This window comes from Neomonachus schauinslandi, chromosome 16, assembly GCF_002201575.2.
Source record: "Neomonachus schauinslandi chromosome 16, ASM220157v2, whole genome shotgun sequence".
NCBI classification, from domain to species: domain Eukaryota; kingdom Metazoa; phylum Chordata; class Mammalia; order Carnivora; family Phocidae; genus Neomonachus; species Neomonachus schauinslandi.
The window spans coordinates 55,340,540-55,451,749 of NC_058418.1; the positions used below are offsets into that span (position 1 = coordinate 55,340,540).

A 111,210-nucleotide genomic window follows, 5' to 3' on the forward strand; every position below is an offset into this window, starting at 1 on the left:
ATGTGGTTACTATGTTGCAAGGTCTGGCTTTGAATTTTGCAGGTCTAGAATCTTGATTTAGTTAATGCGTCTGTGCGGGTTAATTTTTATGTGTAAACTTGGCTGAGCCGCAGTGTTCAGGTATTTGGTCAAACATTACTCTGTTTCTGTGGAAGTGTTTTTTGGTGAGATTAACTCGTAAATTGGCTGACAGTGGAGTAAAGCAGATCACCCTCCATCGTGTGCGTGGGGCTCATCCAATCAAGTGAAGGCCTTTACTAGAACAAAGACAAAACTTCCTAGAGCACGAGGGAATTCTCCAGTAGATTGTCTTCAGGCTTGAACTGCAACATCAGCCCCTCCCCAGGGTCCCCAGCCTGCCAGGCTATCCTGCAGATTTTTGGACTTCCAGCCTCCACAATCACATGAACCAATTCCTTAAAATAAATGTCTATCTCGGGGCATGGAAGAGAAAAGAAAAAAGAAAAAAAAAATTCTGTCTCTGTATATATACACCCTACTGGCTCTTTTTCTCTGGAAAACCCTGACTAATACAATGTGATAACTTGAAATGTAGAGACCACCTTAAGCATGAAAGATGCTTATTAATATTCAGAAGAATGAAGGAGTAAATGCAATTTAAATACAGGAAATGTGCACAGGACAGAATATTGTACAAGCGCTTAAAATAATGTTCACAAGGTGTTTTTTTTTTCTTTTTAATAAAATGGAAAAATAGTTGCATGGAAACAGCCAGGATACAAAATCAGATATCTAATAATAATAATGTTAACACTTATTTCCTGAGCAGTAGCTAAGTGCCAGGCACTGTCTTGGATGTTTTCTATGCATCATTGAACTCAATGAAATTTTATTATGTTAAAAAATATATATTTTTAAAAAGGTTTGGGGGCGCCTGGGTGGCTCAGATTGTTAAGCGTCTGCCTTCAGCTCAGGTCATGATCCCCGGGTCCTGGGATCGAGCCCCACATCGGGCTCCTGGCTCAGCCGGGAGTCTGCTTCTCCCTCTCCCTCTGCCTCTCCCACTGCTCATGCTCTCTCTATCTCTGTATGTCTGTGTCTCAAATGAATAAATAAAATCTTTAAAAAAAAAAAAAAAGGTTTGGAGGTTAATATACAAAAAAGCAAACAGCGTTTGTTTTTGAAGAGAAATGAGGTTTTTCTTCTTTCTACTTTGCTTACCCTGTTTACCATATTGAGCTTGAATTGCCTTTATGATTGGAAAGAATTAGAACAAACTGGATTTTTAAAAGCAGGATGGAGCCTCAGTCTCCTGCCTCTGATTCTTCTTCCCATTAATCTGAGGTCACAGCATTAGCAGGGACAGCAATGGCAGGTGGTGGGGCACCCCTCTCCCTCTCCTGGGAGGCCACCATCCCCAGAATCTACCCATGAAGTTAAAGTCAAAATTATTATATAACTAATATCAGTAATGCTAACAGGAGCAATATTATCTTATATACAAATCACTTTTATTTAATCCTAGAGCAAGCAGAGCACAGTAATTACCTATAAGTGGTAATTAGGCTTTTATTATTTTTTAAACTTCCTTTTTTTTTAAAAAAAAAAAAAAGCATCTTAAATTGGAAAGAAACAACCCATGTCACAAGCAGTTAGTCAAAAAATGTTTGTCTGTTTGGAATTCCCAGAATGATCATCCTAACACGCACCTCTGACAGGACACTTAACGCATACCAGGCGCACTTTGCAAAGCGGTTTGCATTCAACCTCTCAATATGTGTTCTTCACCGCTGTGCTGGAGTTTCATCTTGCTGTCACAAAATTACAGATGAAGAAGCAAGGACTGAGTCAGCTGAAATTGCTTGTTGTGGAGGCGGAGCCAGAATTGAAGCCTAGGAGCATTGAACTCAGAAGCGAGGTGCCCTCAGCCACCAGGCTACTGCCAGTAGAGGGGTGTTCCTAACTTGTGCTACGGTGTTCACAAGGGTGTGTTGGTGGAAATAAAGAGTAAGACAAGGCATGTATACTGTGCCTCGAGAGGAACACTGTCGTTCCCTTGGCTTATGTTTCTCTCTCCCGTCATTCTGAGAGCAGTTAAACACCTCCTCCTGGGCTGCGCCGTATACCCAGCCCAACAAATCAAAAATACGGCATTAGGATAACATTGCCTATCTCTCATCTTGCACATCAGTGGTTGGGCTTCATCACTTCGGTATCTTCCAGTTCTCCCTGTTACCCAGCTTCTCTCCAGCATCCTCTTCAGGATGGCCTAATTGGGAAGTCTATGAATTTTCTCTAGCTTCAGGTATGGCTGTATCCAGGAGTTCACAAAGTATCTCCAGCCTGGGATTTGTTTATAGGCTCTTAACTAGCTACAAGTCCTCCCATCTTTTTGTGTTCCTCTAGCCTCACTACCTTCCCGCCCCTACCCCCACTGGTTTACACGCCGATGCCTGAAGTACCTTTCTAAAATGAAAATCTGATCACCATTCCTGTGCCAGAGCCTTCAGTGCAGGACAATAGTTTAACTTCCTGCCTTAGCATGATCTGCCATCTGCCTAGCTCCCCAGTCTTACCTCCCACCATTTTTCCCCATATGCTTTTTTAAAGAAAAATTATTCTAGGGGTGCCTGGGTGGTGCAGTTGGTTAAGGGTCTGATCCCTGGTTTCAGCTCAGGTCATGATCTCAGGGTCCTGGGATCAAGCCCCACCTCGGGCTCTGTGCTTAGCACAGAGTCTGCTTGAGATTCTCTCTCCCTCTCCCTCTGCGCCTTCCATGGCTCACATTCTCTCTCGCTCTCTAAAATAAATAAATAAATCTCGGGAGAAAAAAAAGGAAAAATTATTCTGAACTCGGAACAGTGAATGCCCTTCAGATGTCACATCAGGCTACTAGCAACGTCCTCAAATCTGCCCAAAGGTCACCTGACTCTTAAAGGCATTAGAACCCTAGAGAGCCTGCTTTTGGAGTTTTTGATTCAGTGGGTCTGAATCTGGAGGGAGCTCGAGTATTTACATTTCTAACAATGCCCCACTGCTGTTGCTCATGGTTCGGGGACCACACTTTGAGAACCACAGTTCTAGGCCAAAGTTCAGGAAACTTTCCTGGAAAAGATGTGATAGTAATGATTTTAAACTTTGTGGGTCGGAGGGTCTCTGTTGCAGCTACTCAGTTCTGCTGTTCCAGCAGGAAATCAGCCACAGATAACATGTAAACACATGGGCATGACCGTGTTCTAATAAAACTCTATTTATAGGGCGCCTGGGTGGCTCAGTTGGTTAAGCAACTGCCTTCGGCTCAGGTCATGATCCTGGAGTCCCGGGATCGAGTCCCACATCAGGCTCCCTGCTCAGCAGGGGGGTCTGCTTCTCCCTCTTACCCTCTTCCCTCTCGTGCTCTCTGTCTCTCATTCTCTCTCTCAAATAAATAAATAAAATCTTAAAAAAAAACCAAAACTCTATTTATATAAACAAGCGGGGGTGTATTCGGCCCATATAGGCCATAGCAGTTTACTGCTCTAGAGAAAGGTCGTTGTGTTTGACTTGCTATTTACTATTAGGGCCTAGACTCTTCGGGCGAGATGTTAACTTATAGAGTATTAGTAAGTTACCGATGACTTTTGTCCCATAGAGATGAAAATGATTTACATCTGGAAGAAAATGTAGCCCCAAATGTGAGCATCTTACTGCCTTATAGGGCAGTAACCCTTTTGTGTCGGCCTCCACAGTTTTTCTTCCTTTCATTAACCTTATCAACTTCAGTCTCCTATGTCCTCTCCTGAACCCACTTCCCATCCTGCCGCTTCCCTCGCTCCTGAGTTAAGTCAGCCCCCAACATGGCTCGCCATATATTGGCATGAGGTCGTGGCTTTAACTTTCCGAAAATGATCCTTGCGCAACAATAGTAACAGTGTATTTATGGCCCTCATTTGGTGGCAGGTGACAAGGTCCCAGTCCAAAGTAGCAAAAGTTTAAAGATGGGGGGAGGGGTGGAAGGGTCTCAGTTGAGTTGCCTCTAGTTTCAGGCTGGTGGTCCCAGGGGGCTGGAGTAACATCATCAGGCCTCTCTCTGCCTCTGTCTTTGTCTCCTGCCCTCTGTCTCTCCCCCTGCCTCCCTCCTCTCCTCACTTTATCTCCTTCCCTCCCTCCCTCCCTTCTGCCTCTCTCTCTCTCTCTCTCCCTATCTTATCTTTTGCCTCTGCTGACATCCACTTGGCTTCTTCTGAAGCAGGCACCTCACACGAGCGTACTAGAAGCCTTGGCGTTGAGTGTGTGGGCCCATGACACTGCTCATCTCTCTTGGTAGCTCTGGTATATCCCGGGAGGAGTTTGACTGACTGGCTTGGGCCAGGGGCCTCCATGCACCAAGCACTGAGCCCAGCTGATGAGAATCATCCTCTGATTAGCTGGGGCCTTTGCCATTGGAAGCCACCTGCTGGAAGGAGCAAGATTATTCTAGAAAGGGGATAGGGTGCAGGGCAGACCAGCACATTTCTTCTGCTGCTACGGACTATTACTCGTGTCACTACTCTGTCTGCTGCAACGACAAGGACTCCTCCCCACCACTACTACTCTCTTGTGTTGATCGAGTTCATGCTAAGGACCCAGCACTGTGCCGGATGCCTGGCACAAATAGCCCCACATAATCCCCCCTGGAATTAGCTCCATTTCATGGATGAAGACACTGAGGTTTGGAAACGCAAAGTACTTCACCCAAGTTCACATAGCGAATCGGTGGCAGGACTGTGACCCACGTCTACCTGAATCCAAAGCTTGTGTGGTTTCCAGCAATGCTGGGGCTGGGATGCACACGATGAGTCAGTGGGAGTTTGCTAGCCTGGAGCATTAGGGAAGGGTGTTTTTTTTGTTTTGTTTTTTTTTTTTTAAAGATTTTATTTATTTATTTGAGAGAGAGAATGAGATAGAGCATTGGGGGGGGGCAGGGTCAGAGGGAGAAGCAGACTCCCTGCTGAGCAGGGAGCCCGATGCAGGACTTCCCGGGACTCCAGGATCATGACCTGAGCCGAAGGCAGTCGCTTAACCAACTGAGCCACCCAGGCGCCCTAGGGAAGGGTGTTTTAGACAGAGGGAAGGGCACTGCTAAGCGATGGAACTGTGAGAGATCATGTTGCCTCTAGTGGCCGGCCAGCCAGGTGTTTTATGAAGCTCCCCAACCATCCCCCCAACTGCGCCTCGGCCCACACCCGGAGACTTTGACTGACTGGTCTAGGATTGGGTCTGGCATCAGTGTTTTAAAAATTTAAGTAAAAACAAAAGGCAAAAACTCCTCAGGAGGTTTTGTTTATTTATCATCATCCCCCAGGAATATGTTTTTGTATGTGTTTTAGAGATTGTTTGATGCTATAGACTGAATGTTTGTCTACACTCCCCACCCCAAACCCATATGTTGAAATCCTAACTCCCCATTGTGATGGTATTATGAGGTGGGACCTGTGGGAGGTGATTAGGTCTCGAGGGTGGAGCCTGATGGATGGGATTAGTGCTCTTATCAGGGAGACCCCGAGCGCTCCCTCCCCTCTCCATCTGTGAAGACACAGAGTAAAGATGCCATCTATGAACCGGGGAGCGGATCCTCCTCGGACACTGAACCCGTCAGTGTCTTAATCTTGGACTTCGCAGACTCCAGCACTGTGAGAAATGTATTTCTACTGTTTAAGCCATCCAGAATTATGAAATTACGGTGTTCTGGTATAGCAGCCCCAACAGACCAGGGCATTTGATTGTTTTTGAGTGCGTAACAGGTCACCCGAAATATAGTGGCTTAACACAACCACCATGACTTACCTCTTACGATGTCGTGGGCTCAGCTGGCCATTCTTTTCTCTCTGTGGCAAGAGCTGGGGCTGCCGTCATCTGGGGTCTTAACTGGGTTGGGGCATCCCAGGCGGCTCCCACATGTGGCTGCCAGTGGGTGTGGCCTTTGGCTGGGAGCCCAGCAGAGGGGGAGGGCAGGAACACCTCATTCTCCCCCATGTGGCCCCTCCGTGTCACTTGGGCTTCTTACACCACAGGGGCTGGGTTCCATGAACGGAACTCAGACAATGTTGCTTACATTACATTCTGTTGGTCAAAGCAAGTCCTGGGGCCAGCAATTCAAGGGGAGGGACGCAGACTCCATCTCTCAGTGCAGAGTGTCAAAGAACTGGCAGCCGCCTGTAACCTTCCACACAGATGGCTCTGGGGCTGTTAACGCAGGAAGAAATCCCCAGGGTGACTTTGAGTGTGGTGGAGCTAAAGGCCAGCATGCTTTAGAGCACATTTCAAAGGAAAAAAAAAAAAGTCTAGATGAGTAGTCAAAATCTTGATATTTGTTTGGAGGTAATGGTTGTCAGAGGTGAAAGAGATCTTAGAGATTTGGGGACATCCTCCAAATGTCCCTAGAGAAGGCCCCAGATAAAGAAAGTGACTTGTCTTGGCTCTCAAGAGACCCCATTTGAGTTCATTCACCAAGCACTTAATTAAATCAGCACATATTTATGGGACACTTATGTGACAGGTGCTGTCCTAGGCTCTAAGGATATTACAGTGAACAAAACATAAATATCTCTGCTTTCCTGGAGCTTCAATTTTAGGGGGCAAGACATACATTAAAGAAAATGGATTAAATATAGGCATGTGAGGGGTAAGTCCTAAGGAGAAAAAAGAAACAAAGAAGAGGATAAGCAGTTTGGGGCCGTTCCACGTTATCAAGGGCAACCAGAGAAGCCCTCATGAGAGAGTGAGGGAGTAGCCATGGGCATGTGGGGAGGACATTCCAGGCAGATGGACGAGCAAGTGCTAATGTCCTGGGGTAGGAGGAACAGCAGGGAGTCCAGTGTGCTAGAGCGGAGAGGGTGTTAAGGAGAGGAGGAGAAGGTGGGGAGGGGGCAGAACCAGATTGCGGGGGGGGGGGCCTTGTAGGTCACTGTATGGACTTGTACTCAGTGATGGGGGCCAGTGGAGGGTGTTGAGCAGAAGAGGGACAGGATCAAGTGTGAGTTTTAACAGGCTCTCTGGTCACTGCGTGGACAGTAGACGGAAGCGGCAGGGTAGAGTGGGAGGATATTGCATTAGTAGGGTATTGTTATAGTCCAGGCAAGGTGCGAGGCACTGATTTTCCTGTTTTTAACTAGCCGGATCACCTTGTCGTGTTTCGAAGACCTAGTTTGTCATGGATCAGAAGAAAGAGAATCTCTACTTCGGAGAAAACGTGAGGGTGGGCTTTGAAGGCTCAAAGCTGTTGCCTCCGTGTCTGGAGACTCGAGGTATGGTTGGAATATTCTCAGGGCCCCAGCTGTTCATTCATTCATCAAGTATCAGTATAACACTCACCACATGTCAGGGATTATGCCTAGGGTTGAGTCTCTAATGGAAAGCAAGGCGTGTGCAGACCTTGCCTCCACAGAGCAAAATCATAATTATTGGGGCAGGATGGGGGAACCTCGTGGCTTTGACTGACCAGCACTCGATGGGACAAAGACAAGCAGTCTCCTGCTCAGTGTTGTCAGCAGTAAGTGGCCTCCCTTATGGGGAGTCACACCTGTCGGGAAACGCTAGGGTGATCCCCCAGCTGAAATGTGTTCCCCAGCCACCAAGTGATTGCTTATTCAATTCATAATAAAAAATAAAGTCGGAAGGAGATGTGTTAAGAACCCCACATTTCATGGCAGTGTTCTCAGTGATGGTGAAATGCTGGGGACAACCTGCATGGACAGCATGAGCTCAGAACATGTGTGTATCTGTATATGGTAAATGGATACATTCTCTGTCACTTTCCCTCCCATCTCCAGCATCTAAATTAATACTTGCAAATGGTAGCAGCTCAATGCCCTTTTGTTAAACGAATAGATACATGAATAAATGATGGACTGATGCATACAAAAAAATGTAATCCAAGTGCCTAACACACAACCCTCAATACATGGTAGGTGTCATTATATGACCTGCCCCCTGCCTGTTTCTCCGATATTCTCTCTGCCAAGACTCTCAGACAGTCCAGCCCTATTTTCCAGGTACTGTGGGGACTCCTCTAGTTTTTCCTGGACGGAGCTCCTCTCCCCGCCAGCTCATGCCCCACCACATCCCTTACAGGGTCATTTGGTATCGGCTGCCTGGGGTGCCTTGGCTGACTCCTCTCTCAGATCCCTAGGTTACGGCACTCTAGCCGATATATATGAGTTCATTTAATCCTGTTGACCATGTGAGAAGGGAAATGGAAGCTTTCAGCAGCCAGCTTGCCCACAGTTCCCCTGCTGCTGAGTGGGTAGCTGGGAGCTGAGCTCAGACTGGTGGACTCCAAGTCCGCTCTGGAGAATCCCGTCCCATCTGTGTTAACCACAGGCTTAGGGCGAAAAAAAATCCAGACTAGTGTTTGTGCCAGAGTGCTGGGGTCATGGATTATTTTTTTTATTTCTTGATTTTGTCATAAAAATTAATCTTGCCTTTAGAGTAGAAAAGATACTTATTTTTGTAGGCTACAGGAGATTGGAAGAGCGTGTGTGTGTGTGCGTGTGTGTGTGTGTGTGTGTGTGTGTGTTTTCCCTCTGAGCTGTCTGGCAGACAAGAAAAACCTAAGGTAGCTGAAAGTCAGTGAAAAACAAGCAATTCTTGGCTGAGTGGGAAAGAAAAGGGAAGGCTTGTAAGGGGGACTGGACCGAGACAAATGAAAGGCATCAGATTGCAATGTCGCCACTTGAACTCATTACTAATGTGAGTGCACCCACCGTGGCTAATGGCTCATTTTACGAGACTGGAGTCATGTCACATTCGTGTCTCAACTGATCCCGGGATCCAGCCTCTGAGGTGGGAGGACTTCCCCCATTACCTGGAACCCGAGCTCCGGAAAATCAGTGGTTCTGCCACGGTCTCCTGATGGCTTGCCCTCAGCATTGAAGACGCAATCCAGACCAGCCGTTCTTCTCACCTTGTCTTCACTGTGCTTCCTTAGCAGGATCTCCCCTGGCCGTGGAGGCGTCCTTGTCTGGGGCTATGCCAGGCCTGGGGGAGGGCAGGGACGAGGACATAAAGATGATGTGTGAGTGAGGAGCTGCGTTGTGTGGATACTTAAGATGGGAGCCATGCAGCCACAAGCCGAGGCGTGCCAACCCCAGAGGCTGGAGGGAAGCCTGGGGCAGATTCTCCCCAGAGCTTCCAGAAGGAGTCTACACCTGCTGCCCACACATTGATTCCAGACTTCTGGCCTCCACAGCTGTGAGAGGACATATTCCCCGTGGGGTAAGCCCCTGGTCTGTGATACTTTGTTACAGCAGCCCTAGGATACTCACACTAGGCAGGTTCTTTCCTGAGACACATGGGACCCCCTGATGGGAAATGTGGCTCAGGGCCGTTGACGGCCCCACGGAAACACCCCCACGGAAACATTTTAAAGATCGAGCTGTAGCCGAAGGCGACTCCTACCCAGGCCTTCTTGGTCCCCCTCTGCTCCCAGGGAACAGCCCCACAGCCCAGTCTGCAGGCTCCCACCTCGGCCGGCTCCCTCCCGTTTGCCCTGCAGGAGGTTCCCTCCGGCATATCTTCACTCTGGCTTCTCAGAAGACCTGAACAGACGCCCCTACATCCCATGATCCCCAGCTACCAACAGTCTGCCATGTTTGCCTCATCCTCTCCTTTCTTCTTTCTGTGCTTTCCTCAAATATTTTAAAGCATCATACATCACATCTTTCATCTCTACGTCTTGAGCATACATCTCCTAAAACCAGAAGGGGTATTTTTGAACATAGACTCCATGCTGCTAGCACACCTAACACATTTATTGAGAAGTAATTCCATGGTCTCCTCTACGGCTTCGCTTATACTCCCACGTTGTCTCAAAAACGTCTTTGTATGGTACTTGGCTTGACTCAGTTTCCAAATAAGATCCCAATTCTGCATTTGACACACCCATGTTTTTCATCTCAATCTGCCCCACTTATTAGAGGTACAGGTTTAGGCAGGTTGCTTGACTTCTTTCGGTTTCCCCAGCCCTAAAACGGGGAAGCCAATAACGTCCACCTCACTGGGTCTTGTGAGAATTAAATGAGGCCATTCATTCATTCATTCATTCAACAGATATTTATTGAGTGGCTGGCATATGTCTGAAGCTATTGTAGATGCTGGGAAAATATCAGGGAATAGGACCAAGCCCCGGGCTTCCTGGAGCTTAGGGCCCTAGGGGAGGAGACAGATGATCCACACATGAAGTAAAGACTCCACAGACTGGCAGCTAGTGGTGAGTGTTTTGGAGAAAAAAAAAGCAGGGTAACAGGTGGGAAGGTGGAGAGGTGGCCATTAGGGTCAGAGTGGCCAGAGACCTCCTTTCAGAGATGGTGGCCATCAGAGAGCTGAGTGAGTGAGGGGAAAGGAAGTTCTGGGCAGATGAGCAAAGCAAAGAGGCAGCCTGCCTGGTACTTGGGAGCTGTCATTCTCAAACCTCCTTACATTCTTCAGAATTATTGCTGACCTCAGAAAGCCTTTGTTTTTCCAAGTTACGTCTACTGTTTTTTACCATTTAGGAATGAAAACTGAGACGTTTAAAAATAAGTATAGTAATGTATTAATCATAAACACATTGTACGTCAACATAAAAATAATATATTTTTAAATGATTTTATTTATTTGAGAAAGAGAGAGAGAGAGCATGAGTAGTGGGAGGGGCAGAGGGAGAAGCAGACTCCCCGCTGAGCAGGGAGCCCAACTTGGGCTCCATCCCAGGACCTTGAGATTATGACCCGAGCTGAAGTCAGATGCTTAACTGACTGAGCCACCCAAGCACCCCATAACATTTTTTTTTAATGAAAAATAACTATTTTCTGAAGCAAATAATTTGGGTGAGAAGAATGGCATGATGGTAGATTTTTCTTTTTTTAAGTAGACTCCACGCCCAGTGTGGAACCCGCAGGGCTTGAACTCCTGACCTTGAGGTCAAGACCTGGGCTTAGATCAAGAGTATTGCTTAACTAACTGAGCCACCCAGGGACCCCACATGGTGGATTTTTGTAAAGTTCGTTAATGTCTGGCTTAAAGGAAAACAGCTGGGTTCTCATATCTGCTGCTGAATTCAGTCTGTAGCAATATGTTGCTTTGATTGAGGTGTATGAAGAAAATTCAGCCTCACACAGAGAATGTGGTTAGGAAAGAGACGGAGGGGTATTTTCCTAAAAAGTATATTCCTCAAAAGGAGTGATGTTTTTAATTTTTAATCTATTTTATTTTATTATTTATTTTTTAAGAGTGATGTTTTTAGATAATTGTGGATATTTTTCTTCATCACTGCCAAAAGCAGACAGATTTCTTAAAGAAAAACTGCAAAGTGGAATGTGAAATCATATCAATGAACTTTTTGTACTCTGTTAGATTAATATCCATTGGTCTGTCTTGTACTTTGAATGGATCTTTCACTCATGCATGGTTTTATAATATCCCACATGGGTCTTTTGGAAAATATTGATTCACTGAGTTATGCAGATCTTCCAAATGCTGAAACATTCCATTATTCATTATTAAAAAAAAAAAATCATGTTTGTTACTATCACCACTAATCCCACCAGAAAAGTCTTTAAGTATTGAGAAGCTGCCCAGCCCACAATGGTGGATATGTTTTCCAAAATTCCAATTTTTGTTTGAATGCTTGAATTTCATTATCAGCAATAAATTCCATCAAATGCACTACATCCTTCCTGTGCAAACATCACTTTCTTTTCCAAGGAGTCTGGGGATAATGATAGTTTCCACTATTTACTGAGTTCTTGCTCTTTGCTGGATATTTTACCAAGCAATTTACATGTTATCTTGTTGCTATATTCATTTTCACTACACCTCTGCCAGGTATTGTTTCTCCCATTTTTCAGATGAAGAAACTGAGATCCAGAAAGGTTATGTACTTGCCCAAGGTCATAGGGCTAGTGGTATTCCTCTGTACCCTCAGAATTCCAGAAAAGAATTTTCCAGGTAGGAAAGGCCTAATAGAAATAGCCTGTCATGGGGCACCTGGGTGGCTCAGTTGTTAAGCGTCTGCCTTCGGCTCAGGTCATGATCCCAGGGTCCTGGGATTGAGCCCCACATCGGGCTCCCTGCTCAGCAGGAAGCCTGCTTCCCCCTCTCCCACTCCGCTTTCTTGTGTTCCCTCTCTCTGTGTCAAATAAATAAATAAAATCTTTAAAAAAAAGATAGCCTGTCTTCTGGGAATCCAAGAATTAACTCCTGCTTGTCAGACCATGTATCCACAAGTTTATTTATTTATTTATGTTTAAAGATTTTATTTATTTATTTGAGAGAGCGAGCATGAGTGGGGGTGAGGGGCAGAGGGATAGGGAGAAGCAGACTCCCCGCTGAGCAGGGAGTCCGATGCTGGGCTAGATCCCAGGACCCCCCCGGGATCATGACCTGGGCCGAAGGCAGACACGTAACGACTGAGCCACTCAGGTGCCCCTATCTGCTGGTTTGGATGGGGAAATACGGATCCCTTCTCAAGACATAATCCTCAAGACTTTGCTCAAGTGTTACCTCTTTGGAGAACACTTACACCCTCCCTAGATATAACAAAAAGTCCCTTCTATTTGTTGAACAGTAGTTAAAAACTGCCAGGCACCATATTCCACGTGCTGAGCCATCACTTCATGTCCTCCTGGCAACATGTTTGCAAAGTAGGGGATATTATTCCCTGTGTTAATTTCCTATTGTTGCTGTAAGGAATGACTGCAAATTTACTGGTTTACAAATGATTATTTTACAATTTTGTAGGTCAGAAGATTTACTAAAATCCAGGTGTGGGCAAGGCTATGTTCCTTCTGGAAGAACTAGGAAGAAATCTGTTTCTTTGTGTTTTCCAACTTCTAGAGGCTGCCTGCATTCCTTGCCTCCCGGCCCCTTCCTCCACCTTCAAAGCTAGCAGCACAGCATCTTCAGATCAATCTCTCTCTCTCCCCCCACTCTGCTTATGTTGCCACATTTCCTTGTCTGATTGACTCTCCAGCCTCCTCCTTCTTTCCCTTATACGGATCCTTGTGCTTACCTGGGCCCACCCAGATAATCCAGAATGATCTCTTCATTTTAAGGTCTTTGATATAATCACATCTGTAAAGTTCTTTTTGTCATGTGAGGTCATGTATTCATAGATTCCTGGGATTAGGACGTAGATATTTTTGGGTTGGGAAGGGGGCTGGTATTATTTTCCCTACCATACCTCTTTTTACAAAAGATTTACAGAAAGGTTAAGTAACCTGCTGACGTTCACACAACCAGTGAGTGAAGGAGTCCAGATTTTAATTCAGGCCTATGTTGACTCTGGGTTCCTTCAATGCCCCTAAACTGGTTGCAAATACCAGGGCCTACTCAGCACTGGGGGGCCCAGGGTTAACTGTTGATATTTTCTCTTTACCATCTACATCCTTGTATTGAAACCATGTGTTAATATCTCTGTGGGTGATTTGAAAATGAGAATTAGGTCCCATTTAATTTTTATGCACGATTATGATAAAAATCAGACATCAACCACCATAACAACACCACTGGGTTTTTGTATCCCTTTGTCTTTATCCACATGCAGATATAATTTTTCTCTTGTAACCAAAGCATGGATACGATATTATATTGTTCCCCCAGCTTTTTGTTATATACTTTTTCAAACATACAGAAAAGTTGATAGTACCACTTTGATCCAATTGTTCACATTTTCCTCATTTGCTTTCTATGTATAGCTGCCTGTCTTTATACACTGTTTTTTGGTGAACTATTAAAAAAGAACTCACAGGGGCACCTGGGTGGCTCAGTCGTTAAGCGTCTGCCTTCAGCTCAGGTCATGATCCCAAGATCCTGCGATCGAGCCCTGCATTAGGCTCCCTGCTAGGCGGGAAGCCTGCTTCTCCCTCTCCCACTCCCCCTGCTTGTGTTCCTGCTCTCGCTCTCTGTCAAATAAATAAATAAAATATTTAAAAAAAAAAAGAACTCACAGGCATTATGACATTCATCCCGAAATTCTTCAGAGGCATATTCCAACAATAAGAACATTCTCTCACACTTGCACAATATCATTAGTATACTATTACAAATACCAGTAACAAGCCATACTCAAATTTCTCTGATTGTCAAAAGGTATCTACTCACTTAAAAAACACACCAGGATCCCGATGCACCCATTGTATTTGGTTATATTTTTAGCTCTTTTATTTTAGAGCAATATCCTCCCTCCCCCTGATATTTTTCATGGTGTCCCATTTTTGAAAAGACCAGGCCCTCTGTCTTAACAGAATGTAGCAATGGATCTTACTGTTGATCTCTGCTTCTTAGCTCGGGGTCTGGCAATAGTAGGCTCTCTGTGTACGTTTGTTGAACAAGTGAACCCAATGATAAGGAGTGTGGATAATAATCACGGTAGCTACTTTTTTTTTTTTGAGGGCTGGCTCTCTTGGCCAGTTTGTTCACACTCATCTAATACGATCCTCACCGAAATCCTTTGAGGTAAGAAATTGCATTGGTCTCATTCGTAGGTGAGGAAAACAAAGCTGAAAGAAAGAAGTAACATGTCCGCAGTCACACACCCAGAAAGGGGGCCAAATCAGATGGTAAACTGCGTGGTCGGGTAGGGGCCTCACTGTTGCTGGGTTCAGTGACCCAAAAGTTGGATCTGTCTGCATACGTGCAAGTATGTGTGTAAGAGGTAGCACTTCCTGAGTGCTTGCTATTTGCCAGGCCCCAAAGCTGAGCGCTTTACGCGTGCGTTTTATTTGAATTTTCTCCACTGCCTGGCAATAGGCGTGGCACAGAGTGGGCGCGCAGACAATGTTTGTGGAATGAAGAGTGAATAAATGAATGAATGGACGGAAGTGTTATCGCCATCAACAGGGGGACTCCTCCAGGACCTTCGGCGCTCACTGGAGACCCCGGCCTAGGGAGACTTTGCGGCTCCAGGGCCCGGGCCGACCTCAGGCTCCGGACTGTCCCGAGTCTCGCCCAGCACCCGGGTGGCCTCCTAGCAGGTGAGAAGCCCGGACCGGCTGGGCGATTTGGCGTTATCACCTCCGTCCCCCGTCCTTTCCCTTTCTGGCACCACTGCCGGGGCTCGGGACCCCCAGTGCGCCGCCCGGGGCCCGGCAACGCTGAGGGGCGCGGGCTCACAGGCCACCAGGCCGGCTCCCGCCGCGCACGCCCACCTGTCGGCCGCGCAGGCGCAGCACGCGCCCGGCGCGCCCGGCCTCCCCGCGCCCCGCGGCGCGCAGCCAGTGCGCAGGCGCGGCGGCCGATGCGAGTGTGTATGTGCGGGCGAGAAGATGGCGGCGGCGGGGGAAGCAGCGTGAGGAGTCGGACGAGCGCCGAGGCTCATTGAAACGGGCCGCCATGGCCCTCCGCAACCCGCAGGTAGCCGGCGGCCCGCGTCCTGGGCAGGAGCGGCCCCAGGCCGCGGCAGGCGGCGCCGGGGCGGGCGGGCGCACCCTGCCCGGAGCGAGCGTGTGGGAGTGGGGGAGGGCGCTGGGACACGCTGCCCCGGACTAGGCCCCGGCCTCCCGCCGCCGCCGCGCCCCGGCCGCCCGCCGCCGCCCCGCGCGGAGCCCTCAGGGCCTGGCCGCGGGGGAGCAGCGGGGAGGGGCGTCGGGCCGCCTGCGGAGGGCACGGGGACGCGAAGGGGTTAATCTCCGGGTGGACCGCGGGGGAGCTGGGGGTGCGGAGGGGGCCCTGGGCGCCCCGGAGAGGCAGCCGGGGGGAGGGTGCTTCGGGAGGCCCCGCAGCGGCAAGGGCCCTCCAGGCGCTTGGCTCGCTGCTCCGCGCCGAGCGGGACCCCAGGGCGTGGGGGTGCCTCGCTGCCCACATGTCCCCGAAGGTTGCTTCCTCAGCTTGATTGACCGCGGGGGGTTTGCTGCTTTTCTGGTTTATGGACTCGAGTCACCGAGGAGCAGCCTTAGGTTACTGTTGCAAAGAGAACTGGAAATTGAGTCGCCAGGACCGTACTTTTACTTGCATCAGAGTGACATCTTTTGCACGAATCCATCCCAGCCTGGCTGACACTAACGCGCCATGTCTCAGCTGTATCTAAAGTTTAGGGGCCGTTTATTATAATGCCGTAGTGGGAAGAAGGGTAGAACGCACCTTTCTCTTCTAGGGAGATGTACATAAGTATAGAGTCGAGCCCCCGCCCCCCATTACAATTACTTTTGTGGTATTACAGTTACTCATGTGGTGTTATCTTTCAAGTTTGCTTTAGACCCCTGGTTTTTTGACATCTAATCCCTAGAAATTACTGCACTTTATACCATCCCAGGGTGCTTTCAAGTTAAATATGGGAAAGTGAAAGTAGCTACTGGGAAAACTGGTGGCCGGTAAATACTAATCCTCTGTAAATTGGTTTTTCTCGCTCTTTAGGAAATGAAGTCGATTTTAATAGCTATTGTAATTAATGTGTGTCGTGAAATTTAAAACGCGAGAACCTTTTTTTTTTTTTTAATGAGGTCTTACAGGAGGCTGGAATTCTGTCACATTTTTGGTACTGTAGTTTGCAGTAGAAGTTTTCCCCTTTAACTTTTTGTTCGCTTGTACATCTACTTTTGTGAATATTTAGTATGGTTCTTTGAACACACAAGAAGGGGTTTAGTGTTTGAATAATTTTTACACATGTATACTTGAAAGATTTTCTTAAGAGATTTGGTATTTGCCGCTTTCTCAACTTAAATATTAATGTGCATAGCTCATTAAAATTAGTAAGAACAGGTACAAGATTGATTGTGGGCTGATGTGCAATGTAATATGCATAGTGATTTTGGGAAACGAAGAAAACATGTTTAGGGATAATTCAGTCCATTGTTTTTTTTCAAGATTTTATTTTTGTAAGTAGCCTCTACACCCACTGTGGGGCTCGAACTCACAACCCCGAGATCAAGAGTTGCACACTCCACCTACTGAGCCAGCCAGGTGCCCCTAATTCAGTCCATTATTATAAGCATCCATTACAATGCAAATTGATTGAAATGATAATTAGCTGTGACAGTATGTAAACTTAATTGTAATTTCGTTTGCGTTCATTGTTCTAGTGTTTTTATACTACAATATTGCTTATACACATCTTTAGAAAATTGCAGTGGCCGAAGTCAGCTGAACATAAATATTAGTAACTCTTTGAGTTTATTCTTTTGTTGGGTTTATTTTTTAAGAGTGATATAAATGCTGGTAAGTTCTAGCATGGAGAAGGTGGCAGAGGATTAGTTTGATTTCTCTTAATTTTCTTTTTAAAAGAATAGTAATGAAAACAAGTAATGAAATCATGTGACAGGCTTTCATGGTTGTATCCTGCTTGAGTCAGGCTGAGCATTTTAAGAAATTTGTTTTCATTCAGTTACCTTTGGTCCTGAGGATCCTGCAGCGTCAATGGTCATCCATTCATTCATTCAACAAACAGTGATCACTTACCATGTGTTAAGCACGGTGTTAGTGTATTACTTGTTTACAATTGGGAATGAAAACCACAAATTAATAGTAAGGGTTTTATAATAAAATTGAATTGTTACGGGTACAGTTTTGAAAATTTATATAGATTATATCCTGTTTCCCTATTACTGATTGAATCGTGTTCCCTGGATTGAAGTGAACCAGTGCAGAACTTGGAAACATTTCTAATGCCAGTAGCTTTCAACATTTTAACAAATACAAAGGATGAACTTTACAGTTGAAGTGTAAGTACATCTCTCATTTATGAATATTTGTTGTCTGATGAAATGATTTGGCATAATTAGTTTGAACTGACCAGTTTTTCCTTAAACCAGAAGAGGTTTTTGTGGTCATTGAAGTTGTTTGTAGTGAGATTCCCTCAACAGCGCCTCCTACCCCCTGTTTGAATATCACCGGGGCTGCTTCTGTCCTGGTCCTCTGAAGCGGGCTCACTCCAGTCTTTTCATTACCTCACAGTAGCGGATCCCCCACATTTTATACTATGGAATTTCTTGGATCCAATTTACAGCATATGGCAGAGTGTTACTGTGTCATTGAATATCTGTTTATAACTGACAGCTCTATTAGTAATTCTCAAAAGATACATTTTTATCAGAGTCTCACATAGCAGCTGAATTAAATAAAATTATCTGAAATGCAGGATATTTGGAGATCCTGATTTTCCTTTGCACAGTGACAGCAAAATACCCAGACATGTCCTAAGACTAGATATGCCATTTAAAGTTTGTGAGTTGATGGTTGCTGCTCTGGTTTACAGAGTAGCAGTGCAGGTGAGGTGTGTCCAGGGCCCTGACCTCATGCTCTTGAGCCATCTTGTTGGGACCACTGTTTATTGAAATTACAGTGAATGCTAAGCGGATCTGCCTCATTCCAAATTCCGCTCTAGAGCAAAAGTTAGGACATACATACATTACAGTGCACTTTTATGTGGAACCCGCATGATTTAAATAGTGGTTCACATAGGAAAACTGAAAGGAGGAAAGGATTACAAGGTTTAATGATTATTTAATGACAAACCTCGTGGCATCTTTACTTTGTGCCATGTTCGGAGTGTAATATTCAGGTAATTGAGAAACGTTGTATCATCTCTACTTGAATTATTAGTTACATCAGGGTTCTTTTTTGTTCGTCTTTGTGTTTTTACTGATTGCAGACATGTGAGTATTTGCTGTTAATGGATCTGGTTTTTCAAGTGGATTATTAAAGGTGGTTGCTGAGGACACTTCTTACTGATAATATACTAAAGCATGAGAAATTGTAGGAAGAGCTTGCTTTTGGATTTGTAATTAGGCTGTTACACTTCTATTTACTGCCTCCCATGCAAGTATCAGAGTGGCACAAAACAGATAAATCTGTTTGAAGTGGAATTTATTGGCCTCGGGCCATTGGATTACTGTCATTTGTCCCTTTAGTGCTACTTCAGCAGTGTAGATGTTCATTTCCAAAGACTTACGTATGCTTGGATTGCAGTTTGCCCGTTTATTGAAGTGATCCCCCCCCCCCCCCAGAGGTCTGTTTGTGACCATTTTTGTCACTACAGGCTGGATTAAGGACTAGTGTAGGTGACATAAAGGTAGCCCGTGGGGTATGTTCATAGTATTTGTTTCAAGGATCAGACATCATAGAATCGATCATAAACCTGGGTGAGGATCTTCAAAATGTAGACTTTCCATGAGCTGGCTCTTTTCTGACTATTTGAAAGCTCCTCATCCATGACCCCATTCCAGCAGAAGACCTGAGAAACCAGAATCTGTTGGCCAATAACTCCATTCTGCCCTCTTGTCTTGACACATACGGTTCTCTGGGTGCCCTCTTCTGGGCATAGAGTGGGTGAGGTATAGAGTCGCTAGAGGTATGGCTTAGGACTGGGAGAATAAGGTAGTGCAGAGAGGATTAGAGTATATGTTCCTGGAGTTTCCTTTTCAGGCTTACTGGAGAATTGTTAGATGGTAATGTGCATGGAGTGTTACCCCAATGCCTGCCGCCATGTGTCCACGTGCTACTCTTGTGATTCTCAGACCCCTCCCTTTTGGGCTTTGTCTGCAGCTTTATTGGTTGTCATTCTTCAGATTAATTCTTAATTTATGTTTTTGGTATCGGCTTGAGGGACGTCTCCTAAGCCTACACTGTCTGATTCAAGAGTGTCATAACTGATGCACTACAAGTGAAAGTAGCTCCCAGTAGAAAGGCTGGGATCCCCACTCTTCTACCTTCGGTACTTGATTTTTACATCTAGTTGCCTTTTTCCTTTCCTCCCGCTTTCTTTGCTCCCTTTTCATCATATATGATGGTGGCAGATTTTCTTACCCCATTTGTTCTTGTTTTATGAGGTAAATTTTTTCGGGGATCCTGGGTGGCGCAGTCGATTATGCGTCTGGCTCTTGGTTTCAGCTCAGGTCATTTCTCAAGGTTGTGAGATCAAGCCCTGCGTCGGGCTCTGTGCTCAGCATGGAGTCTGCTTGAGATTCTCTCTCTCCCCCCTCCTGCTTGTGCTCTCTCTCTCTCTCTCTAAAATAAATAAATCTTTAAAAAAAGAAAATTGTTTCATTTCTCTGTACTGTATGCAGACAGCTTGCTGGCTGGGATGGGAAGGGCAGAGTGCCGTGAATGGTGCGCCCCCCTGGAGCTGTTGTTCTGAGATGAGACCTGCTGGTTGTGCTAGAAGTGGTGGGGACAGCTTTCCAGACTATTTTCTCCACTTGGGTCTCCCACTGTCCACAAAAATGGTGGTTTTGCATTATTATGAGTACATGTCACAAATACTTGTGTTGTAAATGTATCGAATAAAACTAGATGTCTGTATAAGTTACATTTGCAAGCCACAGACCTCGTGAAATGGAACTGCTCAAGAACATTTAAGATGATTCTGTGTAGAAAATTTTGATTTGCATTTTGGTGTAACAGGTTATAGTCTGCATTGTTTACTTGTTCTCAAAGAAACATGATGACATCCTTTGCCCTGGATATAAGGAGTGCATTTTAAATTTTATTATATTCATTTAAATTTAGTTAGGACTAATTAACTTACGAATTTATTTGGTATTCTAATAACAAGAGGATTTTAGTGTTTTTTTGGGTTTCTCCTATTTTAGACATAACTCTAGAGAAGCAGTGCCTCTCTTGAGAGACTTTCATCTTATGTCATTGAAATACTCTCCCTCTTCTTTCTGAAAATCTTAATTTTTTTTCCTTTTGATATGACTTGTTGAAGCTTTAGGGGAAATGGAAGAGAATTTGACAGTGAAATTTTAGAGTTTTTTTTTTTTTTAAGGTTTTATTTATTTATTTGAGAGTTAGAGAGTGCGCGCGAGGGAGAGCGCAAGTGCAGGGGGAGGGAGAAGCAGGCCCCACTTCCCTTCGATCCCAAGAAGATTCCAAAATGGTGGGGTCATGACCTGGGCTGAAGGCAGAAGCTTAACTGACTGAGCCACCCAGGTGCCCCTATTCTGGAGTTTTTTGAGAGTCTTGCCCGGTGTTGTAAAGTATGTCTCTTCATATTTTAAGTAGTAATTCCACTTAGATGGCTGCCAAGATGTGTATATTTATTTGAGACCTGAAGTAGGTCTTCTGAGTAGATCCCATAATTGGACAAGGAAGAACATATTAATAATAAAACACTAAATGTTACAGTAATCAACATTTGAGGAATGTTGTGCAGTGTGTAAGCTTCATAGTTTATAAAGTGCTGTACCTTGTTTGATCCTTATGGCCACTGTGTTGTCATCACCATTTTACAGATGAATGAAGTGAGACCCTGACGGTTTGTGACTTGAAGTCCCATGGCTGTCGAATGTGTGATCAGGGCCTTGCAAGCAGGCCTTTGGACTTCTGAATTCTTTGTTTTTTCTGCTTTGCCAGACTGCTTTTCTACAAGAGACTGGTAAAGACATAGGGCTTCACATGGTGACTTTGCCATAGCACTTCCTCAGTGAAAGTTTACGGAATGGGTGAATGCATGAAATAAAAATTGAAATGTTTAAAGATTTTTTTTTAAAGATTAAAAAAAATTTTTTTTTGACAGAGAGAGACAAGGCGAGAGAGGGAACACAAGCAGGGGGAGTGGGAGAGGGAGAACAGGCTTCCCACGGAGCAGGGAGCCCAATGAGGGGCTTGATCCCAGGACCCTGGGATCATGACCCGAGCCGAAGGCAGACAGAACCGACTGAGCCACCCAGGCGCCCCTGAAATGTTTAAAGATTTTATTTATTAATTTGAGAGAGAGAGTGCACACATGAGCAGGGGGAGGGGTAGAGGGAGAAACAGACTCTCCGCTGAGCACGGAGTCCGATGTGGGGCTCCATCCCAGGACCCTGAGATCATGACCTGACCCCAGATCAAGAGTTGGATGCTCAACCGACTGAGCCACCCAGGTTCCCCCCCTTCCAAATTGAAACGTTAAAGATAGTAATCTTACTAAGAGTTGCTAATACGTTATTCATTACTAAATTTTGTGGGGGGTGTGTGTTTTTTTTTTTTTTTTTTTTTTTTAAGATTTTATTTACTTGAGATAGAGAAACAGAGAGCGAGAGAGGGAGGCAGAGGCAGACTCCCCGCTGAGCAGGGAGCCCGATTCAGGACTCGATCCCAGGTCCCTGGGATCATGACCTGAGCCTAAGGCAGATGCTCAACTGACTGAGCCACCCAGGCACCCCTGAAGGCAGATGCTTAATGACTGAGCCACCCAGGCGCCCCAGTATTGATTTTTTTTAAACACAAACTCCAGAGGTGATATATGTTTTCCATGCTTTTTTCTGCTGGGCGTTTTTGTTGTTCCATTGTATGGTCCGTTTAGCCAGATGGTCACTGAGCTGAACTGTTTGGAGCAAATCTTGTTTTTAAAATTTTAGAAGGCATCTCTTCAAGCATAGTAATTTTCTTCTTTTTACCTGATTTTTGCCAGGGAATGGAGCAGATATTCTGGAGGTTAAAGTATACTGAGAACTGTGCAAGTGTTCTAGAAATTTCTGAGTAATAAAATGTCCAAACACCTTTTTTTTTTTTTTTTAAGAAATGGTATTTTGAAGAATTCAACCCCTCAGTTACAGCAGCCATGCCATCCAGTTTTTGTATAGTAAAAAGAGATCTGAATCAAATTCAGATTCTTGTCTCTTGGTCCCCCCTCTTCACTAGAGGTTATTGAGAGGATGAACCTTTCCTTAGTTGGAGAGATTGGTAGGTTACAGCTCGAGTGAATAGTGGGGGAATTGGTAGTTAGCCTGGGTTTTCCCGTCTTTTATTAAAATCAGGTTTTCTTCTCCCCCCCCCTTTGTTTTAATCAAAGTGCTACAATGGCAGAAAATAAAACACTTTCCCATTGCCCACCTCAGGTCCCTCTCCCCAGAGGCAACAGCATTCAGCCACTTCTGATTCTAATCAAATGCAAAATCAGGTCTTCCAAGGGTAGCATTCTGTTTGATTTGGAATTAATGTGTAGGCTATCAGACACTTTTATTCAGAACCACATATAAAGGACTTTGTATCTTTTGTGATTGTTCAAACAAAAATTTCTGGCGCCTGGGCATTAGGAATATAGAGCTGAAGAGAGTTACTGTGCTTCAGAAAAAGTTCACAAGGTAGCAGAGGGGAGAGAAACAGGCTTAATTGGTGAATCCTGATTTCGGGTGGTAATTCCTGTAACGGAAGTGTGAAGAACATTGTCAAGAATTTTCATTCATTCATTCATTCAGCAAATAGTTATTGAGGGGCTACTGTGTACCAGGCACTGAGGATTCGGTGACAAGCAAAAACATTGTCCCTCCTACCAGGGAGCTTACTGTCTGGTGAGGGACACAGTTGCTGATCAGATAATCACAGTAATGCATGTGTCATTCCAAGCTGAGAAGTGTGTCCCAAAGGAAGGGGACACAGCGTGTTGGCATGGCCTGGGGAATGGGGAAGTCAGGGAAGTGTTTCCCTGGCAGTGGCTCCTTAGGGGAGATGCACTGTGTAAGACAGTGCGGACTGCCTGTGCATAGGCCCTGTGGCTGGAGGGCATTGAGAGCACATAAGAGGACTCAGAGAAACCCTGTGTATGCAGAGCTCAGTGTCCAAGAGGAGAGGCGGACCAGGGTCTGTCCAACCTCGTAGGCTTTCTTAGGCGTTAATGACTTTATCCTGAGAAAAACCTGGAAGGAGGGGCTTATATAGCATGGAACCACATAGTCATGTTGCAGTGTGGGCTCACTCTCTCACAGCCCTGTGTAGAATAGACTCGGTATAATGGGGTCACAGTGGCCATCGGAAGATCAGGTAGGAGGGTTTCTGGATTTTTGTTTAGAGAGTGTGCAGTGGGGACATCTGAATGGCTCAGTCAAGTGAAGCGTCTGCCTTCAGCTCAGGTCATGATCCCAGTGTCCTGGGATCAAGCCCTGCATCATCGGGCTCCTTGCTCAAGTGGGGAGCCTGCTTCTTCCTCTGCCTGCCGCTCCCTCTGTACTCTCACTCCCTCTCTTCCACGCTCTCTCTGGAAATAAATAAAATCTTTTTAAAAAAAAAAAGGGAGAGTGCAGTGGAGAGAGGTGGCATGGCTCAAGAGATGTTGAGGTGGAAGGTGGATTGAACAGGAAGAGTTCAATCTGACTGAGTGTCCGGGAAAGCTGGGAAGGTGCTCTTCTAAAAAGGTGACGTTTGGGCAGAGAAACAAGAGGACAAGGGCATATGGGAGAGAGTATGCAGAGGAACCAAGTCCCAAAACCTGAGGCTTGTTTAGGGACCCGGGAGAGGTTTTTGGCTGAAATGATGTTTAGGGTGAAGTGATGGGGCAGGAGTCAGAGGAGAGCTGAAGGACCTCGAGAGAGTCCAAGCCAAAGACTGCCTTTGATCTTGTAAGCAGGTGGGGGGGGGTCTGTGGGAACCCACAGTTTTTGTAATAAAACCACAGGTTTTAAAAAGTGGTAGTACCACTCTGTGTTAGCATTGCTGGTGGAGATGGTTTCCAGGGGGTTAGTTGAGGTACTTCATGGGCTGTCAGAGGTTTCAATCTTTTGGCTGTCCTCCAGATCTGGGAATATTCAGCACTTCTGCTCACTTCAGCACCCCAAGCATGTTAAACCCCAGAACTTTGAGGGGAAAAAGGTAGGGCATTCTTTTGGGGACATCTGAGGCGGATTAATGCAAGGCAAATAGCTCTTTTTTTTTTTTTTTTTTTTAAGATTTTATTTATTTATTTGACAGAGAGAGACAGCGAGAGAGGGAACACAAGCAGGGGGAGTGGGAGAGGGAGAAGCGGGCCTCCTGCCGAGCAGGGAGCCTGATGCGGGGCTCGATCCCAGGACTCTGGGATCCTGACCTGAGCTGAAGGCAGACGTTTAATGACTGAGCCACCCAGGCACCCCGAGGCAAATAGCTCTTGACTGTCCTCAGTGGTAGAATTGGATGGATTTGTTAGGGAAGGCCATTTGGGGACATTATTCACTTTATTTTGGGGGGGGGGAGCATCTTTATAAAAACAAGCATTTGTTCCTTCCTTATGATCCTTGGAAATAAAGAAAGTACAAGAAACACATGTCAACCATAGTGTCCCACAACCCTGAGGTGACTTAATGAGGTTAATAATTTGAAATGCTTCCCTTCAGTCCTTTTTATAGTAGATGTTGGAAATTTGGAATCATCCTATGTGATAGTATTTCTTACGTTGTGACTCTTGGTCATAGTCTTCTCCTTTGGGAATCATCTGGCACCCTGATGGCCAGCCAGACCTCCTGGGCAGGGCTTCTTGTGGGCAGGTCCCCAGATCTGGGTTTTAGGCAGTTCCGCCCGGATATTGCAGCCACGCTCAGGTTTCAGAGCCTCCATATGGCTTTGTTTCCAGCTTGTTTCACTTAACTTGTTGAACGTTTTACCATAAGATTAACTAAATCATATTTTGGATAAAATTTTTTAACTTATTCGGTCTAGGTTAGGTATGAACAACAACAAAAATACGTGTACGTACCGCTGTGAGAGGTGATACTATGTAATTGTAGCACTGAGTGGAATGAATCGTTGGAACGGAACTAGCGTGAAAAACCTGAAAATTTTGCCCCTTTGAAGATCTGTCACATTGGGTCTTCAGATGGGTATTTCTGACTAATTCCTTTTCAGCAACATTTATCCAGCTCTTGCTGTGTGCTAGCGCCTGTGTTGAGGTTTGTACGGGACAAAAGTATCTTAAGTACAGATCCATTCCCCAGAGCCGTAGAGCTGCTCTGCGTTGTGGGTGGGACCCAGTGTGGACGGTGTGGGAACAGCCCAGACTGCTGCATGGCTCATTCGAACTGTGACCATCTGATGTCCCAGAGAGCTGGGGTGAGCTTTTTGATTCATCCTGAAGTCTGGTCGTAGTCAAAATTTCTCTGAGGTTGCATGTACAGTATTTAGCCAATTTGTTTTCAGAAATTCTTGTTACCCTTTTTTTGTTGCCGGTCATGGATTTGTCAGTTTAGGAAATTCTTGCCTCCAATTCTAAACAAACGTGCTAAAATAATTTTTTTAAAAGATTTTATTAATTCACTTATTTTAGAGAGAGGGCGATAGAGGGAGAGAGATCGACAGAGAGTAGGGGAGAGGGGCAGAGGGCGAGGGAGACAGTCTCATGCAGACTACATGCGGAGCTTGGAGCCCAACTGGGCTCCATCCCACGACCCCAAGATCATGACCTGAGCTGAAATCAAGAGTCAGATGCTCAACCGACTGAGCCACCCAGATGTCCCTAAACTAATTACTCTTGGTTCCATCTTTTTTTTTTTTTAAAGATTTTATTTATTTGACAGAGACAGAGAGGGAGCACAAGCAGGGGGAGTGGGAGAGGGAGAAGCAGGCTTCCCGTTGAGCAGGGAGCCCGATGCGGGGCTCCATCCCAGGACCCTGGGACCATGACCTGAGCCGAAGGCAGACGGTTAACGACTGAGCCACCCAGGCGCCCCTTGGTTTCATCTTCTTATTGAACTCTTGGCTTTTCCTGCCACAAATGTATTATGAGTTAAGTGCGAGGAATACAAATTTTAAATTTTAAAATTTAACTTGACTAGTGTTCAATGAGAAAGAGTTAAGAGCGTTGTGTTTTTTTTTTTTATCTGAGAAGCATTCTCTACAGTTTTGGCTGGAAGCTTAGCTGACTATAACTTGAACTTCACACAGGATGACACTGTAGCAATATCCTAGTGACTGGTCTTGGACACAGAATTACCACAGCTGAGTTTGCAAAGAGTTTACTACCTCTTATCCCAGGGCACATGTTGAACAAACAGGCTTTTCTTTCTAGGGTGGACAAAGTAAAGTACATTGTCATTTTTTTTCCTTTTTTTTTTTTTTTGTAAAGATTCTTTTAATTTATTTATTTGACAGAGAGGACACAGCCAGAGAGGGAACACAAGCAGGGGGAGTGGGAGAGGAAGAAGCAGGCTTCCCGACAGGCAGGGAGCCCAATGCAGGGCTGGATCCCGCCGGGCTCGATCCTGGTACCTTGGGATCATGACCTGAGCCAAAGGCAGACGCGTAACAACTGAGCCACCCGGGCGCCCCTGTCATTTTGTTTCTTTGACACTGATTTCTTTTTGGGTTGAAAGATAGATTTGAATTAGCTTTGTTAATTAGTCCTTCACTGTCCTATGAAAAAGGAAAGGAATGCCATGTATGTATTGTGCACAGTGAGCTTTGAGGCCCCTGTGAACTTTGATTTTGTAGATGCCCTATCTTTCCTCTGTGAGTCAGTCAGCCGTTCATGGAGGCCTGCAGCCTTCTGGGCCCTGTGTGGGCACTGTGCCCAGAGAGGGCCCCGCCTGGTGGAGGGGAACACCACACACGTGGTTGTCTAACTAGAGCCTTGGCAGGTGCTCTGAATAAGGACCCTGGGAGTGACCTGGTGGCGCAGGAAGGCTTTCTTGAGGTCTGGTTCTCCTCCAGCACCTCCACTGTCAGCACAGTGTCTTGCCCCTGCTGTGTGTGCAGTGGGTAAGTTATTTGACGGAGGAACCAGTTGGAGGAAATAAAGAGAACACCTGGTTGTCATTCAATTTGTTCAGGACTGCATATGGGTTTGTTTTGGTGTTTCTCATTCTGGAAATGAAGATTAGGACCACAGTGTGCAGAACCGTGAGGGACGGATTGGTCCTCCGTAGAAATACCTTTTAGTAATGACACCTGAATAAGGATAGACTGCTGATGAAGTATTTGGATTGATTATAATGTCTGCATTAAGAATGAGTGGGTGGTGGGTGCCTGGGTGGCTCAGTCGGTTGAATATCGTCTGCCTTTGGCTCACATCATGATCCTGGGGTCCTGGGATCAGGTGCATCAGGCCCCTGCTCAGCAGGGAGCTTGCTTCTCCCTCTCCCTCTGTTGCGCCCCCTGCTTGTGTGTGTGTGCGCGCGCTCTCTTTCTCTCTCTCTCTGTCAAATAAATAAATAGAATCTCAAAAAAAAGAAAAGAATGAGTGGGTGGAGCACCTGGCTGGCTTAGCTGGCAGAGCATGTGACTCTTGATCTCAGGGTTGTGAGTTCAAGCCCCACACTGGGTGTAGCATTTACTATAAAAAAAAAAGGAATGCATGGGTGATCTCTAAGCATCTTTTAAGGTTTTTCATGGTTCTCTTTATCTCTGTTGTGTAGTTTCTTGAATCCAGGTGACTGACTTCCGTATCAGATAATCCGGTATTTTGTTTCATTTTCTGGGTTGTCTCTTAGTGACGTAATCCTGAGATCAGAGGATAGTTACTGATGCCAATACAGTGCTTTCAGACCCCCCTCTCCCATGCCCTGTTAGTGGACCATGGCATTCATCCTTTGTTGACCCGGTCAGAGCAGATGCCATTAATTCCTGCAATTCAAGAGCCACAGAGCTGTCAGCCTTCCAGGTAGAGAGCCTAATTGTATGTCAGAGATGAGCATAAGCTTAACCAGAGCAGGGATTTCTTTGATTTGTTCACTGATACATCTCCAGGGCCTCGAACATATCAGTGCTCAATAAGTATGTATTGATGAACAAATTGATGAAAGATACAGCACAGTCCATATATTGAGGAAGTTCACAGTTGAGTGTGGGAGAGACTAATCAACTTAAAATCTAGAGTGAGTAACTCCGCAGGTTTGTTGGGAAAATAGTTGGTATAGCTGAGACTCTGGAAGTGACGGAGTTCTATGGTGTGAGAAGTCCTCGAGGCCAGAGAGAAGGCCCCTGGTGCAAGAGACTCCAGTGTGCACAGCGGCGTGGAAGTGAGCAGAGAGCTGCGGCACCAGCTGTGGGGGGAATTTGCTGATGGGTCTGGCTAGGTAGGTGAGTGCCAAACCCTGAGCGCTTGTATGCTCTGCTGGAGCCTTTTCTCCTGAAGAGTTGTGGCAGGCTGTTCCTAGGGACCAAAATCACATTCCCATTTTAGAGAAAGTGCTGTGGCGGCTGCCTGTGGTTTGGAGGGTGGAGGGTGGAGGTTGAGCCTGAAGGCAGGGAGGGCTGGCCTGCTCAGAAGCACTAAAGGGGTGGGGAGGGGAAATGAGGCTTTGGATGACCAGTTGAAATGGGATGCAGAGGGAGCCAGGCAGCTTCACTGTAATGTATTTTAATAACACATTTTCTTAACAAACTGAGGGTTCTAGAGGGGAGGGGGGTGGGAGGACGGGTTATCCTGATGGTGGGTATTGAGGAGGGCACGTTCTGCATGGAGCACTGGGTGTTATGCACAAACAATGAATCATGGAACGCTTCATCTAAAACTAATGATGTAATGTATGGGGATTAACATAAGAATAAAAAAAAGAAAAAAAACCCACATTTTCTTCTTTAATGAAATACTGTTTGTTGTTTAGTGTTTTTTTCCCACTTATATTGTGAATATTCTCCATTATTAAACTTTTTCTTAAGTAGTATTTTTAAGTACTGTGGTGCATTCACAAGTTGTTTTATACATGCTAACAGTAGTAATGGGGGAACGCCTGGGTGGCTCACTCGGTTAAGTGTTTGCCTTCTGATCAGGTCATGATCCCAGGGTCCTGGGATCAAGTCCCACATCAGGCTCCTTGCTCAGCGGGGAGCCCTCTTCTCCCTCTGCCTCTGCTGCTCCCCCTGCCTGTGCACTCTCTCTCTCGGACAAATAAAATCTTTAAAAAACAACAACAAAAAACAGTGATGGGCATTTTTTGGATACATTTTTTAGTTGTTTCTGATTGTAAATTATTTTATTTCCCACAACTGATTAAAGCATTGACGTAAATGGAAAGGTGAATTTAAATCATTGATTATCTTGGGGGTGGGGGGATATATTTTGCTAAGTAATATTAAGTAATTAGTGGTAATTTAAAACGAAGTTTTTTGTTTTTTGTTTTTTTTAAAGATTTTAATTTATTTATCTGAGAGAGAGTAAGAGAACCAGAGCATGAACAGGGGGGAGGGCAGAGGAGAAGCAGACTCCCTGCTGAGCAGGGAGCCCGGGGCTCGATCCCAGGTCTCTGGGATCATGACCTGAGCCGAAGGCAGACGCTTAACCGACTGAGCCATCCAGGTGCCCCAAAACGAAGTTTTTTTTAAAGATTTTTATTTATTTGAGAGAGAGAGAAAGAGAGCATGAGAGCGGGGAGGGTCAGAGGGAGAAGCAGACTCCCCACTGAGCAGGGAGCCCGATGCTGGACTCGATCCCAGGACTTCGGGACCATGACCCAAGCCGAAGCCCTAACCAGCTGAGCCACCCAGGCACCCTGAAGTTTTTTTTTAAGATTTTATTTTTAAGTAATCTCTACACCCAGTTGGGCTCACAGTCACAATCCTGAGATCAAGAGTCTAATGCTACCGCATGGAGGCTGCTTCTCCCTCTCCCTGTGCCGTTCCCCCTGTTTGTGCACTCTCTTTCTCTCTCTCTGTCAAATAAATAAATAAAATCTTAAAAAAAAAAAAAAAAGAGTCTAATGCTCTACTGATGGATTCACTCAGGTGCCCCGAAAACATGAAATTTTTTTAATGTTTGGATTTTATTTTTTTATTTTTAAAAAATTTTTAAAGATTTTATTTATTTGAGAGAGAGAGGAAGAGCAGAGAGAGAGAGTGAGCACATGAGCAGGGGGGAGGGGCAGAGGGAGAGGGAGAAGCTGACTTGCAGCTGAGCAGAGAGCTGGAGGCAGGGCTCCGACCCAGGACTCCGGGATCACTTGGGATCACGACCTGAGCAGACATTTTTTTTTTTTTTTTTTAAAGATTTTATTTATTTATTTGAGAGAGAGAATGAGATAGAGCATTGGGGGGGGGCAGGGTCAGAGGGAGAAGCAGACTCCCTGCTGAGCAGGGAGCCCGATGCAGGACTTCCCGGGACTCCAGGATCATGACCTGAGCTGAAGGCAGTCGCTTAACCAACTGAGCCACCCAGGCGCCCCTGAGCAGACATTTAACTGCCTGAGCCACCCAGGGGCCCCTAAATGTTTGGATTTTAGAACTACATACTGATTTGTTCATAGGCAAGTTATACATATGAAGTACTTGAAAAAGATTGAGAAAGATCTTTCATAAAATATGTGTCAATAAGCTGGTTAATGTATGGTGAAGGCCAACTATTTTAGCTGCTGCTAGAGCTATTCAGGAGGGTAACTGAAGTGCTCTTACCCTGTGTGGGCAGTGGGTGACTAAGCACGTGTTTGAGGCATTGGGAACAGCCGGGGCACGTTGTGGGATGTGTAGTTAAGTGCCGGGTGCTTGTACGGTGCACGTGTTAAGTTCTGCAGCAGTAATTCAGAGAGTGAAGGAGATGAGTGACAAGTAGCCTTGACAGTGAAAGAGGATTTTGGCGAATGGAGAGGAAGGAGGAGGGCATTCTGTGTGGGGAAACAGAATGAGTAGGGCTTAGATTTCAAATTAACCTGGTTTTGGCTTTTGGAGTGATCTTACTTTCTATGCATCCCCTGGTTGCTGCCACTGAACTTGGAATAAGCCTTTTATCTTCTTCATTGCTCACTTCATTCCTGTTTTAGTTAGGATGCGTTTGGTAACAAGTAAAAGAAAGGCCAGCTCTAACTGGCTTGCACCATACGTTAGAGACATAGTGGCTCATGGAACTAGAAATCCCAGAGGGAGGCCAGGCTTCAGGGTTGGTCTGCTGAGTGAGTCCAGCGGTGTCTTTGAGGACCTGGTTTCTTCTCACTTCTGGTGTGTCAGCATTTTCCTAAGGCTAGTTCTCCTTCAAATGACACCTTGATCACAGCAGATGCAGGCTTCACAGTTGTGTCCAGCCTACACCACATCAACCAGAACAAGAGAGTGCATGTGTGTTCCAGAGTTCTTGACTGTGTCCCGAGGTTTGTGCCCTTTGGGTCCCCCTTGAACCAAGCGCTGTGGGCAAGGGAGGGTGGCATGCCAGGTCAGGCTCCCATCTAGATCTGGGAGTGGATGTGTGTCAGCCTTCTGAGCTAGGTGACCACTCACCAGCAGGGGAGGAGGAAAATGAACTTTCAGAGGATGGCTGCAAAATCCATTACCGTCGCATCTGGGAGGACCATTCCTTCCCACTCTCCTTTTCCAGGTTTATCAGTTCCTTCTCCTTCTGGACTCCTCTGACTAAACACTCTGTCCTTTTTTCTTGGCAAGTCATCCTGCACAGTCTGATGGCATCCTATTGTATTTTAGTCTTCATTAAATTTTATTGTATCTTAACTATTCATGTATTCTTTTTGGCGTAGCCCCAAGCCCCAGGTTCTAATCCTGGCTTTCCCATCTTCTGTTCCTGGGATCTTGGGCAGTTAGTTCTCTGAACTTGAAGTTTTTTCATCTTAACAGAGTCAACAGATACTAGATTCTAAGTATTGTACTTAAGCACTTAAGTGGTTGGGATCCAGAACTGAAAGACACAAGATCACAATTCATTTACAGAGACATACAGGTAAATGAGAAATTACCATGAGATGTGACATTGCTTTGGCAGAAATAAGGAGTTGGGAAGACTTCCCTGAGGAGGTGATGCCTGTGTTGACCCTTGACAGGCAAGCAGTGGTCACAGCAGCGAGGGACGAGTGAGCTGCTTGCATGAAGGCTTCAGGGCAGGAGAATAGCTGGGGTCTTCGCTGCACAACAAGGTGAGGCTGGATTGTTTAGGCAGGGATGGCCCTTATACCAAGCTAAAGAGTTTAGATTCCATCTCTGTATACTGTACAGTTAGGAGTTGACCATACATCCTGGCTTACACCTGTTGTTCCAGGATAATTAATGTAATTCTTTGACGCTGAACTGTGCCTCCAGTTTGGATGATAAATGGTTACCTGACTTAAAGTAGGAGTTCAGAGCTACGTGATGGTGGTATACAGGACGCAGTGCTTACCTTAGAGTAGGATCCTGGGATTAAATGAAATACAGCAGTACTTCTCAAACCTAAACTACAGAAAGAATCAGCTGGGGATCTTTTTGATGGAACATTTGGCTGCAGTAGGTGTGAGTTGGGGCTCCAGAGCTGCATAAGCTCTTGAGTGATACCCTTGTTACTGTCCTGGGAACCACCCTTTGAGTAGCAGGGTAGGATAGGACATTAGGAGTGTCAGAGGGTCTCTAAAGTCCCTGGAATCATATGCAAAAATGTGGGTGTGTGCATTCTTCAGGGAGTGGGCCTAATTTGCTTACATCAGATTTTCAGGGGCTCTGCTACCACCCCAAAACAGTTAGAAATCAGTGCCTTTTAGAAATAATGTAATGATGAGATGACATCTATACATTAAATGCCTTTAAGGCAGTGCCTAACTCATGAGAGTAATCCAGAATGCGTTAGGTATCTGTCTTCCTTCCCTCCCTCTCCTCCTCCCACGGCCAAGTTCTTTGAGGCAGGAAACATTGCTTAAACATTTAAAATAACTTTTTATTATCTTCTGTACTATTAGTGCTCAACAAAAAACTGTTTAGTTTGGTGACAAACTCTTTTAGGAGTGTTAGCCGTCCTGATGGCATTTGAGGGTCCCTTGTGTGTCAGCTATTTTACTAGGTGTTGAGAGGCTGCCGTTTGATCTTGCAGGTAGCCAGGCGTGGAGGGAGGGTCATCAGGGCTTGGGTTGGATAGTAACAGAAACAGCAGGATTGAAGAGATGAATCATATTTTTATAATCTTACTGTTGAGGTGTAATGTATGTTCAAAAAGGTGCTACTCCTGCCTTTGATTCGTTGAGATACTGTTCTCTTGGTCTCCGTGGTGTGGGATGTTGGTAGGCATCAATTAGAATGCTGCTTTCACTTCATGTAGTTGCTTGTTCTTGCCAAGTAGAGCTTTCTGAACATTTTGATACTTTGTTCATTGTCCCAGAAATTTGAGATGGAAAGGGTACCTGACTTAAGATAATCTTCAAAGTTTCTCATCTAGGAGGTTGGCAGAACAATGAAGTATGCCATTGGCATAAGTGTAGAAGCTGGTTTTGAGAAAATAATGGGCCTTTTGAATTTAAGGTTAAACAAGAACATAAAAGTGAAGTGCTGTGGGGCTGGCAGCCTGGAAAATGGAACTGCAATATGATTGAGCAGTCCACATGGAAGATGTGAATTTGGACTTCACCAACAGAGTTGAAGCTGGGAGAGCAGGAGAACTTCTCGTGGGGGATATTGAGGGGCCAGCCGAAAGAAGAGGAGGGAGTGGTGGGAGGCAGAGTCCAGTCTTGCAGGGTGTGGGAGCCACTGGCAGAGTATATGTGTGAGAGAGAGCTCTTGATGTTAACAGATTGATGCTTGACGGAGAGGCGGGCTAGCTGGAGAGTGTAAGAGGATGCTGGATTGGATGGGAGGTTATTTCTGAAAAAGCAGAGTATTGGAGGTGAGTGTTAGATTTCATTTAGTTAAGAGCAAGTGGAAATGAGCTCAGTTATGAAAGAATTGTCTTTGGGATGCTTGGGTGGCTCAGTCAGTTGAGCATCTGCCTTTGGCTCAGGTCATGATCCTAGGGTCCTGGGATTGAGTCCCACATGGGGCTCCCTGCTTAGCCGGGAGCCTGCTTCTCCCTCTGCCTGCCCTTCCCCTTGCTTGTACCTCTCTCTCTAACAAATAAATAAATAACATCTTAAAAAAAAAAAAAGAAAAAGAATTGTCTTCATGGAAAAGATGTGTCTAAAAAGTTGCATGGGGGGCACCTGGCTGGCTCAGTGGGTTGAGCATCTGACTCTTGGTTGCGGCTCAGGTTGCGATCTCCTTCGGGTTTATGAGATCGAGCCCCACCAGCATAGGGCTCTGCACTCAGAAAGGAATCTGCTTGAGATTCTTTCCCCCTCCCTCTCCTTCCCTTTGCTCAAACGCACTCTCTCTCAAATAAATAAAAATTTTAAAAAGTTGCATGGGAGTGGAATTTTTTTTATTTATTTCCAGTTGCATGATAGTTTTTCTTCTGATTGACATTTAGCTTTGTTGCCTTTAAGTTGTTAGTGATCAGTAAACCCTTAAAAGCACTAAGAGTTCCCATTTTATTTTGTTATTTTTTATTTTAAGATTTTCTTTATTTATGAGAGTGCGTGTATGTGAGCTTGAGTGTGGAGAGGGGCAGAGGAAGAGGGAGAAGCAGACTCTCTGCTGAGCAGGGAGCCTGATGCGGGGCTTGATCCCAGGACCCTGGGATCATAACCCGAGCCAAAGGCAGACACTTAATCAACTGAACTACCCAGGTGCCCCAAGAGTTCCTTTTTTTTTTTTTTTTTAAAGATTTTATTTATTTATTTGACAGAGGCACAGCGAGAGAGGGAACACAAGCAGGGGGAGTGGGAGAGGGAGAAGCAGGCTTCCCGCCGAGCAGGGAGCCCGATGTGGGGCTCGATCCCAGGACCCTAGGATCATGACCTGAGCCGAAGGCAGACGCTTAACGACTGAGCCACCCAGGCGCCCCAAGAGTTCCCATTTTAAAAACATCTGCCCTGGTTGTTGTTCATCAAGCAGTAGGTCCTCTTATAAAGTGAATAATCATTTCAAATGGTTTCATAGTTGCTTCTGTCTGGTTTGGGGGTATAACTGAGTGGCAGAGTAGCTCTGCTCACCTTTCTTCCTGTTGTCTGCTTAATTTCTCCCACCCCTCAATTGCCTATAGTGGTAGAGCTTTTTCTTAGGTTACAGGAACACCCCTGTACAGTGATTCTGAACCCTAACTGCACATCAGAATTATACAGAAAGTGTTTAAAATGTTGAGTGAAGCCTGGGCGCGCCCTTACCCCCACTGAACTCTGAATTTTTGCAGCTATGACCTGAGGATCCTCAGGTGATTCTAGGGGGTAGCCTGGGCTGAACATCACTGCCATAGGCCTTTGACCTGCATAGCTGACCCTGCTTCCCTGCTAGGTGAGCCCCCCTTCCCCCAGGTTGGTTTTCTACTTCTGTATGGGAAACAGTATTGTGAGCTAATTGGGTGAAATACCTCTTTTACAGGATACTCAAGTTTCGAGCTGCACATATTTACCGTAAGGGGGACTTTCTGAAGTCTCAGGTTTCGTTTTCTCTAATAAAAGATTTTTAGGGGCCCCTGGGTGGCATAGTCAGTTGAACGTCCTCGACTCTTGGTTTTGGCTCAGGTCATGATCTCAGGGTTGTGAGGTCAAGCCCAATGTCCGGCTCCGTGCTCAACGCAGAGTCTGCTTGAGGTTCTTTCTTCCTCTCCCACTCGTGTGTGCTTGCTCACTCTTTCTCTAAAATAAATAAATCTTAAAAGATTTTTAATCATAACAGTGAACTTAAATACATAATTCAGGAATGAAGTTCAGCCTGTTGTTTTGGCTGGTAAAGTAAACTATTTCTGCATAGTTGCAATCTTCGTTTTCAGCAGATCATGAGGTGGAAGTAAAGCTGAAAAGGCAAGTGGACGGCTTCCTCAGTGGGCTTGGCTGGCCTTAGCTGTCAGCACTGTATTTGTGTTCTTAATTTAGCAGCTTTTACTGCTTGGACCAACTCTTCTTCTAAGTAACTTTGGTCTTCATTAACAAACAAAGTGACTCATTTAGGGGAACATGGGGAAGTTTTGGGAGCCATAGAAAGGGTTGAAGGTATCTTCCTTCCTCTGGAGGTATGGGATACAGGGGTCTAAGTTTGGCAGCTCTAGATCTTGCAAGGTATTAAGAAACCATTGGCAATGGCCAGCAAATTGAAGAAAGTCAGTATGTAGTAACACTGCTTTTTTCCAGATGTGTTTAAACTTGAAGCTCTGGTTTAGTGATGCACTTTCCTTTCTGGCAGGTGGCCTTTGGTAGCCCAGCTTCTGTTTCATATTTCATTAAGTGAAAAATCCTGTAGAACAGATGCACTTACAAGTTTCTTCCCATGTAGCACTCTGTTTAATGAAACACTTGAGGTTTGACTCAGTGTTATTGGCAGTAATTGTCTGTGTGTCGTGTGGGGTTTAAGTAGGTGGTTGGGGATCTAGGCACTTAGAAAAGCCGAGCTGGGCCAGAACAATCTGAGGTGTAGTGATTGGGGAACCACAGGAGTGGGCACCCTTATGGTGACAACGGGCAGCAAAATACAGGTATCATGCACAGTATCGTGGGTGCTTCTGAATGCTACCAGTAAGAGTCTTTGGACCGAGGAACGTGAAATCTTTAAAGAAAATCCCAGTGCATGGATGTTTACAGACAGAGTATTTAAGATTACTCCTTATGTAAATGAAAGATTAATGCTGTGGTCTTTGGTCTTCAAGAGCTGCTTTGATAATAGAGCTGCCCCAACCACCTTATTTGTAGGTGTGCACTGATTGTGCATCGATTTTTAAAAATCAACCATTTTGAGGTATAATTTAATACAATAAGTGTATGCAAAATTTTAAGGTTTCAGTTTGAGCTTTGATCAATACATGCCAAGGTAACTACTCCCACAATCAGTCTGTTGCCCCAAAAGTTCCCTCCTGCCCCTTTGCCATGAATCTCTACCCCTGTAACCAGGCAGATCCTGATCTGCTGTCATTCGAGGCTGTTCCCCTTTTCTAGAATTTTGTGGAGGTGGAATTATATGGCGTGTACTCTTCTCTCTGACTTCTCTCACTCTGCATAACATTTTGAGATTCGTCCATACTGTAAGAATTCTCTCCCTTTCAGTGTGGAGTAGTATTTCATCACATGGCTGTACCACAGTTTCTTTCTTCACCTCTTGATGCACATTTCTTGTTCTGGTGTTTGTTATGATTGAAGCTGTGGTCTGTATTCATGTGCAAGTCTTCAGTGGATGTAGGTTTTCAATTCTTGTGGGGAAACTTCCTGGAAGTGGAATTGTTGGGTCACGTGGTAAGTGTGTGTTTTATTTTATAGGAAGCTGCCAGGTTTCTCCAAAGTGTCTGTGTTGTTTGACTCCTGCACCAGCAATCATGAAAATCCCCCTTCTTCTATATCCTCACCTGCACTTGGTATTGTCAGTCTTGTTAATTTTATTGTGCATCAGTTCAAAAGGGAAGAATTTTTTTGTCCACGAGAACAAGATTCCACATTGATTACAGAAAAGTGAATCTGAGTGCAGATAGGTGGTTCTTAGTGAAATATGTTTTTTTAAAAAAGTTTGAGCCAAAAAGAGAGGGGCAGTAAAGACTGGGAGAGTCTGGACACAGGGGACTTGTTGGTAGGCAAGGATAGTAGGGCTAGGGAATGAAACTGGATTTTTATTTTTTATTTAAAGATTTTTATTTATTTGACCGAGAGAGACACAGCGGAACACAAGCAGGGTACAGAGGGAGAGGGAGAAGCAGGCCTCCCGTGGAGCAGGGAGCCCGATGTGGGGCTCGATCCCAGGACCCTGGGACCATGACCCAAGCTGAAGGCAGTCGCTTAACTGACTGAGCCACCCAGGCACCCCTGAAACTGGATTTTTAAAAGGTTGACCTGCCCTGATACTTTTTGATCACATCTATGGTTTGTTTTACCCTTTTTTTCCCTTCTGGATTTAAAATGTGAAAGTTGATTTTTCTTTAGTTTGGGAGACCACATGGTAATTGTGAATGATTTTCCTCTGGGTCAGAATACATGGTCTTAATAAGTTTTCTGTAAGGCTTAATTCAGATTGTCTTGATTATGTTAAATGTTATATTTAAATATTAAAGATTATGTCTTGGTTATATTTAAAGATTATATTTAAAAGTGAAAATTGTTCTTCTGGCTGGAACATCTCTGATATTAAAAACAGGAGAACAAAAACCAGTCAGAGCAGTCCAGGTGATTAGATGGCACTGCCTTGTGGGAAGTTTCCTGATGTGGAGAATGGGGAGGCTGTTATTCCCTATCCCTAGAACTTAAATTTGCTGTAGGGTTTTCTCTCCATCTTCCTCTTCCTGAATTCACTTGTTCAGCAAGGCTTTTTTGAGCACCTACTATATGCCAAGTACTGCATTAACTGCTGGCGATACAAAGATGAATTTAACTGGGTTCCTGTTCTTCAAAAAAAACAAAACAAAACAAAACACAAACCTTTATGGGGACATAATATATCTGCAGTGAATTTCACCCTTTTAAAGTATATATGATGAATCTTAACAAATGCACACATTTGTGTAATTACCTCCACAGGTAAGATACCTGTCAACCCTTTCTCTGGCTCCCAGAACTTCCCCTTGTACTCCCTGCAGCCTGTCTTCTCATTCACCCTGGGCCCCAGCAAAGGTACAACTACTGCTAAAGGTCCTTGTTTATTGGTGTTCTGCCTGTTTCCCCTTATCTTCTCTCTTTTTTTTTTTCCTTCCCTTCTTCCTGCCTCTCTTCCATACCTTCCTTCCTAGATTAGCACCTAGGTGATTGTAATGAAAATTGAAGTAGGTGGAATCTTAAGCTTCTGCCAGAGCTATCCTAGATAACATGGACTAAATTCACTCCCTAATAATTTATCAGGTCTTTTCCATGTGATAAAAATTCTAGAGAGCAAGTTATTGTATAATGTGGACTCTTTATCTTGCTATTTGTATTAGTTTAGAGCAAAGCAAGTTAAAATTTAACTGCCTTTATGTGAAGTAACTAACTCTAATGTAGACATAGGACTGGAAAGTTGGTAAAAAATGGATTTCTGTTAGATGCATCATGTTTTCTAATTTGGAAATGCATTTGGTGGGGACAACTTTTAGCTCAGAATCTCCATGAAAGCACTCAGAGAGTGTACAGCCAACCCATTACAGATCCCGCTTCGGAAGGTGAGAGGCGCTCTTCTGATAGGACTTTAGTAGTCACATAAAATACACAAACCACATGAAACTGACACTGCATTGTGCTCTTTTGATGCTTGAAATGTAAGAAGAGGGTACTGCCTGTAGGAGTGGCTTTGTAACACAGTCTGTCCGTTCTGTCCCCTTCTCGGGACCCTTCTGCTCCAACCCGGTCCATTAAGGATCAAGCATTCCTCTGCCTCCCTCTTTGTCTGCTTTTGCCCCTTGTAACACGCACTGCAACTTGCAGTCCACTCGCGCTGTGACAAAACTGTTAATGTCGTGGTGTCCTGAACCCTGTGTCTGTTTTGTTCAGTTTCTTCTTATAACCTAGCACAGCTCAGTGCGGATAGTCGGTGCTCAGGACATATGGTTAAATCAATGAAATTCCTGCTGTGCATCGACTGCCCAAACAGTGTCATCTCCACGTATCCCCATACCACCCACACCACTTTGTAGAGTTGAAAGTGTGCTGTGACCGACCGCTCAGTAGATGTCAGTTAGCATCCATCAAGGAGGAGGCATGATCAGTAAAGTTTAGTAAAGGGGCACCTGGGTGGCTCAGTTGGTTAAGTGTCTGCCTTCAGTTCAGGTCATGGTCCCGGGGTCCTGGGATCAAGCCCCACGTCGGGCTCCCTGCTTCTCTCTCTTCCTCTGCCCCTCTTCCCACTTGTGCGAGTGCTTGCTCTCTCTCTCTCAAATAAATAAATAAAAAACTTAAAAAAAAGTTTAGTAAAGAAATTATACTTTTTATGCAAGCATTGACCTTTATTTTACTTTATTGAGATATAGTTCACATACCATTGAATTCACCCATTTTAATAAGAATACATTTTAGTGGTTTTTAGCATGTTCACAGAGTTGTGTAACCACCACCACAGTCAATTTTAGAACATTTCGTCACTCCAAAAAGAAACCCCATATCCATTAGCAGTGACTTCCCATTTCCCCTTTCCGTGAACCCCCGACAACCACAATTTACTTTCTGTCTCTAGAAATTTGTCTCTGCTAGACATTTCGTATGAATGGAACGCTACAACTTGTGGTCCTGTCACGTGTGACTTCTTTTAATCAGTGTGATGTTTTCAGGCTTCATCCATGTGGTAGCATGGATTCGCCTGAGGACATTTCCAGACCCCTGCTTCTTTGTCCTTGTTAGATCCAGGAGATACTTTTGGAGCCAGGAGATACTTGGGAGAGCTCTGGAGGCCACCTAGTCCAGCACACCCTCATGTTAGAGATGAAATTAAGACTTAACCTCTCCCTCGGAACAGTTTGTTAGTTTCATCTTCTCTCCCAAATTCAGCTTTCTTGGGTTGGGAAATGAGGGAGAAGGAGACTTTGTGCCTCTCCGCCTCTTGTTGGCGGTGCCTGCTTCTGTCCTTCCATCCTGCGAGGCTTGACTTAGGCCTGGACGCCAGAGGTTGCCTGCCTGCTTGGGGAGGCTGAGGGACAGTGTGCATGCAGCCGCGCGTTCACGGAGCACTGCCTTGTATCTTCATTTTTTCCCACAGACGCTGATCCCCTATTTCCACTAGTCCTTTTGAAGGCAGAGAACAAGCTTTGGTGGTGCCCTGCATATGTATTGGTGCTTTTAGAGGGGAGGTTTACAAAGTTGGACTGGAGGCACGGTGTGCTGTGCTCCCGCGCCCCCTAGCGCTGCGCTGGAGTGCATGCGCCCCGTTTCTCCTGTCTGCGCTGCCACAGATCTGTGCAGAGCTGGCCGTGTGGCGGGGAACCTTCCCTGCGTGGAGATGGCACCATGGCTTTTCCTATAGCACGAACGTGGTATTTCCACGTTTGCCCAGCCCCTTGCCTGGGGTTTACAAGCCAGACCCTCTTAAGGGCCGTGGCCTCGGGTCTCCGGAAAACGAGATCCAGAGCAGCCACGTCCAGGGGCTGCGTTCCACAACGGTGTCTTGTCTCCGTCCTGTGTTGTGGGCTTGCCCCCTTTTCCTGAAGCACTTCTTAGATCTATTTTTATCATATTCTCTCTAGGATCAGAAAATAATCAAACATGCAAACATTGGGAGTTCTGAAAGCCTGAGCTGAAGGTAGTTGGAAGTGAGGGGAAGTCGGCTGTGTCCCTGGTGGTGGGCAAGAGCCTCTGCACCTCACTGGCTTGCGTCCCTAAGAGGGGTATGGAGAGGCTGACAGCCCTTGGGGCATGCCCCCTGACTGCATGCCTTTCCTCTGGGCATCATGGCTGCTGGGAAGGGAGAATTCCATTTTGCTTTCTTGTTTCTCCTCGTGACTCCGTTATTCAGCCAACTCTGGTGGGGGTTGCTTAAAACCTAGAGGGAGTTTCCAGCTTTGCCTTAGACAGTATTTGCTACAACTATTAGAAGAGTGAAATTATAAAGGACAATATAAACATTTTTGTAATGCAGTTGGACCGACAGAGGGACTTTAGGCACCTTCTTTTATCCTCACTGAACTCGTGGACGGAGTGAGCATCTGTCTGTGCTGGGCCCTACACTGGGCTTTGGAAATGCAAGAAAGAATGCACTTGTTCCTACTGTTTCTTCTCCCACGCAGACTCAGTTGTCCTGTTTTATCTTTCTGTGCTCTTATAGGACAAAAGTAATTCATGAGGTCGCTGGCATTTTCTTCCCCACTAAATTATAAATCCTGTGAAATCAGGCAGAATCATTTTTATCTTTTTAAACCCAGACTCCTATAGTATTTTTTCCCTAAAAAGACTTTAAAATACATTTATTAATAATCCTCCAGAGGAAGGAGAATGTCTCACACTCACATAAAGAGAGGATAAGGGTTTTGCTCACAACTGAGTATTTTCTGCTTTGGCTTTTTAAAAAAATACATTTCTTCATTTCTTTTTCTTTTTCTTTTTTAAAGATTTTATTTATTTATTTGACACACAGAGAGAGATCACAAGTAGGCAGACAGGCAGGCAGAGGGAGAGGGAGAAGCAGGTTCCTTGCTGAGCACAGAGCCTGATGTGGGGCTTGATGCCAGTACCCTGGGATCATGACCTGAGCCAAAGGCAGATGCTTAACCATCTGAACCACCCAGGCGTCCCAACATTTCTTCATTTCAAATTTACAGAATTTGCAAAAATAAAAATAGTATGAAGAACCCCCATTTACTCCTTTACCCAGATTGACCAGTTAAGATTTAACCCCCTTTGCGTAATCATTGGTGTATGCTTGAGTTCTCTCTTCACATACACACATATTCCCAAACTTTGCATACACACATGGACACATACTTTTTCCTCCACCCTCTAAGATTTGAGAGATTATGCACCATGATCTTTTACCCCCATACGCTTGAATGTATTTCCTAAGAATAGGAATATTCTCTTACATAACCACAGTAAGTCAGTTACCACTTTCGTAAATCTACACTGGTGCAGTACTTTTTTTTTTTTTTTTTTTAAAGATTTTATTTATTTATTTGAGACAGAGAGAATGAGATACAGAGAGCATGAGAGGGAGGAGGGTCAGAGGGAGAAGCAGACTCCCTGCCGAGCAGGGAGCCCGATGCGGGACTCGATCCAGGGACTCCAGGATCATGACCTGAGCCGAAGGCAGTCGCTTAACCAACTGAGCCACCCAGGCGCCCGTGGTGCAGTACTTTTTATAACCTACTGTCCATATTCTAATTTTGTCAGTTGACCTAATAATCTCCTATATAGCATTTCCCTCCAGGACGGGATGCAGTCTGGGGTCAGGCACTGCGTTTGCTTGTCACGTCTCTTTAGCTTGTCATCCGGGACGTTTCTACAGTCTTTCATAACTGACTTTTTTGAAGAACATAATCCTGCCCCTCTCTGTTTGGTCACGTTCTTCATTTTGCCAAACACCTAGAATAATTTGTGAGTGAAAATTAAGCAGGCTTTTGGAGAAGGAGGTGGTAGAACCTAAATGCGTAGTGGCAATGGGCTGTCCTGAACTTCTGTGACAGACGCTTCAGTGTCATAACACTGTGTGGCTTCAGCCTTTGGTCAGGCATATTTAGCTAAATACTTGTCAGTAAGATGCAGGGCAGCATATTCTATGTCCATGCACTGGGATTTGCTCTTGAATAAATATTTGGCCTTTGTCTTTGTAGTTTTTATCAGGATATTTAAAAAAAAAATTTTTTTTTTAAAGATTTTATTTATTTATTTGACAGAGACAGCGAGAGAGGGAACACAAGCAGGGGGAGTGGGAGAGGGAGAAGCAGGCTTCCCGCCGAGCAGGGAGCCCGATGTGGGGCTCGATCCCAGGACCCCGATGCGGGGCTCGATCCCAGGACCCCGGGATCATGACCTGAGCCGAAGGCAGACGCCTAATGACTGAGCCACCCAGGAGCCCCAGGATATTAAAAATACACATTTTTTTCTCTCCCATTGAATTTATGTTTTTTTAATTTGAACTTTTATTTTATAAGCAACTCTCCTATTTGCCTTTCTGGAACAGTGTGGATAATAAATGCTTATTCGTGGTAATGCTTCCTGTAGTCAGTTTTGAATGATGTAGATGATTTTGTTAAACACTGAAATGATGTCATAGCCTCAGAATTTTTATGGGATATTTTGTTAAATCGTTCCAAGTGAACATTTGAATGGTTACCAAAGAGGCATTCGTTACCGTGCCTAGAAAGAAAGAATTGTCTGTTTTGTTGCATGCACTGCGAAGGGTGCGAATTGGCTTTCAGGAAACTTTCCCTTGCCTGAGAGCCCAGGGGCTTGAGCTCTGCTGATCTGTGAGACTGAGCTCTGTCCTGCACTGTTCCTCCATTGCATTTGCCGTTCTGGTTAAGCATAAGCAGTATGTATGTACAGACACATAGGAAGAAGATCTGGGTCGTTTCTCTGCCATGAACATAAAGGGAATGCTTATTCTGTAGGAAGCAAATCCTAACCGAGCTCCCCGGGGAGGTGAGCACCTTGCACAAGCCCCCCGCCGTCCTTCGGCGCCGACTTCCCAGCAGTCCCCTCCGTCATCTTGGTCACAGAGCTGAAACGACCAGTGATACTGTGGAGGTGTAGCCGCTCACTTTCAAAGACTCGTGCATTTGAAGGGTTGAAAATCGGTCTGATTGTGGCTGGAGGATGTGATTCACGGGTCCTTTGATGGCCTTGTTTATTGACGCGTGCGAGCCGGCGTTCAGGAGATCCCATTGCGGTAACCGCAGCCCCAGCTAGCCATTTGTTGAGTGCTAAGTGATATTTTAGTGTTGCATAGTTGATAGTTAGCAGTTGCTTACGACGGCTTTTTTAGATTAAATGTTTTCATCAAGTCCTAATCTGTTGTCAGTGAGGTCTTGAAACGAACACAGGCCCAAATTTAGGTGCCGGCTTGTAATTTCTCTGCAAAATGGGTATCTTTGAATAGTTGTATAGTGATTTCTGAAGTAATTTTTTGAATAGATAAGTTATTTATATGGTTCAGAAGTAAGAATTCTGAACGAGAGACACACTAGGAATCTGGTGTGGTTGCACTGCCTCCACTTGGCTTTCCCTCGGGCTCCGGCTTTTCTTCCCTTTTATAGCCAGAGTGTTCTCTTTGGAGATTTTCTCCCCACCTGTACAGCAAGCTCTTCCACATTTTTCTCTGGTTAGATCTGTGATCAGATTGAGGGTATGCATCTGGTAGAGCAATGATTGGCATGAAGTTGTAATAAAAACACATTTAGGGGGCGTCTGGGTGGCTCCGTTGGTTGAGCATCTGACTCGATTTCAGCTCAGGTCATGATCTCAGGGTCCTAGGATCGAGCCCTGCGATGGGCTTCTTGCTCAGTGGGGTGTCTGCTTGAGGATTCTCTCTTCCCCTCCTCCTGCACTCTATATAAAATACATCTTAAAAAAATAAAAACACATTTAAAATCTATGGGGAAGTTTTCTTTCTTTTTTTTTTTTTTTAAGATTTTATTTATCCATTTGTCAGAGCACACGCACGAGCAGGGGGTGTGACAGGCAGAGGGAGAAGCAGGCTTCCCTGCTGAGCAAGGAGCCTGACTCGGAACTCACGATCCCAGGACCTTGGGATCATGACCTGAGCCTAAGGCAGATGCTTAACCGACTGAGCCACACGGGCGGCCTGAAAATTATTCAAATAATACTTTATTTAAAAAAAATTTTTTTTAAAGATTGTATTTACTTACTCGAGAGAACGAAAGAGAGATAGCAAGCAGAGAGAGAGAGGGAGAAGCAGACTCCCCACAGAGCAGGGAGCCCGATGCAGGGACTCTGTCCTAGGACTCTTGAGGCCATGACCCCAGCTGAAGGCAGATGCTTAACCCTCTGAGCCACCCAGGTGCGGGCACCCTCAAATAATACTTTAAAAATAAAGAAAGCCACTGGGTGGCTCAGTTGGTTGAGCATCTAACTCTTGATTTCAGCTTAGGTCATGATCTTTTTTTTTTTTAAAGATTTTATTTATTTATTTGAGAGAGAAAGAATGAGAGAGAGCGAGTACATGAGAGGGGGGAGGGTCAGAGGGAGAAGCAGACTCCCCACCGAGCAGGGAGCCCGATGCGGGACTCGATCCAGGGACTCCAGGATCATGACCTGAGCCGAAGGCAGTCGCTTAACCAACTGAGCCACCCAGGCGCCCAGGTCATGATCTTGGGGTCATGAGATCGAGCCCTGTATTGGGCTCTGCGGTAGGCATGGAGCCTGCTTGGGATTCTCTCTCTCTCTGTTTCTCTCTCTCTTAAAATAAATAAATAATGAATAAAGCAGTAAAAACAGTAAGACTGAAAGTAACAGAACCTTTTTCCTTGGAACCTTTCTGAGCATTGCCGTGGTTGGCGGTGAGGTTGCTCCCAGCCACCTGGTGCGGGGACGTGGCTCTCACAGGTCATACTGGGAGTTGCACCTCCTCTTTATTGACACAGTATTATTAAATAGTCCAGAATTTTAGTTCTCTTACTGCGCTACCCATATTTCTATTTTTAAGACTTTAGATTGTATGTGAACCGAAATAAGAATGTGTACTTAGAAGTGTCATTTAATTGAGCATTTTGTTTTTATTTTCAGACCCAGGAAGAAAATATGCCTCAAGAAAGTAACCTAATGATCCTGTCGAACCTTCCAGTTCTCATCCTTATATGTCTTCTCCACATTCTGAAATAAAATAGGGGTCCTTCTTTGTAAGAGAAGATAAAATGGATGTTTTTACTATTTATATTAAGTTAAGCACCAGGAATCCAGTTTCATGACTCTTACTATCTGCATTGGACTTCACAGCTGCAGTATCAGCAGTTTCTTGGGTCCTGCTTCTTTGTTTACAACTCTTGTATCTCTTGAATTCATTTTCTGGAATTCTTAAGCACCCATCCCCCAACAGAAAGGTGTGCGGATGTCAGAGAATTATTTCTCTTTTGTATTTGAGGAATAATCTTAACTGTAGAATAGAATTCTATGAAAACAAACAAAATGCTTAAGAATTATACAGACGTAATACCTTTTTCTTGGAAATTTAAAAACATTGCTTCATTGCTTTATAGTTTTGTTGATTCTGCTGTTAAGACCTGCTGAGTTTTTAAATTTAGTAATTTAAATTGAATAACTTTCTGATGTGCACGAACACTTCCTTGTTCTCTGATAGCACTCTCCCCCACCCTTTTTTAAATAAGTAGGCTCTATGCCCAACACAGCTCAAACTCACAACCCTGAGATCAAGAGTAGCATGCTCTTCCGACTGAGCCAGCCAGGTGTCCCTCCTAGCTCCTTTGTCATGGCCATCTGGGTTTATTTCATCGGCCAGAATCTCTGGAAGGATACAAATTAGAATTTCTTTGCTTTCTCTTCTTTTTCCTGTCTTTGCTGCATTGACTCAATTTTAAGAGTAATTCTATTCATTCATTGTCCTCCCATGTCCATTCCTGTATGGGGACTGAAATCTTGAGTGTTTTAGCGGGTTGTGTGTTTCCTTGGCAATTAAGATGGTTACTGTTTTTCCAACAGGCTTCCCCTGTGAATATTTCATCACCCTGAAAAGTTTTCTTGTGCCTCTTTGTGATCAGCCCTTCCCCAGCCTTTGACAGCCACTGATCTGTTTTCTGTCCTTATGGTTTTGCTATAGAATGTTACATAAATGTAACTATACCACATGTAGCTTTTTATAGTCGGACTTCTTTCCCTTAGCATGACGCTCTTGAGAGCCGTTGAGTAGCATTTCTTTTTATAGATGTACCACATTCACCTCTTGATGGACATTTGGGTTGTTTTTAGTGATTATGAATAGAGCTGCTGTAAACATCAGCATACAGGTTTTTTCATGGACATAGGTCTTTCTTTCTCTTGGGTGAGTGAGTGGGTGTGGGATAACTTGGTAGTAAACTGCCAAACTCTTTCCCAGAGTGGCTGTACCGTTCTGCATCTTTGTCAGCCATGCAGAAAGTTTCCGTCCTTCCTTATCCTCGTCAGCATTTGGTATTGTTGGGAATATTTTCTCCCAGTTTATGGTTTGTCTTTTCCTTTCCTGCTGAGTGAATTTTGAAGTGTATGTAGACTTCGAGATCTCTGCAGCAGGGCTGTAAAGGAAGGCGGGTCAGCCATGTCGTTTCTTCACCCCACCCTTCCTTCCGCTTCCCTTTCACTGAAGGATACCGTCCCTTCCGTAGCTTGCTATTACACTGACCACACTTAATACAGGCTTTGTTCCCTGGTGTTGGAAATGATAAGAGGGTCTGAGTTCACAGTGAAAGTATTGCAGACGAGGATTTCTAAATTGCTTTGGGACTCTGCTTATTTTCACCGTTACTATCAATGGACAGTTTCCTTGTGGATTTTTACGAGTATGTATGAGTATTATGTGATGGTGTTCCTGTTTTTAATACATATTTGCAGTGTTGCTAGCTATTGCCGAAGAGCCCTCCAGCAGTATTTTCCCTTGAAATATTCGTGTGTTGGGGCACCTGGGCAGCTGAGTCATTGAGTGTCTGACTCTTGGTTTAGGCTCAGGTTATGATCTCAGGGTCCTGAGATCGAACCCCCGTAGGGCTCTGTGTTCATCGGGGAGTCTGCTTGAGATTCTCTACCCTCCCCTTCTGCTCCTCCCCCTGCTCACTTGCACACTCTCTATAAAATTAATAAGTAAATAAAAAAAACTTAGAAGAAATATCAGTGAATTTTTTTTTTTTTTTAAAGATATATTAGAGAGAGAGAGTGTGCACACAGAGGGGGAGAGGGAGAATCCCAAGTGACTCCCCGCTGAGCTGGGAGCCCAACCTGGGGCTCGATCCTAGGACCCTGAGATCATGACCTGAGCTGAAATCAGGAGTCGGCCACATAACTGACTGTACCACCCAAGCAGTCCCTGGTGCAATCTTACTACTTACTTAGGCTGTGAGAGTTGGCATTTATTCACATTTACGATAATAATAGGCATTATCCAAATATGTAGTATGTAGTTACTGGTTATTTTTGAATCACATGCTTGTACATTTCCCTGCAGGTTACTCAGCCCCATTTGAGCAGAGGAGCCACAACTCTGCTTTCCATTTTTATCCCCAGTACTGATCATTGTGCATGGCATTAGTAGGCTCTAAATAATTATTGATTAGATGAATGAATAATTTAGTGAGCGGTTCTCTGCTGTAGAAATCTAGTCATACTGATTCTTGTCAATGACTTAGTTTTTAAAGCTCCAGGGAGAATATGAACTGCTAGGCACTTGCCAAAGTTGCTTCCATGCAGCTGAACCAGTTGTTTTTCCAGAAAGTCAATATTCAGAATTCTGGGAAGTGAGGGTTTACAACTAGACTTTGTCTGTTCAATAATATGTTTATCTATACATCATGTTTAAATGAAATTTCAGGATAAAAAGGTACATACATACATATCTTAAAGGTACATACATAACATACCTTAAAGATTGTTCATCAGGATCATTAACATTTTTCTCTTTTTGGATTACTCTATCTTCCCATGTGCAGCACGTTTTCTGCTTTCCAGTAGTGCGTGGGGCCGAGAGCACTGAAATGGAGGTAGTGAATGAGTCAGCGGAACGGGAAATGGGACACCTCATGGTGTCTGTGAGCCAGAAAGTTCTTCAGGCAGGACTCTGCTTACACATTTGGTGTACACAGTTGGCCTGTTTCAAAATAAGCTTTATCGATTTCAGTGTTCTCTGACAATTTATGGAAAAGACTAAGTAGTATTTTCTTGTTTGTAATTGGAAATCTCCATTTTGCAGACCCTTGATTTGTTTAATTAAGAAAGGGTCGTGGGGCTTCTGGCCTACACATTTCGTAGGATTGGCATAATATGTGGCATTTTCCCTGTAAGTATATAAATTGTGTATTTTATGTGATCAGTGACTTTTTTTTTTTCTATTCCAGTATATTTTTGGAGATTTTAGCCCTGATGAATTCAATCAGTTCTTTGTGACTCCTCGCTCTTCAGTTGAGGTAAGACAGAACATTTTATTGAGTATATGTGTAGGTATAATTAATGGCTATATTTTAGTTTTGATTTTTAAAATTTATGCTTTTTTGATAAATCCAATGTACAGAAAAGTACAGGGACTAACAGGAGAAATGCCCAAACCCACCAACCAGATTTGACTGATGTTGACATTTTGCTATATTTGTAAATAGCAAAACATCACAGATACAGTTGAAGCCTCCTTTGTACCCCTCTTCCATCTCATTCCTCTCCCTCCGCAGAAGTAACAACTCTGCTGAATTGGTATTGTTTACTGACTATGGTTTTCACCTTTTACTACATACATGGTTATCAGCAGATAGTAACATCATGTTTTATGTGGTTTAAATGATAAATGGTTTCATACTGAAGTTGACTCTTGAACAACGCAGGGGTTAGGAGCGCCAGCCCCAGTTCATTTGAAAATCTGTGTATAATTTTTGATTCCCCCAAAACTTAACTACTAATAGCCTAATGATGACCAGAAGCCTTACTGATAATATGAACAGTTGATTAGCACATTTTGTGTGTTATATAAGTATTACGTAGTTATTCTTAGAATAAGGTAAGCTAGAGAAAAGAAAATGTTAGGAAAATAGTAAGGAAGAGAAAATACATTTATAGTACTGTACTGTATTTATAGAAATAAATCTGCCTGTGAAGTGGACCTGCACAGTTGAAACCCATGTTGTTCAAGGGTCAACTGTATATTCATCATTTTGAGGTTTGTTTATTTCATACTAACATATTCTTTACATTTATCTATGCTCTTATGTTTTGTTTTTTGTTCTTCAATTTTAATTGCTAAGTACTGCTGATAGAACAGCTATCAACAGCTGTCACAGCTCATTTGGCTTTTTTCCTCTCGAGGACCATTTAGGTCTTTAGTTCGTACACTGTTAAAAAATGTTGCAGTAAACATATTTTACGTGCCTCTATGGGTTTCTCCAGGATATGGCCCTAGGAATGGAACTGGTCAGCCTGCAAGGACCTGTAAGCATCTGTAGTTTTACTGGAGACTGCTGATCTGCTTTCGAAGCGGGTTAGCAGTCTGCATCTCCATGAGCGGTGCCCTAGTGTTCTCATCATCTCATTTGAAGAAAAAATTGTTGCTTATTCTCAGTATAGGCTTACTTAAAATTTTTGTTAGTCTGATGGGTATGAATGGATTCTCATTGTTTTAATTTACAATTCCCAGGTGACAGACTTGAGAACTGTTTCATTGCATGTGCCTGTTGACGATACAGATTTCCACTTCTGTGAATTAACCCTATCTCCCCATCCACATTTTTTTATTAAGTGGCTTATCTTTTTCTTACTGCTTATATGATTAATAATTTTTGGTTTTGCATGTTACAGGTATCTTTTTCTAGCATGAGGGCTTTTAAACTTCATATATGATGCACTTTTCTTTCGCTGCATAAGGGAAGTACGTTTTTAACTTTAATGCCAAATGTATTGGCTTTTTTCCTCATGGTTTGTAAATGTCTTTAAGGAATATTTCCTTTCTCTGAGGTAATAAAGACACTGGTTTTCTTCTAAAAGCTTTAAGGTTTTGTTTTCACTGTAGTGTGTATGCAGTTGGAACGGACTCTGCTGTGTCTGTGGGGTGGGGCTCTGACTTGGGTTCTCTCAGGGCAGGAGTGAGTGGTCCCAGTGTGCCGCTGAGTGCTGGGCCATTAGTCGCAGTGCCCTGTGGCTGTGGCCCCCTGCTTTATCTATCGTTAGCACTTGTTTTAATGGCTGCAACTCTATAATCCATCTTCTGGGAGGGCACATACCCTCTTATACTTATTCAGAAGTATTTTGATTCTCCTTCATCCTCAACTCTTCCTTGGGAATTTATGAGCAGCATGTCATGTTTCATGAAAAATCCTATTGAAATTTCAGTTGGAATTGTGTTAAAAGTATGGGTTAATTTATAGGAGAATTAGAATCTCTATGCTAGTTTTCCTAAACATGATTTTGGTGTATTTTTCCATTCAGGTCTTCTTTTATGTCCACTCTCTATGTGAGTAATGGTATCTGTTTTAGTTTAATAAAAGCTTACCTGGAAGATTTGTTCATATTCGTATTGTAAATGTGAAAACAGTTGAAATTGCATTGAAGAGGAGAAAGGGCGGGGTGGGGGGGAGTATGTGCGAATCAAGTAAAACTGTACTTAACTTTAATGAGACCTAACCAGCCACTTAGATCCCTTAATGTCCACGGTAGCTTTGCACGCATGTGAAGTGTTTTTGCACGGAGTTCTTTTATTTCTCAGGAGAGGAGCAGGAAAGGCTGACTCCTTAGATTTGGAGCCAGAGGGCCAGCGTTGCATGTGGCCTTGGCCGGTCCTTCCTGCTTTACCTTGGCTTCTGGAACTCTAAACTCTTTCTGGAGCTGTGGAGGAAGGATTAAATGACAGTGTGTTGAAAGCGTTACTTCAGCTGCACAGACGAGAGAGAGATTTATTGGTTTCTCCTCTTTCATTTTAGGAAAAGGGAGGAAATCAAAGAAGACAAAGCTTGTATCAGGTTTTATTTTTAAAAAACGAGTAAATCGAGTTCCATGCCATCTCTGTCTGTTTTGCGTTCATTGATGGTAACAGTTAGGATTTTAAGGAATATAAAGATATGAGCCAGGAAACCGTGAAGCTAACTTGTGTGATGTATTTCCTAAGGCAATAAAATGTTATCTGTGCATTTTAGATTCTGTAGAATAAGGCTTGAAGTTTAGTGTTCCCTGACCAAAAACAAAAAAAACAAAAAAAAAAAACCAAACCAAAAAACAACAATAGTTAATTAGGTAAAGCATAACCAGATCCCGTATTTCCCAAGCATTAGTGTTAACTGAAGTTCTACTCTATATACTCTTCTAATGGTTTGAATTTTAAATCATTTCTGTCTTCAAATCATGGTAAGATACAGAGGCACCTGCCAGGAAGAGGATAGACTGTGCTCTTTGCAGTTATGGTTTTAAAAAATGATAAAGCCCAACTTGTGTGTTTTACAAAAACTTTTCTCAAGTGTGTGCATTTGTGTGGGTTTGTAAGTGCTTGTTTGAAAGTAAGTGTCAGAATAAAACCTTGGGTTTTCCTGTGATGTGAAAGTGGAAAAGGTACCATATTTAAGTCTGAAGAAGCTGGGCTCCTTTCTCACTCTGCTACGTAAGCAGGCTGGGCAGTCTTGGGCAGTTCCTCCATCGCATTGTGCTTTCTTAAATGAGAACATGGAGAATGTTTACTTACCTCACAGAAATGTTGGGAAATCATTAGGGTATGGTGGAATACCTAGTGGGTAACAAATGTAGCAGATACGGGTGTTGGTGGTAAAGTTATGTCAAACTTTTTATTGCAGAAATAATGGCTCTGTCTTATCAGAGTGAATTATAGCCAGAAATTTAAGTCTTGCTTATTTTTGGGGTCTTCTGTATTTTTGCTTTTGAGAATGCATTGTTGTCTATCAAAAACACATATGGTCGGTCCAGTAACCTGCAAAAGGGAAATGCAGGCAAATTAACGTGACTGGGCCAAGCTATCTTTCTCAGTATTGTAATTATTATAATTTAGGAGTCTGGAGTATCTAATAATATAATCACATGGGACACAGACTGTTTCATGGGGTGATGTGTGGCTGGATCAGTGGGTGTGGGCATGATGTTCTCTGCCCCAAACTGCAACATGTGGCTGGGCCTTTTATCTTGCACTGAAAATGACTGCAGCCCTGACCAGCGCTCCCCTGCCCTGTGCCCCTGGCAGGAACCAGAACCCCTCCCTGGTGTCCATATACTTCTTTGGCTGCTAGGAACTTGATACAACATTTTTTCTCTACTTGGGGCCCAGAACTGATAAAACAAAGTTTGAAAAACAGCAGGTGTTAAAATGTAAAAACATTCTACCTTTCAGCTAAAGCACTGATCCTCTCAGCTGAGTTTTGGACTCTGTTTTAGTTTGCCTGTTTGAAAGCTTGCCACAGGCCGGATAGGTCAGCAGTTTGACAGAATCAGAAGAAACAACCTCAGCTGATTTCTGTGTGTGATCCTAAATATTAGTATAAATTTGAAGGTAACATATCTTTTCTAAAGCTGTGCTCTAGTTTATAAGCCATTGTGATTTAAAGGTGAATTTCTCCAAATGGAAAAAATAGTTTATTGAATAAGCATGTTTTGAACCCCAGTCATAATCATGTCATTAGTGTTCAGAAATAAAGAATGCTCATTGTTCTTGAGACTTCCAGAACTCAACATTTGAGACAACACATGCGCGCTTTAATGTGTTACTGTACACACAGGCCCAGGATAGCATGGTTCAGCTGCAGGTGCGCTTTTATTCTTGGTGGTTTGGTGTCTTCATGGGATTTCTTTTCTTTCTTTTTTTTTTTTTTTAAGGATTTTATTTATTTATTTGACAGAGAGAGAGGAGAGAGGGAACATAAGCAGGGGGAGTGGGAGAGGGAGAAGCAGGCTTCCCGCTGAGCAGGGAGCCCGATGCGGGGCTCGATCCCAGGACCCTGGGATCATGACCTGAGCCAAAGGCAGATGCTTAATGACTGAGCCACCCAGGCGCCCCTCTTCGTGGGATTTCAAAGGAGAGATTTAAGGTTCATGAGGGTCTTTTAGACAGTAGAATAGTGGCGGTGCCAAAAAGACTTTAAAACGTTTCATTTTATTTTATGAAATATAATTGACATATAAAATCCTGTAAGTTTAAGGTGTACGCCGTACTGATTTGATACGTTTCTATTGCAAGATTGCTGTTGTAGCATTAGCTGCCATTTCTTTTAGTGGTGGGAACAATTAAAGTCTGGCTTCTTAGCATGCTTAAAGTTTATGATAAGGTGTGCTGTCTGTAATCCCCGTACTGTGTATTAGAGCCCCGGGACGTGTTTATCTGCTGGTTGCAAGTGACCCCTGACCCCGCGGCTCCCCCGCCCCCTTCCTGAGACTTTGCTGGTGCCATGCACTCTTCGTTTTTTTGATTTGAGTTTTTGTGTTTTGTTTTTTGTTAGATTCCAAAGATAGGGATATCATACAGTATTTGTTTAAAATATTACCTTCATAATCAGAGGGCCTGAGTACTGACTTCACAAGATGGTAGCACTGTTTTTAGACCAAGTTGATTTGACTTTGTATCTAATATAACTAGATTTCAGTTTTTTACATTGCTCACCTTGAAATCATGTGAGTTTTTTTTTTTGCTTTGATTTTATAATTTAATGTTCTTTTAAGTAGCCATATAGTTAAGGAGGGAAGTTTGAGCAATTCTTACAGTTTCATCCTGCTGTCTGTAATAAATACACATTTACCACAGACTAGGGGGTATCTCATAAGTGACAGAGGTTTGTTGAATTAAAGGTGCCATGTGCCATAGAGTAAAAAAGATACACACACACCCTTTTGTACCTGAACTCATCATAGCACTAATTCCCACGGTTACCTTCTTACCAGCTTAGTAACTCTGAATAAGTGTTGTAAACACGAACAGAAAATGCAGTGTTGCCGTGGGGTCTGCTGGGGTGGGGAGTCTGTTTTCAGGTCCTGTCTCTACCACTTAACCACATTTTGTGTAACTACAGCATGATTAGAAAAACAAGCACTTTTAGTGCCTCACAGTTTATGTATAGATTTCCATCACCAGGGGGCATCCTGATGTCACTGATAGAAAAAGAAAAGGTATTCTCTATCTGGGAGTTTGCTAAACTTCTTTTGTGACTGCAGGGGGACATGAACCTGATTGGTTCTCAGATGCACCTGTTTTGCTCCATGTGTCTGTGCCAACGGTAAATGCTGGAGCACCGTGTGCATGTGTTTGACTGATCTTTGTGCTGCAGGTGCAAGGCCAGGTGTAGCCCTTGGCCAGCACTCAGAATGGCTTCTTTTGGGTCAGCGTGATGGTCACTGGGCGCCCCCCAGTGGACAAACATGCAGCTCTCAGGTCCTGCAAGCCTTCAGTTTGTTTTGAACTGCCCTTTGTTTCCTTAGGTTCTTACTTGTCATGCATTCTGTGGGGGAGAGAACTTCCTTACTGTGATCATTGAATCAACTTGCTAAGAGTTAATTGGAGCAATCAGCTGAGGAGGCCCCTTGCGCAGCAGTTCTCAGGCAGTGGCCGGCCTGAGAATTGCCGGGGCCCTTGACCGTTGCACAGTGCGGGGCCCATTTGGGAACCCCGGGTGTTGCGGGGGCACACTTGGAGAAGTGCTGTGTTAAGATGTCATTGCTTTGTTCTTTTGTTCTCTCTTTTAAGTCCGCTTACCTTATCCCTTCCATCCTGAACTTTCTCATCCCCAGTGTCCGTTTGAAACATTTCCAGTTCTTAAATATTACGGGATGGCTAGGAAGAAGAAAAATTTGGGATATTCATAATACCTTCCTGGTTTTTACAAAGAGGTCAGATACTTGCCATTTTGCTTTCTCTCTTCCAAACAAGGAATGTGATTTCAGCCATTAATTCATTTACATAAGGCACTGTGGTAAAAAGGGAGCCGTGGTTCCCAGACTCCTCTGTGGGCTCTCCACTCTTCCCGGGGGCCTGGTCCTTGCCTGCCCTGCTGTGTGGGCATGCAGTGCTGCGAGGGTGGCATGCACGCGGTCACTAAGACTCACCTCTGTTAGTGGTGCAGAGCAGTGGCTGTGGTCTCTGTGGGCAGTCTCTCACGTCCTACGAAACTAAGGGTTTATCGTGGCATTTTATTGTAGTTGACTTACATGTCCATTGGAATCTTTTTTATTTTTATTTTTTGCCTCATTTTTGGATCTTAATGACAGTATTTAAAACAATTCCTATGGTATTTTTATCTTAAATGAAGGTGATTTAATTTTACTGTCTCAGTGTATGTTATTTTGTTTAAAAAATGTCATGAGAAAAGTTGGATAAAGAGTTTTAATGAAAAAGAATGGGTTGGGTTTTAACATTTTGTTGAATTAAAATTTGTTTCCCACTTCCCTGTGCAGCTCCCTCCATACAGTGGAGCAGTTCTCTGCGGCACACAAGCTACAGGCGAACTACCCGATGGTAAGCTGCTTCTCTCCTCCATCTCCCTGACGTGATGTCGGGCCATGTGTGCGGGAGGGGGCGGGGGGTGCTCTTTGGAAATCATGTTTTCCTGCTGGTTCATACCTGTCGAATAAACACTCTTCTTACTGCTTGAGGTTTTTGCTATAATATTATAGCATGTTTAATCTCTGAACCATTTTGATTAATGAAGTATATTCTGTGCTTCGGAGTGTCAGATGTTCAAGGTTTAGTTAAGGAAATAGTTGTTTGATCCTGTTTTTTCTTGACCATTCTCAGTGGCACCCGTGTGTCTTTTGTAGCCAGTGCTTTTTGTAAAAGTTCTCCAGTGGCCTTTCTTCTGGTTGTCGAGGCTCCTAGGCCCAGAGCTCGTGATTCTCTGAGAATGTGTTCTTTGCACGGCTCAGTGATAGCTCAGATCTGTTCTGCAGTTTACATTTATGTCGTAGTCTGTCACTTAATGCTCTCGGGAAGTCAGAGGACCTTTTCACTTCCCAGTCTGTTACTTTTGGTCTCTGTCACAGACATAGAGCTCATTACTGGGGACGGTGCTTACTGAGATGCAGTGATTTTGCATGGTTGAGTAATGGCGGGTTGTTTGGTTACTGCAGGTTGCTGGGGCGCAGGTCCGATGTCTGTGGCCCAATGTATGGTTTGGATCATTAAAGTCCCTTGCTGGCCTTGGAGAAGCAGATGCTAACCCTTTGCTTTGAGAGCCAGGGGCCTGGTTCCCTGTTTCATTAGCATGGTCAGACCTGTGATCGGGGTTTTCTTTATAATTTAAACATAAACTTTGAAGAACGTGTCCAGACTTCTTACGTACAGTATAATTAGAGAGCTGATAGTATCTAGCATTCTTAGCAGTTTCTGGGAAACCGTGATCTGGGAGCCTGAGGGAAAGAGCAGTTCTAGGGGCACCTGGGTGGCTCTGTCAGTTAAGCATCTGCTTTCGGCTCAGGTCATGATCCCGGGGTCCTGGGATCGAGTCCCACATCGGGCTCCCTGATCAGTGGGGAAGCCTACTTACTTCTCCCTCTCCCTTTGCCTGCCGCTCCCCCTGCTTGTGTGCTCGCACTCTCTCTCTGTCAAATAGATAATCTTTAAAAAAAAAAAAAAAGAAAAAGAGCAGTTCTAATGGTGGCTCAGGACAAGAGTGAGATGGAGTGAGCTGGAGGGGTCCAGACGCCCTGCCTGGCTGCCCAGCCTTCAGAGCAGCTGGGTTCTGAGTCTGTCGGATTTCTCTCTCCCAAGTACTTGGCACATAGTAAGCATGCTACGGATGTCTGCTCAGTGCTTTAAAATGTTTTGTTCTTTCCCCTTTCGTGTTACTCCTTTCTTTCTTGTTCAGTTCATGGTCTCACCATCCTCCCCGGGGCCCGGGCTGCAGATTGGATGCTCTCCAGCTCCTCTTCTTCCCTTCCTCACACCGCACCACTCCTTCTAGACTGTCCTGTCTGCTTAGTTCCTGCTTTGTGGCTCCTTTTCTCCATTGTCTCTCCTCTCAAGTCCATCTTTTAATCTGCCAAAACACAGCTGGGATCTTGCCACCTGCTCACGCTGGTAGTGACAGGCCAGCTTAAAGGCCCATTTCTTTGGGGCCTTTTCTGTTCTCTTGTGCTTCTATGACGTTTCTTTCTTTTACAGTGCCTGTCCCGCTGTCCAGTACTGAATCTGCCTCCCTCTTTGGACAGAGTTCGGCTGTGGGTGGCAGGGATCATAGTCCTCCATTTCTCTGTGCTCAGCATCTGTGCACTGTAGTATATGGAATGTTGTAGACCTTCAGTGTGTTTCTGGATGAATGATTTAGGTTTGTTCTACCTCCCACCAGAGGCAGCTACAGCAAGCTCTTTGCAGGGGCTCCTCATGGCGTGCCTTCTATACCTCTGCTTTTTTTTTAGTCTGATCCTAGAGCTGAAATAGCTTCTATTCCCCCCCCCCCCCCCCCGCCGGCAATCCTGCCAGTTCCACTGACTTCTCTGTAGCTTCTGACTGAAATTGGTCGTTCTTTTCTGTATCTGGAAGCATTCTTTCTGTAAAGCTGTTGAGGCCTTATCTTGCCCTTCCTCTGCACTGTCAGCTTCAGTCTGAGGTGTTTTTCTACTAGTCAGTGTCACTCCCTGAGGCAGGGACTTTGCCATACTAATCTTTGTGCCCTCTGTGATAATAAGCACTTTGCACACAGCTAGGTGCGCTAGGTGCTCTCTTAATTGGAGAAATCAGCTGAGGAGGCCACTTAAGCAGCAGTTCTCAGACATGGAGGGCATGACAGTCTCTGGGGGCCCCCGAGCATTGCAGACTGTGGGGCCTGTCCAGCACCCTGGGCGCTGCAGGAGCACGCTTGGCAGAGTGCTGTGTTGGGATGACATTGTTTTATTTGAGTTAGTTTTCCTTCTCCCAACAACCCACTGTCTGCGTGGCCTGAGCACGGAGGCCCCATTCACTTGATGCATCGACTGTGTTGTTTCAAGCCTGGGTTTGCAGGCTTCACCACTCCTTCAGCCCACAGATTGGGCTCCGTGCTGACTCCTTCTCTGTGCAGTGCAGTGTGCACGTGTGTCCGTGAGACGTGTTGTGGATAAGAAGAGGAACTGTTCTGGGTAGGACTCTCTGCCCTTCAGTGGTACGGTCAGACCCGCTACGGGGTGAATGTTTTGGTAATAAACTTAGTATATTGAAATGGTTCTGTAATGTCCTATCACATTCTAGAATATTCTGTGATATGATAAGAGTAAGGATTGAAATGTGGAAGGCACTGTGTCTATTGGAAATAATTAAACTCTTGCACAGGCTGCATGCCACAACGCACGTCCGTTTTGATTTCACGTTGCACCCTACAGTCTCCGAAGGGGAGCCTCCCCCCTGTGGAGCGTTCATTTCCTCACGTACATCCGTGTCAGTCCGTGTAGTAGCATTGCAGCCTCGAGGTGTCACGGAGTAGGCGATACCTCAAGTCAAAGTGGACAGTTTACTCTTAGGTGTGATAATAGAGAAATTAATTTCTCTTTGGTGATTGTTTTCAAAATAAGGAAAAAAAGACCAGTGCTCAGAGGCCAAAGGATTCAAATGCTTATATTGGTGACTTTATATGAAAATGTGCTGTTAAGTATAGCCATCATTAGTATTTCTTTTTCAGGAGCTTTTTGTTGTTGGGAAGGTGTACCCCCTGCCTCCCAGGTGTGATCACAAAGCAGATGAAGTTAGGAGACTGGTGGCGTCCCTGTCCCCAACTAACTTGCATATAACGGGCCTCTCTTAGGGGCTGCTTGTTGAAAAACTTCCAAGGTGAAAAATATTAAGTTACTTGTAGTAGAGCACAGTCCTTGTGGTAGTATGATTTTTTTTTTAAATACTTGCCTTGAGAAGAAGTTGGCCTCTTGTGCTAGATTCGGAGAGATCTTCAATTATGCATTATGGATAAATGAAAAGGCATGTGTCCTTTCCTTAACTTCAGAGTTTATAACTGTTTCATCAGATTTAAGATGACACTGATGCTTGACGTCTGTTGAAAGATGCAGCTGATTCTACAACTTAACCTAATTTCAGAAATGTGAGCTATGAAAAAAATGTACATTTTGGGATGGGTAGAATGTATAGATGGTCTATACTCCCGCTAGCCAGTTGACAGGAAGTATCGGAGGGTTCCAAAGAAATTTTTAAAAGTTTGCAGTCCTAATTGTCCTTTGGTATTTTTGGAAGTATTGTCACCAGCCTTGGAGTTGATCCACTATGAGTTCATTTAGGGCACATTTACATGCATTCATGCAAGGCTGTCTGCAGACTGCAGATAAGGTGGTCAGTGGAGGAGGTCAGGAGATGGAGAATTTGAGAGCATGCCTCTGAAGAGCACTTTTATAGAGAGGATGAACTCTTGGCATAGTGCATACTTTCTGAATTACTAAATTACACTAATTAGGGAAGCCATAAATATAGCAGTGACTTTAAATCCCTAAGTTAGTCGTCATGATTTTCTTTTTAAGTTGTCCAAATACCTACACCCTAGTCTCAGAAAGTAAGCCAATAAAGTCAGATTTCATTGAGGGGTGTTTTTAGACAGGCAAAATATTATTTGCTTTTTATTATAATTTCATTTAAATTTCTACCTTCTGAAAGTCTCCCTAAGCTACCCTGAGAGTGGAAAATGAATACCGGTTTCTGGTTATCATAGCTCTAACATTAAATACGGTTTTATAGTCATTACTTATTTTTGGCAAATTATTTGTCACAGAAATGAAATGTCATAGCTGTGTTAATTAGAAGACTTTAAGGTTTAGCTTCAAAAAGAAAATAATTATTGAGGCTCTTATAGTTTGTGTTAGCTGTGTTCTTAACTAATGCCATATTTACTGATCATTTTCTTTCTAAACAGGACAAGAATATCAGAGAATTGAATTTGGCGTTAATGAAGTAATTGAACCCAATGACACTTTGCCGAGAACTCCCAACTACAGTATTTCAAGCACATTGAATCCTCAGGCCCCTGAATTTATTCTCAGTTGCACAACTTCCAAAAAGACCCCTGATGACCTAGATAAAGAAGTGACCTACAGCTCTGTTGACTGCCAGTACCCAGGCTCTGCTCTTGCCCTGGATGGCAGTTCGAGCGCAGAGGTGGAAGTTTTAGAAAGTGATGGTGTCGCGGGTGGTCTTGGACAAAGGGAGCGTAAAAAGAAGAAAAAACGTCCCCCAGGATATTACAGTTACTTGAAGGATGGTGGTGAGGGTGGTATTCCCACGGAAGCCCTGGTCAATGGCCATGCCAATCCAGCAGTCCCAAACAGCGTAGGCTCAGAGGATGCAGAGTTAGTGGGCGATGTGCCCCTGTCGGGGACACGCAGGACTTTTAACAGCCTTCAGGATTCCATGGACTTCGTCAGTGACGCTGTGCCTGGTGGGCCTTTCCCCGGCGCCCTCGATGGCGATGCGAGGACTGCAGGGCAGCCCGAGGGCTGCCATGGGGCTGACCTGGAACAGTCCTGCCTCCCTGCAGAGACTGGCAGGGACAGCCTGTTGAGGACAGCGGTGGCGCAGCCTTACATGGGAACTCATACTACTGAAAACCTTGGAGTTGCTAATGGGCAAATACTTGAATCCTCCGCTGAGGGCTCAGCTGCCAATGGAGTTGAGTTGCACACTGTGGAAAGCCCGGACTCGGACCCAGCTAAAGCCGAGAGCGCTTCCCCTGCTGCCGACGCCCCGGCCTCTGCGGCGGGCACCGCTCCCGCTAGCCAGCCTAAGTCATGGGCCAGTCTTTTTCATGATTCTAAGCCCTCTTCCTCCTTGCCCGTGGCTTCTGTGGAAACTAAGTATTCCCCTCCTGCCACATCTCCCCTGGTCTCTGAAAAGCAGATTGAAGTCAAAGAAGGGCTTGTTCCAGTTTCAGAGGATCCTGTAGCCATAAAGATTGCAGGTATAGTTCAAAAGAGTTGAAAGTGAAGGTGGGAGCAGATCTCTGCTCCTTTTGAGTAAGTTTGAGGCTGTCTGGGCTGATAAAACTGTGTGCTAGGTTGTTACCCAGAGCAGTAGTAGGTGACCTGTGTGCTCATAGGAATTTCTTAAGACTGGCTATCCTTAAATGCTTTCTGTCTAGAAATAAAATGATACTTCAGCACAATGCGGGTGGGTTGGGGGCTCATACCTTTATGTTAAGTGAACACTCCATGTCTATTACCAGTCTTTCTCTGTTGACAGAGTGCATTTCCATGTCCTTGCTTTTTGATCCAGTAATTCTGCTCCAGCGAGGGAGCAGAATGCCCTTGTCCTGTGTCACAGCTGTTGTTCACCTTTGCTTTGTAATCCTTGAGTTGGACTCACTTTGTGCTGTTTCTGTTCTGTATTTCTGAGGATGTAAGAAGGCATTTGGGTTTTTTTCTTATTATTGCCTGTTTTGGATTGAGTAAATGGATTTTACTCAGTTGTAGAACACCAAGGTTAGCTGTTGACAGGAAAAGAAAAACTGCAACAATTTAGGCCAAAGTTTATGCTTTGTTTCGAGTGCTCAGGCTCAGGAGGAGGGCGGATTTCAGTAAAAACAGCTGCATAATCTGCAGTTGTTTCTAAGTTAAACTAGGAAGTCAGAAATGCAGGGACTGTGTACCTGTGTACATGTCTCAGAAGCCAGAGTATTTCTTCAGATTTCACCATACCAAGAAGTTCAGCAGCAAGCTCTTCAGATTCTTGCCTCATTAGCTGAATTAAGATAAGCTGTCTCATTTAGGCTTTATGTGAAATGTACTGATTTAACATTTGGAGCACCTGACAGCATCTGTTCCCAGGATGAGGATCAGTTCCAGTAGCAATCTGCACAATACACACCCTTTTATGAATGGTCACAGTTCCATCAACACATCCTTTTGAATAATCTTGGTGTCTCGAGTTCTCTTTTTTTTTTTAAGATTTTATTTATTTATTTGACAGAGAAAGAGAGAGCACAAATAGGCAGAGTGACAGGCAGAGGGAGAGGGAGAAGCAGGCTCTCTGCTGAGCGGGGAGCCAGATGTGGGGCTCGATCCCAGGACCCCAGGATCATGACCTGAGCCGAAGGCAGCCGCTTAACCAACTGAGCCACCCAGGCGCCCCTCGAGTTCTCTTGAAATGAGAAGATAATTGGTCGGCCAGTCATTTTGGGCTTTATATATATATATTTTAAAGTTAGGTGGTTTCTTTATTATAACTTTTGGAATGTATTCATTGCAAGAGAAAGCTGTCACAGTCAGGGTAAGACAGTGTAAACCTTCATATAGATCGGTATGTTAAAGGTTTTATTTTTAAACTCTATATGAGAAATGCATTAGTGGGATGCTTTTAAAAATGTGCGTTCTAAGTTCAAAGTTATGAAAGTGTTATACTTCTGTTCCTAAAAACCTCCCATTTCTAGGAAATTTTCTCAGTCTTTATTTAAAATAAGAAAAACTTCATTTTAAATGTTTTGAAACATTTTAATCCTATGACTTTAAATGTAGTTTGATACATAGTTTGCTGTGTTGTGCGTTTGTTAAAATCTCACCTGCTCACCTCTGCTGTTAACTTGCAGGTAGGTAACCTGCTGTGGAGGCTCTCAGCTACTTGTATGGGGGCGGGGGAGAGCGTTGCTGGGCACAGTCCAAGTATTTGTGAGTTGAGGCAGTGCCTCCCCAGCAGGTTTATTTCCTTAATCCTATGATTAGTCCAGTTAAGAAGATGTTTCACTTATCTGAGCAAAACTGTAGTTCTTTTTAAAATACTTCATTCTTGGGCGCCTGGGTGGCTCAGTTGGTTAAGCGACTGCCTTCGGCTCAGGTCATGATCCTGGAGTCCCTGGATCGAGTCCCGCATTGGGCTCCCTGCTCGGCAGGGAGCCTGCTTCTCCCTCTGACCCTCCCCTCTCTCATGTGCTCTCTGTCTCTCTCATTCTCTCTGTCTCAAATAAATAAATTAAAATCTTTAAAAAAAAAAAATACTTCATTCTTTTGAGCCTTTTTACGGAGCCTTAGAAATCTGGAATGTAGTTGCTGACAGTTTTGAGTGGTGCTTCCTATAAACCCACGCAGCAGCAGCGCCGAGACTAAATGACTCTTGGGATCACACACAGCTTAGGTAAAATGGTGCTGCTTGGAAGTTTTCCCCTTTGTTATATTCTCCTACGTAGAGGTTTACTTTATAAAAATGATGAACCATATTCAGTTTAAGTAAGATCCACTACCACAAACTTCCCTTGAATGGGCATGCTTTTAAATGTAGGCTCACTTGTTTTAAACAGCACTTAACTGTGTGAGATGCTAGTTCCATTAAAAGATCTCTTGATTGATGTTGGTTATCCTAGAATTAGCATAAGCATCTAACTGGTTCTACTAAGAGAGTAATTTTTATGTTTGTTATTATATTTATTAACTATGGGGAAAAGAGGGAGGGAGCATTTCAGACATCAAGTTTATTTTTTTTTGAATTCTTAGAATAATATCAATGTCCACAGTTGATTTTTTTTTTTTAAGCCCACATTCATTTATTTTGGATGTCCACATTTCTGCGTTCTCTGCCCTATCATTAAGTCTGTGCTTCATAAATGCCAACTAATTTTTGTATAACTACCAGTGAAATACAAAATAGGACACACCAACTGTAAACAAAGAATAAGAACACCACATAAGGCATTTTGAACGGAAATACAGCCAGCTCGTGATTACTTGTAACTGTTTATCCATTACTTGAGCGGGTTCTGCTTTTACTTTCTTGGTTTAGACTGTCACCGTTTTGCTCCATTGGCTGTTTCTTCTTAAGTGTAAACTCTGATTTAAGGAGTTGGAAGGGAAGAGCACTTGTCCTGAGGTGCTGAGTGCCTTCCCCGCAGGAAGTGGGAACCGACACAGAAGCCTGCATGGGCTTGCAGAGGGGTCCTTGTTTCAGCGAGTGGTTTTTGGCATTCTGAGAGGGAACATTTTCCACTTTTCAGTAGGAACAACTGAACCAGGAGGTGAGAACAAGAAACTTGAAAATCTTAGTAGTTTGTATTTGAAAGTGGTTGCAAAATATTAGATTTGTCCACGTTTGCGAGTAAGTGTGACGAACGCAAGTAGCACAGGGATTGCTGGCGCCCAGAGCCGGGGCAGCGCATGTGACCTTGCAATGAAGCACACATGTCCTTGTGATGAACGTTTACCTTTTCCGGGGTTTTTACTAAGAAACATTTATCATATCCCAAACCTAAATTGTATCAAATGCTTTCGAATCACAGATAGAGCTATTTTGTATTTTATGTTTTGCTTTTAAAATCTTGCAGTCATGTATTTTGTTTTAAAGGAGTGGAAATAATGGTGGGCAAGGAGAAGGACTAGGTTGAAGGCCCACATAAAACGAGTTACAATTTCAGTGGAAGGAGAATGAAGTAAACAGGTCTTTGACAGCTCTAAAAAAATCTTTCCTGTGAGGAAATTGAAACACCTAGTCATACCATTTATTACGAGTTTTAGTCAAAACCTATTTAATATATGATTTTGCACAGTAGTTTTATATCTTAAGATTTGTTCCTAGAGAGCAACAAAATCATTACAAGTTGGATCTGCTCAGAAAAATGAATTCCTGTGTCCGTATTTATTTTAAATGTTGACAAATACATACCTTGTGATTGATCATTTTTGGTGGCTTATATTTATACTTAACGTCTTCTTTGGTAAATGTTTTCTTAAATATTTTTCATTTCCTTTTCAAATTGTCCAAAATAGCAAAAGTAGTGATAATGTAGCATACCCTAAGCTGAAAAGGTATAGCACCTGTTTGTAGGAATCCATGCCTGTGGGTGGAGAGTTCAGTCCCTATCTGATTCAGTGTGTATATATTCTTGCTGGTATTTATGATGTTTCTGTCTTCTAGAGCTGAATTGAGACCCCTCCACTTATAAAGCATACGTTGATTTACAACCAATAGACAGCGGTACTTACTGGTTACTTTGCTGTCCTCCACCTGATTAGGTAACCAGGCTAGCTAGCACGTGTTCTTCCCAAGTGATGTAACGAGGAAAACAAACACTTGCAGGGTGTTCTGGGTAGTTGAGGAAGGGGACAGAAAAGCAGGTCAGCAGCATCAGAATGTTGACTACAGGCCACTTACTTGGCCTTAAGAATCAAGGAGAGTTCTTACCTTGTATTTTCATAGAACTTAAATGGTAATGTGACCTCTACATCCAATTTTAGGAAAACAAAATTTGATGCGTAAAGTACGTGTAAAAATAATCCTGCCTTATATTGACTTAAAAGTTCACAGTGCAAGTGTTGCCACTGAGTTTGTAAATCATTTCATGGGAATGATTTGCGGCAACACACGTGAGCTACTGTGTATGTCTTGAACTATGAGAAAGGCTGTTTAACCACTCAAGGTCTTCTGTCCGTCGGCAGATTTCATAAGAGAGTTGAATTTTAATCCAGCCATCTAATGTTTAAACTGTTACAGAAGTGAAGACGCCAGTTTCAGTTTTGTACCTTTCACGTGCTATGGAGTCCTTCTGGCCTCCTGTGCCGCTCTGGTTACACTGTTCTGGGCAGCCCCACCAGCCCCGTGAGAGGGTGGGTTCAGGAGGCCGTCCTCCCTGAGGTTGCCGTCTCAGTGGATCTAAGTAGGAACTTACATGGACAGTAATGAATTGGAAAGGCCTCTGGAGAAGTTTGTTACTACAGTCAGTTTCTGATTTTTTGTCCTAGAAGAAGGTGAGATAGAACCAGCAGTGATGACTTCGCAACACAGGTCAGTCTTCGAGCCTCAGGCTCAGGAAGTGCCCTGCCTTCTGTCCTTTGGCAGCGCCCTGCCTGGCCTTGATGCTTTTGACCTCCGTAATTACAATGCTTGTTGGACTTCAGGATAGGAATACAATAGTAAATGGAACTGGAGCCAAGAGTTACACCAAAACAGTAAAAGCAGTTATCCTCCTGGCTTATCTGCAGGTCCAGAATAATTGACTTGAATTATAGCAGTAGGATTCGGTAATAGTGACAGGTGACTGTGGACAAGAATAAGGATTATCAGTACATGCGCGTGCGCGCACGTGTGTTTCCCTAGGCGGGAGAAGAGGGAGGACACTGACATACTTTGTCAGACGTTGGTGTCTGGCTCAGTTTATGGTTACTGAAATTCTTGAGGGGGAAAGGCCCAATATACGCTATGTTACAAAACCAAAACTTGACATTGTTTCGGTATTTGTTTCTTAAGAGAAAATCCTAGACAAGATGTTTTTTACAAGCTTTTATATCTTTTGAAATAGAGCTATATATATTCACAAAATGTTCAACACTTAATTTTAAGTAATTTAACTTATTAGAGTACTGAAAACGATTGGTTCACTTAAAGTTTCCCGTAAGTTTTCTTTCTCTCTCTTCCCATCTACATCGGTTTTTTCCCCTAGATTGATTGATTGATTGATTTTTAAAGATTTTATTTATTTGACAGAGAGAGACACAGCGAGAGAGGGAACTCCACAAGCAGGGGGAGTGGGAGAGGGAGAAGCAGGCTTTCTGCTGAGCAGGGATCCCGATGCGGGGCTTGGTCCCAGGAACCTGAGATCATGACCTGAGCCGAAGGCAGATGCTTAACGACTGAGCCACACAGGTGCCCCTGATTTATTTATTGTAGAGAGAGAGAGAGAGAGGGAGCCTGTGAGAGTGAGTGGCGGGGAGGGGCAGAGGGAGCAGGGGAGAAATCCTCAAGCTGACTCCACCCTGAGTGCGGAGCCTGACGTGGGGTTCGATATGGGGCTCGATCCCAAGACCCTGAGATCATGATCTGAGCTGAAAATCAAGAGCTGGATGCTTAACCAACTGAGCCACCCATACGCCCCAGTTCTTCATTTTCTAATAAGGATTATCAGCGCCTGTGATGAGCTGGCTGTCCTGCTAGGTGTTCTACACACCTATTACATTATTTCATGTCTTCACTGCAGCCGGGCATGGTGTGGTTTGCTGGCTCTGTTGTAAGGGAGGAGAGAGGTCTTCCGTTCCAGGTTTTAAAGATTTTTTTTTTTTTTTTTTATTCATGAGAGACAGAGCGAGAGAGAAAGGCAGAGGGAGAAACAGGCTCCCAAGGAGCAGGGAGCCCGATGCGGGACTCGATCCCAGGACCCTGAGATCATGACCTGAGCCGAAGGCAGACGCTTAACCATCTGAGCCACCCAGGCGCCCCCGTTCCAGGTTTTAAAATGAAGTGGCAGAGCCAGGCTTTGAACTCTGGTTGTCTGGTTTGTCTTCCTGGGCTCTTGTCTCCTTCATGGGGGCACCTGGAGGCTTTGTGAACAATGTGATAGAATGACTTTCAAAGTCCACTGGGTCATTTCTAATACGCTCGAATGGAGTCATTTACCATAACCAACAACTTTAGTCTCCAGATGTTTAATGCACCCCCCGCACTCTTTAATAAGTACTTTGTGTAGGCCACCCACTATCTCGGTCAGTGAGTAATAATCGGCCTCGTCATGAGTGTCGTCTAAAGAATAAGATAGGGCAGGCACAGATGTCTGCGTTTAGTAGCAGAAAGAGCAGTAATCATTTGCAGAGGGGTTTGGGGTCCAGGGGCCAGTAGGAGATCTGCTGGAACCTTGGGATGGCAGGATGAGGCTGGGACAAAGAAGGCCTGGAAGTTCTGTTACCTGGCCAGGGAGGACTCAGCAGAGCATGAGCAGTGTGGGGGAGTTGTCTGGAAGGAGCTGCGCACCTCTGGTATGAGGTGGAGTCCATGGTGCCTGCTGCCGTGGAGGAAGGCCGCGTCCAGCTGTAGGTGCCTTCAGGGAAGGCTGCTTCCATTCTGGTCCGTCCGTCTTACTTTGAGAGTGGTGTTTAGGCTAGCTGGAAGACACTCCCGACAGTGGTACTCTGTTGTAGCTTACGTAAGACTTGCCCGTGTAGAGAAGGTTTTTCTAGAATAGCAGCATAATGATTAAGGAAAATCTAGATTGTTCAGTGTTTCTTCTCTGCATGTTCTGAGTCTTTAAAGATATTAATCTATAAACTTACGACTATTACACCAGAGGCTCTGTTTTAAAAGATTTATATTTTATTTTATTTTTTAAAGATTTTTTATTTATTTGACAGAGACACAGTGAGAGAGGGAACGCAAGCAGGGGGAGTGGGAGAGGGAGAAGCAGGCTTCCCGCTGAGCGGGGAGCCCGATGTGGGGCTCGATCCCAGGACCCTGGGATCGTGACCTGAGCCGAAGGCAGACGCTTAACGACTGAGCCACCCAGGCGCCCCTAAAAGATTTATTTTAGAGAGAGAGCACTGAGAGAGTGAGTGAACAGGGGGAGGACCAGAGGGAGAAAGAAAATCTCAGGCAGACTCCCCACTGAGCGCAGAGAGCCCAAAGCGGCGTTCGATCCCCGGGGCCCCGAGATCACGACCAGAAGTGAAATCAAGAGTTGGCCGCTCAACCGACTGAGCCACCAGGCGTCCCTGTACCAGAGGCTCTTTTATTTATTTATTTTATTTTATTTTAAAAATATTTATTTATTTGAGAGACAGAGAGCATGAGAGGGGGGAGGGTCAGAGGGAGAAGCAGACTTCGTTCTGAGCGGGGAGTCCCATGCAGGACTCAGTCCTGGGACTCCAGAATCATGACCTGAGCCAAAGGCAGACGCTTAACTGACCCACCAGGCACCCCTGTACCAGAGGCTCTTTTAAAGAATGTTAAAGACTTGAAGCTAGTTCAGTACATTCTCTGATAAATGTCCCGAGTGTCATTTTGCTCCACATTATGTGTCTGAGTTTTGACCTTGTTCATTTTGTGGATAGATGGCTATTTGGAATGTTTTGTTACTTGCAGTTATTGAGCAGACCACTAGGTGATGCTGAGAGACTGGAGTTTAAGATTGTAGAAGCCAAACAGTGAAACTGCTTTTTTCCTGCCTGTTTCTTAAAATAAGTGAACCCAAAACAATGGCCAGGAGCTGGTATTGCTTCAAGGGAAGGGTTGATGTAGAAACTAAAGGTTTCTGTCCAACCAGTACACGCTGCTTCCCGGATGAATGATGGAACGAAGTCCGCTGTGGTTAGGTTTAAGTGGGATATGTGCTCTGATTGCGTAGGCTTGAGGGTCTCACCCTGCAGGGTCATAAGTTATTTTTTTATTATTTCATAAGATACTAATTCAAAGTACTTTTGACCAGCTATAAACATGTATTTGAATCTGTTGAGACAGTTAACATGGGAGGGAAGTTTCAGACCTTACATTTCAGTTCCTGGTCATTTTCTTTCCATTTTCCTTCATTGTCTGTACTAAGCAGGGATTACTGTCCCTAAACTACCCCCTCCCCACGTTTTTGCCCCTACCCCTACCCTAGAAGATGTTGCTTTTTCCCTATCATCAGAGGAAATGGAGGTTGCTGTTTCCTGTCTTCCCCACCATAAACTGTGGTGAGTCTGCCCTTCCCGGCTCCCTCCCTCCCACAGTCCTGTGAGCCTCTTAGTGACCCCATCCTGTCTCACTCCGGCCTGCTTCGGGCGGCTCCCCTCTGCGCTTCCCTCTTTGGAGCCCTAGAACCTGCTTCTACCTCCATTACGAATTCAAACTGCCCTGTCCTTCTAGATGGTACAGGTTCTTCTTGGCCTGTCCCTTAGACATGGCTGGTACTTAGGACTCCACTCCTGACACATCACTCCTCTTGACGTATGTGTCATCAGGATGTGCAGTGCCAGCCCCAGGCTTTGTGTGTGTGTGTGTGTGTGTGTGTGTGTAGATCTGTTACTTGCTGCTCTGTGGGTATAAGTACACTGTTGACTGGTGTAATCTGGGTACCTCTTATCAGCGCCTCTGAAACTAAACTTGTGATCTCATCACTGTACAAAACAAAAAGAAACCTACTCTTTCGGGTGGAAGGCTCCATCACCCCAGCCAGGGCACTTGTGGTGTCAGCTGCTGTTTGCTGTCATTGGCCCCTGGCCGCCTCACGGTCTCTCCAGTCTGTGGATTGGGCTGAGCATCCCCTCCACAGATCCCCCTTCAGCCTGCACTGGGTTTCCCCTTCTTCACTGGGCCACAAGCTTTCCTGCTGCAGGGCCGCCTTTTAGTCACCTCTGTGCTTCCAGGACCTGGTGCCCAGGCCGGGCTCGGCGAATGATAGCGGGTCATTTAACAAGAGGTCCTTGTGGTAGGAGGGCAGTTGATTTTGAGTCTTATGGTTATGTAAAAACTTAGTATGACTGTAGATATAAAAGTGCTATGGCAAAGATTTACAGGGCCATGCACGAATAGTCATTTGGGATTGATGCTTATTTGAAAATGTACAGATTTTTTTTACGGAGTAATTATATTAAATAATTGCCGGTCTTTGGCACACACTGGAGAGAGTGGACTGTCGTGGCAACACGTGTCAGAGACAAGTGGACAGCTCCGTTGTAAGTGGGAGGTCCCAAGCCCGCGAGGCAAGTTAGTACGGAAACCTTTGAGTGGAAGGGTTGTAGAGCGGAGCCCGTTACCTTGTGAGAGGGAGTGCAGATCTGGGTCCCGTGTCTGCTCAGGTACACAGCCTTTACCAGTTCCCTAAGCCTCTGGACCTCTGTGTTCTCACCTGTAAAGCGAGGAGGATAACCGTGTCTCCTTGATAGCGTCGTGAGGATGATTATGAACAGTGTAGATGAGGCCCCCAGCACAGTGTTCACCGCATGCCTGGTACTGTCTGTGCTGGGGGCTCTCACATGGAGCTTGTAGTTGAGTTCTAACTGATGTGGTCCTCACTGAAGCCCGGTACTGTGCCCCATAGTAGGAGAGAGATGAGCTTTATAAGCCCAGACTAATTGAATAGATCCCATTGGGTTTTTTTTGAGCCTGTAATTCTTTACTTTTTATAAATGGGGAAATTATTCTCTGTGCTTCCTCAGTTAGAGGAAAGAGGGCATTTACTCTCAGAGGAGGGAGGGAGGGAGGGAGGGTGTGTATGTGGGTGCATGCGGACATTAGAATTTTGCAAATTAACTTCTTCAGCTAATGCTTAAGTCTGAGACCTCCCAGTACAACTGTGTTTTGGAATGGAAAGGCTACTTTTGTTGGAGTGATGCCTTGGATGGATGCTGGCATCCCATGTACACGTACTTACTTTTCGTTTTCTGGTACACAGTTTAAAAGTAAAGGGAGGCAGTGTGGAATGGCCACAGATCATGGATTTTAGGCCCTGGCTGCACTACATAGCTCCCGAGTGATCACGGGCAAGCTAGTTAACGTTTCAGGGACTCCCATTTCCTTACTGGGGAAAGGGGGATAGTGGTGGTTCTCCTGGATTACTAAGGATTAAGTGCAGCCAGTTACCAAATGTAAGTTGTAAAGCGCTTGTTGAGTGTAGAAGGTGTCCATAACTTGTAGCTGTCACTGGTACAAGATTCATAATGGGACATGGGGAGACTTTGTCTTGTTTTAAAGCATTTCTGAAAAAAATGTTTAAAGCATTTAATTAAAGTATTAAAGCATTATACGAACATGGCATTCACATCTGTCTGAAGGCTGTAGAAAAGAGGGATGTCAGAGGACGAATCTGAGGATAAATGTGTTTCTAAATGGAGTAAGGGCATTCCGGCATCCAAAACATTCCATAAATTGGAATTCTATTGAAAAATACAATTTATTTAGTATGAGACAGTTGTCCCGAAAAAGAGTATTGTCCTTCACTGAACAGTGGTTGATCGCCTGCTGTGATGCGTTGGGTGCCCTAGTAGGTGCTGGGGGTTCCCACCGGCTGAGGCTCGGGTTCTGCCTGTGGACCCCTCCGTAACTGGTGTCTGAGGGCCTGCACTGTTAGCAAGGCCCGCCTTGCCCTCAGCGTGCCCGGGAGAAGCCTGTGTCTCTTAGATCTCTGTCACCTCTGTTAGCCATGTATCTTAGCCTTTTCTGCTGCTTGTTAAAATAGTTGTTGTGTTCCGCAGTTACATTCCCACAGAAAGATAAATAAGTGTTGGTGTTTATTGGGGGGGGGGTAGATATTTTTTAAAATTTTTAATCCTTAAGTATCGTACATGGTGTTGGATAGCACGCAGCTTCCACACAATGTGCCGCCTCTTTGGATATGTGGTCTCTCGAAGGGGTTTTTATCACTCCGCCAGAGTATAAGCATTTACTTCCATGTTATTCACTAGATGTCATTAACTTCTTTAAATATGCTTCTTCACTCTTTCAGAGTTACTGGAGAATGTAACCCTAATACATAAACCAGTGTCATTGCAACCCCGTGGGCTGATCAATAAAGGAAACTGGTGCTACATTAACGCTGTATCCTTCTCAAGTGCTGTCCCCAAGGCCGGCTGGCTGCACTTCTCTCTTCCTCCCGTGCCTTTGACTTCGTGCAGCAGCAGAGGGGCCTCTCCCCTAAAGTTTGAGTCCAAGAATTTGGTTCCTTGCTTAGTCTGCCTACCTTGCTTATAAACAGAGTTAATTCCTGACCGCAAAAAAAGATGATTGTTGACTGGTGAGGGACAGAATCAGGCGACTTTTATTTTCATTAGCATGGCCCTGATGAATGGGGCAGCGTGTCCACTTAAAATTGGAAATGTTGTTTTAATTGATTTATCTAGGTCGAATCAAGTTTTTGTATGTAAATGCTGATTGCAGAGTAAACCCTTACGTGGAAATCACAGGGCAGTTATCCTCATGGTTATTTGGTTTATTCTTTTTTATGTTTACATATGTAAGTCTTTCAGTGTCATTGGCTTACTTAGGTTTATATGCTTTGGGTTTACTGTACCTTTCAGAAATTTGGAGTGTCTGTTTCATTTCCTTTACACTTCCTTACTGCCAATACTTAGACACTGCAGGCACTGGTTGCTTGCCCTCCGATGTATCACCTGATGAAGTTCATTCCTCTCTATTCAAAAGTGCAAAGGCCTTGTACGTCGACACCCATGATAGATAGCTTGTAAGTAAGGGGCTTACAAATGTGTTACGGGGCTGGGTGTTTTCGCCTCTGATAATTTGAATTCAAATGGTTTAGCAAGGTTCTTAATTTCTTGCAAATGAGTCCTATAATTTTATTTTTTTAAAATGTACTGTTGATGTTTTTATGTGGAAGTTAACCAGAAATGGAATCGGAGCATTGTTTGTGTTCTTTAGATTCAGTTACGTAAGTGTAGTGTTTACTAGTGTGTGTATGTTACATAAAATGTACCAAAACCTTGCAGAGAAAAGATTGAAGAACTCACTAGCTGTTATAGCATTGGTTACTTAAAATTTGCCATCTTCATGCTAAAATATTCTACTTAACCATCGAGGCTCTTTAGTAAAAGTATGTCTTTTTTAAAGAAATGTACTAAACTGTTGTTTCCCCCGTGTTTGTAGTGTTCGGCTAATGAATGAGTTTACTAATATGCCAGTACCTCCAAAACCCAGACAAGGTGAGTAAAAATGAGGTCTTCCGGTGCCCATTACGTATGGACTGTTAGGAGCTCAGATGACTGAATGTCATAAGTTCGGTCTTGTTGGAAAGAAAATGTCTTTAAAATGTGAGATGTTACAACTGTGCTCTTCTCAGCACTGCGTGCGGTGGAGGGGAGTTCTGGTCATGCTGCTTTTCATCATTTTGACTTGCTTTTCATCATGAAAATCTGTGTCCTGTTTCCACTGCAGCTCTTGGGGATAAAATCGTGAGAGATATCCGCCCTGGAGCTGCTTTCGAACCTACGTATATTTACAGACTTCTGACAGTCATCAAGTCGAGCCTGTCTGAAAAGGTTTGGCATTGCTCTCATGTAGCCCCTAGAAAGGTGGCCTCTTGCTTCAGTCTGTGCCCGCGCCGTTGCCTGTTCAGTGCTCGTTCTGCACTGTCAGTGCTGGGGTTGGGTGGGTCCTCAGTAGATCTGGGCCTGTTAACGGAGTCAGTTGCTTGAATGAATATTAAAAATATCATCAGGGCCAGCTGATGCGTCATTTACTGTGCACCAAGTACTCTTGTAAGTTCTTTTCATATGTTAGCTTACTTAATTAACCCTGTGAGTAAAGTATGGTTGTCTCTTTGTTACATTTGAGAAAAGTGAGATCCTTGTCCAAGGTCACACAGCTCCTAAGTACAGAGCCTGGCGTTACAGTCAGCTCCTTAAGCACTGCGCTGCCTCTTAGAGCTTGGTCATTGGGCCTGGAATCGTGGCAGCCTTAAGGAGAGCTAGGGCTTCATCATACTCACACGTTTCTAGTAGCTCCTTGCCTCTTTCATCTACATCTGTGGTCATACACTTTGCTCCTGAAGGCATGGGACCGAGGGCCAAGGAGGTCTGCGTAGAGATTGTGATGAGTCAGTATAAGCATTTGAAATGATGTCTAGGGAAATTATTCAGAGAGAAAAATTGTCAAAACAATTGCGTTAAAGCTGAGTAAAGCAATACTGAAGCTCCTTGTTCTGAGGAAGGGTGAATGGCCAGGACAGTGCAGCGGGGTACCACTGGGGATGCTTTCCTGCTCCTGTCGTAGCTGTTGGTGCTTAGCTCGAAATTTACGTTTCCCAGGTAGTGAGAAAGGTATAGAATGTTAGCAATGCAGAAATGGATTAAACTGTGCCCTCTGCCCTCAAAGACCTCACCTGTCCAATAAGGGAATTAGATCTATCATCCAAGAAAACAGACCCGCAAGAGAAGTACTAAAATAGATGCAGACACCGATGCTTTAGAAGCCAGAGGAGGGCTGTCCAGCTCAGGTGGCGGTGGAGGTAAAGCAGTGAATTTTAGGGGGCATCCTGTGGTCAAGCCCCACCGAGATCCTGCTCCGAAGTTACGTTCATGGAAAGAGGCGTCTTTCAGAGTTACATGAATATTGGCTCTGTTGGGTCCCCCACACCACCCTCCGATTCAGTGCTTCGATGGAAGGACTCACGGGACTCAGAGGCTGTTCTCACAGGATTTAGTGCAGGGACGCTAAAGCAAGATCAGACGTCCATGGGAAACCTTGAAACTGCGCTCCCGGTGCAGCAAGAGAATGCACTTAATTTCTCAGCATCAGTGTGTGACAGCACATGTGAAAATGTCTGCTGTGGAAGCACATGGGAGACTCCCAGGGGTTTTACCAAGGGCTGGTCACGTAGGCATCCTCTGCCTAGCACAAACCAAAATTCCATACTTGCAGAGGGAAAACAGGTGTGCACCATGAACCACACTGCGCCATTTTGGCATAGTCCCTTTTCACTTCTTGGAATGGGGGGGATCCCTCCCCAAATCCAACTTGCCAGATGCCAACCAGGGACCAACCCAGCAAGCAGGCCTTTCCAAGAACCGTAGCCTCGTGCCTGCTGTGTCAACTCTTTCTGCTGCTTGAGCTAGCCAGTTTCTGCCCTTTTCCACACACGCGGGGCATACTCGGCTCTGAACATCTGCTGTCTGTTGAGAGCTGCAGTTCTAGGTGGAACAAACAAATATACCTGGAGACCACAAGAAGACGACTTTGAAAATCCTTGGAACATGTGGTTATTCTCCAAAGAATGAAATGGGAACTAATCCCAAGATTATAAGACAAATATGTGACTGTTGCATGACTCATCTATAAATGATTTTGCTGGTGTGTGTGTGTGTGTGTATACAACTGTTAGTTAAATCTTTGAATCAATAGAGCTTTTCACATATAATTTGGGTCCTTTCCCCTGTAGTTGCCCATCATCAAAAATAGAAGGAGACACACAGGGCTGCTATTCACAACTCCTAGTGTGACCGTTCGCCCCTGGGGTTGTGCAGTGAGGTGGCCCTAGACCTCTAGTTCCTGTTCTTCTATTTCATATCAACAAGAGAGCATCTGTTTAATAACTTTTTTTTATCAGATAGGTAATGTATATTTATTGTAGAAAATTTCAAAAATACAAAAAAAAACCCCAATAAAAATCCCTACTCATTCTATACTCAGACATAAAGGTGTACCTGTCTCTCCCCCCGTCCCCTCCCCAATCCTCATACCGCTCAGCCTACCCATTTCAGTGGTCCAAAGGAGAGCTCATATGATTTTGGGAAACACTTGACATTAAATCTTGTTGAAAATTTAAGAGGAGACCTCGTCTGAATATGCGGGTATAATATTCCCTGCAGTCCTTGCATGGTGATCAGTTAAAATTAATGTGCTCACGTTTGGCCTTTTCAGGGTCGACAAGAAGATGCTGAGGAGTACTTAGGCTTCATTCTAAATGGGCTTCATGAGGAAATGCTGAACCTAAAGAAACTCCTGTCACCAAATAATGAAAGTAGGTTGTGGTCTATTTGCCACAAAACTGTGTGAGAACCTTTCCTTAAGAATTCCTTTTGAGGGGCGCCTGGGTGGCTCAGTCGTTAAGCGTCTGCCTTCGGCTCAGGTCATGGTCCCAGGGTCCTGGGATCGAGCCCCGCATCGGGCTCCCTGCTCGGCAGGAAGCCTGCTTCTCCCTCTCCCACTCCCCCTGCTTGTGTTCCCTCTCTCGCTGTGTCTGTCTCTGTCAAATAAATAAGATCTTTAAAAAAAAAAAAAAAATTCCTTTTGAACAGATGTCACCTGCTCATGTAGTACATTACTTTCCCCCCACCCCGGTCATTGACCCTTCAAGTCACCTTCTCACTAGGGTGAGTCTGGTATCTTTACATTGCTTACTTTATGGGCCATTGTGAATGTTCTGCTTGGATAAATTAAAATATATCCAGAACCTTTGCTTTTTTCCCTTCAACTCTTAATTAGGAAAATGATGAAACATCCAGAAAAGCTGGGAGAATAGTTAGTGAATACCTGTATGAGCGCTGGATTCTGCGTCTGCTAACATGTCATGCTTTGTCTGTCTCTCTGTCCCCACACACAGTTTCCTGAGTGACACAAATTAAGTTGCAGATACCAGTTTGCCCCTAAATGCCAAAGCATGCATTTCCTGAGGATGAGGATGCTCTCCCGCATGACCGAAGCCCCTTACCGAATTAGGAAAACTGGCTTTGATTACACAGTAATGCCTACTTTCCAGTGCACCTTCAGATTTCTCAATTCTAAGCACGCTGTCTTTGGTGGTTCATGCAACCAGGGGTCCAGCGGATGTACGTGCTGCATTTGTTCTGAATGTAGGACACACCCTGATTTCACTTTTAAAGCCAACTCTGTACAGGTGGCTTATGTAGAACCTTTCTTTAAAACATTTTTTTGCTGTTATTGTTGCTGATGGTAGCTTAAGCGAACTGTCTCCTTTTCAGAACTCACCATTTCCAATGGACCCAAAAGCCACTTAGTGAATGAAGACGAGCAGGAAGAACCAGGCGAAGGAAGTGAGGACGAATGGGAGCAAGTGGGCCCCAGAAATAAGACTTCAGTCACTCGCCATGCGGAGTTTGTTCAGACCCCAATCACTGGCATTTTTGGTGGACACATCAGGTTTATGCTTTTCTGGAATACTTTAGTGCTTGCCTTTTTCAGGGTTTGGCCGTTTACTGAAGGGGGAAGGTGTAAGACGTGTCTAAGAAATTTTGGACTCGATGGCTTGCCTTTATGCCTCTGTGCCCGCTCTGTCCCTGGACTTCCCTGTGCTTCTCCTGCCTGGTGCTTTCCCTGCTCCCACCCCGCACGACACCTCGGCACAGGGCGCTGGCCCCCAGGGCTTGGCGGCCGCTGTCACCCCTGCTTCCTCCCTCAGTCAGCCCTCCGTTCCCTCAGGCCAGCTGCTCACCGCTACGTAGGAAGAGAAAGACTTGTTAGGTTGAAATACATGCTTTGTGTCTGGCTGGAGGAGTATTAAGCGCCAGAACCAAGGGAGCTAGAAAGGTAAGGGAGTGTGGAGGGAGATGGTGCTACATAAAGGGGCGCCTGGGACCGGAGCGCCTGGGCCCTTCCTCTGTCCCAGTTCCCGTAAACCAGCTGCCCCTTGCTCTTCCATGACATCCTTCCAGAAGGCTTCTATTTGATTGCGTCAGAGCTGTTCAGGACCACCGTGATGTGGGACTCAGGAGCGTGGGGGCCGTCTCCAAGGCGGTTCAGTCATCCCAAGTCCCAGAGGGCCTTGTTAGGGCAGGATTTCCTCTCGGAAGGCCTCGCGTTGTATCCTACGAGGGTGGTTTTTTAGTGAGACTCAGTCTTCGCTGGTCCCAAATGCTTTGTATCCAAAAGAAGTAACACCCTTTCCAAGGCATGGAAATGGAAAGTTAGTTCGGTCTCTCTCTGCTCTGATACAACTTAGGTTGAGCCCCTTTCAATATAGGCGAATAAAACCTCAGCGTGTCCACTGGCTCCTTCACAGGCCAGTCAGTGCTGCTGTTTCGGATGGGATTCAGAAGCCAGTTATGCCACCTTGTCACCCTGAACAAGTCATTTCTGTGCTCTTCAGTGTGCGCTAGAGCCCGCGGGCCCCTTTCTGTTCTGGACTCTCCACGTCAGCCTTGTGGTCAGGTGTGCTCCGGGGAAACGCCCAGCCCCTGACTGCTCCCGCTGTAACTTGCTTTTGCCAGATGCGATTCCTTGGGCTGGGCCGTTTTGGGAAGGGAAGCAGGGATCCAGGTCAGGCAACAGCAGTGAGAGGAGACTGTCCTGTGCCCTTAGCTCTGCATTAGACCTCTGATGTTAGCATTCTTGGGCTGGTCCCTTAGGGACGGGAGAGAGGCTGAAGGAACAGCCCGGTGGGTAGAATAGCAGCGCCAGACCCGCGCATAGGTAGAGTATCAAAATTGCAAGGCCACTGAGGCCAACATTCCCGAAGAGCCTACACGTGTTTGAAAATAACCCGTGGGAAAAACCAGAATCCACTTTGGAGAAATTTCTAGCTTGGACTGCATGGCTCTGCCAGGCCTCTAGCCTCAGTGGTCTTTTTATGTTGAAATTGATTGTTGATATTTTTGAGAAATGATAAAGCAAAAGTAGGAATTATTTTTTATAATTTAGGAAACTTCTCTCCTGTGTGCAGTAGCCATCAGGAAGCGCTTCCTTATTCAGACAGCTGGAAGGTTTTTCTTTTAAAATTCACCCTCTTTGGGTGGGTTTTCACTTCCCCCAGAAAAACCAGCACCTTTCTTCACCTTTCCCCTCAGCCACGGAATAAAAGTCCAGGCCATTGGAGTCAAGAGGACCGCCTCTTGATTCCTTCACCAGTTTTAGTGCCTTCTGCTCCCACTGCCGCTCTTGGAACCAACGGAGTGGCCGTTGCCCCCACGTCCGGACACTCGAAGGGAGGGCGCGTCACGGTGCATCCTAACACCGCGCTTTAGGAGAGCAGCGTGTGAACGGGATGCCCTTCAGCTTGCTCTTCACGGCATCTGCTCCATAAAGCTTCAATACCCACGCACACCCATTTGATTCTGTTCGTAAACTAGGTCACTCAGACTGCAGAAATGGAATTCCTTGTTGAGCTCCTGGAATGTTTCCTTGCTGGGGCTAAATGAGAGATGGGCCGAGCACACAAGTTTTACTCAGAAAAACTTAGAAAAAGAAAAGTGAAATGAAAAACCAGCTAAGAAAAACAAGGTTGAATTGGCACCCTTCTTCTTGAGGGTGGTAGGTAGCCTTGTTTCCTGGAATGTTAACTTATTTTTTATTATATACACCCTACTCCTCTTCTTTTGTAAATCATTTTTGTAGTGGAAAAGTGCCATTAAAAATACTCTGTTTATCTTGGGGTTTCCTCTATTTTATTAGAACGGGCTATGATACTTTGAGAAAATGGAGTGTGTCAGCATTTCGAGGCCACGGCAGGATAGGCGCATTTACTGACTGGTGTGTGAAATAAAGTCTGGAGTGGAGGTGAAGGAATTGGGAAGATGAACTATGTTTTCTTCCAGCGTGCTTGTGCTGGGAGAATGATCAGCTGGTGGATAGTTGCTAGAAACACTTAGGAGGTGGTATTTAGCAGGATTATTTTTAAATTCAGTATATTTTTGTCTTTTTTGTTCTCTGGTTTTCTGAAAATGATTCTGAGCAATCTCGTTTTCAGTTAATGCCTCTTCTCCTGCTGGCTCATCTTAACGGAGAATGGGAAGGAGTGGTCTCTTAACAGTGTTCTGTTTTTGTCTCTGCCTCTTAGGTCTGTGGTTTACCAGCAGAGTTCAAAGGAGTCGGCCACTTTGCAGCCATTCTTCACCTTGCAGCTGGACATCCAGTCTGACAGGATCCGGACGGTCCAGGATGCATTGGAGAGCTTGGTCGCAAGAGAATCTGTCCAGGGTTATACCACAAAAACCAAACAAGAGGTATACTAATAGTTGATGTTGAACGTTTGTGCTGAGGCACTCTGGCGTGGTGGAAAGAGCGCAGAAGTAAGAGTGAGGAGAAGTGCTTTTGCATTCTGCCTCTTAACCCCGTTGCTTAACTGTTTTGGACTGAGAGTTTACACATTTTTTAGAATGAAATGGTTGAAACAGATGCTCCTTGCAACCTCCTTTACCTCTAAACCATGTAACCCAAGGTAATGATCATTGGGATTATTTATCCTGAGCTACATTTAATTTTCTGGTAGTCTAATCATGATATGGAAAAAATCAGTACTACCTCTAACAGAGGCCAAATAGCTTCTTTACATCCCTGATGTTATAGAGCTCAGTTTCCCGAGATTAGTTAGGAGAGAAAAGGGATTCCAAACGTAGCTATTTTGCATTTGATGGTAGGTCTTCAGGGACATCAACAAACAGAAAGTAGCTGTTTTCATGCCTGTTAGTCTTTCATTTGATCTGAAAAGGATAAAAGTCTGAGTTAAAAGACTCAAACACTAAAAGGTGTTCAGCAGTCAAGGGAAGCAGATAGCCTCATGGGGTGTACTTGTCAGCCGAGTCAGGAGACGGGGAGAATATTCTGCTCTCGGAGAGGTTACTGGCTCCTGGGGTCCAGATGTACCAGCTGACGCCTGTTTTCCACTCTGTGGTCAGGGGGGTCTTCTCTGCTGAGATGGTGCTGGTGAATGCAGAAAAACGTACTGGGAGGGCACTGCAGGCTAGCTAGGGGCAGCGCTTGTGTGAACAGTCCCTCGTGTCCCTAGGGAGCTTGCTGTAAGGAGACTGTGTGGCAGCTGAAGGTGCACAAAGAGTGGTTGCTGCCAGCACCTTAAGGAGCTCAGTGGGCCTCCCGTGGCCGAGTGGCTCACACTGGGAGAGCAGAGCGGAGGAGGACATGGAGACCCTTCAGTCCCTCTGGGGCCTCCTGCTTGGACTGATCAAGCCAGCCTCTTGGGAGATCCACACATAGTTATGCCTAATCCTCCACCATGTTTTCTGACTCGCTTCCCACGGGCACTTTTGTTTAAAAAATAAAAGTGGTAGGAGTGAGAGACAGAATCTTGGCACTTGGCTTAAGTGAATAAGCTGAGTCTGGCGGTGGAACTTAATGAGAGAGAGAGTGGGTATTTGTTTTCAGGGAGGTTGGTTCGTGTGGCTGAGTTGTGACTTGGCTCATTCTGTGGCAGCTGTGGCCCCAGAGGTGGTGTCGCTGTCCTGGCCCCCATGCCTCTCTTCTCGCTTGCTCTCCTGTGGACTCCTGTGGGGGGTGGTGGGCGGTGGGCGCTCCTCCCGCAGGCGGCTTTCTGCCTTTCCCGGGCTGCCAGGAAAGCCCCCTCACGTGGCGGTTTTCCTCTCACTCTTGCTGCAGTTAGCTGTGGACGTCGGGGAGGGTGCAGATGAGATAGAGGTGGAGAGCGTGAGGAAAAGGTGGCTTATTCTAGATGGCAGGTGGAGGAAGGATGCAGGAAAGAAGAGGCATTTCAGTGGAGCCTTGAGGAAGAAAATGGGCTGTCCCAGCTCCGTGATGGTGGTGTGTTACCAGATCAAGAGCAAGAACACTCAGAAAAGCAGATGTTTGAGAAAGGAAGATTTTGGACAGTTCATATGGGGTGGGGATATCTGGAAAGAGCAAGTATCACATTTTCTGGAATGTGATTTCTTTAAATTTACTCTTTAAAATACCCAGTTTAATATATTTATATTTTACGGTCATAAGATTTTTTGCTGTGGGAACACACGATGAAGGTCCATGGGAAAACATGATTATACAAAATACTTGCTGTGTAGAAAAGGTCTGGTTTTGTTGGGCGAAGAATAGTGTGTGTCAGTTTGTCTGGAAACCCAAAACACATGGAAGAATTTCAGATTAGCCACTTAATGAGTTGCCTGAAAGCTTGAGGTCAGAATCCTGGGTTGCCAACACTGAGAAGCATCCCAGAGACACATTGATCCAACTCTCGATTCACAAATGAGGAAGCTGGAGTCCACTTGTCAGAATCCTGGTTTTTAACTGTTGAGCTGTAGCCACACTTTTCCATCATTCACACGTTCTTGTTGGGTGTGGAGACACCAGGGTACAGACACAGGATGGGAATCTGGAGGCGTGTTGGGTGGTCCCACACCTGGGATCAGAGTCTGGGTGGGAAGCCAGGTGCCCATTAAGACACCTCCAGCCAGATGGGTATGTGGTTTTCTGAAGGCTTTCTTGGTTTCTTATCTATGCTGTTATCTTTTGGATTGTGACTCAGACAACTATTTCTTTCAAAAGTATTCTTCATGTAAATACAGGAAACATCAAAGGGTTTATAAGTACAAAGAACAGTAAATAAAGGGAATAAGAATTGTTTGTGAGGATGCGTTTTAATGAAAAGCAGCATTTGTTAGACCTGTGAAAGCGTATAAGGAGCATATAAATAAAACTGAAACTTGTAAAACTAATGGTTAGAAGAGATGGCTTTTGGGTTATTTAGAACACTTAAGTTGAGAAACACTCTGGCCTCAGTTTGATTAATGCTACGGGACTTACTAAAAAGTGTGTTAATACATACATAATGTAAAGTACTGCTGCTAACTTAGCTTTTTAATTTTTGTGCCAGTTCGTCATGAATGTCACAGAGCAAAGGTTCTTTTCTTTTTTTTTTTTTTTGAGCAAAGGTTCTTAATGTGGAGTTCACACATGGGCTCAGGGATCCATGGGGTCATCTGCAGTTGTGTTTAAAGGGATGTTTGCCTTTTTCTAAGAGGAATGTTAGTAGCTTTCAGAAGGCCTCTTAGCAGAATGTTAGATTTTCAGGAGCTCCCTCGATCCAGCAAGGATTGAGCAGTGCTCTCAGAGAGGGTCCTTTTGTGACGGACATGCTTCTGCTGCTGTGTGAAGTAAGGCGCCGTGGGTCCTGCTCTGCTTTGTGCCTCAGGTGGAGATAAGTCGCAGAGTGACTCTGGAGAAGCTGCCCCCTGTTCTGGTGCTGCACCTCAAACGGTTTGTTTACGAGAAGACTGGTGGATGCCAGAAGCTCATCAAAAATATTGAATATCCTGTGGACTTGGAAATCAGTAAAGGTAACAGACATGCAAGGCGAAAGCATTCATGGTGACAGTTGTCCCGGGAATCCGTGAACTTGGCACTTAGTGTTTCTGTATAATGTCGAGAGTAAGGAAGTTCTCTTTTAGGGCTTTCTGGTTTTACGTTTCTTGGTTTATAACAGACCTCTGTATTAAAATTGGCACCAAAGTAGCTCTTGAAAAATAAAGGCAAAAATGAATAAGCCATATAATCTTACTAGATGAGAAAAGTAGAGATTTTGTCCATCAAAATGAGCATCATTTTTTAGAAACGTTTTATGGATTAGTGGTACAAAATCATTTTCTTTATACTAAGTATTAACACCTCCCGCCAAGCCTGGTGAAATAAGCTTTTTCAGTGAAGTGAGAGAATGTTGCCCATAGGCCCCTGGGGGTTCCTCCCAGCCTCTCGTTGCAGTGACACAGGGTCAGGTCTGTGGCATTCTGTCAGCCACAAATCTCTACAGGTAACCGGGGCTCAGCAGCCTCGAAGCCTTTTGACCAGAGCACCAAGTTCAGATTGTCTTGGTAAAAGCGCAGCTTGAAGGAAGACTTTCCTTGAAAGCTTCGGGATTTGTGAAAAAGGTGCCGTGCAGTCCTGGGCTTGATTGGGAACAAGCTGGAGGCAGATCTCAAAATAGCGAGGAGTGTGGAAAACGGGAAAGAGGTTGTGGGACGTCATCCCTGGGTTTTGCAGAGCAATGAAGCTGTCGCCTTCCCCACCCCTCCCATCCCCACCGCACAGCACGACCACGCTCCACTCCTTCCCGGGCCCAGTGACTCTAGAACTGGGGCTAGCCGGCCTCACCTGAGCCCAGGCAGGGACGCTGCATTTCCGCAGCCGGTCTGCAGCTGGCGGCTCCGACCCCCTGGGCCGGGCTACTGTCCCTCCTACCTTCACTCGTGGAGCTGCTTCGTTCGTAGGCTGCGTGTTTTCCTGATCCCATTTGAGAACCAGGAAGGGGAAGCGTGCCAGCTGAGAGCCACACACTGAGTCGTCTGCTGTTTTGCCTCGTCGGTCAGGGAATGGGGAGCACTTACCCAGCCCAGTGGGCATCCTGTGCCCCACGCTCTTGCATCTTCCCTCATGCCCAGATTGACTGTTTGGATTGACTACACGGATTTTACTTACAGATCTGTTCTTGCTGGTTATGTGTGTTTTTATATCAGCTGCCACTTTAAATGCTTTCTAGAAAGAGAAATGAGCTGAGGGAGAACCAGAGGCCCTGGTGTGGGCCGTGGGTGGGGGATGAGAGGGGCCGGTGGTAACGGCGGTGACAAGGGTCCGTCTGCAGGTGTGCTACTCCTTCAGGGCACCCCGGGGCCCCGAGGACAGGGCTGCCCGCCTGCCCAGCTGGTGGACCAGTGCCTCTTTGGAGAGACCATCTGACTCTCACACAGTGGAAGTTTTGTGGTCTGACTCACGTATAAAATATTTCAGTTCTTAGGTTTCCTGGGGCTATTTTGTTTTGTTGCAAAGTGGGCAGCGTTAGTCTTTTCCAGTTGAGGATATCTGCTTCTAAGGGGCTTCTAGCATGAGCTCAGTGGGCTCAGTGTATTTCTTCTCTTTCTTCCCCACTGGTTGCTGGGGACGTGCGTGGCTGCACTGCCCAGCCGGCCCCCCAAGGGCAAGGCCTGCGTACACGAGGGGAGGCCGTGGGTTTTGTTTTCCTGGTCTGCCAGGTGGTGCATGTGAGTGGGGACTGTTGTCACCTCTGCTTCTGTCACTCTGAGCCTTTCTTCAAGTGCTTTTATAGACTGCAGCTGTTGGTATTTTGTTTTTCAGAACTGCTTTCTCCAGGGGTTAAAAATAAGAATTTTAAATGCCACAGAACCTATAGGCTGTTTGCAGGTAAGTAAATTTGTCTCTTATTTCCTTACTAAAGCAGTGATAAAAGGGCTTATGCCCAGGCACAGTTTTGCTATAATACCACCTAACACAGAGAATAGACTTCTCTACTGCTGTCCCCATGGGGCTCGCTAAGTCCATACATCTTTTGAAAATGTGTGTTTGTCCTGACATCCGGTGCTTGAAATTCGACAGAATATCCTTTTGGCTCTAAGTGAATCCAGTCCTCGTTTAGCATCGTATCTGTCTTTGAATCAGAGGGGCAAGTGTGAGGCCACCGGGCTGGCAGTTTGAGGGTGCGACCTTTGCCGCGGCAGTCGCGGTGCCTGGGGGTTGCTGCCTGTTGGGGCGGTACCATGCAGCGGCCTGGTTAGGTCAGGAGAGCGGGTCCCACACGGATGCTCCGCCGGATGATCTCCCGCACTGCGCTGGCTCGCCCGGGCTCCTGGGCTGCCACACTCTGGCTCAGAGCCCTCCGACGGGGGCGATGGCAACCCCAGCCCCAGAACTGGGGACCCTGACACCTCTTACCTGCTGGCCCAGCGCTTCCTGTGGCACCTTGTGTCCTTCCTTCTGCCTTCCTTCCTCTTTTATAGCCTGAGTCCTCTGGGCCTTTGAGGCTTTATGTCTCTTTTGGTAGTCACCGTTTGCAACAACTGCGTGTACTTTCTGGCCTTTTTTATTAGAATTTTCTAACTGCTTTGTTATCCTTCCTTTTGTGCTGCCTTTGGTGAGCCTGTTTGTAATTTAAAATAACATGACCGTTCATTGACCCTCACACTTTTATTGAACCTTTCTGCTACTAGGTACCTTTTTTTGTAGTATCTCATTTATTCCTCGCAGCTATCCTGAGAGATGTGTGGTGGTGTCCCCATCTCCCAAAACAAGAAACCCAAATTCTGAGAGACACACTCTCCGCTCTGATCCACGGTGGCATGGCCGGGCTTCACCCTGCAACCGCCGGTCCCTCCTGCGTGTTTAGGAAGTTGGGTTGGGCCCTGATCAGTGGGTGAGGTGTCTGCTGCACTGGGAGGGGTTTGGCCCGGTCGGGTCTTTCTTCCTGCAGCTCTGCCCTTGACTTTGTCTTCTCCCCCAAGGCAGCTGATCATGGGTCCTCCCCTGACAGGGTGGCCACCCACTCCTGCGGTGTCTCCAGCCCTTCCCTTGCCCTGCCTTGTCATGGAAGCCGTGCCACGTTGGCTGGCGCTCAGGCTCTGCAGACTGCCTCTGGGGCCGGAGGAGCCCTAGGGTCTGGCCCACTCAGGGAGCTTGGCACCGAGGTCCCAGGGGGAAATGAAGTGCTGCTTTGCTGCCTCCCTGCTGCTCTGCCCCTCGAGGCCATTGCCAGGGAAGGCTGATGATCCAGGGCGAGGTGCAGGAATCCCCCGTCTCCTCAAGGAGCCCCAGTGTGGTCCTGTTCCGCCTGCCGGCCGTGGCCCAGCATCTGAACTGGGGCTGTCACTTGCATTCCTGATTCCTCCTCTCACAGCTTCTGATCTCAGAAATAAGGGCACTGGATTCAGTTGATTGGAATTTTCTGTAAAATGTGGGTAAGGAAGCACTTGGTGCAAATGATTTTGATTGCGGGACCGAGAGAGCAAATGAGTACGGTGCTGCCCAGGCCCGTTCAGTCAGGGGCTCACCTGCAGTCCTGGTGCACCTTCCTGGTCACTGGGCTGCCGCTTCCGAGACCCCAGCCGTGTGCCGTCCCTGGTTTGGAGGTTTTCGAATGGAAGTGTCTGGAAGGAAATACAGATGAGTTAAACCACGGGTCCTTTAAATCCCACTGATCGGTCACTTTATATAACTCTTGCCCAAGTCACGTAGGTCTTGGGAAAATTCAGAACGAAAGCCCTAAAGCAGATTTGGGGTCAGGGGGACTGCTCGTGTCGAGCCTCCTCCACGCCCTTGATGGCCGTTTGATCACTGTGACCAGCAACGCCTGTGCTGGTCCTGCTGCTGGTTTCCTGCCTGGTTGGCCTGCAGTCTTCCGCCCTCGGGTGGCCAGTCGTGTTTGTCACGGGGATGCCCAGGGCTAGAGCCGTGGCGTCCTCTGAGCCCCCAGCGGCTGCTTTGCCAGAGGGGCTGTCCTCCCACCAGCGGTGGCCACAGGCCCGGAGCTGGCTGGGTCCTCCTGAGGAGTGACCACGGCCACCAGAGCCCAGTGATGTTCCCACCACCTAAGTACTGTGCCTCTCCACGTGCCTGTCCTTTTTGCCCCTGGTGGTGGCACCCAGCTCGCCCGGCCACATTGCTGGCCCCCCGGATGTTTCCCTCACCCAGGCTCCTGACTGCTGCCTGGGCCCCTCGGCGCCCCTCCTCATGGAGGGGAGGATGCAGCCTTTGGCGTCTTTAGGTGACTTGATTGCAGCTTCCAGTGGTTGGGTGTTAGGCCTTTGACTAAAGCTTCTTGATTGAATTACAGAATTTTTTTTTAAATAGATAAAAACTGGTATTTTTTATTATTATTTTGGCATTATTTGTTAAGACAGAGAAAATTAGAACGTTTTTTAAAAGGAAAAAGGGTGATGACTAGTGCCGTGTTGGTGGGGCTGCCCACGTCACAGCCCTGCTGTCCCTCCCGAGACGGTGCGGTCCACTCACCGTAATGACAGTCACAGAAATGCTGGGGTTCTCGGTTTTTCATTGTTTTTTCCCACAGGCATACTCCTATGTCCCCAGTCCCTCTCTCTGTCCATCTTATTGTGATAAAATCCGCTAATTATTCCTTCTAGTTCAAGTATTTAGGTTTCTCTGTTTTTTCACCATTATGACCTCTTTGTCCGAGATTCAGATGCTCTCTTTAGAGCCGTCCAGAAGTAGGATTGGCTAGATCGAGGGCACGAGCGTTTTGGGTCTCTGGGTGGCGTTTCTGGGGCTTGGTCGGTGTGTGGTGCTGGCGGCTCGGTGGGGGCTGGGGGGGTCTTTCGCGCTCTGTCCCTGTATGCTCTCATCAGCAGTGGACACGGAATGGTGGGACAGCCCCACCGAGCTGGCGTCTCTTGTGTTTGTGAGGCATTAAACATTTTTAAAACGTCATTGAGATACACGTGTGTGACTTTATCTTGTAAATCGTGCGGAGTTTTTGATTATGTGACATAGCTTTGTGTAGTGACGTACGTCTCTGTGTCCCGCCTGCCTCGGTGAGGGGTGTCACATGCAGTGGCCTTGGGGGGGAGTCAGGCGGGCGCCCTCGGCTGCTGGGGTGCGGTTCTCTCACCGGGGCGCCCGTGGGCCTCTCTTGCAGTGGTCTACCACCACGGCAGCAGTGCGACGGGCGGCCACTACACCACGGATGTCTTCCAGATCGGCCTCAACGGCTGGCTGCGCATCGATGACCAGGCGGTCAAGGTGATCAACCAGTACCAGGTGGTGAAGCCCACTGCGGAGCGCACAGCCTACCTCCTGTATTACCGCCGTGTGGACCTGCTGTAGCCGCCTGCGCGCTGTGTGCCCGACGCCCGCTTGCAGACACCGACTCCCTCTGACTTCCTCCCTCTCTTTAGCGGCTCTCTAGAGAGAAACTCTTCCTCCTTTGCAGAAATGGGCTAGAATGGAAAGCAGACGCCTCGGGGTTTGTGCGCAAGAGTTCGCGTTGACGTCTACCTTCCAAATCAAAATCATTCGGTTCAAACAGACTGTCGCTTGATTTAAGAAAATACACAAAACCCATGTTTCTGAAATAATGCTGATTCCTGAGTAAGAAGGGGGACTTGCATTTGATTCCCATTCTAATTGCTTAGTAGAATAAATCCTGCACCAGCAACACTTGTAAATTTGTGAAAATGAATTTTATCTTTCCTTAAAAAAATAAATTTTTTAATCCATCACACTTTCCTTCCCACCCTTTAGTTTTTGATAAACAATAAAAATGAGCCAGTTATCAGAGAAGAAATAGTTCTTACTTCAAAAGAAACGTAAATACAAAAAATAAGTTGCTGGTTCCTAACAGGAAAAATACATTTTAATAATTGTGCGATGAGAAGCTGCTTACGTACACAATGCAGATCAGATATTTGGAGTTAAGATGTTAGTCCACATAGATGGGTGATTGTAAACTTTATTGCTATTAAAAGATTTCAAATTGCATTCATGCTTCTGTGTACATGTAATGAACAATGGGCAAAATAATGAAGATTGATACTTCCCTAAGTCGCTCTGTTTAATTCTGCTGTCTGCTCTTCTATAACGCTGCGTCTCTAATTGTACACAGTTTAGTGATCTCTAGGAGTACAGAAGTTGTCGCCCATCAATAAAAATCACAAAGTTGGTTTAAAGCTGTGTGTGGTGTTTCTTTGACTGCAGATGCCTCTTCCTGTTGCTGGAGTTGCGGGGGGCGCGAGGCCACCCCCAGAATTACAGCGAGCCCTCCAACCAGATGAACCGAGACTCGGGTTGTGCTCGCTTAATATCTCCAATGTTAGTAACTAGTGATTTGGGGAGATGGAGGTTTTGAATCTTCCAGTAGCAGGACAGGGGAGGTAAAGTGTCCCTGCGCTGTTCCTGGCCCCCACCGCGGTCAGCATTGCCAGAGTGGTGGCCTCAGATCACAGCTGAACATCATGCTGCTCGGGCATCTTGGCAGCGACTCGGCACTACCCTTGGGTTGTGGAAAGGAAGCCTTTCCAGACAGAAGAGATGGGGAGGAGAGGGGCCACGTGCGGTCAGGCCACCCATAGTGGCTCTCGGGCCTGGGGGGCCCCCGCTTCCAGCCTGTGCAATTCACGGTAATGTACTGGGATCCGCAGACAAGCCTTTTCCCCAAGCTCCTCTTTGAGCAGCTGGTGTTCTTAATCGCCTTGTGCCACCGCATTCATAGCTTACTCTTAAAGTCACAGTCCTAACACTGTCCCCTTAGCCCACTCACCTGTTGTCACCCTAATCTGATTTGTTTGGCTGACTTATAAGTTATAGTTAGGCTCTTAGGAACACATGCTGTGTGGAGTCCAGATTCACTTTGGGGGAAGCAACCCCCTACCAGCAGTAACTCAGCCAAAGATGACATTGAGCTCTACCTTGGAGCACTTCGTTGAGCTCTGGGTGGCGATACTGTGATCCAGGTCGTGTCCTTGCTGTGCGAATGGCTTACCTGTCCCAGTACACACCTAGCCTCTAACCTGTGCTGGTCCTTCACCTCTAGCAGGGTCAGTGGCTCTGTCGCTGGACTGTCCCCTGTAAGTCGGACTGGGTGCCCTCTCAAGAACAAGGCCCTCTGATCTGAGAATGCCTTTTCACAGGAATCTGGAACAGGAGGTGAAAGAACATCCTTGTTGATACCTGCTTCCAAGTCTCAGAACACATCCTCTGTGTCCAGATGAGAGAATGTCCCCTCAAGTACCATTGACGGGTTTCTACGGAATCTTTAGGTTGCTAAGGCATACATTTCATCTAGGCCAAAATCCACTGGAAACGACTGAGGTGTTGAGAAACTTTGAAAGATCTCAAGAGTGGTGGAGACGAATTAGTCCAGTGGGGCCTTGGGCATCTTGGTCCGTGTGCAATGTGTAGCAATACCACATTCCCTCTGGAGGTTGCTGCCCCGTATGGGAATCCGGACTTTTCAGTTCAGCCTTCTGGTAGCCAGCAAAGGGCTCCTCCGTTACCCTTTGTGTGCATATGTCCTTTGTTTAAGATAAGCGCTAGCTTTGTTTGAAGGAGGCGGCATGTGTAACCTCGCACCTAACACCTACCTCCTCAGATCGTAAGTGTGTGAGACAGGTGGAGCTCCCCTATTCTCTTTGCTTGGATCAGCACACCCGGCTGCAGACAGAATATGTCGCGAGGGGACGTTGGCTCGGAATCAAGAGTTCTCATTTTGTCCCTGGAGTGAATAATTGGCCCCTGGATAGAGAGCAAGATCATTGTAGCAAATCCAACATTTTCTAGGGTCCTAAGTGAATTGTTATCCACGTGTTATCTGTTCTTGAGATTTTGAACTCAGCGTTCAGTATTTTATGCTGCAATGTTTAGTATTTTTGTAAGTTTCATAGACTCTTTCCCAGGTTGTAGGTCATTTACACTTAGAACTTGGACCATTAACCTTGGTGCTGGGGATAGAGATTAAGTGATTTTCCTACATGAGCATATGACTTTGTCTTTATAGGCATCTTTTAAACCAATGTGAATGCTAGGGAACTGTTGGAAGTGTATTACAGGGAGGCTTTTCTTTAATGTGTGAATGATCACTAACACGACTTGGAAGTTCTCTTACAGGGAAGAATGTACCGAAGTTTATCTGGTTAGTGTGTTTGCCCAGTAGCCAAGAAAAGCGCACCCTGTACTGTGGGTTCCATTCCGAATGAGAAATGGTGGTCATCTCATCCATCGCCCTGTTTGTAATAACACAGTTCAGTTGCCCAGGTGGCTTATGGAAGCATTCTGCTTTCATTTCTCAGCGCAGTTAGTCACATCCTCATGGTCTGATTCGTGGGCCCCATGAGCAGGAACTTTGTGATCAGCAGATGCACCATCTTCTGTCTTTCCCTTCGTGGAAATTTCTGTTTATTGCTCCCATAGGCTGCTTGCATTTGACCAGGCCAACTGGTTAGGAAGCTAAGATTGCAATCAAAGTGGGATGCTTTGGGTTAAGCAAATAAACCTGTGGTTTAAGTACTGCACAGCTGTCCAACCAACGTGCATTATCAGTGAGTTGCATTATCAGTGTGGATATATGGATATCTCATGGTCTGTTTAGTTCCTCGGGACCGGACAGAATAGCCCTGGCTTTCCTGTTAATGCTCTGGCTTGTTGACTGTCCCTAGTGAAGACTGTGCTCATTTCACCAATTTCCTGAGGGTCACTGGACTTGGAAAACATTTAAAAATGTGTCTTTTAAAAAAATAGCTATTGACCAGCAAGACCACATGCTCACAGCCAACTCTACACGGGACATCGTGTTTTTCATTTAAAACCAGTCAAGTACATTGCTAAGATGGCATGGCTTTTCTTAAGCCAGCCTTTCCTCTTGCTTGCTAGGATTTTTTCCTTAAGTGTTGGTATTCATCTTCTGGACTAGCCCTTCCCATCTTATTTATATCTTTTGGAGAAAAATTTATTTGCTTGAAACATGAAATTGACCTCATAGCCCGGCTTCACTCTGTGGGGATGTTTGTTATGAATTTTGAGGAGTAAACGAACCAGCACCCAAGTCCTTCGTCCCCTGGCGCAGTCTTTCACTTCCTTGTCTGCACGGCACCCCCAGGAGGGGCACCCCGGGGTAGCTGGTGAGGCGGGGGGCAGGGGGGCCTTCCTCCAGAGGATTTGTTCCGCGCGGTTCTCTCCGAGTTGCACACGCATTCTGTTTCTCAGACTTGGTTGTCTCTTGCCGTTCGCTGGTCGTAATTGGGATCATTTGCTAAGTCCTGATTTGCTGAACACGAGCATTTTGTCAAGTCATCTTTCCTTGGAGAAATAACGGTCAAGCACGCTTTTAAATCCCTGTGTGTGCATGAAAGGAAATGCACTCGGTCCTGACGGCCATGGTATTTGTGCAGTGCTGTGTTCCAGCTGTAGGACTCCACGCCGAGTGATAGTGCTGAAGATATTCTCATTTGTTTATAGACTCTACTTTCTTCGAGATTCCCATTTAAGGGCTTGCCCTTTGTCTTATTTATCATTTGTTGGAGAAGTTTCTTGTTTGTTTTCTAACAAAATATTGGGGTAGCTTCATTTACTCAACGAAATAAAAGTGTACATTTGAAGAGTTCCCGGACGGGCTTAGGAATGCCCATGTTGCTCTCAGCACATTTGGGAACCAGAGAAACCTCAACACTGGTTTTGTCCTGTCTTTTTTTTTTTTTTTTTTTTTTAGCATTTTAACGCACCGGGAAGGTGTTTTGGTCTCTGCTGCCTGGCCATCTGCATGGTTTTTTCAGTGTTCGGGATCACCCAAGATTCTGGGATTGGGTCTGGTGAATGGACGTTGGGTTTCCCTGCTGTCCTTCAAAGAAAGCAAACCTCTTCGTGTATTTTCTGAAAATTTTGGGATTCTTTATGTGATTTAAGAAAAAACTATTTCTCTGCTTTAAAAAAAGACTGAAAGCCCCTCGTGTAAGATGTGGATTCACTTGCTGACCTGAGCACTGACTCTCCTCATTCAGTCGCTGGACCTCTGCACCGGAGCTGTGTGTCTGTGTTGGCGCAGGGAGCCCTCTATTGACGGCTGTCTAGGTAGCCTCTGACCCCTGCAGGGCTGGATGTGCTTCCTGCTTTATTTCACCACATGCAGCTTGGAGCGGCGTCCTCCCGTGCGCTCCGGAGAATAAGCTGGTGCCCCAGCTTCCCAGCAGATGCCCACCCTCCCACCTGAGGCCCGCACGTGAGCCCTCCGAGCGGGTGATGCAGTGACAGAAGATGCGTTCTCATTTTGGAAAGGTGTAAATTAACTTGGCAGTGAGTAACATGTGCTTTCTAGGAGGCTATCCCATTTCCTGTGGCTTCAAATGCACCCTGCCGCCCAGTACGAGAGGCGCAGACTTAGATGGAGCCGCCATCTGGGCTGTGGACGGGGACTCCCCCCCCAAGGTGCCGGGACTAGCACGTCTCCACAGCGTCCTCTGTGGTCCCCCTTGGGTGCTCCTGCTTGCCGTGCCCTCAGCACCTCTCTCCGGCATCCCCGCCTGCCCTCCCTTCTCAAGCACACAGAGATTCTCCTTTGGCTCAGGGCTTGGTTTCGTTCCTATTTAAGATGTCCGTGGTAGCTCAGACTTGCTGGGGACCAGGCCTGCTTCTGAGCTCTTTGCAGGCGGTTGGCCCTCTGGCGCCCCCTTGAGTATGTCTGTATCTGCCTCGTGTGGCTGGGGAGTTGGCACCAGTGGGGCTGGCTCCAGTCTGTGCTGTGTGCAGGTGCTCCCGGCCCCGTCCCCGCGGCCTGCCCTGCTTTACTGAGCTCAGCCCCCAGGAGTAAACTGGAGTGGCAGAGGCCCGTGGATATTGCCGCAGAACAGAAGGGAACGTGTTCGTGAGCTCTCCATGCTTGTAGCAATTAAAACAAAAGCAACAAAGTAACGACGATAAAAAGGGTACTGAGGCCACACAGCCTGTTTCCAAACTCCCCTGCACTAACCAGTTGCTGACCTTGGGGAGCTGGCCCAGCATCTGGTCGGAAATGGCCAGGGGTGACACTGCCACGTTGCATCAGGGACAGGATTAGGCCGGTTAATAGATGTGCTCTCCCAGCATGGCCCTGGGGTCAGCAGCCCCGGACGCTGGTAGCCCTCCTGGTGTCATTGCAGGGCTGCTGGCTGGGGCCTCGTTGCTCATAGCTCACCTTTGCACTTCTGCCTTTGACCTGCCTCCCACTTTGACTCTGCTTCCTTGGTCCCTCATTTGAATTCTGCCGTCTTGTCCGTTTTGGATGCTTCTGTTCAACCCAGACAGCTGGGCGGGGTCTCCTGCTGGTCACGGCCCACCAGGGTGGAGAGACGTTTGCGGCTGGCCAGATTTCCACTAAAAAAACCAGCGTGAGTGGGTGGTGGGCAACCCCATCACAGACTGCCTCAGGGAAGTTGTCCTGAACTCAGTCGGAAGTTTATTGTCCCCACTGCCTTTCTTTGGTTCAGAGGCAGAGTCAAGGGCCGACTGCACACATGCCTTGGGGTTGTTTTTTTTTTTTTATGTCTACTCTTCTTTATAGCTTTAAGGGGACTTAAGAAAAAAAAAAAAACAACAACTCAGGGTCACTAGAGTACAGGAAAAATAAACCAAAGACTAGTCCAACCTAAGATTTGGAGCAACCAAAGATTTGTTTTCAAATAAATAAAGATCTTCAACGCAACACTTACGACAAGAAGAAAGCACGCATTTCGTTCTATAAACACAGCTGTTTAAAATGTGCTTTAGTTCTGTTTTGGGACCAATTAAGGGCACAGAAGGGGTGGTGAGGCTGTGGGAAGGGAGAGGAGATGCAGGGGAGGAGAGAGGGCGGAGGAGAGGGGTACGAGCACCGAGGCTGGCAGGGGCATGGGCCCAGGGGCGCTGACCATGACTGCGGGTCATAGCGCTGGGCTGTGGTGGTCGCCACCAGCCACTGCAACCAGCTTCCTTAGCCCTAATCCCCTAATCTCTGCAGGTAAGAGCCTCACCCATCATGATTTCTCCTGGAAACAGCTTATTTGAATTCTGGAAGTCTCAGTGTCTGAAGAATGGTTTGCATTTTAGAAACTGATTTTAGAAATTTGGAGGTGTCCATCTCCTTGGCCCGCAAGCACGCTCATTGTTCACAAGCAAGTGGTTGCCTGATTTCTCTTCTTGGGGCACGGAGTTGTTTCTGTCCCCAGTGCCCAAAGAACCCACGTTTACTCTGACTCCTGAGTGTTCTCCCACAACCAAACCCTTCTCAGTGTGTTGGTGTCAGTCCTAACGGTGGCCGTATAGAATAGGAATCAAAGGGAAAATAAAATTCACCGAAAAAAATGAGAATGAATGGGGTGGACGGCTACCCGGTCAGAGCCTCAGTGTTCTCTTCCTGGAGCGGTGGCCCCAGCAGGACCTCCTTGCAGGGTCTGGCAGGCGCATCGCTGGCCCACTCTTGCCCGGACTGGATGGGATTAAGTCATGGCTCAGGACTTGGCACTGCAAGCCGGCCCTTTTGAAGTGACCTCCCGGCCCACTGAGCAGATGACCCACACTACATCTTTCAACACTGCCCCCGCCAAGCGCGGACACCCCTGAGCAGGTTTGCGGCTGGTTGAGCAGGAATGGGGGGGGCAGGCCCCCCTTTCACGGAAATGATGAGCTCTCCCAGGCGATGGTGCCAGAGCAATAAAATCTTGGGGTGGGGGGAGCGTCAACTCCAGACGCCTCTGTGCTTTGTTGCGACGGCCGTGGTTTGGAAAATATTGAGAAAGAGAACCAAGTGGCTACCGTGAGTCTACATGTTCATATGGTTCGTGTTTGCCTTGGAATACCCGAAAACCCAGCCCTTTAATTTCACTTGAGTCAAAGTGATACATTGACTGAAATGTCCCGTCCTACTTAAGTGGGGGCGACGGCCAGGCTGTGCGGCACTGGAGAGGGAGGGAGGGCTCACTCGCGGCAGAGCGCATCGCCTGGAAACGTGCCGCTCTGTGGCTTCTTGCCTATTCACACACCCATGTGGACGTGTTGAGCTGCTCCAGCTCCCCAGGGCTCCCATGGGCTCTCACGCTGGACACTGTGGGCATGTGGGGCCTCTGTGGCCCGGCCATCCCGTGCATCGCAGGGGGCTTAGCATCCGGCTCCCAGAACCCCTTCCTGCTGTGACACCCCCACGTCTCTCTCCATGGCCCCAGTCACCCCTGGGCAAGGACTGCTGCCGGAGACAGTTTTGGCTGTTTGGGACTTCCTGTAAATGCCATCACAGGATATGCACTCTTCGTGTCTTCTTTTACCTGATGTTATTTCTCTAAAATTAACCCACACGGTGGTTGGTTCCAGTCGCTTGCCCCTTTTCATCACTGAGTAGTATTCCACGGTGTAACCGGACCGCGGCGTATGGGTGCATGTGTTGTTGACGGAGGGGCGCCCAGAGCTCTGCAGAGTCTCCTCCTTGTCTTCCATACGTGTGTGCGCTTGTTTCTCCGGGGTGTGCCCTCGGGAGGGGAAGTGCAGGGTCTTAGGGTAGGCCTGTGTTGAGCGTTTGTGGACAACGCCACACAGTTTTCCAAAATAGTCATACCGATCTTTATTCCTCCCCACCATGAGAGAGGATGCCAGTCGTGGGAGCGTTCGTCCCGATTTTAAATGCGCTGCAGGGTTAACGCAACCCTTCTGATGTGCTCAAAGTCACTTTGTGTTGAAATTCACAGTAGGAGGATTTAAGGTCACAGGAATATATCCAGAGTGTGCCAGTTTTAATAATGCTGTGTCCACTCCCAAGTTATTCTCCAAAGGATAAAGTCTCATAGCTCAGAACAACATAAAACCCTTTTCTTCCTGTTTACCATTTTTTGAAGGCGTGCTGAGTAATCAGATGCCAGGCTAACCAGGTGACACTGAGTCTTGACACACATCTTCCTAATCCTTAGGGGTGGTGGGGCAGGATTCGTCCCGTTCGAAAACAAGGAAAATGAAGCTTAGCTAGCGGGGCTTTGCAGAGTCCCCACATTCGGTCCGTGGTGGCATAGCTCGTCTGTCCTGTGCTTGGCTCCCACCCCGGTGTCACAGCCTCTGGGGGATGGGCAGAGAGTGGTGTCCGCTTACCGTGGATGAAGTTTGCGTGAGTGACAAGGCCGGCCAGCTCACCATCCCGCTGCCCACCGGGAGGGCAGCCCCGCCCGTCTCCTGTGCCTACAGCTTTCCCAGAGGGGCCCACGCCGATGCTCGGGTAGCTGCACCACCCCTTTCAGAGACACACTTGCCACCCTCAGAGCCAGTTCCCAAAGCCCAGGGCAAAGCCCTAAAAGCAAATAACCCTCGTCTAAAACCATCACCACTGCTTGTCTTTGTAGGTTGCTTTTTAAAATCTATCTGTATGTGTATTCCGAGTTTTCCCCAATGGGTGTTTTTTACTTTCTAAGGTTATTTAATTTTTTTTAAAGGTTTTATTTATTTATTTGACACACAGACAGAGCACACAAGCAGGTGGAGAGGGAGAGGAGAAGCAGGCTCCCCGCTGAGCAGGGAGCCCAGTGTGGGACCCCCTCCCAGGACCGTGGGATTATGACCTGAGCTGAAGGCAGATGCTTCACTGACTGAGCCACCCAGGTGCCCCTTTCCTTTCTAAGTTTAAAATACTTTGTCTTGAGCTTGAGTTGCCAGCCCAGGATGGCTGGAGCCCCCCGCCGTCCTCCGCTTCCTGAAGACAAAGGGTCCTGGTTCCCCAAGACCTGCAGTTTGGTTTTGTTGCAACCCAAGGGGCTTCTTTTGATTCCAGTAATTGAGGAGCACATCTGCCAAGTCTACACCCTCTTGGAATTCAAGTCCTGGTTTGAGAAGGACCATGGGATTCACTGTGTGCATCCGAAGCGCAAGTGTCTAATTGCACGTTTCAAATATGGGGCGTGCGAGCCTCCTGGGCATCGTGTGCCATTCCGTTGGGATGAGCTCAGCACAAACAGAGCCTAAACTTAAGGATTAAATTCTCCTTTAAATACTTATGGGTTTCCAACTTCTGGGGAAAGTATGCCTGGGAAAAATATCTTTGGGGTTTCATCAAACACTTGGAAAGTAATCTGAAAAGTTTTCCAAACCCTGGATGGTTCCAGCCTGAATCCTAATTGATACTTAATAACTATGTCTATAGGGGCTTTGCCAGTCTATTCTTAGTACTGTAAATGGATAAGGAGACATCTGTACTGAGGATTTGTACTGGTACAGATGGGGTCTGAGGGTCTCGCTGCCCTGGCCAATCTCTCCATCATCATAAACCAGCCTTCCCCACTACCAAAAAAAATACTTGCCTGAAGTCACTATTAACCAGTACCAGAATCCGATCTTGGGTCAGTTTCAAGTGTATTTATTCATTCTTCAAACCATTATTGAGCGCCAACTCCATGCCAGGTATTTAAATTTGGTTTGTAGTTGCGGGGAGATCAGAAGTGAAGGGAGGTGAGAATTTGGACAACTTTGAATGTTGACCATTTTGATGAGTTCACGGTCATTGGGAGGATGCTGGGCCCAGGGAGTGGGAAGGATGCAGCGTGAGTGCTCGGGTCACAGGACAGGAGCTGGGGGTGGGAGAGCCCAGAGAAGGGCAGACTGTGCAGGATGAGTTCAGTCTTACTCTTTCTCAAAATTTTTTTCTGTCTTCCGGGTCCTTTGGTTTCCACATGTTTCAGCTTGCCTCTGTCTACAAAAGGTGTGCTGGAATTTTGTTTGGAAATGTGTCAAGACTTAGAGATCAGTTTGGGGAGAATTTGTAACTTAATTACATTGAATCTTCCAGTCCATACACACAGTATCTCTCTCACTTTATTTAGGGCTTTTTAAAAATTTCTTTCATTGGCACTTGATGAAACCTACAAGTCATGTACAAGTTTAGTTAGATTTATACCTAAGTATTTCATTTTGGAGGAGCAATTGTAAAGGGTATTATTTTCAGGATTTCTGCTATTAGTTGTTTAATCATAGAAATATGATTGAATTTTATATGTTGACCTTATGTCCTGTGGCCTTGCTAATGTCATTAATTCTATCCATTTATAGGTTACTTAAAATTCTCTACATAGATGATGATGTATGCAAAGGGGGATAGTTCTTTTTCTTCTTTTCTAGTCTGTATGCTAGTGATTTCCTTTTCTTGGAATATCTCACTGGTTAGGCCTTCCAGTAAAATGTAGCAAAGGAATATGGTAAGAATATATATACTTGCTTTGTTTCCAGTCTTAAGGGAGGTAATTTGGTCTTTCTCCATCAGTTATAATGCTAGCTAAGGAATTTTTGTAGATGTCCATTGTCAAATTAAGGAAGTTCCCTTTTCTATCAGTTTTCTGAGCATTTTTGTCATGAATGGATGTTGAATTTTGTCAAATATTTTTCTGCACCAATTTTGATACGATCATGTGTTTTTTCTTTTTTAGTCTGTTAATATGATGAGTAAATACTTTTTTAAAAATAAAATTTAAATACTTCACCAGCCATGCATTCTTGGGATAAACACCATTTGGTCATGGTATATTTTTTATATATTGCTGGATTCAATTTGCTAATATCTGTTGATGATTTTTGTGTCTATGTTCCTGGTCTGTACACATTTCTTGTACTGTCTGCATATGGTTTGGGTATCAGAATAATACTGGTCTCATAAAATGAATTGATAAGGATTTCTTCCTCTTTCATTTTCTGCAAGACACTATGTAAGATTGGTGTTGTTTCTTCTACAAACATTTAGTACAATTCACCAGTAAACCATCTGGGCCTGAAGATTTCTTGTTTGGAAAGTTTTTTAAAAATTTTTATTTTTTATTTTTCAACACGGGACGTGAACCCATGACCCTGAGATCAAGACCGGAGCTGAGATCAAGAGTCAGATGCCTAACTGACTGAACCATCCAGGTGCCCCTGGAAGGTTTTTAACAACAAGTTCAATTTCTTTAGTAGATAGAGGACTCTTGGATGGTCTGTCTCATCTTGGATGAGTTCTGGTCATCTGTGGTTTATCAGGAAACTTTCTCATTCATCTGTGTTGAGTTTATATGCACAGAGGTGCTCAAACTATTAACTTCATTAGCCTGTTAGTGTCTGTGTGGTCTGGTCATAGCTCCTTTTTATTCTAGATATTGGTTTTGTGTGTCTTCCTTCCTCTCTCTCCTCTCTCTCTCTTTTTTGATCAGTCGTGCTAGAGGTCTGTCAAATTTTATTGGTCTTTTTGAAGTACCAGTTTCTGGTTTCATTGCTTTCCTCCATTTTTCTGTTTTCAATGTCATTGATTTTTGCCTCTCACCTTTATTATTTCCTTCCTTGAGCTTGCTAACAGAGCGTGACTTATCCAGGGAGCGAATGCCCTTGGGTCGAGCATGCACAGCCGGGAATCTCTATTTTTTTTTTTTTTAAGATTTTATTTATTTATTTGACAGAGAGAGAGACAGCAAGAGAGGGAACACAAGCAAGGGGTGTGTGAGAGGGAGAAGCAGGCTTCCCGCAGAGCAGGGAGCCCGATGTGGGGCTCGATCCCAGGACCCTGGGATCATGACCTGAGCCAAAGGCAGACGCTCAACGACTGAGCCACCCAGGCGCCCCGGGAATCTCTATTTTTAATATTAATAGTAAGCGCCATTGCTCCTTAAACACGTACTTGCACCCTGACCCTTGGGCACTCACCAGTTACTAAGCACCTGATGATTCTCTCATGTGTCTGCCCAGCAGCCCTGTGCGGTGGATCGGGCTTACTGTCCTCATTTACAGGCATGAGGAGGGAGAAGGGCAGTGACTTTCCCTGGGGCACACAGCAAGGAAGTGCTATGGCAAAGACTCAAACACAGCCCTTTTTTTATGGTGCCTCTTAGCCAGGATAAATTAAAAAAAAAAAAAAAATTCCGAAGTCTCCCAGGTGAACACAGCAGGCTAGCTTACCTTTGCTGATGTACTTCCAGAATTTCAGTCGGTGGCCCGAGCTCCCGTTTCCTACTGACTCATTGGCCCATCCGCCTCCATGTGTGAGCAGGCACTCCACAGCGATCTCAGATAGAAGCGAAGTAGCCAGGGCTCAGATGACTTTAATTTATTGGTGGGAAATGTTAGTAAAGAACAGTTAACCTTGGAAAGTTTGTACGTTCTGTTTTGATGAAGAATTCTGGGAAGCTGGAGACATCCTTCTGTGGAGAAAGCTGCCATTTTCCCCACCAGAGTTGGCTCTTTCTCCAGATGGAGCAAGATCACGTCACTCATGGGAACTTTTTAACCTTCCCTTCCGCTGATCTGTTCCAGGCTCGGTCAGCAACACTGACTCAGAGAGGTCCGACTCTAAGGAGTTGGAACCGGAAATTTCCCCGACTCCGTCATTTGGATGAATCTCAGGAACAGGTCACAGGGGGGCTGCCCCTCGACCTTCCTGAGGCTGTGGGTGTGTGCACTTCGTTTGCTGCTCACACACTTGTTCAGCTGCTGGAGGTCGATTTGGTTGCTGTCAGTAAATAGTTAGATGCTTCCATCTGCCCTCGGTTCATAGTGCGCACGGGCTGTGCAGCTATAAGGTGTGGACTGTTTAACGGGGGTTTCCTTCTGCTCCAAGTTCACGGGATGCAGCCATCGTCCTACATTTAACAGGGCCTTGGCGGGGTGCTGGGGGGAGCCTCCTGGCTTGCATGCAAATGCCCCACCAGCCTCTCCCTCCTCTCTCTGCTCTGCAAGATCCCCTCCATGTGTTTTCCTTCGCTCCCTCTGTCCCTTCCTCTCTTCCTTCTTGTTTTTGTTCTCCTCGTCCCTCCCACTCATTTTTCTTTCACTTTCCTGTTTTGCACATTTCCCTCTGAAGTAATACATGCTCACTGTAAACGTTTTTGTTAGGCATGGAACAGAAGAAAAGAACTACCCCCGTAATATCATCATCCACATGAGTGTACATTTCTTTCCCTTTTTTTTTCCCAAGATTTATTTTTAGAGAGAGAGAGTGAGAGAGCACATGAATGGAGGGAGGGGCAGAGGGAGAGAGAGAGAGAATCCTCAAGCAGACCCCCCACTGAACACGGAGCCCAACACAGGGCTCGAATCTGGGACCCCAAGATCATGACCTGAGTCAGCTCAGGAGTCAGATGATCAACTGACTTAGCCCTCTAGGTGCCCCTGACTGCATATTTCTTTTTGGCCTTTTATATTCCTTTTATATATTTAGGATTTCTTTTTTTTTTTTTTTTTAAGATTTATTTGAGAGAGAGAGTGTGTGTGAGTGGGGGAGGGGCAGAGGGAGAGGGAGGAGAATCCTCAAGCAGTCTCCCTGCTGAGTGCGGAGCCCAAGGCAGGGCTCCATCCCAGGACCCCCAAGATCATGACTTGAGCCAAAATCAAGAGTTGGCTGCTTAACCGACTGAACCACCCAGGCACCCCTATATTTAGGATTTCTTTATATATTTAGGATTATACCCTTGATATGATGCTGCTCTCCTGTATTTTTGCCTAGTATATTTCAGTAGCTCCCCCTGCCCCGCCGCCCGGGGCCATGGAAAGAACCATCATTTTTTGTGGTTTTTCTAGGGATCCCGGTGTGCATCTTTAACTTATTGCAACCTAGTTAGGGTTACTATTGAATTACTCCAGAAAAATGCAGGGCCCTTGCAACAGTATATTTCCACGTATCCCTCCCCCTGACTTTGGGCTCTTATAGTCCACACACTGTAAGCCCCACAAGGCAGTGTTACAGTATTTGCTTTAAACAATCCAGTTTATCAATCTGTTCGTTTATTGATATTGCTTTTGATATTGTATCTAAGAAATCCTTGCCTAACCACACGGTCACAAAGACTTTCTCCTGTGTTTTCTTCTAGAAGTTTTATTGTTTTAGGTTTTACATTTAGGTCTAAGATCGGGTGGAGTTAAATTTTGTGTGTGGTGCGAGGTGTAGATCAAGGTTAATTTTCTGCATATGGCAGTTCTTCCAGCACCTTTTGTCAAAAATACTCTCCTTTTCCCCATCAAATATATCTTTCATCTTTGCAAAAAAACTTGACCATTTACATGTGGATCTGTTTCTTGACTCTCTGTTCTCTTGACCTCTTTGTCTCTTTTGACATCATACCACACGGCCTTGCTTCCTGTCCTGTAATTACAGTGTTGAGCTGCAGTGTAAATCTTCTAACTTGGGGCTTTTCTCAAAGTTGTTTTGACTACTTTATGATCATTGTATTTCCATATGTATTTTAGGATGTGCTCATTAATTTCTATCAAAAAAACACAAAAACTTGCTGGGATTTTGATTGGAATTGCATTTAACATAGAGATCAATTCGAGTTCCTCAAATTTTGGTCTGTGAACACAATGTATTTCTCCATTTATTTAGGTCATTAATCTCTCTTAGCAGCTCAGTTTTTGGTTCATAGGTCTCGATCATCTTTTGTGAGATTTAGACCTAAGTATTTCATATTTCATAAACAATAATAAATGGTAATTTGGAAATTTCAGTTTCCAACTGTGATTTAGATTTGTTGATTCCTCCTTTCAGTTCTCCAGGTTTTTGCTTTATGTATTTTAAAGCTCCATTATGAAATAGGGATTTTATATATTCTTAATGAGTTGGCCTTATTACCATTATAATAAGTTCCTCTTCATCCCTGGAAATATTCCTTGTTCTGAGGTCTGCTTTGATGCTAATACCACCACTCTGCTTTCTTTCAATGAATGTATGTTGGTGGGCTTACATCTTTCTGTGCCTTTGCTTTAACCTGTCTGTAGCTTTCTAAAGTTCGCTTCTTATAGGCAACATGTGTTGTACCCTGCCTTTTTTTTTTTTTTTTAAGATCTTATTTATTTATTTATTTGACAGAGAGAGACACAGCGAGAGAGGGAACCCAAGCAGGGGGAGTGGGAGAGGAAGAAGCAGGCTTCCCGCGGAGCAGGGAGCCCGATGCGGGGCTCGATCCTGGGACCCTGGGATCACGACCCGAGCTGAAGGCAGGCGCTTAATGACTGAGCCACCCAGGCTCACCGCACCCTGCCTTTTTATCCAATCTGATAACCTCTGCATTTCAGTTGGATTGTTTAGACCATTTACATTTAATACAAACTTTAGCATAGTTGGAGGTGAACCTGCCATCTTGCTCCTTGTTTTCAATTTGTCTCATCTCTTCTTTGTTACTTTGGTCTCGTTTTTCCTGTCTTCTTTTAGATTAATTGCATGGCTTCTCTGATTCCAATTTGTCTTTATTATTTGCTTGGAGATATTTAAAAAGTTGAAAGTTCATTAGGGATGTATAGAAAGTAGAGGTTTTCCCTAAAATAACAAGACCAGTTACAAGAAGATTGGTTAAGGAAAAGGTCAACAGTAATGATGCATATTTGGATTTGCCTCTGGTTACCATTAGGAAACCGAATACACTTAACACTAGAAGCATTTTATTCCTTAAGCTCACAGTTGCAGTATCTGTGATGGGAATCATCAAAGGAGCAAAGTGGAGAGTTCTGGAAATTTGGGGGAGACTAGGTCATCGGGAATGACGTTCCTCTGCTCCCCTTCCCTGTGGTTCTCCTTCCTTCCCTCATGCTAAGGCGGGAAGCTGCAGATCGCATGCTCCAAAACTGCCCTTGTCAAAGGATATTTCTCTCAACTAGAGTTTTCCAGTTCTTACCCTGGTTAAGTGCAGTTCTTGGGTGAGCTTGCAAGTCTCTCTGCCATAGCAATTCTAGGGAGCATTTTGGGGCTGACAGTGTGCCAGGCCCTGTCCAGCTCTTTACCCACATTAATTCATCTACTACTCCCAACAACATTCTGGGATTCACACTGTTATTAGCCCTACTTTATGAGGCTCAGGCCCTTAAGGAAGCTGCTGGGATTTAAGCTTGGGGTGTCCACTGATCAGAACCTGTGGTCTTAACCCCTAAGCTATCCCAGGGATGGCCCATCTTGCTTAGATCTCCTAGGTCTGTCTTTTCTTCCCAGTGGCTGAAATGAGTGATGGGTAACTTCACAAGGCCTTCTAAAACATCTTCCCCTTCAACTGTGAGCCCTGTGCTGGTGCTCGGGAGGCAGAGGGGGTGAGACACGGTCTCTTACACATGCTTGTCATAAAAAGAGGTGAGGGGACAGGCAGCTGTTGCATAGTGATGCTGAGTAATGAGGCACCCGTAACTCTGTGCCTCTGTCTTGCTCCCAGGTGTGCGGCTCAGCTGAGTGAGGACAGTGGGGTCAGCCGGTCTAGGCCAGGTTCAGCAGGGCTTGCCTCCGAGCTGCAGGTTGGATCCAGTTCTACTCCACACATCTTGGTTCTGTGCCCAGTTCTCCAGGGGTCACGTGGGGGGCATGGTCTCCTTGTGGCCATGGCAGAAGCCCATTGGTCAAACCAAGTCACACTGCCAAATTCAAAGTCAAGAGGTGAAGAGTACTCTCTGCCTACCAGAAGGCCATGGCAAGCCCCAAGGTGATGGGGCTGTAGAACAGTCATCTAGCAGGGTGAAGAATTGGGACCAATGACTCAGTTTACCTTACACAGCTGAGTAAAGTAATTTGCATGATAAATACACAAAGAGAGGAAGCGCTTGATGCTAAGGAAGACAGAGTTGTCAGCAGCTGCAGCCCACCAGCCACATATCTTCACAGAGCAGGTCGCGTTTGTGCTGGGTCTTAAGAGGTGGGGTGGTGTTCCCCAGGGGGAGGGGGTAGAGCATGTGCAAAGGCCCAGGGGTGCAAAAGGCCCCCGTGGGTTCAGAGGGCAGGAAGAAGTTGGGTGCAAGTATCTGCGGGCGGGGTAAGGGGTCGGGTGCAGGAGAGGGAGATGACCCCAGAAAGCTGCCAGTAATGAAGCCAGCCGAGGTCTGTGAGCACTGGGGTGTCTCAGTTGGGCTTGGGTCTTCCGATGATACTTCTGGCTGCAAAGTGAGCAAAGAGCAGGCGCAATAATGACGGCTGTCATTTATAAGCTTTTAAGTAAGTGTCAGGTACTTCCTACACCTGATCGCATCCGAACCTTACAACAACCTAGTGAAACAGGTTTGGGGTGTTTGTTTTTTTTAACATACAAGTCTGTGAATTTTTATTTAAAGTCTTTCCTCATGGGCCAAGCTTGATGAACTGGAGGCTTGAATGTGCTCTCTTGTAGGGGAAGGGAAAGATCAAGAGCAGTTCTCAACACGCCGTGCGGTTCCAGTTATTTGACATTCGAGACCTGGCAGAGCTGGGCGGGGGTGGGGGCGTGGGGGGGTTGACTCCAGAGGGCCACGAGGAGGTGGAAACATCCAGTGTGGTGGTTGCCATTTCGCGGGTAGAGACGTTTGTCAGAACTCCTCAGGCTGTGTGCGCTTCATTGTGTATAGAGGTGACCTCTTGTAGGGTTGATTTAAAACCGCCCCTGAGGCCTACTGCTGGTGAGAAGGGGGGGCCAGAGGAAGGGGATCAGGTCTTCAGAACACATGGCTCTGCCTTCCTCTTTTGTGTCTCAAGGTACATGACCCTTTCTCCACTCAGCGGAGGCTGCTTCTGCCTTGGGGGGACTGGGCTTCCTTAGCAGGAGCTCAGCAAGAGACGAAGGGTGTGGGTTTCGCTTTTATGTCCTTATCGAGTCCTGAAAGCTGAAGTGGGTAAAAGAAGAGTTTCCTAAGTCCCTTTAGCTCCCTTCCCCCTTGGGCATCAGGAATCACACCTGTTGAACTTGACCGTCAAGCTGATCGCCAGCCAGAGAGGAGATAAAGTCCAGCGCTTCATGGAAGAGGCATCCTTGCAACACAAGAAGGTGGGAAATCCTTCCCTCCCAGTTCCAGCCAGGGAGTGGGGAGATGACAGGAGATGGGGGGTGGTGAGAGCCACCCCACAATGTGTGATGTGGAGGGGAGACCTCTGTGCACCGTGGTCTAGCTCCAACGGCAGGCGGGGGGTGGCTGGCGGCATAAGCCTCAGCTGCTGGTATGGCCTGGTTAGGGTTAAGACCAGCTAGAGGTGAGCCCACGCTTGCTGTCCTGGTTGATTGGGGCCACTAAAAAGATATATCCAAGTGCTAATTCCCAGAATCTGTGAATGTGACCATGTTTGGGAAGAGTCTGCAGATGTGATTCAGTAGCAGGTCCCAAGCTGAGTTCGTCCTGGACCACCTGGTTGGGCCCTAAATGCAATGATGAGTGTCGTTATAGGAAGAGGAGGAGGCCACATGAGGATGGGGGGCAGAGGTTGGGGTGATGTGGCCACAGGGGACACCTGGAGCCACCAGAAGCTGGAAAAGGCAGGAAGTATTTTCCTCTAGATCCTTTGGAGGGTGCATGGCTCTGCCAACACCTTGATTTTGGACTTGAGGCCTCCAGAACTGGGAGAGAGTAAACACAAACTGGGGGTGTTGTCTTAAGCACCCCCAGTTTGTGGTCATTTGTTACGGCAGTCCCAGGACATTAATCTTGCCTCCTGTCTTGTAAACGGATCTGGAAGGCTGGAGGTGGGCTGTCCCCCATCAAAACCATGAGGACCCCACCCCCCACCCCAGTTGGCATCTCAGGAAGGGGAGAGCTGAGGGAGACACAGCAGTGAGAGGCTCCGGATGGCACATCCATGGACCTGGGACCAGAGACTTTCCCATGAATGGAGATTAGGTCAGATAAGAAACTGGGGTACTGCTTATTGTCAGGTTTAAGTTAAGTACCACTCCCGGCATCACCCCACTCGCCCTTTGCAGAAGGTAAACACACACCTCTGAGTAGCTGCCCCATCCCACGGAGGTGAGAAATGCACGGAGGATGGCAGCTCGGGGGGAGACAGCGAGGATGCGCTGGGCTCTCTGCCCACAGCCTCGGCCCCTTTGCCAGTCCAGCCTGGTGAGGGCTTCTGCAGGCGTGTCTGGGCTCCCTGGGTGGTGGCGGGCTGGCTGCTGCCCACCAGGATGCTGCAGGCACTCAAGGGCACTGGGGGTGCCGTGACGGCCAGGAGGACTTGAAGCCTACCGGCGTGGCTTGCGTGGACCTCCCAGACCACGTGAATTCTGAGAATGGCCACTGTCCGCGTTGCATCTGGAAAGTGTTACTCGATCACTAGGAAAATAATCAGGGCAAATCTAGGGCATTTCTGGTAAAGAGGCTGTAAGGAGGCGCCTCTCGGAGCCAGATGACTCAGGGCTGCGCTGAGCGCTGTGTGGTCTGCGAGCCGGCTGGCTGCCCTGGCCTTCCACGGCGTTCTGCTGATTCATGGTGGTTTCCCCCTTAAGGGGCGGTGCAGGGGCCCCTGGCCCGGCTCTGCAGCCACCCAAGCCCTTCCACGGATGCAGCTGATCCTGGGTCTGTGTTAGTGTCCTACGGTTGCTGTGACAAGTCACCACAGCCTTAGCGGCTCAAAACAACACGAATTCACTATCTCAAGTCCTGTAGGTCAGAAGTCCGAAATGGGTCTCACGGGGCTCAAGTCAAGGTGTCGGCAGGACTGTGTTCCTTCTGGGGGCGCCAGGGGGGAGTCTGCTTCCTGGCCTCCTCCAGCTTCCAAAGGCGCCAGGTGTCCCTTGGCTCGTGGCCCCTCCTCCACCTTCAGTGCATGTCACTCCCACCTCTGCCTCTGTCACCACGTACCTTCCCCTCTCTGACCTCTGACCCCTGCTTCCCTCTTATAAGGACCTCCGTGATCACATTGGACCCATGGGGTAATGCAGGCTAATCTCCTCGCTTCAAGATCCTTAATCACATCAGCGGAGTCCCTTTTACGATGTATAGTGGGTGGAACAGAATTCCTGACTCCCCCCCCCCCCCAAATTCCTGTCCACTCGGACCCTCAGAATGTGACCTTATTGGAAGTAGGGTCTGCACACTTGTGAGATCGTGCTGGATTAGGGCGCGCCCTGATGTAGGCACCAGCGTCTTTGTAAGGGAAGGGACATGGGGACCAGGATGCACAGGGAACACGGCCACATGAAGACAGGGGCAGAAGCTGGGGGCAGAGGAGACACGGAATGCCAGGGATCGCCCGCGACCAGCAGGAGCTGAGAGAAAGGCCCACTGACACCTTGATTTTGGACTTCTGGCCTCTGAAACTGGGGGAGCACACGTTTCTGTTGTTTACCGCCTCTGTGCTCCCCACCTTTGTGGCTTTTGGTCACAGCAGCCCCAGGAAATGAACGCATCATGTGACAGAACATTCACAGAGGCCCGGGAGGAGGAGGGGACGCCTTTGGGGGCCACCATTCAGCTGTGCTGGAGACTGTGGCCCGGAGGTTCTGTGCTTCACAACCTCAGCTATGCATGCACGGGCAGGTTGGGCAGCCCCTCTGGGCCTCGGTTCCTTCAAGTGAGAGGGCAGAAAACAGCACATGCCCTGCAGTAAGTGTGAGGACTGCATGACAGGAGACACGGGTCATATTAGAAGTTCTTATTCCATGAGTACTGAGTGGGCACCTGAGCATCAGATGGGGGCTCAGAGCTGGAGGCCAGTAGGGCCCTCAGAGAAGGGAACGGTTCCCTGTCCTCTGATGACAAAGCGGGGTTGAGCCAAGGTTAATGCAAATTTCCAACTCAAAGGTGTGGACGAGTAGGAAGGGGGGACCTCGGCCTGAGCTGCTTAGCAACTTGTATCGGCTTGTTTTGCCATAAACTAAGTCCTGCAGACTGGGGGCTTAAACAACAGAAATTTATTTGACACCGGTCATGATGATGACCTCATTTTAATTACCTTTTTTTTTTTTTAAAGATTTTATTATTTTTAAGTAGTCTTTACACCCAACGTGGGGCTCAAACTTACAATCCTGAGATAAAGCATCCCAGGCTCCACCAGAGCCAGCCAGGTGCCTTTCTTAATTATCTTTTTAAAGACCTGTCTCCAAATACGGTGCCCCTCTCAGGCACTGGGGGCTAGGACTTCAACAT

The 111,210-nt window shown here is 45.9% G+C and overlaps 1 protein-coding gene across 1 annotated transcript; it reads left to right on the forward strand.

Annotated features, from left to right (window-relative positions):
- The first annotated feature begins 15,216 nt into the window (after positions 1-15,216).
- Positions 15,217-90,602, forward strand: USP10 (ubiquitin specific peptidase 10). The gene is made up of 14 exons (XM_021705692.2): positions 15,217-15,312; positions 49,745-49,813; positions 56,763-56,823; positions 61,190-62,230; positions 73,433-73,524; positions 74,058-74,167; positions 74,587-74,642; positions 74,875-74,978; positions 77,359-77,458; positions 78,420-78,597; positions 81,230-81,395; positions 84,329-84,473; positions 86,263-86,328; positions 89,573-90,602. The coding sequence occupies exons 1-14, from the start codon at positions 15,292-15,294 to the stop codon at positions 89,758-89,760; spliced, it is 2,397 nt and encodes a 798-aa protein (XP_021561367.1). The 5' UTR covers positions 15,217-15,291; the 3' UTR covers positions 89,761-90,602.
- Positions 90,603-111,210: the final 20,608 nt, after the last annotated feature.

Bases quoted from the DNA above. Each gene is read 5' to 3' on its own strand.
- USP10 (XM_021705692.2), top strand. From the start codon at position 15,292: ATGGCCCTCCGCAACCCGCAG. The intron at 49,814-56,762 runs GTAAGACAGAAC...TTCCCTGTGCAG, and splicing joins CTCCTCGCTCTTCAGTTGAG to CTCCCTCCATACAGTGGAGC. The intron at 74,979-77,358 runs GTTTGGCATTGC...TGGCCTTTTCAG, and splicing joins AGTCGAGCCTGTCTGAAAAG to GGTCGACAAGAAGATGCTGA.